The following is a 121896-nucleotide window of genomic DNA, read 5'->3' as shown; positions in this document are numbered from 1 at the left end:
ACCTATTTTGCCAGCCTCATTTATGTTGTTCTCAGAGCTTCATGTTTAATAGCAATTGTATTTAAACTTTTCAGACTCAGCAAATTGCCCCCAACAATTTGCTGGGGTCCTCATTTTACTGACCTCAGGGGCAAGGAAGGCTGAGTAAACCTTGAGCTGGTCAGACTTGAACTACCGGACTGCTGGAAACCAGCAGTCAGCAGAAGTATCCTGCAATATTAGATAAAGAGCTTTGTGATAAAATGGCATGTTTTTAAGAAAAAGAAAATTTAAAATAGATCCGCTTAGCCTCCCAGAGTGAAAGTATCCCCACAATAGTAATATACCTTTCTGGATACATTAGTGCACTACCTATAATTCTCCAAACCGCTCCACTAAAAAGAATTAAGAAAAAAACCCATGGTCACCAAATATGCTATTCTTTTAATCAGCTTTTTCTGATCTACAGAAAATATAATATTCAATTTCTATGTATTCCAAGGAAATAGTTTTTTGCACACAAACATAAGCACATATTGTGATCAACTGCTTGGAGTTCTTCATAATATAAACAATGAAAAGGGATGGGTAGCCAGGAGTAAGGAAGCTAAAAGCAGTTAATTAAAAACAAAATCTGAGATATGGATTAGATCTTATTAATGTCTATCTGCAATTAATTCCAAAATTTGTATTTGTATTTATTAGATTTGTATGCCGCCCCTGTCTGAAGACTCGGGGCGGCTAACAACAAATTATAAAGATTTTGAATTTTTTAAAAAATAGAATAAAACAGAAGCTAAAATATTGCAAGTGATGGAAAATAAAATTAGTTTAATTAATAGACAAAAAGTACAGATATTTTAAATAGAAATCTTGACATGTATTAAACATTTTTAAAATAAAAGATGAGACTGCAATCCTATATTTCATTATCTGAAAGTATATTCAGGTGGACTTAATAGTTGTCCATAAGACTACCTGAAACTGAAATAAGTCCACATATAGTAATTAGCTCCTGCCTTTATTTTATCAGAGGCGGCTTTGATTTAACAATCTGAAACAGCAACTGACAAAGTCAGGATGTGCTATCTAATAGTTTATTAACGAAATAGAATATGGTTCCTTAAAGGTTAATGCTTATTACAATAAATTACTATTCATAACCATATACCCTGGGTAATTGGGATTTTTTTGGGTCAAAATAGCATTGTAAATATGCAGTAAATTGATATATTATAATACATAATATTTCTGTATACAAAAATATCTAAAGATGCCAGCATTCTTCTTTTGAGATTACTAAAAGATAGTTAGAAATAAGTTCCAATGAGTGACATTTACTTTTGGATAATAAATGAAATATATCGCACTAAGAGTTATTACTTCATCAAAAATGACATCCTTACAATTAGATCAAGTTTAAATAAAGAATAATCTATATTGTTCTTTTTCATAAAAAAGCATGAGAATAGAAAATATATGGTACAAATCAGTATTTATAACAGTTTGTATCCTGAATAGACAAGCAACTATTTGAAATAATGCACATTTTCAGGGCCTGTATGGTGTGGGAGTTTAGAAAAGGTAATGTAACTTTTTGCTTCCAGGTAAGATTTGATTCTGTAAAAAAGGTAAGCTTAAGTGTTACACTCTCATACTGCACCAAGTAATACTTTATTTCATTCCCAAATGCTGGGAAATGTTTGGTTCAAATAAGCTTTGTCCCCATTCATCTTTTCATAGGCAGTGTTCTGACATGTCCTCAAAATCTGAGAGATCAACTGAAAATCTGAGTGTTTTTCCATGATTGCTTCATTGTTGTGTAGCTTTTATTTGTTTGAAAGGCAGAGACCATACATAGAGTATTCTTATAAAACCGTAAAGAAAGATTGCGCTGTCATGGAGCTACACGTATACTCTCATATATTCTCATGGAATACTAGCGCAGACTTTGGGCAATTAACTGTTGACACTAGTACTAGTTAAAGCAGTATTTTTTTTAAAGTAAAGGTAAATCTGCCTTGATTACGCCCCCACCCCCCCACATCAGAGTCACATATTCATCTGTTAGTTAACTTTAGTCGTGACTCCACATTTTTGTGCTCATGTAACACGGGTATTTATCAAAATGCACCAAAATGATCTTGTCAACACCAACTAGCACTAGTAGCACCAAAGTAGTATATTAATACAAATTGTTATGCGCAAAAATATTAGTTTTGCTCAGATCAGCCCATCTGAAGCTAGGTAAGAAATAATAATATTCTTGAGAACTGTAACAACTATGTTGAATATGTCAGCAAAATAAACTGAAAACATTGCAAAATGAAAGCATATATGCCTATCCCAAATCACCTTTAAAAGAAGGGGAATTCCCTTTAGGTCTAGCAGATTACAACAGTGTTTCCAGGTAAAAAAGAAAACTGTCTTAACATTTGCAGCAGAATCACAGTTAAAATGTATCATCACAAGTGCAAAAAAAAGCAACACGGCAAATGATAGAATTAAGCAGTGCAAATGGCATGATGACAAGGTCAGAAATTGCAGGCACATAACCACAAGATATTGCAACTAAATGTGAAACAGCTGCCAAGCACTTGAAGTGCAAAGATTTGACTGCAGGAAAGGTGCAACTGTGGTAACTGAGGATGAGTGTTAAGTCATAAACTACCTGTATATACAATGTTTCCACAAAAATAAGACCCTGTCTGATATTTTTTTGAAACCTAAAATAAGTACTTGGCCTTATTGACATGCACTCAAAAGCCTGATTGGGCTTCTTATCAGGGGATGTCTTATTTTGGGGGAAACAGGGTTATAAAATGGGTTTTTGTTATATAATACCTCACAATTTAGGCCTAATTTATTAGCTTATACAGTGAACCCTCGAGTTTCGCGTGTTCAAGTATCGCGAAAGGGCTATTTCGCGAGTTTTCAACCAGGAAGTAAACTCCACCATCTGCGCATGCGTGCCCTTCCACGCATGCATAGATGGTGGAGTTTCCCCGCCGGGCAGAGGCTTCCCTGGGTCTTCCCCCTCTTGCCCCCGTAAGACCCCAGCGGCGGCGCGAGCAACGGCGTGGGCGGATCCCAGCTCCGCTCCCCAGCTGGGGAAAGCGCGCGCGTTTGGGGACTCCCTAGATCCGCTCCCCAGCTGGGGAGCGGATCTAGGGAGTCCCCAAACGCGCGCGCTTTCCCCAGCAACGCGCGCGCTTTCCCCAGCAACGCGCGCGCGGTGGGGACTCCCTAGATCCGCTCCCCAGCTGGGGAGCGGATCTAGGGAGTCCCCAAACGCGCGCGCTTTCCCCAGCAACGCGCGCGCGGTGGGGACTCCCTAGATCCGCTCCCCAGCTGGGGAGCGGATCTAGGGAGTCCCCAAACGCGCGCGCTTTCCCCAGCAACGCGCGCGCTTTCCCCAGCAACGCGCGCGCGGTGGGGACTCCCTAGATCCGCTCCCCAGCTGGGGAGCGGATCTAGGGAGTCCCCAAACGGGCGCGCTTTCCCCAGCAACGCGCGCGCTTTCCCCAGCAACGCGCGCGCGGTGGGGACTCCCTAGATCCGCTCCCCAGCTGGGGAGCGGATCTAGGGAGTCCCCAAACGCGCGCGCTTTCCCCAGCAACGCGCGCGCGGTGGGGACTCCCTAGATCCGCTCCCCAGCTGGGGAGCGGATCTAGGGAGTCCCCAAACGCGCGCGCTTTCCCCAGCAACGCGCGCGCTTTCCCCAGCAACGCGCGCGCGGTGGGGACTCCCTAGATCCGCTCCCCAGCTGGGGAGCGGATCTAGGGAGTCCCCACCGCGCGCGCGTTGCTGGGGAAAGCGCGCGCGTTTGGGGACTCCCTAGATCCGCTCCCCAGCTGGGGAGCGGATCTAGGGAGTCCCCAAACGCGCGCGCACCCCAGGCGCGAGCAACGGGGTGGGCGGGCGAAGGGCGGGCGGCAGTGGAAGCAAAAACACCATCTGCGCACGCGCAGATGGTGTTTTTACTTCCGCACTGCTACTTCGCTAAAAATCGATCATCGCGTGGGGTCCTGGAACGGAACCCTCGCGATGATCGAGGGTTCACTGTATACTCAATTCATGAAAGCAAAGGAATCATTTGAATCCTCTGGAAAGGAGCATAGAGGCTTTATAATCCAAGTCTTCCCTCCCAGGGTAGGAATCCTCAAATAATCCAAGGCAAGTAGTTGTCCAACCTTTGCTTAAAAATCTCCACTGAAGGAGGACCAATGGTTTTGGTAAATACACCATTTGTTTCTGTCCTACATTTAGGCATCAGGCAGAACAAATTCACTGCTCACTGCAACAGCCCTTCAAGCACTGGAAGACTAGTATCATTGATATGATATCTCCTATTACCCTTCTCTTACTTTGGCTAAACAAGCCCAGTTTTTTAAACTGTTCTTCATAATAATCACCTTCCAAATCTTTTATCATTACTGTTCTCTTCTGCATTCTTCCCTGGCTCATGCTTAATCTGTGGTCTACTATCTTTTTCATGAGATCTTTTTCACTACTATGGCTAAGTCATGTACTGTCTATCCTCTACCTGTATATCTTATTTTTTTCCCACCTAGGTGCAGAACCTGACTTGTTTTTTTGCCACTGAATAGTATTTACTTGCATAAAGTCAAATTGTTCAAGCATAATGAAACATTTCAAACCTTGAGCATGTTTTCTGAGGTGTCTCCTCCTAGCTTTGTGCTATTTGCAAATTTGGTAAGTTCCCCTTCCATTCTTTTCTCCAAGTAATGTAATTTATAAAAAAAAACATTGAAGAATTCTGGGCCCAAGACAGAACCCTGAGGTATTCCGCTATCTATTTGTCTCTTATCTATACATATTTCACAATTTAACTTATGAGATACAAATACATTTATAGCTTAGCTGTCAAATAACAATAGAATCTGATCTACTTCTGACTGTACAGTAAGTGGCTCTGATTTAATTACAATTTTTAGCACATGTCAGCTACTAATAATAGTCAGTCAGTTGTCTAGCTTACCAAAAGGAACAACAGAGTGCACTAGATATTTATTTCATCTTATGATAGAAGAATTATTTCCCCTTTCCTAAAAAGCATACTATTTTTCCAGACTGGCAGGCTAACTTCTGCTTCAAAGATATGTCTGTGATTTTTATGAATCCTACCCTTCTTTTACAGTTCTGCAGACTCTTCACATAATAAGATAGAAAAGCAGCTGCTATAGGTGAAAGTTTTTCATGTAGCAAAAAAAGGCATAAAATGCATATTTATTTATATTGCTGCCTTTTGATTCCTAAGGAGGAAGAAGTAATACTACCAGAATTTTGCTACTCTGGATTAACATCATGACTTTTTTTTTCTTTTTGAAACAGGAGCTTCATTTGCTGTTTCCCCTTAGGAGCCAAATAATTTAAATAAACCTTAGTTTTCATAATCACATAACAATCAAGACTGAACAATAGGCTATGATGTTCCATCTGTACTACGAGGCTGAAAACCTTCTCTTCGGAGACTGGTTAAGTCCAAACGTGTTAGAACTTCGCAGCGTACCAAGAGAATATCATCTTTTATGTATGTTCTTTGTTTTAGGGCTTGCAACTGCATAAAAGTTACATATCCAAAGCCCTTTGGGTTGCGAGGGACCATAGGACGTTTGAAGGCTAGCAACTCAGGCTTGGTATCCATTACTTCTTCATGGTTGTGTCTTGGAGATCCTTCAGACTGATCCAAAATTGATAGACGTATGGTGCCTTGGAAAGGCCAAGGGAGATGACTGTCGTAGTCCCCTTGCATGGTGTGTACAAAAAGAGAAATGTAGTTAGCACAACGTTGAGCGCTTGGTAACTGGATATGAAGACGCAAGCAAAGTTTATATCCTGGTTTCCCTGTGTAGAAACCTGGACTATGGATCACAACGGGTCTTTCTTCTTCCTGAGCTTTCAAGAATGCACTGAAATTTTCAATTTTCCACAGGAAAATACCATTACATTGTTCGCCTCTAATCTCAGCAATTTTTTCCTCTAGAGTTCGGATGGTGCATTTGAGATCCCCTATGTGGGAGTGCTGTGTCTCCATTTTTGCAATGAGTTCTCTAATTTGGTGATCTTGTCTTACTAAGCGACCTTCCAGTTGCTGAATAGTTTCCTTGAAGTTCTGGACCTCTGGGGTACACTCACACGAAGGTGGCATGCCTTGAGAGAAGAGTGATGGGTCAAAGGGTAAAGTTCCAGGAAAATTAATGGAAGTTGGAGTAGTAACACTGACACTCCGAAGAGTCTGAGCCATCATTCTCATATGAACTTGAGTATATTCTTGCATGTGGCGTGCCAAGTCATTTCTCTGCATCTGCAATCAGACAAAAGTGAATACAACTCTATTTCTTTTGAGTAAAATGAAGGAAAAATGAAGAAGGGAAGATACTGAATTAAAAAAGAAGTAGCTTTACTGCTTTATTATTAGCTGAAACAAAGAAGGACACACAACATATAGAACTGAACTATTAACATTGTAGGAATTTCAAATGGTCAGAAGCAGATAAGGCCTATGAACATCCTAAAATGAAATATTTTCAGCTTGAGTAGTATTTACTATTTTAAGTAAGTAGCATTAGTATTACTGATAATTAATGTAATATTGGTACTATGTCATTTTGTATGTAAGCAGTATTTTTTAAACTTTGTTTTTAAAATTTATATTTGACAAGAATGTAATCCTTGACATACTAACAGTAACTTTTTAACATTAATAGTTGAGCAAATAGATTACAAAATATGAAGACTAAAATGAATATTTTTCTTAAGTACAGGAATAACATAATCAATGTATACTCTTTTCCTTGTAAATATTTATTTTTATAATAAACATTTGAATAAACATTCTTATATGAATATATAAAGGTTACAAAACAGCAGCTTAAGATGAGAAACCAAAAAACATTTATGTAATTTTATGTAATTTTTAAAAAGTCTGCAAAATTATAAAATTTTTGAAATTTTTTATTTTCATTTTTATATTGTTAAAACACTTTATTTTTCATATAATGAACTAAAACCAGAAATATTTTGCTTAATTGTGTAAAAACATTTCTGCTGCTATTCCCTTTTCTTTAAAAAGTCATAGTGATTACAGAATTGATTTACCAACATTTTCCAGAACTTATTAGTTAATCCCCATTTTAGAATAATTGCAAGTTTACATTCCAATAAATTAGTAAACTGAGATTACACACAAACACACATACACAATGATCAAATATATAGACATTATGATTATTTATATTATATTAGTTGGCTTTATTTTTGCATTAATATATACTTTAACCTTGGAATAGTTTAAACTTCAACCAGAAGTGCTCCAGAATGTGTTATGCTACAATTCCTAATCACCAGTGGCTAGTTAGAACCCTGGTTAGAATTTTGGACTTCATAGTCTAATATTATTTAAAAGACTCCCAGCTGTGGAAAGTCATATAAAGCCAGGATGACAAGCTTGTTCTTCTGAAATAAATATGAGATTTAAATTTAAACATGCTATCCAATATTCAGCAGCTAAATATATTTCAAAGCATGATTGGAAATCTCCTTTTCCTCCACTCCATCCTGCAAATTTTATCTACAATGAATTATTATAAAAGAAGAAATTAATAACTCAGAACAAAAAACTACCATGTTGACTGGAAAGAAACTCAAAAGCCTTAGCAGACAGTAAATGGAAATTCCACTAAATGAAAGCAAATTACTTTCACATTAGCAATTGCAAATGTAACTCTTTCCATGGAAGAATCAAAATGAATTCTGAACTGATTTTCTGGAAAGACAGACTTTTTCCAGCCTAGAGCCTAGATTGAAAAATAGGCTACATTTTGACAATCATATACAGTAATATCTCGTCTTACGAACCTAATTGGTTCCTGGGGGAGGTTCGTAAGGCGAAAAGTTCATAAGACGAAACATTGTTTCCCATAGGAAACAATGTAAAATGAATTAATGCATGAAAGAAAAAAAAATGCAAAAAAACGCCGTCGCCCGGCTGTCACCTTTTGAAACAGCCGGGCGCTTCTCAGCGTTTTCCCAATGCCGAACCCGGAAGTTCGGCAAAAGTTCGGGTTCGGGTGGCTGCTGAGAAGCCCTGCCGCCCGGCTGACACCTTTTGAAACAGCCGGGGGGCTTCTCGGCGTCCTCCCAAACCTGAACGCCAAACCCGAACTTTTCCTAACTTCCGGGTTCGGCATTCGGGAGGCCGTCGAGAAGCCCCACCGCCCGGCTGTCATCTTTTGAAAAAGTTCGGAAGAAGAGGCAAAAAATTTCCAAACCCCGGGTTCGTATCTCGGATTGTTCGTATGGCGTGGGGTTTGTATCACGAGGTACCACTGTATACCCGAATAAATATATTTTCCCCACCCAGGCCGTATTTCATCCCCAGCCCGTTTTCTTCCTTCTCTGTTGATGAGGTATGCCTAGTCCTATGCAAGGCAGCTGACTGTTGTGCCATGACTTCTTTCTAAGACTACTGTATGTGTTCTTCTCCAAATTGTGCAATGTTTCTCATGATCCTTCTGAAGCTGCCCAAAGGCTTGTAAGAAGCCCTTATGCAAGTCTTCAAATCACGCACTGCCTTATCACAATGCTTACGAGGCCTTCTAAAGCATTGCAAAAAGGCAGCCTGTGATTTGGGGGAACATGCATGTGGCCTGATGCGGCCTAAATTTTCTTTGTTTTAGGGCTAACCAAATAATCACAGTGGGATCAATCTTTATACATTTTAAATCAATTACAATATATTTAGGTAAGATCAACCATATGGATATATAAAACTAATTTAAATTACCTTTTCTAGACATCCAAACGCACTATAGGTACATGGTACTGGAGCAGTAGGGCAGTCATTATCATAATGATTAGGCAGCTATAAAAAGAAAAAAGAATGATTTGTAGTTTCCAAAAATCCTACACTGAAAAGTAAGTATGGATCATTTATATCAAAACAGAATTTATTATATTAACATTGCTTGCTAGTGAAAAAAGTTGGAAATTCATAGAAAATTTGACATATTTTGTTTAATTTTTTTATACTCAACTTCAGATCATTTTCCAGGGATCAAATAAAATAACAGATTAAAAACATTGTCATTGTTACTGTAAAGATAATTCATCAGTAGCATTATACGCCACTGAAATTACATATCAATTGTAATACTTTTAGATGGTATTAATTTTTTAAAAAATAATTATTTAAAATTTTAAATAAATAGTTATGTATTTTTCTTTTGGATAACAAGTTTCGATAAAACTGACAAGCTTTGTAAACATCATCATAAAATGAATCCTAGGATTAGATTTTTATCTATTCTATTTTATGTTGCCTACAATATGAGTGGTACAATAAAACCTGATTAAACTTCTATTTAGAAACATAGAAACATAGAAGTCTGACGGCAGAAAAAGACCTCATGGTCCATCTAGTCTGCCCTTATACTATTTTCTGTATTTTATCTTAGGATGGATATATGTTTATCCCAGGCATGTTTAAATTCAGTTACTGTGGATTTATCTACCACGTCTGCTGGAAGTTTGTTCCAAGGATCTACTACTCTTTCAGTAAAATAATATTTTCTCATGTTGCTTTTGGTCTTTCCCCCAACTAACTTCAGATTGTGTCCCCTTGTTCTTGTGTTCACTTTCCTATTAAAAACACTTCCCTCCTGGACCTTATTTAACCCTTTAATATATTTAAATGTTTCGATCATGTCCCCCCTTTTCCTTCTGTCCTCCAGACTATACAGATTGAGTTCATTAAGTCTTTCCTGATACATTTTATGCTTAAGACCTTCCACCATTCTTGTAGCCCGTCTTTGGACCCGTTCAATTTTGTCAATATCTTTTTGTAGGTGAGGTCTCCAGAACTGAACACAGTATTCCAAATGTGGTCTCACCAGCATTCTATATAGTGGGATCATAATCTCCCTCTTCCTGCTTGTTATACCTCTAGCTATGCAGCCAAGCATCCTACTTGCTTTCCCTACCGCCTGACTGCACTGTTCACCCATTTTGAGACTGTCAGAAATCACTACCCCTAAATCCTTTTCTTTTGAAGTATTTGCCAACACAGAACTGCCAATACAATACTCAGATTGAGGATTCCTTTTCCCCAAGTGCATTATTTTACATTTGGAAACATTAAACTGCAGTTTCCATTGCTTAGACCATTTATCTAGTAAAGCTAAATCATTTACCATATTACAGACGCCTCCAGGAATATCAACCCTATTGCACACTTTAGAGTCATCGGCAAATAGGCAAACCTTCCCTACCAAACCTTTCCCTATGTCACTCACAAATATATTAAAAAGAATGGGACCCAGAACAGACCCTTGTGGCACACCGCTTGTAACCTGTCTCTGCTCAGAATACTCGCCATTAACAATAACTCTCTGATGTCTATGCTTCAGCCAGCTTGAAATCCACTGAACTATCCAGGGATTAAGTCCAATCTTCACTAATTTATCTATCAGCTCTTTATGTGGAACCGTATCAAAGGCTTTGCTGAAGTCCAGGTAGGCAATATCCACGGCACCACCTTCATCCAACACCTTTGTGACATAGTCAAAGAAATCAATGAGATTAGTCTGACATGATTTGCCTTCAGTAAAGCCATGCTGATTTGGGTCCAATAAGTTATTGTTTTTTAGGTGCTGATTTATCCTCTTTTTGAGTAGAGTCTCCATCATTTTAACTACAACTGATGTCAAGCTAACTGGCCTGTAGTTACCAGCTTCTTCTCTACTGCCCTTCTTGTGAATAGGCACAACACTGGCCATTCTCCAATCCTCAGGAACTTCTCCTGTTAACAACAATTGGTTAAACAAATCAGTCAGGGGGGTAGTAATGACAGTTCTGAGTTCTTTAAGAACTCTGGGGTGGATGCCATCTGGACCCATTGCCTTATTTATCTTTAATCGTTCAAGTTCTTCTAAGACATCGGCTTCTAAGATCACTGGAGCTGAATCCGTACAGTTGGAAGCAATGCTATATCCCTCTATAGTATTATTTTGTAAGGTGTCTTTTGAGAAAACTGAACAGAAGTAGCTATTGAAATGGTCAGCGATCTCCTTATTCCCATTAATGCATGTATTATTCCCGGTACTAAGCTTCGTGATGCCGCAGCTTTTCTTCTTCTTATCATTAATATATCTGAAGAATGTTTTATCCCCCTTCTTTAATTTAGCTTCCAGATCTGTTATCGGAAAACAATGGAAAATAAAACTTTTGTTGGATCAATAATAGCCCATTGATAAAAAATTAATTCTCTAATTAAAAAAGTTTGAAAAAAATATTCATTTTTCATTATAGATTGTCTATTGCTGGCAGTTTAGACAAATATATTATAATACAAATGTTTTAAAATTTTGTACTGCCAAATTTAACCTTTGGGTTTTCATTTTCAGATGTATATAATTCTCCTGTTTTTTGCACTACAAGATACGCCTGACCATAAGACGCACCTAGGTTTAGAGGAGAAAAACAAGAAGAAGAAGAAAAAAAACCAGGAGGAGTCTGAGAGGACCACAGACAGCTATCCTCTCATGTGCTAGCTCTGCCTATTGACTCCTGCACTGTGGAAGAGACAGAAGAGGCGCCCCGGGTCTTCGGAGAGGGGCGGCATACAAATCTAATAAATACAAATACAAATACAATAACAAAGACAGAAGAGGTAGGGTTAAGCACCGTAAAAGGACCCCACCGCCACAGGCCGTCTGCTATTCATCAAAGGACTGGCACCGTCCATCATTGGGGATCCATGGGATAATACATTTCACAGTCTTGGATACAATATTCACTGCATAAGACACATAGACATTTCCACCCACTTTGTGTGTGTGTGTGTGCGTGTGTGTGCGTGCGTGCGTGTGTGTGTAAGTGTGTCTTATGGAGTGAAAAATATGGTATGTTTATAACAAGAAAATATGTGATCTATTTGTAACTGTCACAATATTATTTTTAAAATGTCACCATTTTAAAGTGCTCACTGCTTTCAAAATCTCTACTCCTAGTATAACTTACAAATGACAAAAACATTAAACTAAAAATCAAGGTAAAAGTACAAATAAAACATATTATAAACATAAAAAATAAAGCACTTATGAAAATAACTTTGCATCAAGGTTTTTTTTAGTAAAGTCATTATACATTTTAGCAATTTAACTTAGTTGATATTTTGAGGTAGAGTCAGATCCAGATAAGATTTAATATCTGAAAAGATTAACAATACAGTGATCCCCCGTTTATTGCGTCCCCAACCATTGCGAACAGGGTACTTCGCTATTTTTCAACCCGGAAGTCAAAAATACCATCTACGCATGCGTGCCGGGCACGCATGCGTAGATGGCAGCGGCTTCCCTGGGTCTTCCCCCTCTTGCTGGCGTCAGCGAGGAGTTTCCCCACCGCCCACGCAAACTCCTCGCTGCCGCCCGCCCTTCGCCCGCCCACGCCGTTCATTCTCGCCGCTTTTGAGCTAAATCCGGGAGCGAATTCGCTCCCGGATTTAGCTCAAAACCGCCGATAGCAAGCGGCAAGGAACAGCTTGTCTCGGCGCTTTCGAGCTGTCAGCTCGAAAGCGCCGAGACAAGCCGTTCCTTGCCGCTTGGTATCGGCGGTTTTGAGCTGAAAACCGGCGGTTTTCAGCTCAAAACCGCCGATAGCAAGCGGCAAGGAACGGCTTGTCTCGGCGCTTTCGAGCTGACAGCTCGAAAGCGCCGAGACAAGGCGTTCCTTGCCGCTTGCTATCGGCGGTTTTGAGCTGAGTCCGGAAGCGAATTCGCTTCCGGACTCAGCTCAAAACCGGCGATACCAAGCGCCCCCCGGACCCCCAACCCGGGTTTGGGGGGCTGCTAGGAAGCCCTCCATGCCGGCGGCAAACAGCCGCCCCGCCCCCAATCTTCGGCTCCTCGCTAGCGCTGTGGGAGTAAAAACACCGTCTGCACATGCGCAGACGGTGTTTTTACTTCCGCATCGCTACTTCGCGAAAACCCGCTCGTTGCGGGGGCTCCTGGAACGTAACCCTCGCAACGAGCGGGGGATCACTGTACTATGATGTTGGTGGTATAAAATAATTTGTTATAAAAATTTAAGAGCGGCTACAGTGACAGCTTTCCTGGGAAAAATATTCTGTGAAAGTCAGTCTAAACAAGGGCTGTCAAACTTGTGGCCCATGGGCTGGATGCATTACACACTGGCCATGTCCACACCCAGCTTAGAAAAGGAGGAAAAAGTCACAATACATCACATGATGCTGCCGTGACAATGCGGTTTTGACATCTCTGCTCTAAAGGATTCTTTCTATAGATATTAGTATAAAGTAAAGCTTTCAGATACTCATGTCCCAAGATATTTCTGCCTATACATACAACCACACACAACACAAAAAGTCTTTTGAAACTAATTTTAATATAGGTCTAAATTAAGTAGGACAAAACACAAGATAATATTCCTTCTTGATATTTAACTTAATGTAACAATTCACACTATCCTTTTATGCCTCATAATAATGATAGAATTCTTTATAGAATAGAATCTTTATTGGCCAAGTAGTATTGGATACACAAGAAATTTGTCTCCAGTGCATAAGCTCTCAGTGTACATATGAAAAACAAGTGATAAATCATGATGATACAATCATCATGAATCATAAGATACAAACCTCAGGAATAGTCATAGAAGCAATCAACATAAATTGTAAGATACAAACAACAATGTGAAAGTCGTAAGATGCTAAAGGAAAAGATGAGAAGGATAACAGTAATAATGATATTATTATTAATAGCAATAGTGATCATCAGAACTACAACTTAGCAATTTGTGCTATTAAGACTTAGAGTAATAAATAAAAAGCAAACAAAATATGTCCCTTACCTGTTCTCTGATTAGCATTGTATTACAATATTCACAGTAGACGTTTGCCAAAAGGCATATTTCATCATGAACCTTTATTTTAGTGAAAGCAAAAAAATAAAGGAAAATTAGTTGTCATGGAAAGGGAATGTTACATAATTAGGATTACTGAATGTTTTACAACTTAGGATACAGCTTCTCTCTTTTCCCATAATTGCAGAAGATTGTGAAATATGATCGTCTGCCAGAATAATAATTTTGAATTAATAGAGGGTGCCCACTCAGACCAAGTCAAAGGGATTGTGAGCATTTTATAAAGCCATGTTTCAAGGGAAGAACTGCATGTGGGCATGTACATTGAAATTTTGTTTTCCATGGGAGTTACATTCTTGAAAAATCCTACAGAAATAGAAACTGTGATTATTGAAGTACAGTGATACCTTGTCTTACAAACTTAATTGGTTCCGGGACGAGGTTCTTAAGGTGAAAGGTTTGTAAGACGAAACAATGTTTCACATAGGAATCAATGGAAAAGCTATTAATGCGTGCAAGCCCAAAATTCACCCTTTTTGCCAGCCGAAGCACCCGTTTTTGCGCTGCTGGGATTCCCTTGAGGCTCCCCTCCATGGGAAATCCCACCTCCGGACTTCTGTGTTTTTGCGATGCTGCAATTTCACTGAGGCTCCTCTTGCTGGGAAACCCCACCTCCGGACGTCCGTTGCCAGCGAAGCGCCCATTTTTGCACTACTGGGATTCCCCTGCAACATCACAAAAACATGGAAGTCCGGAGGTGGGGTTTCCCATGGAGTGGAGCCTCAGGGTAAACCCAGCAGCGCAAAAATGGGTGCTTCGCTGGCAACGGAAGTCCGGAGGCGGGGCATCCCAGCGGCGGCGGTGGGTTTGTAAGATGAAAATAGTTTGTAAGAAGAGGCAAAAAAATCTTAAACCCCGGGTTTGTATCTCTAAAAGTTTGTATGATGAGGCGTTTGTAAGATGAGGCATCACTGTACTGATATGAAAACAGGTGAACTAGGATTGAATGGTGTGGAGACTCATTAGCATAATATACACCGTGAGAATAAGAAGGTGGTTCTCTTGGTGTAACGCATGTCAATGCTGCTAGGCAAAGCTCTCAAACTTTTTTTCTCTACTGCCACAGTTGTGTATAGCTGTAATGAGACATTTGACAAAAAACTAACACTTCTATAGACCCTACAACAGAATACTCAGAGGAGGAATGAGTATAGGTTATATACAATTACAGTATGTATATAGGAAATCCTTGACTTATAACCATAATGAAGCCTGCCCACCACAATGGTAAGTTGTGATGATCATAAAAATGGCTCATCCACATGACATTTTTTGCCATTAAGCAAAGTTGGTGGTCGCCAAATGAGTACACCAGTTGTAAAGCAAACTCGGTATTCATGATGGTGGGCTGTTGTTGTTTGGCTGAGAACCAAAAATGCCAGTTTTCAGCAAAAATATCATAAAACATAGCAGACACATGACAAGATGTGGCAAACAGCCCTAAATGCAAGTCTGTTGTTGATGTCACTTGTGATTGTGGCAGGGCCATTTTGTCAGAACTTTAAAACCAGGTTGTAAGTAGCTCTAGGGAGGTCTGTTGTAACTTTGAATGGTCACTAAGCGACTGGTTATGAATTGAGGACTAGCTTTACAATTATTTTAAAAGTAAGTGTAACACAAACATTTTGTTCAAATAATTTAGGCCATGATTGCACAGAAGATTAAAAAAAGCTGTATATCACTTTCTGCTCTGACACCTATAAATACTAGTCTACATCCAATATTATCTGCCAAAGCCGAACTTCCGCGTTCGGCTTCAGGAGACAGATGGGAAGCGGCGCGGCTCTTTTAAAAGGTCGCAGCCGGCCTGGGGGGCTTCCCAGCACCTTCCCGAACCCCGAACCTGGGTTTGGGGGGGTGCTGGCAAGCCCCCCCAGGCCGTCTGTCACCTTTTAAAACAGCCACGCGGCTTCCCAGCAGTCGCCAAAAGCCGTTTTTTTGCGGGGGGTTTTTTGGTTGCACAGATTAATTGACTTTACATTGTTTCCTATGGGAAACAATGTTTCGTCTTACGAACCTTTGGTCTTACGAACCTCCTCCTTGCACCAATTAAGTTCGTATCATGAGGTATTACTGTATATCATTTTATATGAGACAACAGAAAGAAACTTTAGAAATAATTAATGTATTATTAAAGTAAGTTTATTAAATTAGTATAAATATGAAACAGTTCTATTTTGCATTATACCTTTTTCTCTTCATAAGGCATACACATGGCACAATTTGGACAAGCAATTTGCCGCCGTGGGCATTCTAGCTTAATATGTTCTTGCAACTGGTTCTTCTGGAAAATCCCTTGACATTGAGAACATCTTTCTGATGCGAAACCACAGTGTAGCTGATGGTCCTTGGGCAAAAACATTAGAAGAACAGTCACCAAAAGCCAAACCAAAATTCTATTAATTTTTTACATAATTCGTGAATATATAGTGTTTGACAGGGGTGGGTTCTAATGATCTTCGCTATCAGTTCAGGGCTACGACGGAAGTGCACATTTTGTGCACTTCCGTTGTTCCCGGGTTAAACTCATCTGTGTATGCGCAGACGGTTATTGTCTCATAAATTTGGCTCTGATGGACGGATTTCAAGGCGGAGAACCAGTTCGGGGGCGTGTCCAGCTGGCTATCACTGCCAGTTCGGCGAACAGGGGAAAAATTCCCGCTACCAGTTCTAGAAAAGTAGCTTGAATCAGCAGGAACCCACCTTTGGTGTTTGACCATAATTATAATATTAGCAGACAAAAACAACACTGGTAACTATGGCTTTAATAACTATAAAAGCAAAAGTAGAGAGATGGTTTCATATGGTTTTATTCTCAATGGTGTTATAGAAATATTGTCATACTTAATGACCCACAATATATATAGATATATTCATTTAAAATCAATCTATATTACAAAATAAATAGTAAGCTTAGAATGTAAGAAATATTATGACCCGCTGCAGCGGGACATAACATTGTGAGTGAGCTGCTGAAATCCACTTATGAAGTACACCTAAGGGCCATAGCCTTCAGAAGATTCTTAATGTTATTACAGGTGGTTCTTGGTTTCCAGCTTCTTTGCTGACTTGTCATTGGAGAAGCCAACAGGAATTTGCAAAGCATAAGGACCTTACCCACAGTGATTTGCTTAACAGCAACAACTGGGAGTGCCAGAATTGTTGTTGCTAAGCAATGCAATTTTGTGACATTGCACTTTTGGATTGTCGCTAAGCAATAGCAATTCCAGCCCAATTAACTGAGGACTATCTGCAAGGAATTCTAACATATTTAACCCCAGTTTCAAGGAAAGGGTCATGTTTAATTTACTTCCTTTTATCCATATCTTTGAAGAGTTGTTGCTTTGACATCCTAATTATCTCTTTGTATAAATCCTAATATAGAACTGAGACTTAATTTTTTAAAACAAAATACACATTAAAACTTACCTCTAAGTGCCTTAGTTCCATCTTTTGACTGCAGCCTTTGTTGGGACATTTCACTTTCAGTGAGAGGATTTCCCGTTTTGCAAAGTTATCAGGAAAGAGTTGATTTTCTAGTAAGATTTCATTGTCTATTGGACATTTATGACCAGCATCTCTGTCAAAAAGAAACAATATATACCGTATGTATGTATCTATGTGTGCATATGTGTGTGTGCATACACTGGTATATGTGTGTAGCTGTATACATACTAAATAGCATTTGGCTATAATATGGTGCTTTACATTTCTTTAAACAATCAGCTTTGGTTGAAAAGTGTCTTGCATGAACTGGAAATAATTTTTATTCCTGCTTGATTGCCCCTCCTCACAGCCAATGTCTGCAAATGTCTCCTTCTAACCAGAGCATCCTTTACATCTCATAGCAGATTAATTGAAATACCTTAGGAGTGGTGGGAGTAGGTATTGCAGCTGGGAAGGGAGTCAAAGAAAAGTAATACAGTGGTACCTCAAGATACGAACCCCTCGTCTTACGAACAACTCGAGATACGAACCCGGGGTTCAGAAAAAAATTGCCTCTTCTTACGAACTTTTTTCGAGTTACGAACGCCAAACCCGAACTTCCGGGTTCGGCGTTCCGGAGGCCCCCAGCTGTTTTAAAAGGTGACAGCCGGGCGGCGGGGCTTCCCAGCAGCCTCCCGAACCCCGAACCCGGAAGTTCGGCAAAAGTTCGGGGTTCGGGAGGCTGCTGGGAAGCCCCCCAGCCCGGCTGTCACCTTTTAAAACAGCCGGGCGGCTTCCCAGCAGCCTCCCGAAGCCGAACGCCAAACCCGAACTTCCGCGTTCGGCGTCTGCTGGGTCACCCGGCCGCCCGGCTGTCACCTTTTAAAACAGCCTGGGGGCTTCTCGGCGGCCTCCCGAACGGCGGCCTCCCGAACGCCGAACCCAGAAGTTTGGGTTTGGCGTTCGGGAGGTCGCTGAGAAGCCCCCAGGCTGTTTTAAAAGGTGACAGCCGGGCTGCAGTGTTTTTTTGCGGGGTTTTTTTTTTGGTTGCACGGATTAATTGACTTTACATTGTTTCCTATGGGAAACAATGTTTCGTCTTACGAACCTTTCGTCTTACGAACCTCTCCCTGGAACCTATTAGGTTCGTAAGACGAGGTATGACTGTATTTCAGATTTTTTTTTTCCTTTTTGCTTGCATTTATCCGGGTCCCCAAATATACAATTTCACTCTCTCTTTCTGTGTGTGTGTGTGTGTGTGTGTAACATGTTTTTGCTGATAATGAAAAGGAATATGTATGTACTGTATGTATGTATATGGCTAACACAAGATATAAAAATATTTATTTCACCTATTTACTATACGTAATGTGGTATATTTATTACTTAGACAATACATCTGTTTCATTCCCATTTTTAAAAATATTTGAAACAGAAGATACAAAAGAAGAGCAGAACTAGTGGAGAAATGGGAACTTGTGGTTTGATGCTGAAAGAGAGTTCCCGGATATGCCCATACATCTAAGGTCTGGACTATTTAACTCAGAATTTAACATACTGAGTTTCTAGTGCTAAATGGATGGATATATGTATATGTGGAATTCACGTTGCTATACTATTATTTTTAAATAGATTGTAAACAATTAAAATATAACAACAACATTTGTCTAATAAATTCAGACATGATGAAAATCAAAAATGTTTATTTGAGGAAGAGAAAAGGGAAGCTTATATTTAAAAGTCAGTCAACACTATAGGTGTTGAACTTCATGAGAAGGTTGTTAAAATGATTTTATTTTATTATTCCAGTGGAATAAAAGCTAAGGCCCATGATTCTAGTACAAAAATAATGGAAAAAAGTATTGATAATATATTCATAATAATGGAGAAAAAGCAGTGGAGTTGGAGGAATAAGATTCATAGATTATTAAAAAAATAATGATTTATTGAAATCAATACACTGCATTTTCTTATCCAAACCTGTTATCAAGTGCTATACTTCATTTTTATTTATAAGGCCAAGTGATAGTCATGCATCATGTGCAAATCATTTATTCAAAGAAATAAAATGCCATGCTATTTATTTAAGGTTTCAATGGCTCAGTTTTAGAACTTCTTCTCTTTGTGGGACAATCACCAACTGTCATAATTCAAAGACTACTATTAAGATCTGAATATAGGTACATATTTTGCACTTAAATCAGATTAACAGAGTCTGAGGAATTGGCCACTTATTTGACAATATACTGCAACGATGGTGAACCTTTTTCGCTCAGGTGCCAAAAGGTGCATGCACACACAATAGTGTGCAAATATGTGCCACACCCATAACGCAACGCCCTCCACACACATATGCACAACGCCTGCGCTCCCCCCACGCATGCTCACAGGCCTCATTGAAGCCTCTGGACTTCCAGTAGGCCCATTGGGCTGTTTTTCACCCTCCCAGGGTTCAGGAAAGCCTTTCCTGGCCTCTCTAGCCCAGTGTTTCCCAACCTTGGCAACTTGAAGATATCTGGACTTCAACTCCCAGAATTCCCCAGCCAGCATTTGCTGGCTGGGGAATTCTGGGAGTTGAAGTCCAGATATCTTCAAGTTGCCAATGTTGGGAAACACTGGTCTAGCCAATAATAGAGCTCCACATCAATCTGGAGCTCTGTTATTGGCTACAGAGACCTTCAGGAAAGCTTTGCCGGCTGCAGAAATAATGGGGCAAGGTATGTGAGGCCAGGTAGCAACTATCTAAAAGTAAGCAGTAGCGCAGCTCCACTTCCATTTCATTTCCGAATTTCTGGTTGGCCCGTTGGGCCATTTTTTGGCATCCCCAGACTTCAGGAGGCTTTCTTGAACCCTGGGGAGAGCGCAAATGGCCAAAAAGAAGACTGGAAATCAGCTGGCCAACGTGCACATGCATGCTGCAGCTGACATATGTCAACACCTCACGTGCCCTCAGATATGGCTCCAGGTGCCAGCTGCGGCACGTGTGCCATTGGTTTGCCATCACTGCTATATTGATTCTTACGGAGGGAAATGGCAAATGAAAGAATACAGTGCTCTGGGCCCCTGTTGTGATTCTGTTATTAAGACGATTGTTTTAATTTGAGCTGCTATGGTTTTGGTTTTTTTAAAAACTGTTTTATAAATTGTTTTTGGATTCTGTTGGACAGTCTACTAGGGCAGCAGCTATAACAAATTTAACTGAATCAATCCATAAGTAAATTATTCTGCAATACTGTATTTTAGTTATTGATATTTATCACAGCTCTCTAAAAGTAACAAAGGACTACTTTATGTCAGCATATCACAATTTAAAATCAATCGACCAACAAACCAATCATACACAGAGAATACAAACTATATATCATTAAAGTCCACAATTGAATGATTAATTCTATCCTTGCAATGATTTGTTGAATTATAATTAATTTTGGAAACAGGTAAAACAAAAAGTCCTTAAAAGCAGACTGTATGAATTTCTCTCAGGTGATTCACAGTAATCTTTCCCTTGATACAATTCATTTCACTCACAAGAAATTTTAGCTTTAATTTTTTTTGAAGATTACTATTGGATCTGTTGGAGCAATTAATGGAAAGGACACTGTTAGGAGACTGAACGTGAGGCATAACTTATTTCCTTTCAACAAGCTTAGTGTGTTACCTTATGGATTTGACAATGCAAGCTTTGCAAAAACGATGTCCACACGGCGTCTGTACTGCTTCCCGTAGAGCCATTAAACAGATAGGGCATTCATATTTACTTTCCAGTGGTGGGTCAAACTCCACATCATAGCCTTGGATTTCCTCCATGAAAGAGTTTGAAAGTGTCCCACCAGTACCATTGTTGATCGGGACTGTGAAGCTTTCCTCCTTGGTCCCAGCACTGCAAGCACTGGCCATGGCTGCACAGCAGTCACTCTCTTGATCATTGATTTCAAAACTTGTGTTACTATGTAGTAGACTCATAGTAATTTAAGAGATGGCAGGATACCTGCAGGTGTGAAAAAAAAATAACTTGTCATACATAATTAGATATTTATAACATTATTCCCTTTGGGAATATTAGGAAAGGGACGGTATACAAGTCTAATAAATAATAATAAATAATAAATTAATAATAATAAATTAATAATAATAATAATAATAATAATAATAATAATAATAATGTGTAATTTTACACAAAGTGCTACAAGAGTGAGAGATTATAGAAAAAAAAGAGAACGGAGGATGAAAACTAAAAACTGTTTATAGTGATAATGTTCTATACTTCTCCGTATCTTTCTATCTAATGCATCTAATGTATTTCAGTTTAAGTATCATTTTATATACTACCTTCATGCCTTTGTTTAATGACTTATTTTCTGTTTAATTTTGGGAAACCTTAAGAATTCTATCCAACCACAACTATATTTCTACTCAATCTATTCTTTCTTCCTTTCTTTTTATTCTAATTTTTTCTGATTCAATCATTATTTACCTCTATATGAGCAAACCTCTTCAACGTATTTAGTACCAGTCATTTATTTTGGGCAAAATGGCTACTGTAATGCTGAGGATAGAAAGTCCCAAATCTATCTACCACTCAAAAAATGTACATCCTAATAGTTCAATAGTATCCGTTCTCCCATTTGCTTTCACAATCACACACAGGCACCATGACTCAAGTTTAATTATATTTCTATATCTATCTATCTGTTGTGAGTGTGCCTCATCCATCTCTGGTAATGATAGATTCTGAGAAAGATGAGCTTAGCCAGTGACGGCGAAGCTATGGCACTGGTTCCACAGGTGGCACGCAGAGCCATATCTGCTGGCACACAAGTTGTTTCCATAGCTCAGTTCCAATGTGCATGTGTGTGCTAGCAAGGTGAGTTTTGGCTCACATGGGAGGGCATTTTTGGCTTCCAGAGAGCCTCTGGGGGGATGGGGGAGGATATTTTTACCCTCCCCCAGTCCAGGGAAGCCTTTGGAGCCTGGGGAGGGTGAAACACGAGCCTACTGGGACCACGTGAAATTGGGAAACAGTCTGTTTCCAGCCTCCAGAGAGCCTCTGGGGTGTGGGGGAAGCTGTTTTCGCCCTCCCCAGGCATTGAATTATGGGTGTGGGCACTCATACATGCGTGATAGTGTGTGCACATGCTCTCTTGGCACCCGAGGGAAAAAAGGTTCGCCATTACTGAGCTAGGCCCTTCTGGAAACCCTGGGCCAGTGAGGTTGCCAGCTGATGAAGAGATGAAAGTGATGGAGAAATAGACCTGGACGAACCCAAGGAACCACAGGAGGTGGCAGATATGTACATTAAAGTGGATAAGCCGCTCTTAGATGCTAGGTTCAGGAGATTACAAAGCAAACAACACTTGTATGGTAAAAGGAAATAATTTGTAGTTTTAACTCTAAGGGGTTGCACATATAAAAGGAAAGAATTACGGAAAATTCTGGGTGGAGTTTCAACTTTGATTCCACGGACACTGTGTAAGGTCTGGGGTTCTAGAAAATGCATCCCTGATTTCTGCTTTGCAAAAGTCTTCTGCTAGAAGCTGCCTGCCTGTCAGAATGTGGTGAGCTGAATGAGTTACCCTGTAACTCATTGCCTGTTTTATCTTGCTTGGAATGCCAATCAGCCCTGAAGGTGGTGCCTTTCCCGGAAGCTTATTCGATAACTTCAGCAGAGAACTCTATTCCATGAACTTTCAAAGACTGAATTCTGCTGTAAATGTTGCTTTTTCAAATAAATAGTGTAATTCAAAGCTTAAATTGTGGTTTTTAGCTGTTTGTTTCAATCTGAAAAGCCCAGGATAGAACACCATCCCTCCATCTAAATTGCTATTATCATGTTATCAAAAACAATAAAAGAAATCCCTTATATTTATGCAATTGGATTACGAGAGTAAGGATATATAATTCTACTATGATAGAATAAGTTAAAACAAACAAGCTAGATCCATAGCTATTCAAGAACTTAAGATAACTACAGTAGAAATAATTGCATGTTTGTTACAAGCAAACCACAGCTTGTGAGCCCCACGTGGCTCTTTGGCCCCTTGAGAGTGGCTCTTCCGCAGAAGCTGAGTTTCTGGAACTACCCACGTGTTGCCATTTAAGTTTGCCGACTCCTGCACTATCCATTGGAAGTGGAAGATTTGAGGAATTTTTACTCAGCTTTAATATGTTTGATTTGAAGTTTAAGAATGCAATTGTGCCCAATCTGAAGGAATGTTCAATTTGGCAGAATTCCCTTTTGTTCAGAATTTTTAATGAACAAAGTAACTACAACCTTCACAAAACTGTTTCCTAGACAGTGGGCATTTTGCCAGTTAAAAATTTGAAGCAGGATGTGGACAGCCCAGAGAAAGAACATGCTTAAGCTGTGCTTATATTGCCTTAATTCAAGAATGCCTGACTAAGTCTTGATAGAAAGGATTTACATCTTACAGAATTCAGGGCAACTTTTTAAAAGTCCACTGTACACCAATAATCTTTCCATTGATGCAATTACAGTGGAACCCCGACATACGAGCAGCTCTACTTACGAGCTACTCGAGATACGAGCTGGGAGAGTAGAGAAATTTTTGCTCGACTCACGAGCTTCCATTCGGGATACGAGCCGAGAAGAGCCGGCCTGGCTTGCTTTGCTTCCGAGCTGATGCAGAGCCGAATAAAGCGTCACGCCCCTCTGACGCTTTCGGCGGCTTCCGAAGCGATGCTGGGCTCTTTTGCCGCCAAAAGCGTCAGGGGGGCGTGACGCTTTATTCGGCTCTGCAAAGCAAACCAGCCTGGCTCTTCTCCGTTCGTATCCAGCGCTTGGTGAGTCCTTGGCTTCTGCTGGGGGTGGGGGGATCTGAACGCTTTCTGCTGGGGGTGGGGGGATCTGAAAGCTCTCCCTGGCTGGGAGCACTTTCGCTGCGAGAGAGGGCTTTCCCGAAAGGGACGGAGAAAGCCCTCTCTCGCAGCGAAAGTGCTCCCAGCCAGGAGGCTGCGAGAGAGGGTTTTCTCCGCCCTTTCGAGAAAGCGCGCCTCTCTGAAAAGCTCGTAGCCGGCATGGGGGGATGTTCCATGCCGGCTACGATCTTTTTAAACAGATGCGCCGATTCGCCGCTCACCCGGAGTGAGCGGAGAATCTGCACGCCTGTCTGAAAAGCTCGTAGCCAGCATGGGGGGATGTTCCATGCCGGCTACGATCTTTTTAAACAGATGCGCCGATTCGCCGCTCACCCGGAGTGAGCGGAGAATCTGCACGCCTGTCTGAAAAGCTCGTAGCTGGCATGGGGGCATGTTCCATGCCGGCTACGATCTTTTTAAACAGATGCGCCGATTCGCCGCTCACCCGGAGTGAGCGGAGAATCTGCACGCCTGTCTGAAAAGCTCGTAGCCAGCATGGGGGGATGTTCCATGCCGGCTACGATCTTTTTAAACAGATGCGCCGATTCGCCGCTCACCCGGAGTGAGCGGAGAATCGGCACGCCTGTCTGAAAAGCTCGTAGCTGGCATGGAGGGATGTTCCATGCCGGCTACGATCTTTTTAAACAGATGCGCCGATTCGCCGCTCACCCGGAGTGAGCGGAGAATCGGCACGCCTGTCTGAAAAGCTCGTAGCCAGCATGGGGGGATGTTCCATGCCGGCTACGATCTTTTTAAACAGATGCGCCGATTCGCCGCTCACCCGGAGTGAGCGGAGAATCGGCACGCCTGTCTGAAAAGCTCGTAGCCAGCATGGGGGGATGTTCCATGCCGGCTACGATCTTTTTAAACAGATGCGCCGATTCGCCGCTCACCCGGAGTGAGCGGAGAATCGGCACGCCTGTCTGAAAAGCTCGTAGCTGGCATGGGGGGATGTTCCATGCCGGCTACGATCTTTTTAAACAGATGCGCCGATTCGCCGCTCACCCGGAGTGAGCGGAGAATCGGCGCGCCTGTCTGAAAAGATCGGAGCCAGCATGGAAAGCCCCCCCATGCCGGCTCCGAAGCACCGGGCACCCCTCAGCCGACGTCTTTTCCCCTCAGCCCTCGGGCTTGCACGCATTAATCACTTTTCCATTGTTTCCTATGGGAAACAATGCTTCGACCTACGAGCTCTTCGACATACGAGGTTCCTTCCGGAACCAATTAATTTCGTATGTCGGGGTTCCACTGTATAGAATATAGGTAACCCTTGACTTGCAACCACAATTGAGCCCAAAAATTTCTGCTGTTGAGTTTTGCATCATTTTGCAACCTTTCTTGCTACAGTTATTAAATGCTGTTTAGTTAATAACACGGGTGTTGAATGAAACTAGCTTATTATTTATTTATTTATTCAATAAAATTTATTATTGCTCCAAATATTTCTTTACAGCCTTAACCAGGTGCTAACAATGTTTCCCACTCTTACCGGCTTGCAAGCTCTTTCATTGTTTCTCTCTGCAAAGAAGAATGTTTTCCAAGTCTTTGCAGGGTTTTTTCCATTGCTCTATTTACTCATACTATTTCTTTCCGGGTGCTAATGATGTTCCCAGCTCTTAATGGCTTGCAAGCTCTTTCATTGTTATTCTCTCAGACTAACCAGGGGATAAAATAATGTGCTCAAGCTGACCAGACTAAGAACGCTAGCCAGATGAATACCTGGTAAGCAGATTCATTTTCCTTCCCCAAAACTAAGGTGCGTCTTATATTACGGTGCATCTTATTCTCCAAAATATGGTATACTGTATTTTCCAAACAGTCTCTATATTTAAAGAATTCTTCATCACTTGTTTGAGATATGTTGCTTTTCTGGTTTGCTTCCTGTAGAATAGCTTCGCTACTTTGTAGCAAACTATACAAATAATTTCAAACATCCCAAATTTTTAAAAGAATTTTAAAACTGTTTTAATTCCATTGCCCAGCTTTGGATATACAGTAGTGTGCATTAATAACCCCTCAAATAGACATTATACTTTTATGGTGGGAAATTATTTTGTGGAGAGTAATTCAGGACAACTAAATACTTACTTACTGACTGACTGACTGACTGAATTTATATTGCTGCCTATTCACTCATGGCAACTTAAGGTGGCTTACAGACTATAAATCCACATTTAAAACAATAACAATTAACAGTAAGAATCAAATAAATTAACATAGTTTGCCCCCATCCCAGTGACAATAGATCACATGAGCTATTTAATGGGTTCTATCCCGCTCTAAGTTCCCCAGGCCCGCTGGCAGAACCAGGTCTTCAGTGCCTTCCGGAAGAGATTAGAGTATTCTAATCTCTCTCCCCCAGAGATTAGAATGGGGGAGTGGCCCCATGAATGGCCATGATGTTTCTGAGAGAAGGAGCCACTATGGAAAAGGCCCTTCTTCTGTGTCCCACCAGGTGTATCTCCCTCAGGGATGGGACCTGGAACATTTCCTTCCTTCCCGCTCAGATAGGTCAGGTAGATGTGACTGGCAAGAGACAATAGTAATGGGAAAATAGTTTTTTATAGTCTTTTTTCCATTAAGTAACCAGTTCAAACTTTGATGATTTTAAAGAGCATAAAACTATATATTTTTCAACATTTTGCATCACGAAGTAAAAGCATAGTTATTAAAAATAACTATTAAATCTTTCAAAAAGCAAATACAGTACAACTACTTTCTCTTAGCACCTTTGAAATAGACACTTTGATTCAATGAAAACACCTTTTAGGGTTTTCAAGAAGCATAAAATCATTGGCAAAATAAAATATGTAGCAAAGAAAGAAAGATAAAGTTATTTAAAGTCACTGATATGTTGTGAGCCGCCCCGAGTCTACGGAGAGGGGCGGCATACAAATTTAATAAATAAATCCATAAGTTATAAAAAGAAGATGCAATGTCCTATGTGCACTTTTGTAGAATGTGAATTTAAGTTTATGTATGATAAAATACAAAGGCATGCATGTTTTCTTCGCCACTGTGTCACAATATGTAAACTTCTTTTCATTATTGCCAATAACAGCAATATCAATAAGACTTATATACCACTTCAGAGTCATTTTACAGTCCTCTCTAAGTGGTTTACATGGTCAGCATATTGCTCAACAATCTGACCTCATTTTACTGACCTTGAAAGGATGGAAGACTGAATTAACCATGAGCTGGTCAGGATTAAACTGTGGGCAGTTGGCAGGATTGAACTGCAGGCTGTGGAGTTAGCCTGCAGTATTACGTTAAAACCACTGTGCCACCACTTATTGCCCAATAAGGGAGTAAATAAGTAAATCAAACACTCATGTAATTTATAAAATTATGTTTTGCATCATGAGAAATCTATGCGTGCGCCCGCACACGTATTTTTAAGATAAAAGTATTTGACACATGTATTTTTAAGATAAAAGTATTTGACTATATTTCACAAAAGTTCAGGTTTATTTGGAAGACAAGAAATTTCATAATGGATGCTCTTTGCTGGCCAAAAAACCCCCATTAATGACTTTATCATCTATATTATACTTGCTAATTTACTGATTGTTCTGATATCTTCTCTGAGTCTGCAGAGAGGGGTGGCATACAAATCTAATATATTATTATTATTATTATTATTATTATTATCTTCTGCTGCTCATACTGTTCAACAAATAGAGATTGTTTTTTTGGAGTTTGGTTGCTTTGTAAGAAAAGGATAGAATGAAAAAAGGGAAAGGAACACAGATCTCATTCCTGGAGGATGTAGTACTTTGACTATAACTGAGTATTGTGCATTATTTACACATAGGAGAATTTTTAAACCTTGTTTTTAAAAAATTAAGAGTTAAACAAAGCAAAGCTTTGATGATTGAATGTATTACAGCTTTACTGCAAGTTGTACTTTAAATATTCCATTATATTTCTTTTTTATACTTTCAATAAAGAAAGTTTTCTGAAATAAACAAAATGTCAGTTTATTTGACAGCTGTCTATTCAAGATTGATCCTGGTTTTGTTAACAGTAATTTTCTAGAAGAGAGATGGGAATTTTTCCAAATCGTGCCCGCACTCTTATTTTTGAGGTATCTTCTGTAGATTAAATGTCATTTCTTTAATATTAACTCTCTATTACATGGAACTGAGAATACTGACCATTTTGTACACTTACAAGCTTGGCAGCAATCCTACGGTCACGTGATCAAATTTCAGGTGCTTGGAAGCTGACTATATTTATGACAGTTGCTGTGTACCAGTGTAATTAGCTGCTGTCAATGGTGTTTAACATATACTGGTATACTAATTTGTGAGGGGAATACATATCTAAATTTCACCTTTGCTGTTTAACTTAACAGCATAGTTACACATGTTACTGGTGAGAATATATACTCACTTTATTTCTAATAATCTGTAATTAATGACTGATTTTGGGAAAACTTTAAAACCACATGGCAACCAGGATTTCAAGAGGAAAAACATACAAATCACATTTATCAGCAACTGTTTCAAAAAGCTTTATCTTTTCCTGACTGTTGTGCCATTCAAGAAAAAAAATCAAATTTACTTTAACAAGGCACCAACAATTACTATAACCTGTCTGAAAGTTCCATATTGGGTTTCCCCATTAAATTCAGATTTCTGCATAGCATTTTTCTCTGTTTTTGTATACCAGATCTAAAAACAGAATAGTTTAAATGTATTTTGAATGACATGAGTGAAATGTAATATCTTTCTCTTATCATGCACACCATTTTTGTCATCTCAGACATTCGCTTAAAAATGCTTACTATTTGTAGTTTATCTGAGACTGAATTTTGTTGGCTTCTACAGACATGGTAACAGATTCTCAAACTATTAAAAAGATATAATACTTCAACTCTTACTTTCAATTCAACAGTGAAAAAATAGGGTATAGAATTAGGTTAGATGATCCTCAGTGTACATAATACTGGAAAGTAATTTAATTCAGTTTCAGTTTCCATTTAGAATCATTGCCAATTAAGGAAAGCCCATTTGTGTTAAAAAAAGAAAACAAAACAGGCTGCATAAGTTCCAATTTCTATTTCTGATAACAAGCAGAGAGCAGTTTTAAGAATTCACATCTTGAGCCATTAGCTTTATATTAATATGATTATGATATCAATATGAGTTTGGCACATGCTTTGCTTTAATTTCAACAGTGAAAAAATTATACCAAGAAATTCCTCTGTTAATCCAAACTGTGGAAAAAGGAACTAAGTATGCTCATTGTCACATTTAAACATGAACAATGCATGGGAGATATCTGTCATCATTGCAGTATCTGATAGCAGAAGTTCAAAAAAGCTGCTTTTGCAAACTAGTTTAAGTACTTGAGGAATTATTCAAAAAGAGTATAAACATGTAAACAGAGTAAGGGGAAAAGACTTTTTAAGGGGAAAACACGTTTTCTTCCAATAAATAATAAGAGAATGTTCCGTTTTAAGGCCAACTCGGAAGCTAGGTTTCATTACGCTAAACAATGTAAGCTACATTAATCAATAAGTTTAAAATGCTAATCACAGTAGTGGGAAAGCCCCTGTTCAAATCTTATCTAAAGAGTAGGTAACCTCTGATAGTCATTCTTTATTTCAATATATTGATTAGAAAAAAACAAACAATAAACTTTTATCTTAATATGTGGTCTGTCAAATAGAACAAAATACTCTGCTTCATTCCATCCTATCTGAGGTCCAGACCATCTATTCATTTCATTGTAATCTATTGGATTGTTGTGAGCTATTAGAATTGGGAAACATAAAATTTAATACATTATCATTAAAACATGGGGCAGATACAGTAGGGTAATGTAGGATTACTTTAATGTAGCAGAGAGGTGCTATTTTTATGATACCTGAAATATTTCTTCCAAGTTCTATTCAAAACATGCAGGTTTCTACCATATATATTCTTTAGACTTTGCAAGGACAAAGCATACTTTGATTGCAATTATAAGACACTAAAGCCAGACTCCACTGTCTTAAAAATATATGCTGTTCAAAATTAAATTACATTTTATCAGCAACTCTTTCAAAAAGCTTTATCTTTTGCTTGATGGCAACACCCTTCTGACCTCAATTTCAAGGGGGATTTTACTGTGGGTTTTGACACAGTGTGCAGGACCTCATTTACAGGATGACTTCATTTTTGGGGTAAGACAATCTTGTGTTCTAATCAAGTAGTATCTTGTAAATTCATGTTAGCTTTTACATCACTGGCTTATAAAACATTCTTCTGATGAATTAACAGATAATTTCCTATTTAATTTGCTTTAATTATGACTGTTTTCTGTTGTATGATAATTTTATGAGACTTTAAATTACTAGGAACTATATATTTCACTATAATATACAATTATTATTGAGATATAAAATGGTAGTGCTAGGCTGGTTCCATCGTGCCTGAAACATCCAGCAAGGATATTCAATACATAGTGACTTTTTAAAATAATTTAATAAAATTTGTCCAGTAGCAAAATTACCACTTTGCCAGAACGTTAGATATTCCCACCTAACACATATTAAACCTAAGGAGGCTTTCTGAAGCAAAGTGAAAATTAGATGTGCTATTTTAGAATTAAAATGAATACTTAAGCAATTGTCATAATCAAAAGGGTCCACCCACAGCAGCACAGGAAACCTATTACTAAACATTAGTAATAAGGTGTTTAATAAACAACCATGTTAGGCTTATGTCCTGGCTTCCTTTATTTCAAACCAGATCTTGATTTAGACTACTTATTGCTACACAGTTAAATGGGGGTGGGGGAAGATGTAAGCAGATATGATATCAGAAAAGATCCCGGTTGACACATTCCTGCCTTCCTTTTGCTGCCAAGGTAAGTATTTTTGCTTTGATGACTAGCTTTTTTTGGTACAGCTCCAACCCCTAAATATACAGGAGACAAAGAGGGGGGAAAAATATAGACAGTTAAAGAAGGAGTGAGAAACAAATGAATAAACTGCCAAACAACAAGTGGGATATATGATCCCCAGAGGCCAGGACACGGGGAAGGAACAACAGGAAAGAAGTTTTATTTATTTTTTATTTGTTTGTTTTGTCAAGTACCTATTGGTGGTATACAACAGTGTTTTTCAACCAGTGTGACGTGGCACACTAGTGTGCCGCGAGACATGGTCAGGTGTGCCGCGAAGCTCAGAGAGAGAAAGAAAGAAAGAGAAAGAAAGAAAGAAAGAAAGAGAGAAAGCAAGAAAGCAAGAGAGAGAAAGAGTGAGCGAGCGAGAAAGAGAACAAGAGAGAGAGAAAGCAAGAGAGAAAGAGACCAAGAAAAAGAAAGCAAGAGAGAAAGAAAGAGAGAGAGAAAGAGAGGGAGGGAAGGAGAGAGAGAGAAAGACATAGAGGGAGGTAGGAAGGGAGAGAGAAAGAGCAAAAAAGAGAGGAAGGAAGAGAAAGAAAGAGGGATGGAGAGAGAAAGAAAGAGGGAGGGAGAGAGAAATAGAGCGAAAGGGAGGAAGAGAGAGAGAGATTTTTTTTGTCCAAACTTTTTTTAGCAGCCCCCCCCCCGCTCAATGCGCCCCAGGGTTTCATAAATGTAAAAAATGTGCCGCGGCTCAAGAAAGGTTGAAAATCACTGGTATACAAAGATAGATAATATTCATATACATGATACTAGTGAAAAAGAAACATTAGGACAGGGGACGGAAGGCACTCTGGTGCACTTATGTTGCAGCCTTCCTAGTTCTAACTCTTAACTCTTAAACTTTAGAAAGTGTTATATTTATTAAGAGACACAAAGCACACACGCCCTTTTTCTATTTAATGATAGAAAATAAAGCATTAGAATGGTAGAGTGTGCACTCTACCCACACTTGTCAAACCCTTCACAGTTTTATGTGGCTTGCGGAAAAATTGGGCTTTTCACCTCCCTTCTATATCGCAGAACATTCCATACGAAACTAATAATTCAAGTGCGCAAAGCACACACTGTTCAAAGTAGCCCCCCTCCCCCCCGTAGCAGATTCCAAACTGAGTTGGAGGGAATAAAAGCACCAACTTCCAACTCTCTCCATACCGTACAGGTAGTTCAAAAGTGATTTATGACCTCTCCCCCCTCTTACACTTGATTGTCTCTGCTGCTGCCCATCCATTGCCGCATCCCCATAGTCACACAATCAAAATTTAGACGCCTGGCAACTGGTTCATATTTATGACAGCTGCAATGTCCCAAGGTCATGTGCATAAATCAGACTTGGCAACCTTCTGACCAGCAAAAGTAAACTAATTTAACAACTTTGCAGTGATTCACTGTGGCCAAGAAAGTTTGTGGCCTTTAAAGCCCTGCATGGCTTAGGACCAGATTATATACGGGACCGCATTTTGCCACATACCTCCCAGCGTCAAGTTAGGGCGCACAGAATTGGTCTTCTCAAGATTCCTTCGGCCAGAAAATGTCAGCTGGCAGAATCACGTGGAAGGGATTTCTCTGTGGTGGCTCCAGCTCTATGGAATCAACTTCCCCCTGAGATCCGCACAATCCCCACCCTCCTGGCCTTCCAAACGGCCGTGATAACATGGCTTTACCTGCAGGCCTGGAGCCGGTGAACGGTTCCATCTTGTCCCGGCTGAATGGATATGAATGTTTTAATATTAAGGGTTCCTTAGAATTGTTTTACTGTTTTTATATAGCTGTTCGCCACCCAGAGTCTGTAAGGAGCTATATTTATTATTGGCCCATAAATCCCAATAATTAATTAATTAATATTTATTTATTTAATCAATCAATCAATCAGACTGATACGCTGTCCCTCTCCGAGGACTTGGGGTTTACAACATATAAAGATACAAAGTATAAAAACAAATACAAATACCAAGTCCAATATTAAATAATTTTAAAACCCAACTAACCTAAAAGCCATTTTAAACCCTACATACACTCTCACACTCATTCATGCCCCAATCAACTTCAAAATTAACAGCTGGAGCAAATGTTAAAACTCAAATGAGTTTTTAAAGCCTTCCAGGCGGCCAGGAGAGTGGGCGCAGTGTGAATCTTGGGGGGGGGGGGGGAAGTGGGTTCCAGAGGGTCGGAGCCACCACAGAGAAGACCTCTGGAAATAATAAATTATTTATTATAAGTAATATATATTATTATTTATAATAAACTAATCAATAAGGTGGTAAAATGGGGCAACGTTCACTTAACTGTGTCACTTAACGACAGAAACCTTGGGCTCAGTTGTGGCCCTTAAGTCCATCACTACCTTTTTAATTCCCCAACACAGAAGCAAGCGAAGAAAGCTCTTCTTATAAGGTGGAGTCAGCTTGGCAGAAGGCTGTTACGGGCGGACATTCAGCACACGGCCCGGGTGTAAGGCCGGACGCAAGAGCCTGGACGGGCAGCGGCAGGGACGGCCAAGCTCCCCCGCTGAATCCACTCGGGGGTCATTCCGGACAGTCCTGGAGCCAGAGGCGCGGGCTAAGGAAAAGGAGGCCAACCAACGAGACCGGGCGCCAGAAGAGAGGAAGGACGTCGGCGGAGGAGAAACAAGCAGCCTCCACGAGGTTTGCACTTTTTACGAGGGGATTTTTTTTGTAGTTATTTTTTTTTACACGCGCACCAAAGTGGCGAGTCTCCCACCCACGTCAGGGTCCCCCCACCATCACGAACGAAAGGAGCGAGCGAGGGGGGGAAAACCAAGGAGCCACGCTTACCACTCCGGCTACGGGCTCTCGCCTCTCCGAGACTTCTTCCCCGGCAGCTCCGCGAAGGCCGCAACCGAAGAGGCCTGACGACGGGAAATGGAGAGGCGGCGAAGGAAGCAGCGCGAACGGAAAGACGCTTCCGCCTCCGTCGGGCTACTGAGAGGGCCGAGCTGCGAGAGTATGAAACCCGTGCTACAGCGCCCCTCGGCAGGCAGCCAAGGCAGTCTTCCCACGCCCGGCCCGGCGAGTCCTTTTGCAAAGCGTTGGGCGGTGGGAGGAAAAAACAAACACCCGCCTCCTTTGCTGAGCTTGCCCACACGGGCGGGGAAACTTTTTGGCTTGCTCGGTTGTGCTCTACCGAGGAAGCCTTGCCCGGCCCTCTCCTCCTTGGCCGAGCCGCCTCCGCTTTCCCTTGGCGCTCTTTGCTGTAAAGTGGGTCCACCCACACGAACCGCGTCCTGGGCTCCTTGGGTGGATGACGGGATCGGGGTGTCCCGTTTCTAGAGGCGTAGCTCGATATGTTTAAAAATCCGAAAATGCAAACCTGGGTTTAAATAGCCTTCCGTGGAAGAAAGGGGTGGTGGAGGGTGGGGTGCCGTCCACCCCACAGTTGCGAGTGCCCTCCCATTCTTGCACATTGCCTCCGAATTGACTTAACTGTTGTTCATAAAATCATACAACAACAACAACAACAACAACAACAACAACAATAATAATAATAATATAAAGTTAGATTTGTATGCGGCCCCTCTCCGCACAATAATGTACTCCCTGATACTGACTATTTCACCTTCAACAATAACAACACAAGAGCATGTAATAGATACAAACTTTCTATTTATTTATTTGTTTGTTTGTTTATTTGTTTGTTTATTTATTTATTTTGTCCTATACACAATGAAGGTTTTAGTGGGTATAGGTAGGTAGGTAGGTAGGTAGGTAGGTAGGTAGGTAGGTAGGTAGATAGATAGATAGATAGATAGATAGATAGATAGATAGATAGATAGATAGATACACACACACACATAGTAAAATACATGATGAAGGTTATAGAGGAGATACTCATAGTAAAATATATCTAAGAAAGAATAGAAAAGAAGATATAGTAATAGAACATATCAATGAAAGAATAGAAGAAGAGATATAGGAATAGAAGAAAGGTATAGGAGATATAGGAGAGCAATAGGACAGGGGACGTAAGGCACTCTAGTGCGCTTGTACTCGCCCCTTACTGACCTCTTAGGAATCTGAATAGGTCAACCATAGATAATCTAAGGGTAAATTGTTGGGGGTTTGGGGATGACACTATGGAGTCCGGTAATGAGTTCCACGCTTCGACAAGTCGGTTACTGAAGTCATATTTTTTACAGTAAAGTTTGGAGCGGTTAATATTAAGTTTAAATCTGTTGTGTGCTCTTGTGTTGTTGTGATTGAAGCTGAAGTAGTCGCCGACAGGCAGGATGTTGCAGCATATGATCTTGTGGGCAATACTTAGATCTTGTTTAAGGAGTGTTAGTTCTAGGCTTTCTAGGCCCAGGATTGAAACTCTAGTCTCGTAGGGTATTCTGTTTCGAGTGGAGGAGTGAAGGGCTCTTCTGGTGAAGTATCTTTGGATATTTTCAAGGGTGTTGATGTCTGAGATGCGATATGGGTTCCAAACGGATGAGCTGTATTTGAGGATGAGTCTGGCAAAAGTTTTGCAAGCTCTGGTAAGTAGTGTGAGATTGCCAGAGCAGAAGCTACGTAGGATTAGGTTTACAACTCTTGAAGCCTTCTTGGCTATGTTCTTGCAGTGGGCTTTGCCACTTAAATCTTTTGTTGTTAGTATACCCAGGTCTTTAACCGAGTGGGGATTATCTGTGATAATTTGATTATTCAGTTCGTATTTGGAGTTCAGATTCTTTTTCCCAATGTGTAGGACAGAGCATTTGCTAGTTGAGATTTGGAGTTGCCATGTGTTGGACCACTCAGAAACAGAGTTCAGGTCTTTTTGGAGAGTAGTTGTGTTATCGGTGGTGTTGAAGAGTTTTACATCCTCGGCGAAGAGGACACAGTTGCTTGTGATGTAATCGCAAAGGTAATTGATGTAGAGAATGAAGAGTGTTGGTCCCAGAACACTACCTTGGGGAACACCGCTTTTAACTGGGATGGGGGTGGATATGGTACTAAATGTAAATAGCTCCAAACTGGACGGCAGAAAATACGATTTCAGCAATAGAGTAGTCATTGCCTGAAATTCATTATCTGACTGTTGTTTCTTCCCCTAACCCCAAAATCTTCAACCTTACATTATCTACACTCAACCTCTCCCCTTTTCTAAGAGGTCTGTAAGGGGCGTGCATAAGCGCACCTTTATGCCTACGGTCCCTGTCCTGTCTTTTTATCCTTTCTATCACTACTTTATACCTATGTTATGTTAATACATACTGTAATACTATAATTGTTTGACAAATAAATAAATAAAGTCATGGATTGCCATCTATTTTAGGGACTCCTGCTTGGACGGGGTTTGGACTAGATGACTTATAACAGGGGACCCTAACCTTTAGGACCAAGGTCATTATTTCAAATCCCAGAGACTACCACATTTATAATTTTAAATCCCATGGACCCTAATAGGCAGACTACTAATAGCCATTAAAACCTGGTTTTTCCGGCAGGCCTGGGGCAATGAATGATTGAGAGTATATATGTTTTTTAAAAGTGTTATTAATATATTTTTGTATTATCTTTTAACTGTTGTCATTACTGTAACCCTTGTTTTTTATATTGCCTTTTAACTATTGTTACTATTATAAGATACCCAGAGTCTAATTGGAGTTGCGTGGCATATAAATTTCACAAATAAAATAAATAATATGAATTACATTTGTAAAATAATGATCAGAGAACTTCCATTTCATTAATATGAAATGCACCTATTTAACAAAACAAAATGATAAATAACAAAATTGTAAATGCTTATTTAATCATAACAAAATCTTTAAAGGGGATTTAATTGTTAAAAAATTATTAAAAGTAGTGTACTTATTACAAAATAATTGAAGCTTGTTTGATGGTGGCTTGCTGATGTTGTTTGGAAAGTGACTCTGATATTGCAAAGCTGCAGCTGTAGACCCTTCCCTCTCCTCTCCTTTCCTTTCCTTCCTTTCTTTTCTTTCTTTCCTTTCGTTCTTTTTCCTTCTTTCCTTCCCTCTTCTTTGCTCTCCTATCCTCTCTTTTCCTTTCCTCTTTCTTCCTTTCCTTTCTTCTTCATGGACTGGAATAATTGTTCTCAGCCATTTCTGGCCCAGGGGCCAAGTTCACGGACGACCAAAATTTTCTCACTGATTACAGGCTGGTGGTCCTATAAGGTCCCTTCTAACTCTGTTATTCTGTTGGAGGTCCCAATGCTATTATTAGGGTTGTTGCCTCCCGTTTTTATACTCAGGGATTTGATTTCACTTTGCCTTAATTTTGTTTTGTTATTCTACTGGTTTCAGCCCTTTTCAATAGTATAAGGATAATTTGGCAATTTTTTATTTTTTTAATCAAAGTCACGTGGCTTTCCAGTGAGTACTGCATTATTTTCAAGACTAGATTAATTTCTTTATGATCTGCTCTGGAATCCTCCTTGTTAGATTGGTTGGATGGAGTTTTCTGGATCTTCCTTCCCCCTACTTTTTTTGAAAATAAGGATACAGTATTTGCTCTCCTTCAGTCTGTTTTACACTTCACCAGTTCAGTATAATTTCTGTATAGTACAAAAGGTAGAAGTATCTTTCTTCATCAGCTGTATCCACAAATATTGACCTCTGCCCGAAATCAAAGTTTGAGACCCTGTAAAAATTTTTCCCTGCATATCTGAAACTTGAAATTTCATGACTTTGCATCATTTCAGGGGTTCTCTCTATGATAATTTTTTTTGGGGGGGGGGGGGCTTCTTTCTTGCTGGAAAAAAAATAGGCCTAAAGTTCTGTTCCCGGGTCACCCTGACCCGGCTCGAAAATTCTTCATTTGAGGTGCTTATGTTTGGTCAATTTGAAAACTTTTTTCAGCTGGAAAGTAGTCTGAACATTTCTGCACACCATGATATGAAAATTGAACTGAAAAAATAATGCTTATTGGTTTATTTTGATCATAAAAGGCAGCCCCCCTTTTTTGTGAACTTTTTTCAATTTATAGATAGTTTACCCTGCAAAATGCGTTCAATTTTAGTAAAATAGAATGCATTTTGCAGGCAAAACTATAAATTGAAAATAATTTCACAAAAGTGGGGGGGCGTGCATTTTATCAGCAAAATAAACCAATAAGCATTAATTATTTCATTTCAATTTTCATTTCATTGTGTGCAGAAATGTTCAAACTTGTTTCCAAGTGAAAAAAGCTTTCAAAAAGAACAAATATAAGTACCTAAAATGAACAATTTGCGGTCCGGGTCAAATAGACCCGGGAACAGAACTTTAGGATGTGTTTTTGAGTAGAACACAAAGGTTAAAATGATATGCATGGTATGTCTGTGTGTGTGACTGTTAGCATATGGGTTTTTTTAAATATTTAAATATTTTAAATTTGTCTGATTGCTTATGATTTGTTTTTACATGTTGTGAGCCGCCCCGAGTCTTCGGAGAGGGGCGGCATACAAATCTAAGTAATAAATAAATAAAATAAATAATCTGGACACATACACACCCTGCAGAAAGCAACAGCCAATACTAATTTCTGAATACCATCCTTTTTCAATATATAGCAGTAATCATTTTAAAAATACACTGCACAATCTAGGCCTGTTGCATCATCACTTCAGAGATATTTCCTGACCTAAACAGAAAAGGAGTGACCACGAGTGGGCCAAAAATCAGTGGGAGAGCCACAGATTTCCAACTGGGCTAAATTGTCTAATTTCAGTATTTCAGGTCTGGTGGAGTAGGGTATTTTGTTGTGAGTAGAGGAGTGAAGGACTCTTCTTGTGAAATATTTCTGTACTCTCTTGATTGTATTAATGTCATATATATAATGCGGGTTCCAGACCAGTGAGCTGTATTCTAGAATTGGTCTAAGAAATGTTTTGTATGCTCTGGTTAACAGTTCAATGTTGCCAGAGAAGAAGCTAGGTAAGATTAACAATTCTTAGTGCTGTTTTGGCAATGTTGTTACAGTGGGCTCTGGAATTTAGCTCACTGGATGTGAGTACTTCAAGGTCTTTGACAGAGTGAGGGTCATCTACAAATTCGTTTCCTCTAAGTTTGCATTTTATATTCTGATTCTTTTTACCAATGTGTAAGACAGAGCATTTGTTGGTGAGATTTGTGGTTGCCAGGTGTTTGACCATTCTGCTACATGATCAAGGTCCTTTTGAAGGGTAGCAGCCTTGTCGGTGGTATTAAATATTTTTTTTATTAAATAGATACATTGCAGGCATCTATTTCCTGATTTGGATTGAAGAGCTGATGTACATAAGTAACGGGTTGGGTTGGGTAGGTTAGGGTGGCGCAGTAAAGAAGAAACTAAGTGATAGACCTTTTGTTGTAATGCCAAGATATAAACCACGTGACATAGACTTTTATTCATTGTTGCCACATGCACCTGAAAGTCTGGCATTTGCATGATGCCATCATAATACACATTTGATTTTTTTGGGTCTTGTCTTTGCCCCTAGATGTTGTAATAAACTAATAAGCACTTTGAACATTCATAAGAGAGAAAGAAATGAGTAATAAACATTCCTCTTCTGTCATCTATTTTCCATCTCTAACTCCCACTTCACAAATCAGTTTCTATCCCATTACCTTTTAACTTCCTATTTTTATAGATATGGAATGATACAGACAACTCCTGCTAAGCAGGGTTTACTCCAGTTCTTGGATAGATGACTGCAGGGAGATTCCTGTATTGTTAGAATGGAAAATAAAAGAAAAATTCCAAAGAAAGCAAAGAAATATTATTTCCCCAACGCTGCAAGAAAACTACATGGATATTGGATAGACAACTTTGAATCTAGGTTCTTTACTTTTTCATTATTAAGATTGGTGGTAACACCTAGCTTATCTAAGATACTATCAAACAACTAAGAAATTTGCATCTGATTCATACTTGGATGTATCAGCAATCAGATCACCAGGAAATACCAGATCAGTAAGCTAGACTTGGAAGTTGAAACATATTCTGGAAGGAGCCAATGGAAAATTACCATACTCCTAGATTTTTACCAAAAAAACGTAGGCAGGCATCATGTCACCCATTAAATTGAGATTGCTTTCATATTTAATTCCACTGATCCTATATAAAATTTTATAAGGAAAAATATTTCAGAGATTTTATAGGTAAACAATAGTTCAGAGACCTCTGCATTTTAGGATCAGTAGAATTAAATATGAAAGCTATCTCAATTTAATGGGTGACATGATACCCGCCTAAATTTTTTTGGTAAATATATAGGAGTAATTTTCCATTGACTCCTTCCAGAATATGTTTCAACTTCCAAGGACAGCTTATTGGTCTGGTATTTCCTGGTGATCTGACATCCAAGTATGAATCAGATGCAAAATTTTAGTTGCTTGATGCTATTTTAGATAAGCTAGGTGTTACCACCAATCTTGATAAGGAAAAAGTAAAGAACCTAGATTATTCATTATTACAGTGAATTGCAAATTTCCTACAGAAAAATATATTCATTTTCAACATATTTGTTTCAATCACTTCACTCAGGCTTGCAATCCCTTGATCTCTCTCTAGATCCCTCCAGTAGCAGTCAATTTCTTGGCTAATGGAAAGGGGGGAAAACAAAGGGAACGGAACCCCCCCCCCCATGAATCCTTTCCTGCCCATACAAGCCCCCATGCACTCCCACAATCTGTGTTGCCCTCCCTCATGTGCTTTCCCAGATTCATGCTGGCCCTCTCATATGCCTTCCCTGACCCACATGCACATGTACATTCCCATGTTTCTGAATTCCACCAACCTCCTGGGTGCCTTCTCTGACTTGTACAGCAACTCTTCCGTGCCCCCATGCAGTGTTCCCTCTAATTTTTGGGGGGAGTGGGCGGAAAAGTATAGTGTCTGAGCGGCAGTCCCTTCGGGACTGGGCAGCACAGAATTAATAAATAAATAAATAAATAAATAAACAAACAAACAAACAAAAAACCCACCCTGTTTTGCCTGAGAGAATTTCAAAATACTGTACCGTGTGTCTATAACAGTGAACTCATAATAGGGCAACTCTATCAATATCAAAATGCCACTTAATCCCGCACGAATCCCAGCGACCGGTTAGGTCCCACAGAGTTGGCCTTCTCCGGGTCCCGTCGACTAAACAATGTCATTTGGCGGGACCCAGGAGAAGAGCCTTCTCTGTGGCGGCCCCGACCCTCTGGAATCAGCTCCCCCCAGATATCAGAGTTGCCCCCACCCTCCTTGCCTTTCGCAAGCTCCTTAAAACCCACTTCTGTTGTCAGGCATGGGGGAATTGAATTTTTTTTCTCCCTTCCCCCTAGGCTTATATAATTTATACATGGTATGTTTGTTGGTATGATTGGTTTCTTAAATTGGGGTTTTTTAGATTACTTTTTAATATTAGATTTGTTACATTGTTTTTTATTGTTGTTAGCCGCCCCGAGTCTTCGGAGAGGGGCGGCATACAAATCTAAATAAACTAAACTAAACTAAACTAAATAGTTGAGCTAGTTTCAAACTAGATTTTGATTTTCTTTCTCTCTTCCTTACTCCCATTCTTTTTCTTTCCCTTTTCCTTCCTCTCTTTTTTCTATCTGTTTCTCTCTCTTCCTCTCTTCCTCTCTCTCTCCTTCCCTCTCATTCTTTCCCTCTCGGCTTCTGGGCAGGTTTGGAAAACTCTGAGTTGATGATGATTTTTAAGTGAGCGATTGCTCACTGCTCAGCTTAGAGGGAACTATGCCCCCATGTGCCTTCCCTGACCCATGCAACACTTCTTGTGCACTCTCTCCAACCTGCACATCTTTCCCAATTGATGTGGCTTTTTTGGACATTTCCACACACCCTTCCTGATCTGTGTGACCACTGTGTGCTGTCCTTGACCTGCAAAGTATCTGTTGCACACGTCCGAGCACACCCAGGCAAACTGCTCAACCCAAGTCACCCCTTACATTCCCTGCACAGCACCTGTTACACATGCCCAGCATTCTTCCTGATCAATGCCGAACACCTGCATGCTTTCCCCAACCCATGCAACATCCCTGGCACATAACTGCACACCCTTTCCAACATATGTGACATGCATTTCATGCATTCCCATGTACCATTTCTGACCTACATCCAGTGATGGGCTCCTACAGGTAGGGTCAGGTACGCAGAACTGGTAGAAAAGTTTTGGTCAGGTACGCAAAACCGGTAGAAAAAAATTTGCATTTTTTTTCTTTTTTTCCCTTCTGGGTTCTGGGTATGTTTTTCCTATCGCAGTAAATGAGGTTGAATGTGTACAATTTTAGAAGAGCTGTGTGTGCGTGGGTGTGTGTACATACACATACAGTTTATATAGTAAATAATGTATATTTTTGTGTGCCGGTGTGTAATATGCAGTGTTCCCTCTAATTCTTTTTTGGGGTGGACGGAAAAGTATAGTGTCTAAGCGGCAGTCCCTTCGGGATTGGGCAGCACAGAAATAATAAATAAATAAATAAATAAACAAAAAAACAAACAAACAAAAAACCCACCCTGTTTTGCCTCAGAGAATTTCAAAATAAAATACTGTACTGTGTGTCTATAACAGTGAGCTCATAATAGGGCAACTCTATCAATATCAAAATGCCACTTAAATAGTTGAGCTAGTTTCTAACTAGATTTTGATTTTCTTTCTCTCTTCCTTACTCCCATTCTTTTTCTTTCTCTTTTCCTTCCTCTCTTTTTTCTATCTGTTTCTCTCTCTTCCTCTCTTCCTCTCTCTCTCATTCCCTCTCACTCTTTCCCTCTCGGCTTCTGGGCAGGTTTGGAAAACTGAGTTGATGATGATTTTTAAGTGAGCGATTGCTCACTGCTCAGCTTAGAGGGAACTATGTTAATATGTATGTACATATATGGCATATATACATAGAATTAAATAGTATATTTGGCAAAGAATTTTTTTTATTTTTTCCTCTCCAATCACAGTACAATAAAAATTATAACAACAACTTCAAATCGTTTTACAATAAATCAATTTCAGGAAGTTATAGAATACAATGCTACCACCTTCACTTTTGACATCTGAATAAAAATAGCTGCCCAATTTTTAATGCTATAAAAGTATACTATTAGCTAAGACCCCATTATAAACTGTTGCAAATTCTAGTATCTCACATTGAATAGGCTGAAATGTTTCAAATCTCTCCTAATCGCTTCCATATCAATTTTCATATATAATCAATACCCTTTACAAATAGTTAACACCTATTAATAAAATATCCTTAAAAAAAAACATTTGAAAAATTCTTACAGTAGCGTCATCAAAGGGGAAAAAATAAACCCAATAATATCACCAAATATTGCCTAATTAATCCAATTACCAACCTAATTACTAATTGCTTTATATAAAAAATTAAAAATGAAAAGGATAGAATCAAAATAAAATTAAATCTATAAAAATAAAATAAAATTAAGTCTCTAAAGAAATTTAGAAATAAAATAACGTAAGACAGAAAATAGAAAATTACACCAAATAGATAAGATAAATATAGGTGTAAAGACGCAGCAGAATAAAAAAAGAAAGCTAGGGAAAAAAAAGAGAAAGAAAAACGTAAAACAAAAAAATAGTATATTTTGGATGTTCAGTAATAGTAAATAGTTAGGGAAATTGTATCTCTCCTTGAGGCGAGGAAAGGTCAGGAACCCTAACCCGAACCCAAACCCTTGACATGAATGACATCAAGTTGACCACCTTTAAGCCAGTCACATGACGTTTAAGCCACCCCCCCATTACATGATAGTCAAGCCACTCCTATCTGGTCACATGGTTGGCAAGCCACGCCCACAGTATGGTAATAAATTTTTTTGCAGCCCTTCACTGCCCACATCCATGCACTCTGCTTCTTCCACCTGGCAGCAAGCATTTATCATCCTGTTTGCCTTGTGCTTATAACTGCCTGCTGGCTTTCCCACTGACATTCTCCATGCAAACGTCCCAGAAGCAAAATAAATGGGGAAGTCAGCAGAATTAAAAGGGGGGAGGAGAGGAGGAGGAAGAGGATGAGAAGAGGAGTAGGAGTAGGAAGGGAAAGGAAGATAATGAGAATGACATGGAGTTAGAGAGAAAGGGAGGGAAGAAAAGAAGAAGGAGGAAAGAAGGAGGAAGGGAGGGAGGGTTTCCAGTAATTAAAAATCGTTTGGAACATATAGTTGAAAAAGTAGTTGAAAATGAGCAAGTTAAAATAACATGGGGTTTCCAATATAGACTCTTGACTTATAATAAAACAAATAACTATGGTTGAAAAGAAGGAAGTGCGGTTAATTGATGTGACAATACCAGAAGATATTAGAATAAAAGATAAAGAATTGGAGAAAATCACAAAATAGCAAGATCTGAAAATGTCAGCTACAAAAGGCAACATTGTTTGGTTCCCCACATATACTCTACTGATACATTACAGCATCATATGTTCTCATTGTATATAATAGTAATAAGTTACGGAATTTGGCCATAAGATTGAAACAGTGGTTTGGGTTTAGTTTTACATTTGGTTCAGGCTTAGGATAGTATCGTAATCCCTCCCCCCCCCCAAATCATGTTTGGCCTGCAGCCAGGACAATCAACAAATTCACTCTTCCACTCTGTCTTTCCAGTGAAAATCAGTCCGTTTTCAGTCCACAGCGCTGGCTACAAGCCATCTGGAAAGGGCTCAGAAAAATCCAACTGTTAAAGATAAAGACATTTTCCATCATCCTTTCATATGATCCTCTGTTGCCAAGAAAGCCATATGCTTCTATCCATGCTATCGAGATCTAGCCAGTGGGTCAGCTATGCCCATTTTCTTGCTGAAAGGTTGGTTTGATGTCTTTTCAATTTGGCAGCTGTTTTTCTAGAATCATAGCAATTCAAGGATATTTAAAGAGTGAACCTGGTGATTTACAATGCTTAGTTCCAACTGGCCTTTTATTTCCCAACACAGGCAGAACTATGCTATAAATTGTGTGGACTTAGGGGAATTGTTTCCCAAATTATTTCTTTCAACAGCAGCTCTAAAGTGTGTAAATGAAGCAACTTTTCTAGTAAACACACACCAATCACATACAAAAAAATTCCTTTTATTGATAAAGAAAACAAACAAGGACTCAGATGTGGGGGTTATGGGTTGCATCACTTTATGAAAAGAGGCAAATAGCCTTCTACATTGGCTACCTGAAGCTTCAGACCTGTTCAGCACCAGAACTTCTTGGCTTTACATGTTGAACATAGAAAGAAGGTTACTGCTGATAGAAGAGCTAAGTGAAAAAATAATTAAAAATCATTTTTGTTTTACAGTAAGAAAAATGACCTTGATGGAAATATGTAAATATCATTATCTAGGCAAAAGGGTCTGCTGCACTTTTCCTGTTGAATCTTTTAATTGATGTATTGTTCTGTAACCTTTTTCCTTTTTCATTTTGTAGGCCAGCCACCTATTAGGCTTATTTGCTGTTTCAAAAAATGTTTGTTTAACAAATCTAATATCTTTTGCATATTCCTGTTGTTCTATTAAGTTTAGATTATGTCTGGCTTCCATTAATTATTTATATATATTGTCAGAGGCAGGCTGCTGCTGGAATGCCTATTTGCGCGCAGCTCTGCAGCTCTGGAACACGAGTGCAGGATCGATTGCAACTATGCTTCCTGCATCTGTGCAGGTAGCAAAATCGTGCACAGGGATGTCCATGCAGAGGTGTTTCGGTGAGATTTTTTGCTTCCCCGCATGCTACCTACAAAATCCCCGATTTTACTACTGCACAGGTGCAGGAAGCATAATTGCACTCAATCCCACACTCGCGTTCGAGAGCCACGGGGCTGCGTGCAATAGGGTGTTCCGGCAGCCGCCCACCTCTGTATATTGTCATCTTTTGATTCATTTTAGAGCTTATATTCCAACTGCTTAATATCATTTAGCTTTTTATTGTAATATATTATTGGAATATGCATTAGAAAGTAAGTATTATTATGATAGAAAGTTTACATTCTATGGTAGAATATGATGATCAAAAGTAATTGTATCACATTAGCATTGTTTAAATAGTTTTGTGGTCACCTTTGTTTCATGGCATGTGGAACATCAAGACAATTACACTGTATTCAATAAATTTATATGCAAACTATATATATATATATATATATATATATGCACACACACTTATTTGTTTTCGTAGATTTTCACGGGTACAGGTATGATGGTATTGGTATATTCGGGTTTCTTACCGTGTAGGATTTGGAAATTTCTGGCGACGTTTCGACGAGGTCCCACTCGTCATCTTCAGGCTGGTGTTTCTGTCCTTGTTCTAAGGTGAACACTGCGAGACCTGAGCTGCCTTCCTTCTATAAATACTGGTGGCTGGGTGTGATTTGATGGCTCAGCAATTGCCTGCTGTGTAGAAACTTCCTGGTGAGTCAGTGGGGTAACATCTGGGGTCGTTGATGTAGCTGAGGTATGCTGATTAGTTAATGGTTGTAGATTAGGCGTGATATCCTGAGTAGTTGGAACTTGCAGGCTACTTGATTGTTTTGCAATGTGTGTTCTGAGTCTGGTTTCTATGGCTGGGATATGTTTGAGGGCTGGTTTCCAGATGTCTGGTAAGCGGGACGTATCATCCCGCTTGTTCATATTTTGGGGATGTTTTTTCTATCTCGATGGCTTCCATGATTATTCTTTTGCTGTAGTGTTCTGTTTTGGAAATTAATTTGGTACTGTCAAAATCAATTTCATGTCCTGTAGTTTTGAAGTGTTGGAAAAGGGAGGAGGTTTTTTCTTTTTTCTTTAATGCATTCTTATGTTCTGCAACACGTGCATTTACTCTCCTGTTAGTTTGTCCAATATATGTGGCTGGGCAGATTTTACACGGTATTTGATAAACTCCCTGGTTTTCTAGTTGGATATTGTCTTTCGGGTTTCTTAGGATGTTGGCTATTTTTTTATCTGTACCAAAGGCTGTCTTGATGTTGTGTTTGCATATATGGTTTGCATATAAATTTATTGAATACAATGTAATTGTCTTGATATATTAAAAAGTAGTTATTGAAAATACTATTTACTTATTTTGGAGTTAATTTTCTCGTCTGTTTACCTAGTGGGCTGACACTTTGTTTGTGGGAAGATTATTACATTTATTGGGGACAAACCTGCTTATTATCATAATCACTATTACCATTGTAATAATAATCAACATCTGTACACTGACTCACTTCTCTTTACTCTTTTCTTTAGGCTGCTGCACATCATCAGCATCAACATCAACAGCATCAACATCAGCAACAATATTATCAAGTGGCATGCATAAGTATCTATCATGCTATTTGCTTTTGAAACATATAAAAGGGTCAAAATGAGAAAGCCAAATAAATAAAGACATTCCCTATATCTAGTGTGCACTCAGGGAAGGGCTACCCAAATTTTTACTACCACACTGTGGGCATGGCTTATGCAGGATGCCCTGCATTTTCTTTCAACATCTTTCAGTGCAAGTTGGGTGCTCTGGGGTGGAGCTCCATTTTTGCTACCCCACTGCGTCCCCCCCACCATCCGGGTAGTAGCCCACCCCTATGTGCACTCCATGTTCACTATGCCATATCTTTCTACCCTTGGAATGTCTATCATGTTTGTACAAAGATTCTTACCTTGCCTTTTGTTCTTAAAACCTATCAGCTCTCTCTTCCTTGGGATAAGCTGAAGCAGCTAGCAGTACAGTGGAACCCCGACATAAGAGCTGCTCTACTTAAGAGCAACTCGAGATAAGAGCTGGGAGGGGAGAGATATTTTTGTTCTACTTACAAGCCCAAATTCGAGATACAAGCGCCAAGGAGCTGTCTCCTGAAGCCAAACGCTAACTTCCGCGTTCGGCTTCAGGAGACAGCTGCGAAGCGGCGCGCGTGTTTTAAAAGGTTGCAGCCGGCCTGGGGGGCTCGGGGGGGTGCTTGCAGCTTTCTTTCTTGCTCTTTTTCTTTCTCTCTTTTACCTTCCCTTCCTCTATTTCTTCTTTTCTTTCTCCTTCCCACCTTCTTCCCTCCCTCCCTCCCTTCACTCATTCCTCTCTTACTCTCCCCTTTCATAAGTTTCCTTGCTTCCTTCCTCTGTTCCTGTCCCTTCCCCCTTTCTTTCTTTCTTTCTTTCTTTCTTTCTTTCTTTCTTTCTTTCTTTCTTTCTTTCTTTCTTTCTTGCTCTTTTTCTTTCTTGCTCTTTTTCTTTCTCTCTTTTACCTTCCCTTCCTCTATTTCTTCTTTTCTTTCTCCTTCCCACCTTCTTCCCTCCCTCCCTCCCTTCACTCATTCCTCTCTTACTCTCCCCTTTCATAAGTTTCCTTGCTTCCTTCCTCTGTTCCTGTCCCTTCCCTCTTTCCTTCCTTCCTTCCCACCCTCCGTCCATTCATTCACCCATTCCTCTCTTGATCGCTTAAAGCCGGTCCCTGGTGCAAAAAGGGTTGGGGACCTTTGTCCTACAGGATTGGGTGGCAGAGAAGTTGAACATATGTAAATTTAAAAGTTTAAGAAAGTTTACAAGTTAAGTGAAAGAAACTTCATTATTCATTTATATGTACATGTACATTTCTTCATTAAAAACATGTCTTTCTGCATAATTTAGACTAACTTTGTGAGTTTTTTGAGGGCTGGAACCAATTAAAATTATTTACATTAATTCCTATGGGGAAAAGTCGTTCGAGATAAGAGCTGCTCGACTTAAGAGCCCAGGTCCGGAATGAATTAAACTCGTATCTCGAGGTACCACTGTACTTGAACACACTTGTAAGTGGATCATAAGCTTCCCAACAAACAGGAAGCAGCAGGTGAAGCTAAGCAGAATCACATCAGATATCTGTACAATTAGCACAAGCATCTGATGTGATTAGCTCCCCCAAGGCTGTGTGCTCTCTCCACTTCTCTCTTTATACCAATGACTGCATCTCTAATGATCCTTCTGTTAAACTACTGAAGTTCACAGATGACACAACACTGATGACCTCATTCAAAACAATGATGAATCTGCATACAGTCAGGAGATTGAACAATTAACTTTGTGGTGTGACCAGAACAATCGGGAAGTGAACACACTCAAAAACGTAGAAATGGTGGTAGACTTTAGGAGAAACCCATCCATATTTCCACCTCTTACAATACTAGACAACACAGTATCAACAGTAGAGACCTTCACATTTTTAGGTTCTACCATATTGCAAGATCTGAAATGGACACCTAGCATCAAAAATGTCATTAAAAAAACACAACAAAGAATGTTCTTTCTGTGCCAATTCAGAAAGCTGAAACTGCCCAAGGAGCTCTGATACAGTTCTACAGAGAAATTATTGAGTCTGTCATCTGCACATCTATAACTGTCTAGTTTGGTTCTGCAACCCAACAAGACAGACACAGACTTCAGAGGATAATTAGAACATCAGAAAAAACAATTGCTACCAACCTGCCTTCTATTGAGGACCTGAATACTACATGAGTCAAAAAGAGGGCTGTGAAAGTATTTACAGACTCCTCGCATCCTGTTTTTTTTAAAATAAGAATTTTTAAAAAAAGACTCCTCACATCCTGGACACAAACTGTTTTAACTCCTACCCTCAAAACAATGCTATAGAGCACTGCACACTAGAACAACTGGCACAAAAACAGTTTTTTCCTGAATGCCATCAGTCTGCTAAAAAAATAATTCCCTCACCACTGCCAAACTATTTACTAAGTCTGCTCTACTATTAATCTTCTCATTGTTCCCATCACCCATCTCCTCCCACAAATGACTGTGTGACTAAGTTGCTTGTATCCTTACAATTTATATTGACCAATTACTTATATGGTTTGATTATTTGTTTGTACCTGGACTATCATTAAGCGTTGTACCTTATGATTCTTGATGAATGTATCTTTTTTAATGTACATTGAGAGCTTATACACCAAGACAAATTCCTTATGTGTCCAATCACATGTGACCAATAAAAAAATTGTGCTCTTTCACAATTTTCTTGGCCTTCATCTTCTTGACCCATTCAATTTTCTCTCTTAATTTTTTACCCTTCATTCATATATTAACTTTGAAATTTAATTATCATTTATACTTTCCACATGACTAAATCGCCTAAATCTACTTCTATTCTACTGGTTATTTATTTTTCTATTCAATCCACATTAATTTAATGTCCAATTGTTCCTAATCACCTTTTTTGGTTTTACCATACTAACTTCTTAAGTAATCATTCCTATTACATTCAACTTATATTTATGTTTTGACTAACTTCCATGCCAATGTTGATATCTATATAATAAAGACAGAAGAACCAAGCTTTTATAGGTATCTCAAACCACATCACTTCATTTTTGTCAGCATTTGCATTTATTACATTTTTCCCATTCATTTTCTCATCTTCTATCAAATAAAATCTACATACTTAATATGATTTTTTAAATCATTTATGTCAAATCCAAGTTGCAACTTTGTAAAATATACTTTGAATTTCGTTATACATTTGCTTCATTTGTTTGTTTGTTTGTTTTCTTACTTATATCCCACCTTTATTATTTTTATAAATAACTCAAATCGGAGAAACTATCCAGCATACCTTCCTCCTATTTTTCCTGAAACAACAATAATCCTGTGAGATGAGTTGGACTGCGAGAGAGATAATGGTCCAAGGTCACCCAACTGGTTTTGATTTCATGTTGTGTCATATAAGCTAGATAGTCATGCAGGTTCTGTATCAACAACATGACATCTTCTGCATGCAAAAATGTAATATCTCTTTCCTTATCTTTTATTCATAAGTACATTAAACAAACGTGGGCACAATGTATCTGTATCTAGTTATAGCTCAATGATTCTGCTGTGCACATGATTCTGCTGTGCATCATTAATTCATAAAACAGCTCCTTATGGTTCTGCTCTTCAAAACCATGGAGCAGCTAAGGCTGGCCAAAGCTCAGTGTGAGATTGTAACACTCACCCAACCCTGCATGCCTTCTATGCACACACATTAGATACAAGAAAGAACTCATGTGGATTGTGCAGCAACTTCCCAAATGAGTATGATTGTTTCATGGATGTGGGGAATACAATTAGTCATTGCTGCACAACCATTTATTCAGCAACTGTTTGAACTTACAACTGTATTGAATGAGAGGTACTCATGGCAGGTTCTCATAGTTGTGGCTATTGAAGCATCCATGACTGTGTTTCGGATATTTAGCAATAAGTTTGTAATTGCAACATTCTGTGGTCACGTGATCACAATCTGCACAGCTAGTTTCTGAAAGTCAATAGTCAATAGTGAAGCCTGCATGAGGTTACAAAAAGCAATCATCTGATCCAGAACACTGTGATTGTGCAGGATTTGCCTAATGGTGGCAATCGGGACTGCTGTTGTAAGTCAACCTGGTCACATAGTATTACATCTTATGACTGTGTCACTTAGTGATGGGCTTTCTTGTCCCAATTACTGCCAATAAGCAAGAACTACCTGTAGATCTAGAAGGGGTGGATGGTATGCATATAAAAGACTGCATGTGGTTAAAATTCTTCAATTTAAGCTCAGCTCCTGGTGAGATGTTCACAGCTCATAATAACAATAGCAATTGCATTTAGACTTATATACCACTTCACTGTGCTTTACAATGCTCTCTAAGCAGTTTACAGAGCCAGCCTCTTATCCTCAACAACCTTGAGTCAACCTTGAGCTGAGTCAACCTTTGAGTCAGGACCAAATTTCGGACAGTGAGCAGTGAGTTAGTGCTGCATCGCCATAGCTGTTTTATAAGCAGTTTTCTATTACCTTTTTCTGGGATACTTTTTGACTTCCCAGTCTAGAGTGGTATTCCATAGAGAAATCCTGTTTAAGAATTAATCATTCTTATTTGATGCTTATTTTTGAATGATGATCAGGGTGGGTTCCACTTTCTTTCACCACCAGTTCGCATTGCTGGTTCAGTTGTGCATGTGTATCCCCTCGTGCATGTGTATTCCCTTGTGCAATTCTGCTTCTGCACATGTTCAGTAGCGGTTAAGTCCAAAACACAGATGACGATCTGATCAGCTATGCTTCGGGCAATAAGGGTAAGTATAAACCCGGAAGTGGAAGGGCTCTTTATCAAGCAACAGCAGAGGAAAAAAATTCAGAAAAAAATCTCCCCCAGAAGAGATGGCGGTGCTCACAGACTGGCATCTACCAAATTGGATCCGTGTTGCGATCATGACATCACCAGCAGGTTGCTAAATGTTTGGGAGATCCGATCCGAACTGGGAGGAACCCGCCCCTGATGGTGATGCTTATTTTCTGAACCTAGTCAGAAAATCTAGTCAGAAAGTCATCTATGCACTGTTCCTGCTAAGGTAAACTATTCTATTCCAGGGAGTCAGTTGCCCTGCATCTCAGGAGAAGGGCAGCATAGAAATTGAAATAATAAAATAAATAATGAAATAATAAAAATAAAATAATAATAAAGTAATAAAGTAATAAAATAATAAAATACATAATAAAATAATAAAATAAATAATAAAATAATAAAATTAATAATGAAATAATAAAATAATAATAAATAATAATAAAATAATTAAATAATAAATCTGTATTTATAAAATGTTATTACAAATTTGCTTGCTATTTGCTTGCAGATAACAAAACAATTGAAAAGGAAAGGACATCTATTCAAAATCAACTTTTGTATAATGTAACATGAAACTATGAAGAAAGATTTCAAACTTTAATTTAAAATTCAGTGACATATTACAATGCAGAAATAATTTCCACCACATGATGGTGCTGACTGAGCACAAAATGAAACTTTTTTTCATTGACTCATGGCTGTGGTTTATCCCAATCAGATGGCTGAGACATAACATACTAAATAATGTAAATGACACACCCAAACTGGCATCAAGTGTACGACAATCTTTTTTCTGCAGGATGATATTTTTAAGGGGGAAATAATTTATATCTGTGGAAATATTTGGCAGACATAATTTGTCTGGAACAGCGATGTAATTATGCAATGATAATGATTTTTTTCTTTCTATAGATAGAATAGATAGCACGATCTATTAGTGCTAGCCAAAACATTCAAAAACCTTTTCAGAGGGTGGGGGGAGGTGAAGTGAACTAGTTATTTTATTAGACAACTGAAGCAGTTTTGAAGTTATGTGGTTGTGTTGTTGTTGTTGTTTTAACAGAGAAAAGGTTTACACAATAGTACTATTATCAAAGGTGTAAGAATTCTGGATAATAACCAGAAGGAATCCTGGCTGAATTTTGTTCCAAGTCCCAAGATGTAATAAAATTGATATTGTATGGCTATGGTTTAAAGTGCATTCAGTTTGATTTATTTATTCCTTTTTATTTCTTTAAGGTTCCTTTTAATTTATTAATGCTGTTGCTGTTTATTTATCTATGCTGCTGATGCATGGAACTCACTACCAGACTCTATAGTATCATCACCTAACCCCCAAAACTTTATCCTTAGATTATCCACTGTTGACCTCTCCCAATTCCTAAGAGGTCAATAATGGCACCAGAGTGCCTTCCGTCCCCTGTCCTAATGTTTCTATTTTACTAGTATCGTGTATATCAGCAGTTTTCTTAGCAAGGTGTAGAATATTTTGTCATTGCCTCATTCCTAGGGCTAAGAAAGTGTGACTGGCTCAACTCACTTATGTAGTTTTGTGACTCAGGAGGAACTAGAACTCATGATGTTCTACCTGATATCTGAATCACTACACCAAAGTGGTTCTTTTTATCTGTCTAGAATCTTTCTTCAAAATGGAGAGTAAAGGAAAGGTTTGAGGGTAACAAGAGAAAGTCCAAATAATCATTCTGCAAACTATCATTTCTGTAGTTAATTTGTGCTGAAACCCAACAGTTTATTCAAAAACGTATTATGTAACTAGTTTAGTTATATTGTCAGAATTGATTTTTTAAAGAATTCTCTTTGTGTTTTTTATCTTTCTTTCTTTCTTTCTTTCTTTCTTTCTTTCTTTCTTTAAAAAAAGCTCTTTGTCTATGTAAAGGATTTCAAATCAAGCCCTTTATCTATGTGTAAAACTGCATGGTAATTTCTGTTGTTAATTCCTCTACATCTGGGTAAGAAGTTGCAAAACATTTCCTTCTTCCTTTTTAAAAAAATTCTGGGCTGAAAAGCAAATTTCTTATAGAAACATCAACTTAAGTTTCTTGATCCTAAGGTGAGTCAAAATGATGCAAACTTTCCCTTTTTGTAACTGTGATCTGATGTTGTATAATATTGCATCAGGTGCTGGTAAGCATCACAGTATTAGGCTTCATTATTGCATCCAGTGGATGACTGAGGGTAGAAGGGCTAAGAACTGCCCAAATTTTCAGGCTAGAACATATCAGGATTGCATGCCACAAAGTTCAGCCTTAATGGTGATACATTATAATTATTATTTTATTTTTAAAAATCCAGTACATGATCTTAATTACTAACCAAAGTTTGACTTAAAAACATCAAATGATTCAAAGTGTAGATTGTTCAAAGAAGCATAAGAAACAATAGATTGCAAGAAAATTGCACAAACCTATCAGAAACAATGTCATTACACATTTGCAAAAACAATTGTCACATTAATGAAAAATTGGTGAAACATACAGTTGAAAAGTTCAAGTTAAAATGTTGTAGGGTTTCTGAATACAGACTGATAAAATCTTGGCTTATAACACACCAGATATGGTTGAAAAGAAGAAAGTGTGGATAATTGATGTGGCAATACTTGAAGATAGTAGAATTGAGCATAAAGAATGGGAAAAGAAAGTGTCAAGATCTAAAAATTGAAATTTCTTAGGAAGAACTTGATAGGTGGATAAAAAAGGCCAAATCCAGTGTCAATATCTGGCTAACTGTGAAAGCAAATATAACAATTACATAGTCTGAGGTGGGTGAGAGCTATGCCAGAGGTTCAACCATACTGGACAGATCTCTTCAGAAGATCCAGAGTAAGAATGCATCTCCCATAAGTAACACAATGAGATGTAATTTACAGAAATCCATCCTGCATTGGTCATTGCAAAATCAACAAGGACCACGTTAAATGTTGGAAGTCTTGCACATCTGGTGAGAAATGGGGCTATAGGAGACAGTGAGCAATCAGGACCTGCAGTTGCAGGGCTACTGGAAAAAAAGTTGCCTTGGACGGGAAATGAACACTCGGACACCAAGCTGGGTAAAATGGGTCACTTTATTAAATATTAACAGAAAGACCTGCAGGGGTCGCTAAATGGGGTGGAGTTTCCTGAACACAACATACTTGGGCAACTCAAATGGGCGTTACTCCATGCCTGGTCAGGGTGAGGCGTGCCCCGCATACACCCAGCCTGAAAGCCACGCCCAGCATGTGGGAGGGCTCGTCCTGCATGACCCAGACCGGAAATGATGTAGGTGAGCCCCAAGGGCACCCCCTTCACACCTCTCTGTCCAGGGAGGAAGCTTGAGTTGTGCAATGGGGGTGCCAATCATCTTGCAAAAGATGCCCAAAGGAGAACACACAGTTGCTACTGATGCCCTTTCCGCTCCGTTTCTGCCATATAGTGACCAACAATATAAACATCCAATTGTTGAATCAAAACCTATTTACATACAGATGCACCCCGTAACCACAAATCCTTTCCCTCGTCCAGGATGGAGTAGGCGAAAAACAATCCGTAGCAAATGCCATAAGACTGAAAAAATTCCTTCTCGGCCCCAAACCAGGCGACCTATAAAAACATCCTGGACTGAGTGGAGGGTGGGTGGGTGTCCGTTTTGTGGCGAGCTCAGGGGGGGGGGGGCAAGCAATATCCTCCTAACTCAGGTCTTTGGGAAGGATTCAATAGGTGGACAAAAACGCCAAGTCCAGTCTAAACATTTGGCTGATTGTGTGGCCAACCATAATAATAGGAATCCAAGTTCCTGAAACATGCAAAAGTTCAAATAATTGGTTATAAAATCTATAGCAAGAAGAGCAAGCATGTCCATAATTAACATTGTTTTGATGAGCAGTATGACATGTTAAAAAAACAAAACAGGTGTCAGCTGGAGCTGAGACTCCTCAACTGTGGATGATAGTAAGCAAGTTGTGGTTAGTAACCAAAATGTTCAGGGAGTTGGGAGGGAGAAGGTTAGAGTGATATAAACAGCAGCCCAAGGAACTTATAAAGCACAGGAAAAAGGAGAAACTTGATCTAGATGCCAACTAAGCAGCTGTACAGACTTGGGAGTGGAAGAAGGTAGGTGGATCATATTTATAATATTTTTCCAGTTTATTATGTGATTTGTAAGACTGAAGTAAACAAATGTTTCTTTTGCCAATTATTTTTGTACACATATAATCAGATCTACCCAGCAGACCTTGAATCCATTTCAAGGAGAATACAGACATAAATTAATTGAATATTCATCTGAGAATCTGGGTCTAAAGAAGAAGGCGATCACAAAAATAAGAAAAGGAAAACAATGGATATACAAACCAGTTAATCCTATGTTTTTTAATGAGATCTATTTGCCTATAAAGTGCAAATTTGTTTGTACTTTTAGATCCAAATTTCATTCAGTCAAAAAAAGAGATCCTGGAAGCTTTGGTAGAAAATATTTAGAATTATTATTATTATTTGTTTTAATTTTAATTTTAAAAAATGAAGGTAGTCATGAAAGTAATTGAAACAATCTGCGGCTTCTTATCAAAGCAAACACTAGGGCTACTGTTGAGGTTCTGTTCCTTTGTAGTTGAGTTTACAGGTGAGATGTTTCAATTGTACAGACTAACTTACATAGTCTTATTAGAGTTAAATGTGCAGAGAAATATAGGAGTAATGTATGAGGGGAAAAAATCCAAATGAGACCTTTTAAATAATCTCCTGAGTAAGTATACATGAATTATTATTCAACAGAAGACAAAATATTTGATTGGAGAAGCATTAAATATGAGAGAATCTTCTCCTGACATTTTAGATCTGAACATTTCTTAGCCAGAAGATGAAATTAATCTCATGCAACCTCTTAGCAACATAACCACAGCAAGCATTAAGTCAAGGTGTGCTGGTTGGCTCAATGGAAGACAGTTATGACTAACTTTGATTTAATCATATCCATTGCAGTGTGCTTCACTGCAAATAATTAAAGCAACTTTGTCTATTCCTGAGGTATGTTAGATCACAACTCTAATAAGTCTCAGCCAACACTGATTATACAAGTTGAAAATCACAAGACCAGTCTATTATATATGCAGGGAACCAGGAAAAAACCTGACCTTGAATAAGTTGCTTTCTTTAAAACATCTAAGAAATATCTTAATATTCCATCAGCAGTTCAATCTTATCCACATTTGTTAATGCATTTAAAATGATAAGCTTATTTTTAAGGTAAAGATAATCAGAATTGTTTTGTTAAACATCTGAGCCTTTATTTTAAACAAATATATCCAATACATGTTTGCAGCCCTTTTTTATCAGAAAATAATCCTAATGCTGTGTAAGCTGATAGACATTTCAAGGTATGATATGCTGTAGGAACTACAGAGTACTTCAACTTGTAGTATATATTATATTTGTCCATATAGACTTAGAAAGCAAATGATATATGGTAAATGATGAATCTCACAGTGAAACCAGCATATATTTTTAAAAGTAATGTTTTCATATTGGTCCTTTGGAAAACAATGGAATAAAATGGCTAAATGCAAAATACATGAAAGGAGCTATTTAGGGAAAAAAGTCCCAAAGTTTAGAGTTTTATTGTGACTCAATGGTCCAGACAATTTAAAGGCTTATTCTAGACAAGCTAAATTGAAATTTAAAGTAGACAACACTGATAGCTAGGAAATAAGCCTCATTGAAGTTAATGGGATTTGCTTCATAGTACCTTATGAGGATTGTGTTTAATTTTCAGGGTGAGACTTTTCAAAGAACATTTATAAATGTCTATTGTGACCTACATATTACTTATATTTAAGAAAAAACATTTAAAACATTTTCAGGTGAAAGAGTCAAATAGTTACTCTAATGTACTTTAAATACTCTCTGTCTCCTATAATAAGATTTTTAGCTCTTGTGGGATTATATCCCTTGTCTTTTGCATATGCTGGCAAGCTAATGCATAATAGCATTTCTATAGTGTTTTCAACCATTTTAATACATAGAAAGAGCTGGTGAATATTTTCCCCAAATCTGACAATAAAACATTGGGATGGCAAAACACTAAAACTAAGTAAAGCATATAAAGAAAAGTTTGGAACGTGAATTTATGGTCATTGGATGCTGTTGGGTTTGTATTGTTAGCCAACATAGCCAAGAAATCTGAATATTGTTGGCAAATAGCACTGGGAAGATTAGATTAGAACATTGCTTATTGGTTCAGTTACTACATGAAGCCGATGAATTGGAAGCTATAATGCAAGGGAAGGAATCAGACCTTCACTCAGCGGTTTGTTTGGCAATCAGAGTAAACATCTTTCTTATCTGCAGCCAATATCATAAAATGTACAGGACGGTAATGGCAATTACGGGAAGGCAAATTTTCCAGCCTTTGCATGGTCTACGAACAGCTGAGAAATCCCTTCTGCCTGGTTATCATCCCCTTGAATGGGAGCCTCCGTTGAAAAATGTGTCTAGAATATGGGCTCTTCTCCACTTATACCTAACTATGATTCAAACATGTCTTGGCAACATATTTTTTTCTACTGTGTCCCTATGGCATTGTCTTCATCTGTCCAGCTTATGAATGCTTTAAAAGGTATCAAAGAAGTGTGTTTTCTCTTCAAATAGAAACTTGCAGAAACTGCAAGCTGTGTAAAATTTGCTCTGTTTTGTCACTAGTTTACCTCAGAGACAAAAACACATGGTTAGTGATGCATGGGAATGAAATCAGAGCAACTTTTTTGAACAGATGAGCCCCGAGTTTTCGGAGAGGGGCGGCATACAAATCCAATAAATTGAATTGAATTGAATTGAATTGAATCTCCCCTCAGTCCCTGGTTTGGATTGTCTGCTTCCATTCTGCTGCTGATTCTCTAAAAAAAGAGCATTAATTGAATAATAGCACTACAGGGGTCAGTCAGAAAGGCTGCAAATACAGTATTTTAACTTTGTGACCCTTATCACAAAACTGAAACATATAGTTAGGTCCTGAGTAGAATTCACTGGCATCTGGAACTCAGCATTTCTTATCTATAGGGGGTGTGGGGGTCTGGAACTCAGCATTTCTTATCTATAGGGGGTGTGTGATTCAGATGCCTTTATATCTCTGCCCGTTCCTAAACATTATTTAATTATATTCAATTTGGGTTACAGCCTCATGGGATATAGAAGTAAGGACACAGAAGAGCTTAGAGTTTATCTATAGAATCCTACAGTCAAATCTGTCCATTCCTTTTGCATTGCCAAGACTGGCAGATATTTGTCCCAAAGGCTAGTGCTGTGCAGAAAGAGAAGATAGTAAATTTGGACGAATCAACCAATTAATTTGTTTATCAGCTACTACACTTGCAAAAGCAAGAGTACCCTTCAGTAACAAGTTGGAAGAACCTCAATCAAAGCATGACAGAATCAGCCGTGGGGACTGCAAATTTGATGCCAGTAGCATTTTCTGCTGATTCAAGTTTGGATGGATAGTACTTTCAGGCTGCAAAGAAAAAAAGTACTGTGTAGGGTTCCATGTCCTTGAGTCAAACAGAGATTTGGGATATAAACATAAAGTTGGATGCAAATGTAATTCTATCATTACCAAATATAACCATTTTTTCCCCATACGGTTGTAAAATGAATTTTATCTCATTCATGTGATCATTAGACATCAATGGGTATTTAAGTCACTTTTCAGAACTCATTTTTCTCTCTGTTTCTTTTTTCTCTCTGTTTCCCTTCCATGTTTTCTTTTTTCCCCCCTCTTTTTTTTAAAAAAACTTCTAAAAAAAAAAGAAAAGAAGAAAATTCCTTCTCCTTAGCCAAGCTGCCTTCAGTCTCCCAAGAGACAAAATAAGATTGGAAGTTAAGGACATGCACACAAGACATATAAAATTCTCTGAATGTGCAATAAAAGAAATATTTTGTAAAAAGTTATGGGCAAAATGTACAAGGGCCTAAATCTGGACTAATTGAAATAGCACCATAACAAATGACTTCAAATACTGTCAAGTGCACCTACTTAAAGTTTAGTACAAGGCACAATACACTTGAAAATATCTATTGCACTTTAGGAGATTTTGCTGTTGTCCTATGCCAAAGAGTTGGTAATAGCTCTGGCAACAGACGTTATCTCAGAGACACTAAGTGACAGAGGCCTTTTACTGTTGGAAATACTCATCTTTGGCCAGATCAGCATTAACAAGACTAAATACAATGGAAACCTATGCAACTAAAACTGACTAAAACTGCACTTGATAGCAGAATTGAACCTTGTGCAGTTATGTACATTCCAACCTTTGTGAGCTCAGAATTTGTTACTCTTTTGGAGCCATTTTACAAGTCTACAGTAAGCCAGTTAATACTTCAACGCAGCTTGAACAGAGTAATGTGAATCTGCATTAAAATAAAGTCTGCTGCATAATTCTTCCTGTACATTCCCCCTTGACCAAAAAACATCAACACTAGCATGCGTTAAGACCCAAAAAATCAGTCAGGCCCTTTTAAAAAATGGACCTTCACTGTTATGGTCAACCATTCTACCATTTCAACTTAATATGGCAGGCAATTTTGAAACATCTAAGTAGATGAATTCTCCTAAAAACTATTTCAAGTTCAGACCCTAAACATTCCCTGTAATGTTCCGCCTTCTAATGGCTAGCTCACATTAATAATCTGCCTAAACACTGGAATTGCTGTGTTTACTTCCATGTTTTCACTACTGATTTTTTGATGTTTAAAAAGGTTGTATATATATATATATTTAAATGCTTTATTCAATGTTTATTTAAGAAGACAAAATTTAATTGCTGTATTATTAATAAAAGTAGGATTTTTTTTTAAATGGCAAGCTTGCTCCCAGGGAGAAGAATGTATGACATCACTCGGGGTAACCAATTAGCACTCTGCAGAGCTGTAGACCACCAAAACTGGAATCTTTATATTCTACTTTGCAAAGATGGGATAAAGATATCAACCATAAGAGAACTGCTTCTAAAGAAAATGAAGTAGTTCATTCAGATTTGTTCTTAGGTTTAAATAGGAACACATGTTATTATGTGTTTAGAGATGCTTTATCAAGATAGCATCTGTGGTTAAAGACTGGTAATATTCATCTTTCTTCTCATTATGCAAGAATGTATTCATCCCTCTTCTAACCAACATATTTTTACACACTGTCAGTGCTTGATAAGCATTTTGGTAGAGATGAAGTAAAATATTGTGGACTATTTATTAACGAAGCATTCTTAATATTTAGCATTGGTTTTAAACCCATTTTCTATCTGGTTTTATTCATTTTCGTCAGGTTGTTAATCATGGAATCTTACCAGTTTCTTTTCTCTCTTTCTTTCAATAGGTAATTCAACATCTGCAGGATGGAGAAGCTACCCCCACCAAGCATAAACTTGTGTTTTGGACCAGAACATGTCCAACAGCCATATATGAAGTTTTCTGAATGGAAATTCAAGCTGTTTAAGGTGAGATCACTTGAAAAGCCTCTTCCTGAAGACAGCCACCAGGCTAACTCTGCTAAAGAAAATGTGGGCATCACTGATGAACAACCTAAGGCAGCAGCTATAATGTCTCAAGTGCCCTTTGAAACAGATACCGAGTTGAATAAGAATAGCTTGGCAAGAGAGAAAGATATCTTTCATATGAGCCAAAGGGAGATGGAAGCTCATCAAGCAAAACTACAGAATCTCTGTCGCATCTGTGGAGGCTCACTGAAAATTGACCCTTACAAAAAGTGTCATCCAGTCCATGGGCCAGTGGATGAGGAGACCCAGGCTCTATTGAGGAAGAAAGAGAAAAGAGCTATTTCCTGGCCAGATCTTCTTGTGAAAGTTTTTAAGATCGATGTAAGGGGAGATATTGAAACAATCCATCCTACTCATTTTTGTCACAATTGTTGGAAAGTCATTCAAAGAAAAGTCAGCAATGCCCCCCACGAAGCACATCTTTTAGAGAAAGACCCAGTGGAATGGCATCCCCATTCAACAAGCTGTGACGTTTGTGTCACTTCCTTTCGTGGAGTCAAGAGGAAAAAACCAATTCTGAATTCCCAGCTGAGCAAAAAACTCAGGATTATTGCCGGGCATACGAGAAAAATAAGATGCTTAAGAACAGTAAAGCAACCGAATAACAAAAGTTTGATGAAAAAGATTTCAAACTGTAAGCAAATCCATCTCAGTACAAAAATCCTTGCAATAGACTACCCTGTGGACTTTGTAAAGTCAATATCTTGTCAGATCTGTGAACACATCCTGGCTGATCCAGTAGAAACAACATGTAAACACTTATTCTGTAGAGTCTGCATTCTTAAATGTCTTAAAGTAATGGGAAGCTATTGCCCATCCTGCAGATATCCTTGTTTTCCTACTGATCTAGTGAGCCCTGTAAAATCCTTCCTAAGCATCCTCAACAATTTGGTTTTGAGATGCCCAGTAAAAGGCTGTCACGAGGAGGTCTTTTTGGAAAAGTACTGCCAACATCGTTCTAATCATAAAGGGGCAGAAACTACAGACAGCTACGTCTATATCAACAAAGGTGGGCGACCGAGACAACATTTGCTCTCACTGACCCGGAGAGCTCAAAAGCACCGCTTGAGAGAACTCAAGCTTCAAGTGAAAGATTTTGCAGAAAAAGAAGAAGGAGGAGACATGAAGTCTGTGTGCTTAACTTTGTTCCTGCTGGCTTTGAGATCTAGAAATGAGCACAGACAAGCCGATGAATTGGAAGCTATAATGCAAGGGAAGGGATCGGACCTTCACCCAGCGGTTTGTTTGGCAATCCGAGTCAACACCTTTCTTAGCTGCAGCCAATATCACAAAATGTATAGGACAGTAAAGGCAATTACAGGAAGGCAAATTTTCCAGCCTTTGCATGCTTTACGAACAGCTGAGAAGTCCCTCCTGCCTGGTTATCACCCCTTTGAATGGGAGCCTCCTTTGAAAAATGTGTCTAGTACCACAGATATAGGCATTATTGATGGCCTGTCAGGAATACAACAATCTGTGGATGACTATCCAGTGGATACAATTGCAAAGCGATTTCGATATGATGTAGCTTTGGTGTCTGCCCTTATGGATCTGGAAGAAGAAATTTTAGAAGGACTGAAAACTCATGACTTGGATGACTATTTGAAAGGACCTTTCACTGTAGTGATTAAAGAATCCTGCGACGGAATGGGAGATGTCAGTGAAAAGCATGGTTGTGGCCCAGCGGTTCCTGAAAAGGCAGTTCGATTCTCCTTCACCCTCATGAGCGTGACTGTAACTCATGACCATGGCAGTACAAGGATTTTTGAAGAAAGCAAACCCAATTCAGAGTTATGTTGTAAGCCTTTGTGCCTTATGCTGGCTGATGAGTCAGATCATGAGACACTCACTGCCATCTTGAGTCCTCTTGTAACAGAAAGGGAAGCCATGAAAGATAGTGCAGTGATACTTTATATGGCTGGCATTCCTAGAATGTTCAAATTCGTATTTAGGGGCACTGGATATGATGAAAAACTTGTCCGTGACGTTGAGGGACTTGAAGCATCAGGCTCTACTTACATTTGTACACTTTGTGATGCCACCCGCCTAGAAGCCTCTCAGAACCTAATCCTGCATTCTGTCACCAGGAGCCATGCTGAAAACCTAGAACGATACGAAGTGTGGAGGTCCAATCCTTACCATGAAGCCGTTGATGAACTGCGTCACAGAGTGAAAGGTGTTTCTGCCAAACCTTTTATTGAGACTGTGCCTTCAATAGACGCACTTCACTGTGATATTGGCAATGCAGCTGAATTTTACAAAATATTCCAGTTCGAGATTGGTGAGGTGTACAAAAATACCAGTGCGACCAAAGAAGAGAGAAAGAGGTGGCAGTCAACTCTTGACAAACACCTTAGAAAAAAGATGAATTTGAAACCTGTAACAAGGATGAATGGAAATTTTGCAAGAAAACTCATGAGTAGAGAGACTGTGGATGCAGTCTGTGAATTAATAAAATGTGAGGAGAGACATGAAGCCCTCAGAGAATTAATGGACCTTTATCTTAAGATGAAACCAGTATGGAGGTCTTCATGTCCAACCAAAGAATGCCCAGAACTTGTATGTCAATACAGTTTCAACTCTCAGAGATTTGCTGAGTTGCTGTCGACTAAATTCAGTTACAGATATGATGGGAAGATTACTAATTATTTTCATAAAACACTTGCTCATGTTCCAGAAATTATAGAACGAGATGGTTCCATTGGTGCCTGGGCAAGTGAGGGAAATGAGTCAGGCAATAAACTGTTCAGACGCTTTCGGAAGATGAATGCCAGGCAGTCAAAATGTTATGAGATGGAAGATGTTTTGAAGCATCACTGGTTATATACTTCAAAGTATTTGCAAAAATTCATGAATGCTCATAATACATTGAAAAGCCAGATGGTCCAAATTAGGCCAGAACAGACTGAGAGCAATGTCATGATGATGGAGGATTCTTTGGAGATTCCTGATTTCATGGACTTCTAAGTGGAATTAAATTTTGCATTGGTCTTGCAGCTGAAAAGTCAATATTCATTTGCATCCAGAAATAGTGGAGAGGTTTTTTTTTTTACACTGAGTTGTAAAAACCTTGAGGAAAGCTGTTTGATGGTGGGCTGTGCTGTTCTGACAAGAGGTCCATAACACAAAAATGTGTGTGTGTGCAGATGTGGTCTGGCTTAACAACCAATTTTAAAGAGGAAAACAGAACCAAAACCAGTAATTATTTTTCTGTGACCACATTTAAGTACTAGGTAGAAGACAAAATGGAACGATACCAGTAAAATGTGTAAAATGTTGATGATAACATATTGCTTTTATAAATATTTATTAGCCTTTTATTAGCCAAGAGCAAACATTGTCCCCATATTTTAAAAAGGAAAGACAGAAAACCTGGGAAAATAAAACCACTTACTTTGAAATCTATTACTGGTCAAAATACTAATACAAATAGTGAAGTAGCAAGTTTATGATCATTTAGAAAATAATTTAATTAGCTAGCTAATTAAACATTTTCTTTTTACTGGCTTCTAGCATCCAATTCCTGATCAATCAATCTGCAATATGGAGGCATTTATATACAGGCCTATTATAGCATGCAGTTATAACTCTAGAGAGTAATTCAATATTTTAAAAAGTAATTTCTATTAATTTCATTATCATAAAGGAGAGAAGGATCCAGACACTGTTCACAAATAACAGGTATTCTTGAAAATAGATCTGAGAAATATTTTTATAGGAAATACTTCTCTGTTCAGAAGCTTCTGATGTCTGATTGCTTTGACTGTTGTGTTTCTCAACCTTAGCAACTTTAAGACACATGGACTTCATCTCCAGAACTGGAAGTTGAAATCCATGCATCTTAAAATTTGCCAAGTTCGAGGAACATAGCTCTACAATCAGAAACCAATGAATTGGAGACAGTGATGGGATAACTGAAACATGGTTTCACTGATCATATAAGTTTCGATGCTTATAGCTCTTTATTGTCATAAGAGGTGGTAGGGGGTTGTGATGGAATGTGAAACCACATTATTTCATTTATGGTAGATGTCGGTCACAATTCTATCAATGATTTCTTAGAGCTTAAAATTATTCTCCACGAGTGTATTTTACCTAACTTTGCTTTGCTTTTAACTGCCTAGTAGGATTGCAATTCATATAGAATTAGCAATTTTCTTGCTGTTGCCTACCTGTTAATATTTACCTATAGACTAGCCTATATTTATAAAAGCATTTGTGCATTACAATGGCACCAAGTACAGGATGTTTTGTATTTAGTTGGCAAAGTTGAGCAAATCTTTCTATTGATGTGATATCAGATGGTTTTTCTTTAAATAAACATTTTATTTTAAAACAAATGCTTGCATTTTCTTTTTAAATAAAGTGATTTAGTTTGGCAGAAGACTTTGCAAATGGACACAGACACAAATACACATACACAACACTTAGGATAAACTAATTCATATTCTTTACTTTTAAACAGATAGTTTTTCATATTTTGAATATTTTCATTTTGTCCTATGGTAGATACCAAAGGTAGATTACAATTGCTGGGGTGGGAGGAGGTTTCTCTAGCAGGTAGTGTTTTCTTCTCTTATTCTCAAGGAGCCAGAAAGTTTATTTAAAGAGCCAGTGGAAAAATATTACATCTGAATGATGCTTTTTCTTCAGAAGAAAGTCAGGATACTATGTGTACTCTATATAAATATAAGCATTCTGAACCACATTTCTTTGTTAGTAGAGGCTTATGAGTACAAGTAGTGTCAATTATTCTCACTTGAGACATTAGTTTGGAAATTACACTTCAACTTACACAAGACTCTTGGTGGGTTTACTTGGCCTGTGCTGGTACCAAGCAAAGGGAAGACTTTTACAAACAATGTAATTATTGTATATAAACTTAAATCCTCATTGGTATTTTCTTTTTCTTTGTCCCTGTGTTTAAATAAAGGGGTCCCTTTAGCTAGAGATTGGGAACTTATTTTATTTATTTATTTATTTATTTATTTATTTGTTTGTTTGTTTGTTTGTTTATTTATTTATTTATTTATTTAATTTATTAGATTTGTATGCCACCCCTCTCCGTAGACTCGGGGCGGCTAACAATAATAATAAAACAACATATAACAAATCTAATATTTAAAATAACTAAAAACCCTTATTAAAAACCAAACATGCACACAAATATACCATACATAAATTTTATAGTTCTGGGGGAAAGAAATATCTCAATTCCCCCATGCCTGATGACAGAGGTGGGTTTTAAGGAGCTTACGAAAGACAAGGAGGGTGGGGGCAATTCTGATCTCTGGAGGGAGCTGGTTCCAGAGGGTCGGGGCTGCCACAGAGAAGGCTCTTCCCCTGGGTCCCGCCAAACGACAATGTTTGGTCGACGGGACCCAGAGAAGGCCGACTCTGTGGGATCTATTAATACTCTTCCAAAAGATTATTTCTGTGTGGAAGAGAAAAATAATAGGATAAAAGCACAGACAAGCATCTGAATGAGGAATTTTTTTTGTTTTAGTGCCAGGAGATGCTCAATGTATTGACTCAGGGCTAAGCAAAATGGTTTATTGTGAAGCTTGGGGAGTTCTGAAGAGGCTATAAATAAGTGAAAGCAGTTAACACTTTTTCTTCTCTTCAAAATTACATTTCCTTTCTCCACTAAATGGGTATAAATAAATTTGCCTCACATGCACACATCTTTAGTTGTGGGTTTCTTTTTGCTTTTCTTATTAAATTGCTCAAACTGGGATTTCAGAGCAATCATTTTCAGTAGTTTTTCTATTTAAAGATTTATGTGTCTTTGTAGCAGGATCCACAGCCAGGAAATCTTGACTGAAGCTAATTGAATTAATTCACTGCATCAATTTAACTATTGATAGAATTTCAGTTTCACTTTGATTTATCTACTTTGAGGATCAAGAATCACTATAGTCTGGAACAATATGTATACCTTTATCCACACAAACTACTTTCTATTGACTCCCCATATTCTTTATAGCAATGTTTCTCAACTTCCACAATTTTAACATAGGTGGATTACAAGTTCATGCATGTTGGCTGGGAATTCTGGGAAGTTGAGGTCTTGTATTGTTATTTCCTGTAACATAGTTGAACACATCATATGGGCAAAGCTATGCATTCAGAACATCCATGGTTCTTCTCATTTCATTGGTGGGGAACATGTGGTCTTCCAAATGTCAATGACCCCTAATCCAAATTCTCATCTAATTTTTCATCCTACTCTAATCCAGCCCCTTCCCATAATCTTTTATTTTAGCCTTACTTTATTTTACTGATGCTAGAGTAAATGAGTTGGATCAACATCAGTCTGTCCAGAAGGACTATGCAATGCTTTAGTTTTTGAGACAAAAATATATTTTGGAGCTATTTGTCTGAAGTGGTGTAAGGACCATTGAAATGGTGTAAGGCTTGAGCAGGGCATTGGACTAGATGAATTACAAGGTACCTTCTGTTCCGTCTAAGCAAGGAGCCCTTCAAAAAATAGATCCATACACCTTCAAAGAATACAAATTGTAAGCATATATTGTTCTAATAATTAATAGCAGAAAGAATAACTGTAAAAATATATCAGCAAAAATCAGAAACCAGTCCATGACAATTATCTGCTGTTAATCACAATCTCAGGCTGGGAGCCAAAACTCCCAAATACTTTTTCTTTGATCCAGTCTCTAATTAGTATGACTCATGATAACTTGGCAGGAAACCCAGAGATATAAATTCCAGCTTCTTTCTTTGTAATTTCACTATCGGTTCAGCCATGTCCCATTGTTGAGCGTTGAGGTCCAAAATAGCCCATCATAAGACACATCCTTATATAGCTAAAGGCATGGCCAAGTATTCTATAGAGCTATTCACACACAGATCTCTTCCTCCTCAGCCATTCCTGCCTGCTTATACTCCTGCACACCCTTGTATCAAGAAGCAGCTCTTCCTCTTCTCCTGAGTCACTCTGGTCACCTCTGGAGGTGCAACAGGTCATGGTTTGACTTTCATCCTCTGACTCCACATCTTCTCTGACCTCCTCACTATCAGACTCAGGTGCCAAGGACACTGGCCTAGGATACCAAAACATACATCCTAGTCCAGTAACATCTTCCAACTCTAGTAATCTAAAGCCTGTTGGGGCATTTATACCACAGTAGTTAAAAGCTACATAAACAACCTACATCTGTTTTTCAGGCTCACACAGCTGCCTTCTGCCACAATGGCAGTATGATCTAAGAAAAAAAAAATTTAAGGAGTTTCAGATTGGTGCTACGTGCATCCCTAGTGTGCTCTGAACTACCTTTCTAGTTTCAAATAAAATAAACCATAATTATCAGCAAGAGAGGAGGACATTGGAGAGGTTGGGAAGATTTTTAACAAGTTTTGTGGTTTTATTACTTGTGTTTTATCTAAGTATGTGTATTGCCTACTCTCTGTCTTTGTTAGCTGTATATGGCTTGCTGTTATGCCCCTTGTTAACAGGCCATTATAAATAAACAATTATTATTATTATTATTATTATTATTATTATTATTATTATTATTATTATTATTATTATTATTATTATGTCAATACAACACAGCAAACGAGATCACTATGCTGGATTTCATATTTTATCACCAGTCGGGCACTTTCCAAGCACCTAGGACTGCGTGATGTAGTGGCGAATTATGTTTGCTGATCCCAGGAAAAAAGAAGCCTTTTGCCATTGACAGATGGAGATTTTGTCAATTCCGATGGTTTTCAAATGTCCACTGAGATCCTTTGGCACTGCGCCCAGCGTGCCAAGTACCACTGGGACCATTTTCACGGGCTTATGCCACAGTCGTTGCAGCTCGATTTTTAGATCTTCGTATTTCACTAATTTCTCTAGCTGCTTCTGCTCAATTCTGCTGTCCCCTGGGATTGCGATGTCGATGATCCATACTTTCTTTTTCTCCATACATCATCATCATCATCATCATCATCATTATTATTAAATAGTGACAATTCATGCAGACATATCTTTGGAAGACTAATATCAGATTTTCCTAGGAATAATGACATAAGTAGTGAAGGCATTAATAGCAAAATAAGGTTTGTTAAGTTTTCTCATTTTTCTCTCCCTTTTTAAAAAACTTCGGTCTTAAATCTTTCCTATAGAATTCAGATTAACCGGGTTGGAAGGGAACCTGGAGGTCTTCTAGTCCAAACCTCTGCTCAAGCAGGAAATCCAATACCATTCTGGACAAATAGCTGTTCAATCTTTTCTTAAACACTTCAGGTGACGGAGCACCTACAAATTCTGGAGACAAGTCATTCCACTTATTAAGAATTTTTTTCCTTAATTCTAGGTTGGATCTCTCTTTATTTAACTTTTTGTCTTGTACTCAGGTGCTTAGGTTTACCTCTCCTCTCTGTTTTAGCCTCTCAAATATTGGAAGAGTGCTATCAAAGCATCACCAATTTTATTTTCTCTTTATTAAACTAATCTTTCCTAGTTCCCACAACTATTCATTGTATGGTTTAGCCATACAATGCTGCTCTTTTCTACACTCTTTGTAGAATCTTAACATCTTTTTTATATCATAGTGATAAAATTGGATGCAATTTCAAATTCCTATGTAAATAGAATAAGGTGGCATTCCAAATTCTATACAATATTAGCTTATTTATTCTCTAAGCAGGGAAGAGTCTAAACAGAAAGTTGCCTCAAAGTGGAGGAAAGAACTTTAATTTTTCAGGAACTAAATAAAACTTTAAGTATAATTCTGCACAATGGAGTCTAGATATGATTATTTATTAAGAATGAAGCCCTGATTACAAGTACAGCCTGGTCTGATTATCATCATTGCATAAAGATTGAGACAGGAAAGTGTGGCTATTGTAGAGCCATTTGAATTAGAAGGTTATAGATGAGGAGTCTAACTTCAGGAGAATAGCGCCGGCGGACTTACCCACTGGCAGCGTTTGCGGGAGGGCCAGGAAGACACCGGACCCCTGGTGGCTGCCATCTTGGTGCTCGGGCCAACAAGGCCTGACTGTTGATAGGTCCGGGCGGGGCTTGCTGGCCCTATTTAAGGGCGTGTAGGCCCGGGCTCAGCCTTTTTCGCCCGTACCATTGCCCTGAGCAGACACTCGGCTGAGTTCTGCTCGCGTCGGCCATTTTGGAGGCGGCCTCGTGCAGCGGCTGCCATTTTGTGGCTTGGTTTTGTCCGGCGAAGAAGGCCTCATCGTTCCCGGTGGAGCTTTCGGGAGCGTTGGAGCGCGGCGGCGCTGGTGGTCGCTTGGTCCCCCTCGGGCTCGAGGGGGAGTGGTGAACTATGGCCTTTCCTGCTGGGTTGGGGGGGGGCTTTGTAGGCCTCTGCCCACGGGGGGAGGGCGTCCGGCCTCTGGTGCCAGCTGCAGCTGTTGTCCGTATTAGGGGGTTCTTCTGCCTCTGGGGGGGGCGTTGCTCGCCAAGTTTAGCGCTTGGGCCTCTCCCTGGTAGGGCCTGTGGCCTTAGCGCTGGGGATTGGGGTTGGGTGCGTAGCTTAACATCTCTGAATTTAGTAGTTGGTGAGGATGGCCCCAAAGAAGAGGCAAGCCAGGGCCCCTCCGGCCCAACCAGCAGTGTGGCCTAGGAGGGCTCTAAGGCCTTCAGCCCGGGCTCGGGCCAGCATGGAAGGGCCCCCTGGGGCGGTCCCACCAGAAGGGGTGGTGGGGTTTCTGCCCACAGCCCCTCAACCTGATGTTTCTCCCTCTCTTTCTTGGGCCAGGGTCCTAGAGAGGTTGGACGAATTGGAGCGTTGGCAGTCCAGATCGGGCCCGGGCGGGCTCCCCCTGGCTGCATCGGCGGCCTGGGGAAGGGATCTGGATGAGGAGGTGGCCCAGGCCGGGCAGATGGCCCAGACCGGGCAGATGGCCCAAACCGGGCAGATGGCCCAAACCGGGCAGATGGCCCAAACCTCTGACCTCTGTGTGTGGCGGGAGTTTTTAGACCACTTTAATGGGCTGTCTTTTTGGAGGCACGAGCTTCTTTTGGAAGCTGAGTTGCAGCTTTGCTCCGATGCTGCGGGGACTTGTGGTTTTGGGGTAGTGTTAGGTGACCAGTGGTGCTTTTCGGTTTGGCCTCCGGAATGGAGTGCCTCTTCACTGGTTAAGGATTTGACTTTTTTGGAGCTCTTCCCCTTGATAGTGGCCCTAGAGCTTTGGGGGGAGCAGTTTAGGGACAAGACTGTGCATTTTTGGTGTGACAACTTAGCGGTTGTCCATGTTGTGAATGCCCTGTCCTCTAAGAGTGACAGGGTCATGCGGCTTGTCCGCCATTTTGTGCACAGGTCCTTGTCCCTAAACACTTTGTTTTTGGCTAGGCATGTACCCGGGTTGGATAACGGGGTTGCTGACGCCTTGTCCCGTGGTCAGTTGTCCAGGTTTCGGACCCTGGCCCTGTGGGCCCGAGAGTCACCAGAGGCATTCCCAGACCACCTTTGGAGCCTGGGCGGGCTCCCGAGCGGTGGAGAGACGAGGCCTCCAGGGCTATCGCCCTCTCGGTAGCCCCGGGCACCCTATGGGCTTATCAGCGTGCAGGTAAGGAGTTTGGGGATTTCAGGCAGGATAGGGGTTACCCCCATAGTTGGCCTGCCCCAGTTGAGCACCTGGCCGAATTTTGTGTCCAGCTTAGGCAGCGTGGCCTTTCAGTTAGGACTATTAGGTCCAGGTTAGCCGGCCTCGCCTTTCTGTCCAAGGCGGGGGGGTTTAGAGATTTTTCTGGTGACTTCCGCATTCGGAAGATGCTGGAAGGCTGGGTGAGGGAGCGACTGGGAGCCCCTTGTGACACTCGTCGGGCCCTGACGGTTCAGCAGCTGTCCCTGATAAATCAGGCCTTAGACAGTCTGTGTGCCTCCTTGTACGAGGCCCGTCTTTTTAGGGCAGCGACTTGTGTCATGTTTTTTGGGGCCCTCAGGGTCAGTGAGGCCATGGCCTCCTCTCAAGCTGACACGTCGCTCCGTGCCTTCCAGTATGCTGATCTAGCCTTCAGGCAGGGGGGGGGTATCCCTTGTAGTAAGGCATTCTAAGACAGATCAGCTGCACAGAGGGATTTGTATTGAGCTCAGTGCGGCCGCCGACCAGTCTGTGTGTCCGGTGGCCGCCCTACAGCATTATTGTAGTTTACGTGGGTCAGGGCAAGGGTACCTTTTTAAGCATCTGGACGGTACCCCTCTGACCCGTTATCAATTCTGGGTGTTAGTTTCCAGGGCAATGGCTCAGGTTGGCATGGATCCCGCCGGCTATGGAACACATTCGTTCCGTATCGGCGCCGCCACTAGCGCGGCACTTTCTGGTTTCCCGGCCCAGCAGATTCGGGAGATCGGCCGCTGGCGGTCAGCGGCATATTTGGGTTATGTTAGGCCCGCTGAGGATTCCAGGTAGGGCTTAGGCTAGATAACCTCTCTGTGTGTCCTCTTCCAGGTCCCCATGCCAATACGAAACCGACGGCGCTGCTGTGCGGCCACAGCATGATATTTTGGGCCGGCCGCTCAGCAGCCAGAAGCGCCTTAGGGACCCAGTTGTCATTGGGACGGTGGGTCAAGGTTGTTTGGATGGGCCGAAGAGGTATGCGGTGGGAGGGGCTCCTGCCGGCGTTGCTGGGGCGGCAGCATCCCACGGCTGCACCCAGCGGTACTGGGTGGGTGGCTTCCCAGGGTCGCGCTCAGGTTGGACTGGGTGGGCAGCATCCCATTGCTGCGCCCAGATGGCTGGTCTTGCACCTCGGTGGCAATGACCTGTGCCTGCTTGGGGGTCTACCATTGATCATCCAGGCGAGCGAAGACCTACGGCGGCTTCGCTCTGTGTGGCCCAACACGTAAGTGGTGTGGTCAGAGATCCTCCCAAGGATCGTGTGGAGGGACACCATTTCCCTTAGGGCCATTCGCCAGGTCAGGCGTAGAGTAAATAAGGCCCTGGGCAGAATAGTCAGGGAATTAGGTGGGGTTGTAGTGGCCCACCCCCTCATCACTGTAGATCGGCCGTGGCTTTACCAGGCCGACGGTGTTCACCTGTCAGAACAGGGGAACGCCATTTTCTTACAGGACCTGCAGCGGTCTCTGCGTGAGCTGGCGCAGCTAGAGGGGGGAGTCGGGGGGCCAAGATAGAGATCTGACCCCCGCTCCGTGGCAGGTTAGGGGCGGAAAACTGGGTGGTGGTTTAGCAACTGCGCGTTCTCCCTTGGGCATCTTTGGGGATGATTGACAGGTTCTCTCCAAGCTTGTGGTGGAAGCGACCTGAGCAGTTGGGGGGAACCTGTCTTTGGGTCCAGCACCTTTAAGTCCCCTGTTAGGGGTTAGCCGGCTGGACCCCCCTCATGCAAGAGCATGGCATGGTCTCAGGTGAGGGAGGGGTCCCTCACCTGGACTAGCATCGAGCTACGCCCATAAGTTGCCCAGGAAGTTTATCTGATGTCATTTTCCGCCCCGGAAGTATTTGTTTGACCCTGCAGGTCCATTGTTGGGTCATAGTTAAGCATGTTAATTTATGCTAATTTATGCTAATTTAATTAAATAAATTATGCTAATTTATTATTAATAAAAATGACCCAGTTTAAATCCAGCTCTTGTGTCCGTGTCGTTACTCCGTCTCTCCTGCAAAATGAATTTAGTGTTTCCTTCTCAGAGAAGTGATGCTTCTTGGAGATAGAATGACTCTGAGTAAACTAATAAAGGGAAAAAGCAAAGAGCCTGATAGAATTTTAAATAACTGTTATTGTAGCTGTTTGAAACCAGTGCCTGTGAGCTACAAGATGGAGTTGATTCAAAATGGCAGCTGAAAACTAGAACTGATGTGGCTATAAATGAACTAATCTGTACAAGCCAATAAGAAAGAGACAGGTAATTCCATCTTCCCTCCAGTATGAAGCAATTTTCTCTAAAACTCTTTGTGTTAGGGTAACTCAACCATTCATTCCTCCCCTCTTTATGTTGACAAAATGAGTGCTTTAAGCATTCTCTAGTGCAGGGGTGTCAAACTGGCAGCCTGGGGGACGGATGCACCACATGTAGGCCATGCCCACTCCAGCTCTGCAAAGGGAAAAATATATTGTGATATGTGACAACAACATGACTCTGTGAGTTTGACACCCATGTTTGGAAACATTTTAATGATATTAGCCCCACCTCTTACAAAAAAATCAACAGAGAGCATTGATTTGGACCTGTGCAACTGTGCAACTCATGAAATCACATTAAATTTAAGGATGGTCTGAAATTGTTATCGCAAAAAAGGAAGAAGAAATAAGACTTCCTTCCTTCCTTCCTTCCTTCCTTCCTTCCTTCCTTCCTTCCATTCTTTCTATGAAGTATCCTAATAAGTATACAGTACAATTCAACAGCTAAAAGTCTGTATTTATAATGAAATGAATATTGTATTAATTTGTGGGATCCTTAGTGCTTTCTGAGCTTGGTTGCTTTCTTGCAATCATTTCATTATCCAACTACAGTAGATAACATCTTCAGTGCTAGAAAAGAGTAGAGATTGTTCTATTTATATATGGTGGCTTGCCCTGTCAGTGTTGGTAGGAGTGTTGTTTTCTTCTTGATAGCTTCTTGATTAGAATGGAATTCTTTATTGTATGCATATGCTGTCAGTGTATATAAAAATACATTTGTCAAGAATCATGAGGTAGAACATTTAATGATTGTCATAGGGGTCAAATAAGCAATGAGAAAACAAACAATCAACAATTAATATTAATAAAAATCTTAAGAATACAAGCAACAAGTTACAGTCATACACTCATAAGTGGAAGGAAATGGTGATAGGAATGATGAGAAAAAAGTAGTAGTAATAGTAATGCAGACTTAGTAAATAGTTTGATAGTGTTGAAGGAATTATTTATTTAGCAGAGTGATGGCGTTCGGGAAAAAACTGTTGCTGGAGAGACGGAGTAACGACACGGACACAAGAGCTGGATTTAAACTGGGTCATTTTTATTAACATAAATTTGCATAATTTATTCATTAAATTTGCATAAATTAGCATAATCAACTATGACCCGGAAATGGACCTGCAGGGTCAAACAAATACTTCCGGGGCGGAAATGACGTTATGACAAAAAACTTCCTGGGCAACTCATGGGCGTATCTCGATGCAAGTCCAGGTGAGGGACCAGTCCATCACCTGCGACCCTGCCATGCTTTGCATGAGGGGGGTCCCACCGGCTACCCCGAATCCGGGAATTAAAGGTGCAGGACCCAAAGACAGGTTCCCCCCAGCTGCTCAGGCAGGCACTCCCTCCATGAGCTTGCGGAGAACCTGTCAATCATCCCCAAAGATGCCCAAGGGAGAACGCGCGGTTGCTAAACCACCCCAGTTTTCCGCCCCTAACCTGCCATGGAGCGGGGGTCAGATCTCTATCTTGGCCCCCCGACTCCCCCCTCTAGCTGCGCCAGCTCACGCAGAGACCGCTGCAGGTCCTGTAAGAAAATGGCGTTCCCCTGTTCTGACAGGTGAACGCCGTCGGCCCGGTAAAGCCATGGCCGGTCTATTGTGATAAGGGGATGGGCCACTACAACCCCACCTAGTTCCCTAACTGTTTTACCCAGAGCCCTATTCACCCTACGTCTCGCCCGGTGAATGGCCCTAAGGGAAGAGGCGTCCCTCCACACGATCCTAGGTAGGATCTCTGACCACACCACTTGCGTGGTGGGCCACACCTCACGAAGCCTTTGCAGGTCTTCGCGTGCCTGGATGATCAGCGCCAGGCCTCCCAGCATGCACAGGTCATTGCCTCCTAAGTGCAATACCAGCCACCTGGGTGCGGCCACAGGACGCTGCCCACCCAAACCCACCTGGGCACGACCCCGAGGAGCCGCCCCAGCCATACTGCCGGGCGCAGCCACAGAATGCTGACCGCCCAGCAACGCCGGTAGGAGACCCTCCCACCGCATACCTCTCTGGCCCATCCAGGCAACCTTGACCCACTGCCCCAGGGACAGCTGGGTCCCGATGGTGCTCCTGGCTGCTGAGCGGCCGGCCCAAAATATAATGCTGTGGCCACACAGCAGCGCCGTCGGTTCCATGTTAGCCTGGGGACCTGCAAGAGGACACACACAGAGAGGTTACCCAGCCTAAGCCCTGCCTAGGATCCTCAGTGGGCCTAACATAACCCAAATATGCCGCTGACCGCCAGCGGCCGATCTCCCGAATCCGATGGGCTGGGAAACCAGAAAGTGCCACGCTAGTGGCGGCGCCGATGCGGAACGAATGCGTTCCATAACCGGCGGGATCCATGCCTACCCGGGCCATTGCCCTGGACACTAGCACCCAAAATTGGTAACGGGTCAGAGGGGTACCGTCCCAATGCCTAAACAGGTACCCTTGCCCTGACCCCCGCAGACCACAATAAAGCTGCAGGGCGGCCACCGGACACACCAACTGGTCGGCGGCCGCACTAAGCGGGATAACCCCTCTGTGTAGCTGATCCGTCTTAGACTGCCTTACTACAAGGGATACCCCCCCTTGTCTAAAGGCCAGATCAGCGTACTGGAAGGCCCGGAGCAGAATGTCAGCCTGAGACGACGCATGGCCTCGCTGACCCTGAGGGCCCCAAAAAACATGACACAAGTCGCTGCCCTAAAAAGACGGGCCTCGTACAATGAGGCACACAGACTGTCAAAAACCCCGTTAATTAAAGACAGCTGCTCCACCGTCAGAGCCTGACGAGTGTCACCAGGGGCCCCCGCTTGCTCCCTCAGCCAGCCTTCCAGCATCTTCCGGATGCGAAAGTCACCCGAAAAATCTGCAAACCCCCCGCCTTGGACAGAAAGGCGAGGCCGGCTAACCCGGACCGGATCGTCCTAACTGACAGGCCACGCTGCCTAAGCTGGACGCAAAATTCGGCCAGGTGCTCTACAGGGACAGGCCAACTAAGTTGGTAACCCCTGCCCTGCCTGAAATCCCCAAACTCCTACCTGCACGCTGGTATGCCCAGAGGGTGCCGGGCGCTACAGACAAGGAGATTGCCCTGGATGCCTCGTCTCTCCACCACTCTGGATCCCCCCCAGACTCCAGAGGTGGCCGGGGAACGCTTCTGGCAACTCTCGGGCCCACGGGGCCAGGGTCCAAAACCTGGACAACTGACCACGGGACAAGGCATCAGCGACCCCGTTATCCAACCCGGGGACATGCCTAGCCAAAAACAATGCGTTTAGGGACAAGGACCTGTGCACAAAATGGCGGACAAGCCGCATGACCCTGTCGCTCTTAGAGGACAGGGCATTCACCACATGGACAACCGCTAGGTTGTCACACCAAAAGTGCACGGTCTTGTCCCTAAACTGCTCCCCCCAAAGCTCTAAGGCCACTATTAAGGGGAAGAGCTCCAAGAACGTCAGGTCCTTAACCAATGAAGAGGCACTCCATTCCGGAGGCCATGCCGACCAGCACCACTGGTCACCTAACACTACCCCGAAACCACAAGTCCCCGCGGCATCAGAGCAGAGCTGCAACTCAGCTTCCAAAAGAAGCTCGTGCCTCCAGAAAGACAAACCATTAAACCTGACCAAGAAATCCCGCCACACGCCGAGGTCAGCCCTGACCCCAGCGCAGAGGCGGGTACGATGATGGGGCAAACGGAGCCCCTTCATCGCGTCGTATAACCTCCTGGAAAAAGCCCTACCAGGAACAACTACCCGACAGGCAAAATTAAGAATGCCCGCCAATTCCTGAAGCTGCCGTAGGGTAACCTTCCGGCAGTCCAGCACCTCATCAAGCTTCCTTCGGATTTTGAGCAACTTCTCCAGGGGCAATCTGGAAGATTGCTCCTCTGAGTCCAATTCAATACCCAGAAAAGTAATCCTGGTGGCGGGGCCTTCGGTCTTCTCAGAGGCTAAAGGCACCCCTAAGTGAGCACAAAGGGCTTCGAAGTCCCGCATTAGAGCAAAGCATTGCTCCGAATGCGCAGGCCCCGCCAACAAGAAATCATCAAGGTAGTGAACGACAGTACCCAGACCACTTTGCCTCCTGAGCGCCCATTCCAAAAAGGTGCTAAAACTCTCGAACAGAGAGCACGAGACAGAGCAACCCATAGGTAAAGCCCTGTCCACGTAATAACCACCCTCGAAATGGAAGCCCAACAGCTCAAAGTCGTCGGGGTGTATGGGGAGGAGCCGAAATGCCGACTTAATGTCGCATTTACCCATAAGGGCTCCTGTCCCACACTTCCTAACCATAGTCACGGCCGCATCAAAGGATGCATACCGGACCGAACAAAGCTCGTCAGGAATGAAGTCATTCACTGACTCCCCTTTTGGAAAAGACAAATGGTGAATCAACCTAAATTCACCACTCGCCTTTTTGGGGACCACACCTAAGGGAGACACACGAAGATTCGGGAAGGGCGGTTCCGGGAAGGGCCCGAGGACCCTGCCCTCGGCCACCTCCTTCCGAATCTTCTCCCTAACAATGTCTTCATGACCAACAACCGACCTAAGGTTGTCAGACATGAAGGCCCTCCTAACACCCATGTAAGGGATCCTAAATCCCTCCGAAAATTCTAGCAAGAGAGCGGCCGCTCTCGAGCGAGGGTGGTAGTCGCCCAACCAACCCTCAAGCACTTGCAAATTGATTGGACTGGGCCCCTTTACCCCCAACAGGTGGGGGAGGCTTTGGGGGACCCCCGCCCTTCTTTTCCGCCCCCTTCTTGGGGCGGGGACACACAGCTGCGGAATGGTTCCCCCCACAAGTCCCGCATGCGTGACGAAACCTGCAAAAGGGACGAAAACACGCCCCTTTTGCGGCGAACTCGTGGCACACCAGAGAGGCCCCTTTTCCCACTCCACCCGCCGCGGCCTTGGCCGGCGCGGGCGTCACGGGCTCCTCTTCCACAAAGTGACCGCTGTCGGTCCTATCACATCCTTCCTTCCCGGACATATGCGTGGCCTGGAACCAAAGGTCCGGGACCACCATATCCCAGGGCAAGTAGGGGTCATGGGCGATACGCATCCTAAACCCCTTATCATAGTGCCTCCAGATCGTACCTGCGTACTCAAAGTGGGCTCTCGCTATTAGGTCTATGTATTTCAGCAGTGCAGCGGCCCTACCCGGCTGCCTCTGAATTACTACCGAAGCGAAGGTCAAAAAAGCGTACAGCCAAGAGCTGAAACACTTTGTGACCTTCGTTTTTTTTTTAACCTTCTCCCCAGGCACCACCTCCTTGTCCTGCTTGGGGACCTCCCTATTTAAAATGGAGAAAATGTCGACATGTTCCCCCCGCCAGATTGCTTCCTTCACAGACGGGTGGAGATGATAGCCCAATGGTGTCGCGGGCAACCCACAAGGGATGGCCCCAGGCTTGATGCTGGCGAACGGGTCCCACACCGTGGTGGCCCCCATCCCCAGCACACCAAGCCCCGGTGGATACACCAAAGGGGGCGGTGGCATAATGGCCGACGGAGGAGGGATCCAACCCCCCACCCCTGCCCCAGGTGGGAAAGATACCCCTGGCGCCCATACCGGCGGAGCCGGCGGGGACCAAACCTGCCCACATGTGCCTGCAGTGGCCCCCAGGAAGCTATTGCCACTCCCCAATGCAGGCGGGATAAACCCGGGACCCTGCACGGGAAGGAGCGGTGTAGTGCCTGCGTGTGGTGCAACCTCACCTGCCCCGTAAGGGGTGGAAGCCATCCACGGGGGGCCCATCCTCGCCGGGCCCTGGAACGATGACCACTGCCCCGACTGGGCCATCTGCCCGGTCTGGGCCGTCTGCTCGGTCTGGGCCGTCTGCCCAGTATGGGCCAGCTGCGCGGTGTGGGCCATCTGTCCCTCCTGGGCTGGTACCTCTTCGGGGTCGTTACCCCATGCTGCGGAGGCAGTCATGGGAAGCCCCTCCGGGCCTGCCCCATACCGCCACCGCTCCAGCTCATCGAGCCTCTCCAGGACCCTGAAGGCAAAAGGAGGCCTTCTTGCCCACCACAGGCTGCACAAAATGGCGGCCGCCGCACGAGGCTCCTCCAAAATGGCTGCCCCGAGCAGAACTGACAAGTGTCTGCTCGTGGCTTGCTGTCCGGGCGAAAAGGAAGAGCCCCGGGCCTGCTCTCCCTTATATAGGGCAAGCAGGCCCCACCCAATCAGCAGCCGGGCCAGACAGGCCCGAACTCCCGAGCGAAGTCTCATCTCACGAGACTTCGCTCGGGATTCAAGATGGCGGCCACCATGAGGGTCCGGTGTCTCCCGGTCCCTCCAGCAAAGCCTGCTGCCGGGTAAGTCCGGTGCTGCAATTCTTGTATCTACTTGTTTTGGTGCACAGTGCCATGTAGTGACATTTTGAGGGTAGGGTTTGAAACGGTTTATGTCCGGGATGCGAAGGGTCAGTGAATATTTTCACAGCCTTCTTTTTGACTTGGTTAATTAGTATATTATTTACAATACATTTGCTTATGTGAGTTGGTAGTTCCTTGGTTTGGGTATTGTAATATAGTGATACCTCTACTTACAAACTTAATTTGTTCCGTGACCAGGTTCTTAACTAAAAAAGTTTGTAAGAAGAAACAATTTTTCCCATAGGAATCAATGTAAAAGCAAATAATACATGCGATTGGGGAAACCACAGGGAGTGTGGAGGCCCTGTTTCCTCCCAGGAGATTCCTAGACAGGCCCCACAGAGGCTTCTCCCTGCCTTTTCCAGTTACAGTTTCGGAGGCTCGGGTCTGTAAGTGGAAAATGATTCTTGAGAAGAGGCAAAAAAATCTTGAATACCCGGTTCTTATCTAGAAAAGTTCGTAAATAGAGGCATTCTTAGGTAGAGGTACCACTGTATATTGCCCAATATTTTATTTTTATATATTGTGATTTATACTGCCTTTTATATATTTTTTTCTTATTTGAGACTCTTTTATTTTTGGATTGCTGCATCAGAAAAACAGCAATAGCAACAGGACTCAGACTTTTATACTGCTTCATAATGTTTTATAGCATTCTGTAAGCAGTTAACAGTATCAGCATATTACCCTCAACAATCTGACTTCTCATTTTACCGACTTCGGAAGGATGGAAGTCAACCTTAAAACAGACTGAACTCCTGGTTGTGGATAGAGTTAGTGTGCAATGCTGCATTCAAACTACTGTGCCAAGAATAAAAAGGAAGTGAGGATTACTAAAGCAACTTGCACAGAGAGGAATGACATGAGATTTGCTTCAGAAAATGTTTGAACAACTGGGTAGTAAGTTACCTGAATCACTTGATTATAAATTGAAAACTTTTGTTAAAAGTATGTCTGAAAGAGGAGATGAAAGAAGAAGAAAATTGTGAAGAGGAAAGAGGTGATGAAAGAAGAAAATGCAAAGCTATGTAAAAATAATATGGCTACTAAATTTTCAAAAGCAGATATTAACAAAGTTTCTTTTTAACATAACACTGTGAGTTTTGTTTCTTTAGTTCTTTTAGATGGAGATTAAATAAAATGTTGTTACAGAAGGAAGCAATAGTGAAGGTTTGTAAAAAGAAATTAAAATAATTTTTGAAAATAATTCAAACTATTATTAATAATTCCAATTATTAGATGTCATTTTATATGATATAACTGTGAACTTGAAAAGATGGGTCAAGAGAATACACAAGTTAACACAGATAAAGAGCCAAGAGAAATTAAATAATTCCAGATGAGATCAATATTAACAAATTAAGCCTTTACAACCACATAAGAAATATTTTATAGACAATAAATAATAGGCTAGTGATGGTTAACCTTTTTGGCACTGAATGCCAAAACTGGAGTATGCCAGTGGCACTTCCAGGTCTGTCATGCGCATGCAGGCCGGACATCTGGTTCGGTGCGCATGAATACTAGCCAGCTGCTCTCTTCTGGGTTCCATCGCATACATACGTGCACATGTGCGCAACAGAAACTGGAAGAGAGCAGTTGGCCAGTGTGCAGGTATGCACACAAATTGTATACAACTGGTGGGGTGGAAGTACAATGGTACATTGTCTCTGGCTTAGTTAATTCAAGGTTGTTCCTCCCCCCCTTTACCTCCTTGATGTTGCATTCCAGGTGTGTAGAAAATTCCAAGCCCTTCTGCCTCCAGATTCTTGGATACTCCCCGTGCTGCATTCTTCAGAAGGGAAAGTTGGAATTGATTGTCAGAGAACCAAAAATAGCATCTGAGAGAATAAATCAACTTCTACATCTTATTTTCTTTTAGCGTAGGGTCCGATTTATTAACAAAGCCAATTTGGATTCTGCATGCTTCATTCCAACTTAAGGTCCCTTAAGATGCACATGTGCGCAACAGAAACTGGAAGAAAGCAGTTGGCCAGTGTGCATGTATGTTGGATCAGCTGTCTGGCACACATGGCATGACAGAACCTGGAAGAGAGCAACTGGCCTTGTGCACATGCGTGCAATGGAATCTGGAAGAGCAGCTGGTGATAGCAGGCACGCCCACAGAGATGGTTCTGCATGCCACCTCTGGCACACATGTCATAGGTTTGCTGTCATGGAAATAGGCTAACAAATAATTAAATATTAGAACAGTGATGGTGAACCTATGGCACACATGCCACAGATGCCACGCAGAGCCATATATGCCAGCACATGAGCTGTTGCCCTAGCTCAGCTTCAACATGCATGTGCATGCTAGACAGCTGGTTTTTAGTTTGCACGGAGGCTCTGGGAGGGAGTTTTCAGTTTCTGGAGGGCCTTCAGAGGGATGATAGAAGCCTCTGGAGTTTGGGGAGGGTGAAAAATGGGCCTACTGAGCCCACCAAAAGTTGGGAAATAGGCTTTTTCTGGCCTCCAGAGGGCCTTTGGGTTGTGTGGTGGGGTAGACCATTTTTGCCCTCCACGGGCATTGAATTATGGATGCGCACATGCACAATAGTGTGCACGCACATGCTTTCAGCAACTGAGAGGGAAACGTTTCACCATCACTGTATTAGAATTTTGTAAAAGTACATAAAATAAAAAACAAAAGAAGAATTGATGGCAAAGTGATATAGATGTTAATGGTGATCATTTTACAACTATTAGAAAGATTTAAAATAGGCAAAAAAATCTACAGTTTTGAAAATTATGAGACTAGGTTTTAAATCAAATTGTATACAAATTATGAATGTAGAATTCCTAAATTGTAAAATGTTATTGAGACTTGAAAGAGAAAAACAAGTGAAAGAATGTATGATAAAATGAGCTAAAACTTTGGTTATACTATACAGCTAGAGCAATGGGAAAACATGTGGCGGAAAAGAAATTGACACTATGTGATAATTTTAGAAACAAAGTTTGTATAACTGTTGCATACAACATAATATCGGAGAAATTGTCTGCAATGCATAAAGACATTTACAATTGGTTAGTTTCCTTGAAAATAACAAGGAAGGACATTTGATCATGTTTGGTGAATGAATGTAAAACATTCTGAATTCTGGATTGGATTCTTCTGTTTTCAAGTCATTATTAAAAAAAGAGACAGAGATTAGTTTTTTTAAAAAAATCCTTTAATGTTGTCTTTGCATCTTCTACTTTATCTCTCACTCTCTGCAGCCTTCAATTAAATGTAAACTATCACTGAATTAAATTCCAGAAAAGAAGATTTTTCTCTTTTTGGCATATTCTTCAGAAAAGAAGAATATTCAGTCGTCTTGGCATAGACAAGAAGACAGGGATGGGTTGTGCCGCTAATTAATTTCTCAGACGTGTAGTCCTATTCAAGCATTTAAGTTCTCAATATTCACTTTCCCTAACACCGGCAATCTCTAGCTACAAGACAGCATAATAGAGTAGTCTACACATTTAGGAAGATCTATCAGCTTGAAAAATTTCTGCCCCCAGAATCATGAAGGAAGAGGGGTGGGCTACTGTCCGGACCGGGGGGACGACAAAGTGGGGTAGCGAAAATGAAGCTCCACCCCAGAGTACCCAATTTGCACTAAAATATATTGAAATAAAATGCAGGGCGTCTTGCATAAGCCATGCCCACAGTGTGGTATTTTGGTAGCCCTTTACTGGCTAGGATCTACTGCTGGCTTCATCTTTTCAGACCCTATCCAAAAATCTATCCAAAAATCAGCTGGGCAGTAAAGCGGGGGGGGGGGGGGGAGATGCTGTATTTCTTTGTACTTTCCTTTTTTTTTGAGAACCCAGTACATGCAGAATTCTCAACAACCTTGGAAATCTATATGCAGCTATGTACATAAAGGAACTCCCTGCTTCAGGCTGTACTTAAACTATGCAGAGATGGGATATAAACCAGAAAACACGATCCTGTTCTCTCTTCACTTGATTCGAATACTGTGGGGAAGCTAGTGTCTAAGCAAAAATAATAGCAGATTATCTTTTTATTTTTTTTAATGCTTTCTCCGCACAGTTGTTCTGGGAGTGTTGTGTGAATTATGTGATATAAGATAAATATCATTATCTGTGTCCCTGTAGGCAGCATTACTTGTGGAGTGTTTCATTACTGATTTGGTACAGACTCAAGTCTCTTGCTTAGGTCGGCAGGAACACTGTGCTAGGCTTCACAGAGCAAGCAAAGTAATCTGTTTAGCAGGCAACTCAATATAAAACACCAACAAATTTAGCTTGGGTCTTTGGAAATTCCTTTACCACATTTTGCAGGTAATCACATGCTTTGAAGCCATAACCTTCTACAACCAATTTTCCTCCATTTACTTTGGATGAGAACTTCCAGTGCCATCAGGCAATGTGGCCAGATAATTTCCATTGGCTTTAGGCGACATGAGGATAGTAGGCATTCAAAATATTGAGAGCCACCACCTATGGCACCGCAAGGCACTAGCTAGCTGATTTTTGGGCTTGGGAAGACCATTTTGCCCTCTGGAGGTTTCAGGGACGCTTTCCTGAAGCCCCAAAGTGCAAAAAACAGCCCAATGGACAAAGAGAAGCCTGTTTTTCTGAACTTTCAGTTTGCCCGTTTGGCTGTTTTTTCACCATCCCAGGCTTCAATGAAGCCTGTGCACGTGCATGCGGATGGGAGGGATTGCGCACTTGTACAGGGGCAGTGGGGCTGTGCATGGGTGTGGGAGGATGGGATGATTGGGGGCACATGCGCACATGCTAGCACACACACAAACACACTTTTGGCACATGAACCAAAAAAGATTTGCCATCACTGGTCTAGAGCAGTGTTTCCCAACCTTGGCAATTTGAAGTCCAAATATCTTCAAGTTGCCAAGGTTGGGAAACACTGGTCTAGACGGAAGCATGTTCAAGAAGCTGTGATAGGTCAAAGAAAACTTTTTACATTATATTTTAACCTTCAGTTAGAAAAAAATATTATCCTGATGAAGTTTCTTTTCTTTCTTTCTTTCTTTCTTTCTTTCTTTCTTTCTTTCTTTCTTTCTTTCTTTCTTTCTTTCTTTCTTTCTCTTCCCTCCCTCCCTCCTCCTCCTCCTCCTCCTCTTTCTCCTTTCTTTCTTTCTTTCTTTCTTTCTTTCTCTCTCTCTCTCTCTCTCCTTCTCTCTTTTTCCCTTCCTTCTTCTCTGATTGGTTTATTTCCCGAGTTAGGAGAGGCACATTCTTAATCTCCAGCTCTAGTATCCAAGAATTAGAGCACAATGCCTCTTTGCCCATTCATTTAAGTGGATTCATTCTTTGCCCATTCAATTAAGTGGATATAAAGTGAGCACTGTTGCCAGGCAGTGAGTTATTTGTAATAGCATTGTAAGGCAAATGTGAGTAATCAACATTCAGTTTTGCAACACCATCAGTCAAAGCATTCCTAAACATTTTTCTTACAAAATAGGTTTAATTAGCCAAATTGAGGCTTCTTGTTTTTAACACAGAGGTGTGTCACCTTTTCTAGTAAAGAAGTATTCTTGACTTGTGAGTGGCATGAAAGCAGACATACTTTCAGAGCCAAGGAGCACCAGGAGAAGAAGTCAGCAGGGTCAGGTCAAAAGGTGAAATGGATTTAATTCAAATTTTATTACAATGAATTCAATAATGCTCAAAGTATTTAGCTATTTTTGAGACATTACAACTTCAGCTCAACAGTAAACATTGGAGGGGATCTATGAATTTGTGCATTCATATTTTCAAGCTTCAGTTTTGATACTGGTCCTCAGTTTTGATACTGGCTTATTGTTCCTTAGGGTTACAATAAAGGAATTTCTAAGCAATTTGTTATATATATAATGCCATACAAATGCAAGGTAGACTGAGTAACGTTTTCTGACTATACACAGAAGCTGAATGGATAACATTTTAAATAGTTCAGCTTTAAACTCTTTCACATATTGACAGAAACTCACTTCAGGTGCTTCTCCATGGAACATCCCTAAAGTACTCTATAGATCATTGATGGTGAACCTTTTTCCCCTTCAGGTGTCAAAATAGGGTGTGCATGTGCTATCGCACACATGTGCGTCCCTGTACCCATAATTCAAAGCCCCCCACTCACCCCACCACCCTGTGCATGCATGCACAACCCCATCCCACTCCTACATTCCCAACTTCCAGTGAGCCTCAGAGGCCTGTTTTTTGCCCTACCCATAGACTTTCTTGGAACTTGGGGAGGGCAAAAACACTACCCCCGAGGTCCTCTGGAGGCTGAAATCGCCCTCCCAGAGCCTCCACAGGTGGTGCAATGTCCTGCCTGTCAACGACTACTTCATCTTCAACCACAACAACACAAGAGCGCATAACAGATTCAAGCTCAATATTAACTGCTCCAAACTTGACTGTAAAAAATATGACTTTAGTAATAGAGTTGTTGAAGCGTGGAACTAATACCCTATATTTTACCCTTAGACTGTCCATGGTTTAACCTCTCCAGATTCCTAAGAGGTCAGTAAGGGGCGTGCATAAGTGCACTAGAGTGCCTTCTGACCCCTGTCCTATTGTCTATCCTATATCCCATATATCTTCTCTTCTATCCCTATATCTTTATTTTTTCGCTAATTCTATTTCCTCGAAAGTGTCCTCTATTACCTTCATTGTGTATTGGACAAAATAAATAAATAAATAAAAATAAATAAATAAATAGATGTTAAGGATGTGCAAAGTGATGAGGCTTCATATGGACAAAGAGTTTTACACTGCAAAGGTGGATGATGCAGTTCTCTTTTCAAGGCAAATGAATTGCCTATAGCAAATTCACACACATTTCCTCAAAAGCACATCCACCAAAGCCTCATACAGCTCTTCAGACTGTTAGAAGAAGTCTTAGAAGAGTCAATGTGTTTTGGAGGGAAAAAAAAATCGGCGTATGTGAAAACAAATCACCACAGCTCCCAAGTTATCACTTTTATCACCCACTCCTTGCACTACTTCATACAAACAAGTTGGTTTCTTTGTAGAGGACATCACAAAGCCATTTCTTTTACAAAGAGTGTTTATTTTCTGCATTTCCACTCTAAAATAATTTGCCCTAGGAGGGCTCATATAACAACCAAAGCAAGAAAATTGAACAGATATACCCAGAATAAAAGTGAGAGCAGATCTAAACTACTTTGAAACAAAGGATTAATTCAGAGGAATACATCAACTAGAAAAGTCAGCCACTTGCTGACAATAAAATATCTTTGGAAAAAGAAAAAGTGAGGCTTTAGTAGAGTACATGCCTTGGAGGATGGCAACCCCAAGTTTTGATTTCTAACAACTCCAATGTTAAAGACCCTATTGATTTATGTGGAACAATTAACTGTCTTAGGAGGAATGATATTTTTATTTGGTAGGCATATATAATATTCTACACAGTCTGTTGTGGTTAGCTCTGGCCCAGTTCCTGCTCCAAGGACTGTGGATGTGGGGGAGACATCCACATGCCGCAGGCCTGTTTTGTTCCCGGTGTAATCTGCTGATGAAGGCTCCTCTGACCAAGAAGACATGAGTGACAGGGAGGAGGAGAGTGTGGCAGACAGGACAGAAGGAGATCAATTATCTAGCTCCTCCTTGGATTCGGAACAAGAGTTAATGATACAGCCACGTATGCAGAGAGCGATGCATAGGCAGCAACAACTGAGAGATTATTATCAAAGAAAATGAGGCCATCTGTGGTTGGGTGGGGCTGTGGTAATTAGTGAGGCTGCTATAAATAGCAGCCTGTGGGTTTGGCCATTGTGGACGATTATCTGATCGTTGTGTTTCGTGCCTGCTTTGCTGACTTTGACCTTTGTGTGCTGATTTTTCCCCGCTTTGAAACTAAACCAGAGCAAAGTGGGTTTCACTTTGTGAAAGAAGAAGGACTGTGAATTGCCTCACAGCTGCATGCTAAGTATCACAGAACTGATGAGGGACTTGTACAAATTACCAGTTTGTTTGGAGACAAGTGCTCTTTGCTATACAAAAAGAGTGCTTAGTTTATTTGAATTTTCGGTATAAAGAACATTGTTTTGAATTTTCAAACGTGTGTGTGTCTGAAATTGTATCTGTGCATTTTCGGGAGGATTCTACCAGAGAGCTCGACAGAACAGAGTCCAGGGTTTATTTTTTCCCATCACAATAATCCTGTGTGGTGTAATGGTCTCAGAGTTACTAGCCAAAGGTGAGTTTCTGTTTGTTTTGTTGTTGCAGAGGCAAACATGGCTTCTTTCTTTTACAATCTGGTTTCATTTTGGTCTAACTTGATTGGGAGAAAAATGATAGCCATGGTAAAAAATGCCTCCCCCCAAATGTTTTACATAATGGCCATTTTGTATATGGCCAGTATATATATGAGTGAGAAAGAGATTTGAAATGAAAATTCTTTAATTGTTTTACATCTTCAAAGAATGTATGCCTCAAAACTAAACATATGAAACAGACTTATATGAATTAGATCACTGATCTTCTACACCATATCTCTTTTGAAAAAAATATTTCTATTTATTATGGTAAAAAAAATATAGTAAGTTTGATTGACATGGACTTTGGATTAATTACTTGTGCTATGTAGGCAATCAAGATACTCAAAAGAGGTGGCATTATTTAATTTATTTACCCCTCCCCACCTTATAATAACATTGCCAAATGCTAAATTTAAACAAATCTGTAATGATCTAGTTATTATGAAGGTCTGATAATGCCTATAATGTTTTTGCAGTGATTATTCTGTGTTGCTAATTCTATATATATAAAACTTAATGTGAAACAAAAATATCTTTTAAAAATGGTTTAAAATGCTTTAGAAGGTCTATTACTATTTGAAAGTTTAAGATCTGCTGAAGTTAGCAGTGGTTTTTGATTTGGTACCTAAGATTTGCACGCTAAAATATTATTCATGACTGTAATTCTATTCAAACAGTTTACGAATAAAGGACTTTTTTGCAGGACTCAGCATTTTCATAGGATTTTTTCTCCGTAATGCTTTCATGGGTTTCTTTTGTATAGGAGGAATTTCTTTAGGAGTTTTCAGTCCTCTTGCCAAACTGATGTGTTCACTGCAGAAATACTTGGTATCTACTTGTGACAAATAAATAAGCATATTTTCAGACAAGTCCATACATTGAGCATGGACCCAGTGGCCCTCACCATTTGAACAAAATATCATGGCTGGTTTGTTGAGTTCTGTGGAATACAAGGGCACCCAGGTATTGATGTCAACATCACAATCTGCGCAGCAGGTGACCCAGTAGCCTGATTCAGACTCATTTTCATTATCATCTTCATTACAGGTGTCCGTATCTATGTCAAAGCTGAAAGTGAACTCTTCTGAATCTTCAAAAGGGGTAGACTCTCCAGCATCTTCTGTAGAGCTCTGACTACATACTTGTGCCATCTGTTCTAAGCTCTGATCATTTTCTACTTGACATTTTAATATGTAGAAATAATTTGCATCAGAAGTCAGTTGCCTATTGTCTCCTGGTATACCAAATAAAATGGATCCATTTCCCATATCACTCCCAAACCATATCTTGCAGTGCTTGATATCTGGGGTCCATTCTGGGGCCTCTGTTTCAACTATCTCTATTTTGTTATCATCTAGATTGATGGTATTACAGACCATCCTTTTCTGGTTGTCAGAATGGTAGCCTCCAACAACAATAAATTCCTTTTCTCTGGTCTGTGTCATGATAGCACTGGAGACTGAGATTCCTCCAGGCAAAATTACACAGCTCACTGCTGGACTGCCTAAGGGAAGATCAATTTTTATTTTATAGAAATTGGGAGGTCTGATATTATTTTCCAGGGAATGTCCTCCTATGATATAAATGATATCATTTTGGACAAGAGAGAGATGAAAAGAAAAGCCATTCTGAAATTCTGGGAGAGCATATGAAGTACAGCATCCGAATTCAGGGTCAACCAGAAATATATGTGGCATACAATCAACCACACTATTCCACTTTTCAGATGTCCTCTGTCCAAGAGCCATATAAGATCTTCCCCCAATTATAACTATCATACTTTTGCCTAGACTATGAACCACATCAATACTATGGCCGTATCTGCTTTCAGGGACCTCTCCGACTAATTCTTTTTCAGTACATGTAAATGTGACTTTTTTGTTATTCTTGCTAGCTAAACATATAACATACAATTTATCAGAAAGTTCATTGTTTGGTGTTTTCCCTCCATGGATGAGATATTGGCATTTCTCTGGCTCTTTGACAATGCAGATAGCAGGATATCGTAGGGGAGGAAGGTAGCAGGAATCCTTGGAAAAGTATGCTGGCTTCAGTTTAAGTTCATCCTTTTTGAAATCAAGAAGGAAAATTCCAGTAGGACAGGACCTCTTTGGCCAGCCCTTCTGCCCAAATAGGAAAACTTGTCCATCAAAGTTCATCAAAGAAAATCCTGGTTGAATCAGAGAAGAATTGTTAATGGTTGATATCATCTGAAGAGACGTCTTGTCTGCCAAAGAAGTCATGCTGTTGTCTATTTCTGAGAAACAGAGAACAAGAACACAAACCATAGGATTATTGCCTGAACAAATGCAATACATTCTACATGGAGTTGCCCTTGAAAACTTTCTAGAAATAGCAACTATTACAAAATGTGGCAGATAAGCTGCTGACTGATCTAAGGCACAAGAATAATATGAAGCCTACATTTAAATATCTGAACTTAATATCTACTTGGCACAATTTAAAATAAACTTCAAAGTCCTGAATGGCTTAAGCTTAACTTTCTGAGGGTGTCTTTCTCCTCCGCTGATAATTTGCCTCTTTACTTTTATGACTGTGAAAGACCCTTTGGCAGATCTCAGAAATGTGGTATGTGTATCTCAGTAGTGGGTTCCAAAATCCTTTGCTACCTGTTTGTGCACACAAGAGTGCAACTCTTCTGCATAAACACAGAAGTGTCCTAGGTGGGTGGGTGGGTGGAGCCTCCCACTGCTGCCGCTACTAGTTCACAGAACCAGGCCAAACTGGGAGCAACCTACCGCTAGTGTGTCTTGAATTCAGGGGTGGGCTACTGCCCGGATAGGGGGTGGGGACGCAGTGGGTAGCAAAAATGGAGCTCCACCCCAGAGCACCCAATTTGCACTGAAAGATGTTGAAAGAAAATGCAGGGCATGCTGCATAAGCCACACCCACAGGGTGGTAGTAAAAATTTTGGTAGCCCTTCACTGTTTGTGTGGTTCCAAAAGGTGTTTTGCTTCAATTCTGTCCATATTTGGGGCAATGGCAAAAATGCATCTCTTTCATCAAGTTTTATAATTAAACAGGAATGTGGGGTTCACATTTAATAATGATAATAATAGCAGCAGCAGCAGCAACAGCAACAATCTTTGACCCCAACATCATTGCCTTCAACTGAAGTGATACCCTATGCTTTTTTTTTTTAACTCAAGAAAAATGTTAAGAACCTAGCAGGAAAAAGACTGGTAAAATGAATAACCAAAATAAAATGCAATAGAGATTGGGCTTGCTCTCTTGTTGCACAAGAATAAATGTTTAGTGAGGTTTTAGAGAAGCAGAACAATAATCAAACTGTGCATACCACTTTTTGCTCAACTGCATAAAAAGATAGAGAAGATTGGAAACAATAAATGAACAGCAGTACAGATCCTTCAAATTGGATCAGTTCTGCAGCCAGATGTTGAGGAAAGAGGAACTTGGACTACATAAATTCTCCTCAAGCTAAAGGCTACATAAGCCTTGGCTTATGTAGCTCTCATCCTCCTGGTACTTTCCATGTATAATTTATACTGAAACCAAAAGGAAATGGGTTGAGAGAACTGCCATAATCTTCCACAACTCCCTTTCATTTCAAAGATAAGGCCAATCTACTGAGTCCAATCTAATGCTCACTAAATAGTAGTGTGCATGCATAGACTAAGCTATAAAGTTCATGTTTCCCTTTCCCCACAACCAGAACAATTTTTTTTGTTCATGAGGATTACATTAAGAAAATGAACTTTGTTTTCATACTGGTTATGTTATATGTTATATATTACATATATGTATGTATGTAACATATTTTTGATGATAATGAAAAGGAAGGGAGACTAGTATAGATCTATTTCAAGCTATTTTGTTTTCATCAGCTCGCCATACCCTTACTGGGATTTATTTATTTATTTATTTATTTATTATTTGGATTTGTATGCCGCCCCTCTCCGAAGAGGGGTAGTCTGCCTGTAAGGCAGTAGCTTTAACCTGTTGTCCACAGATTCTTCTCCTGTCTCAGTTTGTGCCAGGGAACTATAATTTACATGGTTACATATTTTTGTTGATAAGTGAAAAGGAAGGGAGCCTAGTATAGATCTATTTCCTGCTGGTTATGGTCTTGTCAGCTAGACATACCTTTACTACGATTTGAACCTGTAGCTTTCTGTGTGCAAGGTAGGATATTAACCTCCGAGCTTCAGGCTCGCCTCTGCATCAACTTTTACCAGAGAAGAGGCATATGATTGTTTTCTGTCGAAAGGCAAAAATACTGTTTAAAGAACATGACCATACATGAATAGGCTAAATAATCTAGCACCCTACTTTTACTATTCCATTATTAATTGTGTGGGATGAATTTAACAGAATCATTTCTTCATGAAACAATGGCAGCTCACCCTACAGGAAAGCCAATGGGATAGTTAATGAATATTGAATTCAAATGAGGTAATGCTGGCAACCTCTTTCATTGGAAGATAACTGACCATAACCCTAGATTTCGGATAACAAATATTTTTTATTCCATGGGGAAGGAATTATTGTGAGACCTGGCATAGAAAATGAGCAAGGAGCCTCAATTAAGATATTTTCACATGGATACTGCTCTCATTTTAGAAGAGTGGGTTTGAGACCTCATCCTGTACCTTTCTCCTTCAAATTTCCTTTCATTAGTTATTCTATTAATTTTTAATGCTTTTATATAAAGACAGATTACCTAACACTATATGACACTAGCCTTCTTCAATTCCCAGATAAATTGGGTGGCAGGTTTGCAAAGACTGATATGCACAGTGCAAACAATGCACTACTTAAACTTTCTTTGAGAATGTTTAATTACTTTGCCAGAATTTGTTTAATGGGCTTTAATTGATCAATCTATATGGGTTTATGGGTGTACCCATCCACCCACCTATCATCAGTTATGCTTTATAGCAGTGATGGTGAATGAGAGAAATGAAAACTTCTGTAACAACAGATACTTTATGCCCAGACCAGGTGAGAGAGAGAGAGAGAGAGAGAGAGAGAGAGAGAGTGAGAGAGAGAGAGAGAGAGAGAGAGAGAGAGAGAGAGAGAGAGAGAGAAAGAGAAATAGAGAAAGAAAGAAAGAAAGAAAAAGAAAGAAAGAAAGAAATAGAAAAAGAGAGAAAGAGTAAGGAAGGGAGGGAGGGAAGAAGGTAAAAAAGGGAAGGATTAAGGAAGGAGGAGGAAGGAGAGGGAAGGAAGGTAAAACCAGGAGGGAAGGAAGGAAATTGAAAAGAGGGTGGAAAGAAGGAAGGTGAAATCAGAGGAACGGGAAGAAAGGAAGGAAGATAAAATAAGGAGGGAGGATGGAAGGAAGGAAGGAATAAGGATGTGCAGGGGGTTTGTGTGACTGGGTGGGAGTGCATTATGTTGGGTTGGCCATACCCACCCAGATTATAGACAGTCATACATTTATTTTTTAACAACAACTGTTCTATACAGGTAATCGATACAACCAAGTGTTTAGTGACTGTTCAATGTTATAATGGCACTGAAAAAAGTGATTTATGATTGTTTTTCAGACACATGACTCTTGCTGCATCCCCATGGTCGTGTGATCAAAATTAGTATGCTTAACAACTGGCTCATATTTATGATGGTTGCAGTAATTCTGGATCATGTGATCACACCTTGTTATCTTTTGACAAGTAAAGTGAATGGGAAAGCCAGATTCACTTAACAACCATGTTACTAAATTGACAACTGGAGCAATTCACTTAATGATTATGGCAAGGAAGATCATAAAACAGGGAAAAACTCACTTAACAACAATATCACTTAGCAATAGAAATTTTGGGCTCCATTGTGCTTGTAAATTGAGGTCTACTAGTATTCAGCAAAACAAACCCTTGTGAATTTTGTATGCATCAGCCTATGTTTGTATGTGTGCATATGTGAAATATTTTCAGAAACAGTCAGTGGAGAAAAATACTCACAGAATTGCTTTTTTCTTTAACCATGGAGGAACATAAAAACATAAGAGGAGCCATGCTGAATCAGGCCAAAGCCCATCGAGTCCAGCATTCTGTGTCACACAGTGGCCCACCAATTTTACATGGGGATCTTGAGCAGAAACAGAAGGCAAAACCCTCACTTCCCCTTGTTCCCCAACAAATGGCCAAGGGAATCCTGCCTGTCTCAACCAACATAGAGGTGGCACTTGGACATCCAATTCAATAACCAATGATGATTATCTTTGTCTTTAACATTTTTAAATCTCCATTCCCAAAGTTAGTTCTCATTATATCACTAGTCTAATGCACAACTATATTAAATTTGCATAGGTGCCATACATTCCAGGTGTACAAAACATGATGTTAGTGCTTTTATTTGAAATTCAAGATAGTGTAAGAGCTTTTGCTGGTTTTAGCAAATAGGATTAACTGATTAATTGCAAGGTCTACTACACTGAAAAAAATGCAGAAATGTGCACATGAAAAATATACAGCAGCATGAATAATGAAGGAAAGATGATACCTTAAAATTGTGATCCAGGTACTGTAGTGATTTCCTTCTTGCTCTAAAGCCTAGTGGATGGATAGAGAGGAAGGGCAGGTTAATGCTTTAGAGTAAGTATGAACTCTCCTGCTATACTACAGATGACCATTGAAAATACTGAATTCCAAATGAATTTAAATTTACTTTCTTAAAATTTCTTAAAAGCATTTGATGTTTTTAATCACAAAAACATCAATGCAATATTAAAATGGAAAATATACGTTGAGTATACTTGACAATAGCAATAGCTTTACAGCCCGCTCTAAGTGGTTTACAGAGTCAGCATATTGCCCACAACAATCTGGGTCCTCATTTTACTGATCCTGGAAAGATGGAAGGCTGAGTCAACCTTGAGCTTGGTGAGACCTGAACTGATGATCAGCAGAAGTAGCCTGAAGTACTGCATTCTAACCACTGTACCACCACGTCTCTGCACCACAATGTGAAGTTCAGTTTTAAAACTGCACCCAAGTTCTTTTATAGATTTTGTCTACCCTGAGTTTCCTGACTTTTTAATGAAACATGCATACATCATTTATCAAAATAACTTTTTCCCCCTACAGAAAGTGCATATATGTTAGTTTTGGGACCTACCTGGGCAATGGAGAATTTTGCTTCGTATGGTTATATTTGCATCAAAAACAGAGAATCAAATGTCAATACTTGTGGGTCTTTCTTTAACTGCTTTGAGGCACAGAAATGAGGCAGGCAGGAAAAGTGTTTGTTTAGTCTGCAGATGTGCTCTTGAGAGCTCCTTGATTGATGTGACTAACTGACTGTGACCATTTCCCCCACTTCAGATGGTGTAGAAGGAAACTAACCACTCGTTTACAGCTTTAACCCTTAGAAGTCCTAGCAGTCCTGAAGACTGAAAAGAAAGTAGTCTTAGGGTATTTTTTCTATCTAGAAAAAAACATTAATTTACAGCATCCTGGATGATTTGAAACATTGCAGATGTTTTAGAAATTTATGAGCTATAACTCTAGCAATTTAAATTATTTCTTTTAGCATCTAGCATCACAAAGAGCTAAAAAAGTGAGTCCCATTTATACCTTGAACAGCAACTATATTTATACAAAATAAACTGTATAACTGAACATCAGTCAAAGGCATATTTCCATAATATTCTTAAAAGTAATGACACAACAACAACAACAATTATTATTATTATTATTATTATTATTATTATTATTATTATTATTTATTAGATTTGTATGCCGCCCCTCTCTGTAGACATCTTTTTAGATGCCCTAAAGATGAAATAATGGAGCATGGTTAATACAGATTGCTTACAGTCTACACTAACACAACTTACACTCTATACTAAGACAACTTCAAATAGATTGGTTTGAATGAAAATGATTTGCTCAAAGACAATGTGACTGGGGACAGACTTGAATCTGTTGCTAACAATATCGTGTTGGCTTGCTTAATAATAGGGGTGGGACAGGGTGATAGGTATACCTATAAAGTAAATTATTCTCATACATCTGCTATCTGCTGTTCATATTTATTCATCTTAAGAATTCATGCAAATATTTTAGGTTTTATTCCTTGAAAATGAAGCCAGTGACTAGCCATTATTTGGGTTGTTTCTAATTATTCAAGTGAAATTATTTGTACTCTCTTGTGAATTTAATAAACATTATAGGCATCTTCAAGATACATCGGTTTCATCAAAATGATAAAAGCAACATTGACAATTCACAATGAAAGCCTCACCCTTTTCATGATGTCCTGGCATATACAAAGGGAGGAACTTATACCAGGTTAATGTGGTACTGCTTTCATCATTTGCCCATCCTCCCTGCATTCCCATCTAGAAACCTGATGTCAGGAATTGGCACCATTTGTCTCTCCATAGCCTCAGATTGCTTGCAGTTGGGACTGCCAATCTGTTGCAGCATTTAAAGTTGAAAATGAAGCTTCCTTATTATTGATAGCTTCCGCTCACTTCCTTCTACTGCCATCTTTCATGCCTGCTAGCTTCATGGGGAATCACATATTTGAGGGATGGCAGCTTGTGAACTTGGAGCAAACTTTAACATTTCCCAATGGGTGATATATCTCTGTGTATAAAGAGCCTGCTTAAGATCTGACAAGTGCTTTGAACAGAATTAGCTAGACATTAAATAGACTGCTGATTTTCAGTGCCAGATGTCTCTCTCTCTCACACACACAATCCAAGCCAGGCAGAATAATGTTCAATCACTAAGAAGGAGAGAGTGGATCCACAGCAGCCTATTTGATCAACAGGGTCAGCTTTTGGCTAACTAGGGGTGCCAACTTTTAAATTGCACCAACATTGAAAAAGCACAATTTTTTAAAAAGCAAAATGCAGTAATTATACACACTGCGAGTCAGCATGTTTGTTCAAGGGTTAAATATAATTTTGCAAAAATTGTTGCCATATGACATCAATGGGTGCTGTTGTAATCAAAATTAAAGTTTTGTTCTGAAAATTGGATGAACAAGTCTGAGTAAAAAAGAATTGTCTGGAGTTCAAAATCATAAGTGAAATCAAGAAATCTAAGGGGAAAAAATAAAATAAAACGACACCTTTTTGATATTCCTAGCAAAATCAGAAAATAAGCTAAATCTTAAGAGGCAACAGACTATGACTTTGCCTAGATTGCCATTATATCTAGAGTTGACCTTGAAGACCAATAGGAACTAGGAGCATCCTCTCTCTGCCTACTTCATCACCATGTAGCCAGAAAAGGATTAAAGATCATCTCCCTTACAAGAGAGGTGTCAAGAATATGACACTACTGGAAACTGGGGATGAAACAAAGCAGTGTTATAAGAACATCCCATCATTATGTGAATTAATGAAAGGATGAGTCTTTAGTTCAAAATATGTTTTCCCATAACTGTTATTTTAACTTGGATATCCAAGTACTGTATTTATTCTGCTTATTTTCTTTTTGCTGCCAGCTAAATTGTGTTGCCTAAAGAACCATGACATAATGTTACAGTACACCACATATAAATGGGTAATGTGTTGCCAGGGCTGAGCTACATTTTTCAGTGTTTAATGGAATTAATAACTGTGTAATTGAAGGCATGCTAATCCTCAACTGACCTCAGATGTAGCATTCCTTATTTCACTTAAACAATGGGGAGGAGGATTCTCATTTGGAGACACATAAATTGATTCTGCACAATCTGCTGATGATCAGCAAAGCTTAATGAATGATAGCCTCAAGTAACCTCATTACAAAGAACATGGATGGATGAGCAGTGAAATGCATATTTTTCAAAGGAAAGAAAGTGGCTTCTGCTTCAGTGAGTCATTTTCAGTTTCTCCTCAGAGCTTCCAGTATGCTATTTTCCATGCTTAAGAGAACTTTAGCATAAGATCTGTTATTATTATTAACAATTCTTGGGGAAAAATGTGCACATTTGATTAATGAAATTTCATGCAGAAGAGACCAGTCATGCCATTTACAAGATCAGGGACAGCTGAGACTTGCTAGAATAAATGAGGTAATTCCTATGTCCTCTTATATAAGATGTAGGTAAATTCAATGGGATTTATTATAGGCAAATGAAGGATTGCGTTGTTGAGTTTCCAAAATATACCATGATCCCTATAAGACTCAACTTACTCTGCACACTGCTGCCTTCACTTATGATCTTCTTACTTGCCCAGAAAATACATTTGGGCAAAGAATTCTAACAGATATACAGAGAGATATCATTCTTCTAATACCCTGATATATGGAGTACTTGAGAATGGTTAATTAAACAAACAAACAAAATTTGTGCACATTTTAATTCTGCCTCCACTTGATATAAAAACAAGAATTTAGGGCTATTCTTTTCCCACCCATTCTATTTTTAAAAAACAATACTTCTTAATTCAATAAATATTATCTTCATTTTCATAAGTGAAATCTGCCTCTGATTTCCTAACTTTATTGCAGAAGTGGGTTCCTACGTTTTCGGATCAGTTCCATAGAACTGTTAGTAACTTGGTTGCCTGGGTCACTGGAACTGGCAGTGACCCAGGCCTGCCCCGTCCCTGACCCAGTTCTCTAGGTGGTGCCATCAGCGCCGCCATCTTGGTTTTTACTTCTCCAAACGCACAGCTTATTTTTAGTACTGTGCATGCGTGTGTGCCTGTGCAAAGCATGTGGGCCCATGCAGTGTGTCTCTGAGCGAACCAGCAGTAGCAGAATACGGGACCCATCCTGCTTTGATGGCACAAGTAGGCACTATCTCCTCAGCAAGTTTCTTTCATATTATCCCCAAAGATAATACTTTAGCTGTATAGGTTAACAGCACTTATACTGACACCATCAAAAGTGATCATATGAAAAAGCTTATCATGCATTATCTTGGATGGAAGTTAAGAGGCATGGGAACAAAGGTAGTAAAGGCAGAATAGTGATAAACAATAGGGATAGCAACTTTCATGGCAATGTGGTCTTCAGACCAGAATACCTCCGGAATACCTCCAGAACTGTCTTCTGTCGCACGAATCCCAGCAGCTGGTGAGGTCCCACAGAGTTGGCTTTCTCTGGGTCCCGTCGACTAAACAATGTCATCTGGCGGGGAAGAGCCTTTTCTGTGGTAGTCCCGGCCCCCTGGAATCAACTCCCCCCAGAGATCAGAACTGCCTCCACCCTCCTTGTCTTTCGCAAACTACTTAAGTCCCACCTACATTGCCAGACATGGGGGAATTGACACATCTCCCCCAGGCTTTTATAGTTTTATGTATGGCATGCATGTGTTGCATGGTTTTTAAATTATGGAGTTTTAGATACTTTTTTAATATTAGATTTGTTTACATTGTCACACTGTTTTATTATTGTTGTGAGCTGCCCCGAGTCTTCAGAGAGGGGCAGCATACAAATATAAATTATTATTATTATTATTATTATTATTATTATTATTATTATTATTATTATTATTTCGACTCCAGGTTGGATGGAAAGCAATCCAGTGGTTAAAAAAAAGTGTCTTAGATATTAATTATTTTTAATTTTAAAATTGGTAACTGCCAAGGCTAAATGCACCTGATACTTTTAGAGTGGCTACTAAGATGATTTAAATGACCACTACTTCTGGGTAAACTGTTTAAATGTTCTGCTTGACCCAAAATGAGAATTTCTACAATTTCTGAAGGTTATGATTATATAACATTGCTTTCAGCATGCCCTGACCTTGGTGGAAAGGCAACCTCTAATTGCTTTCTCTTGCTCTTCCTAAATAAATTGTTTTGTGATCTCAGCTGATTATCATTAATTAGATCCTGCACTGGGCAAGAGTTAGATTGGAGAACTTCTAGGTGCATTCAAACATCTTTTTGTGAAGCCATACTTTACAATATGCCTGTTGTATTTCATTTCCCCCCCACTTTTCTCTCTTTGGTCACCATCTTCCACAGCCATTTGGTCCTAGGTTGTTGGGCTGACCAACAACTTGTCAAGAATACTTCCATTTAAAGCCATGGCTTGGGCAAGAGAAGATTGGTTAATGGTTGGATTTCCCCACCACCTACCCAGTGGAACAGTGAAATAACGAGCCTTTCTATACCAAAGAACAATTCAGTCCACCAATGAGTTTGTGATATGATTGGACAGTAAAACTGCTTTTGGTTTTGCTTCGTTTTAGTAGTTCATTGGTAGTTTAGTGAAAGGGTTGAATGTTGAAACCAGTAGAACAGACTTGACCAGTTTCTTCTTATATCTCTACAAACAGCAAGAATGGTAACATTGTATAGTCTTGTCTTGTGTAAGACTGCTAAACAGCTGTCTAGAAGAGCACCCATTTCAAAGAAAATTGCAAACCACATATCTTCAAAGACACACTGGCTGAAAGGATCACAATTCATGGGTTGGACAAAATACCAAGGGAGAAGCTTCTGCATAAGATGCAAGTGGTTTATGACTGTTATGTGGATGATATCTGACTGTCTGTTTCTCAATGGTAGCACTTCCATTTGGGTGCACAGCTGTCACTGAATCTATCATCTGTGTGTAGAACATGAGATTGAGTGCTATTGGAATAGTCTCAAACCTTCAGTGTAATTTATCTCAAAGTGAAACAAATTTTAGCACCCAAATTTCTACTACATTCTTCTGCATTTATCTCTTTTTATAAGCACACACAACGTGCTGAAGCACAAAAATACAATATTTATATGGGATATCTCCCCCTGCCTACGTAGTTTTTGTGCATGATATGACTGAATGTATGTTTTTATATTGGGGCTCCTTGCTTTTTAGACTTTTAAAATGTACTATTGTTATTTTAGATTCTAATTATTAGATTTGTCATTATGTATTGTTTTTATCACTGTTGTGAGCCACCCCGAGTCTATGGAGAGGGGCGGCATACAAATCTAATAAATAATAATAATAATAATAATAATAATAATAATAATAATAATAATTATTATTATTATTATAATTATAATTATAATGGAAGAGTTGCTTTCCTTGTTTACTAATTGAAACATATCTTTGGGCACATCAGAATTTTATATTGACAGGTTAGATATAGATATAGATATAGATATTTATTTTCAGTAACAATTAAAATATTGTATTGCAATTACTTGTAATTGTCAAGAGCCAGGAAAATCAAAAGATGCAAGCAGTTCAAATAGGTACAAAGATTTATTGTAAGCTTAAGCTGTCTACAAGAATCCAAATAACTAATGGTCCAAACAAATTGGCAGGAGATAAGAGTCAGTGGAATTCAAGACGGATTGGATTTAGATTTCTTATGGGCATGAAGGGGCTCTTGACCAATTACACATTTGATTCCTTCCTTGGGCTTTGCCTGGTAATCTCCCACAGTGTTGTAATCTTTTATTGATTCACTATACCCTTTAATATCAGTCATAAAGCAATATTTAATTGTTATCCACCAGTCATGTACGAGACAGGTGGTCTTATAAATTAAATAAAAATAAATAATAATTAAACCATAAACATCTTGCAATAATTGTTTATTTAGGTAATATATTATTTTCTTAAAACCATTTACTTAAATGTAAGTCCCAGGGAATTGAACAGAAAAACAGACAAATGACTAGGAACATAGTCTAAATTTCCAACATTGTACTGTATTCTTTTTTCATTCTCTCTCTTTGACAAAAGAACTTACTATTTCAAAGGAAGAATAAAAATTAAGGTACAAAAGGTTATTACTTAATTATATACATGTGCTACACCATTATAAATAGTGTACCATATCATTCAGACACCAATCAGCATTCACATCTATTATTTGCATATAACACTATGTATTTGCTCATGAACCAGAAACAAAAGAAGTCACGAATGGAATTGGTTATGGGCAGATTTGTGTCACCGGTTTAATTCTGGTACAGGCAGCAGTATAATATGGGATTGGCTGCTGACATCCAGTAAACAGTAGTATAATAGTCCTGCAAAAGAATGTACTCTTTTGCAAGTTATTTATTTTTATTTATTTATTTATTCATTTGTCCAATACACAAATACATAGGAAGAAAAATAGACATGTGGTAATATAAATGAGGATGAAAGTGAACTTAGAGGAGAGGATATATGAAAGGAAGAGAATATATAAGATAGGTGAAAGAAAGGGAAGACAATTGGACAGGGGACGAAAGGCACACCAGTGCACTTATGTACACCCCTTTCTGGCCTCTTAGGAACCTGGAGAAGTTGCACATAAACAGTGTAGGTAATGTTTAAAAGGAGTTTACAATGGTAGGAATGGCTTTATTAAGAAACTACTATGTAAATTAGAGGAAATTTCACCTGGAGGCCAACTATTTAAAAGCAATTGGCAACAGCTGAGTCATGTATATGCTTAACAGTTTTCTGTTTTGTTTAAATTATAAACAATTAATTCAGTGTTAAACTAATATGAATTATATTCTACTAATTCATAAAATATTTGTCTGAATTTTCTTTTTTTTGAGGTTTAAGATCTTCTTTTTTTTCATCATGAACCCAAAAGTCTACTGGTAAGTTTTAAGACAGCATCTAAGAGGCATACGATCACCTCTAATGGTCCCTCTCTCCACATCTACTGTATGTGTAGGTTCACTTCTAATTATATAAACACTTACTTCACATTTTGCTATTTTTCCAGAAAATCAGGACAAAACAGGGAAGATAAGTCTGAGAAAAGTTGGGTTGGCATTAGTACGCTCCTCCTGAGTAAACTATTTTTTTTCACACAAACTTAATTGTAACCATCTTGTAACAGAAGAAAGCTTGCAATCAAGATTTCTTTAATTCACTAGTGTAATTTTGTTCTCTGAATACAATGAATAAGGGGGAATTAGATATTCTTACTCCTCAGCAAATCTTTTAAGAATGACTAGTAGAGCTGAAAATTATCTTTACATGCCTCAATTGGAGATCACGAAATAAACTGTGGATGGGCACAGTGGGTTAAACAAGTTGATGTCTCAGTTGCTAGGGATAAGGAGTTGTGGTCAAATAAATTCTAAGGGATATCCACTAGTGTATCCTAACTATTTTTTAAAATTTCCCTTTGTATAAAGAAATGTTATTCACCATATTGAAAAAATGGGAATGTTATATCTGTGGACTATGTTGAGCTAAGAACAAATTTACCTTCCATCCAAGAAAATTAATTGCTTGGTACATTATTACTGGGCCCATGCAATGATAATAACCTACATTTTACATGCTATGTAGAAGTTCTACCTTTAAATACAGCCTTTAAGGGATTGTCAGAAAGAGAGGGTCAACACACTTGAAGGCAGAACAAGAAGCAATGAACGGAAACTAATAAAAGAGAAGCAATCTAGAACAAAGGAGAAATTTCCTGATAGAACAATCAACCAGTGGAATAAGTTGCCTCCAGAAGTTTTGAGTGCTACAATACTCAAGGTTTTAAAGAGGAGATTGGACAACCATTTTTTGAGCCAGGGGTCAGACTGGAAGACTTCCAAGGTCTCTTCTAACTCTGTTATTCTGTATTCATCCTTTATAACAATGATCACCAGGAAGCATAACAATGATTAGGATCCATGAAAAAAACCCCACACCACAAAATGTAAATTTTTAGGACTACATGTGGTCTTTCACATTTTTCTCGTGGGAGGTACTGTATGAGGGAAACCATTCACGATTCTTTATTATTTCTTGGATACTCATATGTTAAAACAATTTCTCTTAGGAAAGTCTGTAAGCAAATAGCACACGTCGAATGAAGTAATGACTATACTAACGGAACAGTAATGAAAAATATAACAACATTTCTTCCTCTTGCAAAGCCACTAGTATTTGCATAAACCACACTAATGGTCTGGTAAATGATTATCTGCACAGTCAGTCCCTAGAGAGATTAACATTATTTTTGTTTTTGTGAAACTTTTTAAAAAAGCTTTTTTTAAAAAAATCATTGAAAACAATGTTTATTTTGTTCCTGTCAACGTCATCTTTCAGTTGGTACTGTTGTCAGAAGTCCTGCTATATCCTATTTTGAGAACATAATATTTACAACTATAAACTTGAACTTGGGCACCTGCATTCAAACTCCGACTCAGCCTTAATGAATGATTGTGTGCTGAGATCATACAGTATATCCATTAAGGTGTTAAAGTTTGATTTGGATAGTCTTAGCTTGAAATTCCTACTGGATTGTGGATCTCCCTAGGTTGTAAAATACAAGTAGTCCTCGACTTAGGGCCATCACTGAGATCAACATTTTTGTTGTTAAACAAGATAATTGTTAAGTATGTTTTGCCCCATTTTATGACTTTTCTTGCCACAGCTGTTAAGTGAATCACTGCAGTGGTTAGGTTAGTAGGATGGTTGTTAAATGAATCTGCCTTCATTGACTTTCCTTGTCAGAAGGTTGCAAAAAGGTGATCACATAACCTAAGGACACAACTGCCAAAAATTTGTATCCATTGCTAAGGGTCTAAATTTAGATCACATAACCATGGGGGATGCTGCTACGTAGATGTAAAAAATGTCACTTTTTTCAGTGCGTGGTAACTTCAAATGGTCACTAAACGAACAGTTGTAAATCTTCTTTCCTTGGAAGAAAGGAAGGATAAGACATCTGTTAAACATATCCAAACATTTCAAGAATGTGTGAGCTTCCATTGTTTATTATTGAAAGATGGAGTGCTTTTAGCACTCTAGCCTAGACTCCTTCTTGCAAATTGGCTGAATTTTAGTTCTAATATTTTCTAATGATAAAGTTGAGGTTCTTGAAAGGACACTGTATTATGAAAGTCAACTTACTTTGAGGGATCAGACAAGAGAAATGATAGTTGGATTTTAATTTCAATCTTAATGAATAAAAATGATCTGTAGTTAGCCATATAATTTTAAAATGGGTTAGAATTTCAGTTTACCTGGATCGTTGGACAGCGGACTTCTTCATTAGGTCAGGTTCATTGTCTCTCTGTATTATATTTTTAATATGTCATTTTTAAATAGTAATATAGTGTTACCTCTACTTATAAACTTAATTTGTTCTGTGACCAGGTTGTTAAGTAGAAAAGTTTGTAAGAAGAAGCAATTTTTCCCATAGGAATCAATGTAAAAGCAAATAATGTGTGTGATTGGGGAAACCACAGGGATGCCCTGTTTCCTCCCAGGAGATTCCTAGAGAGGCCCCACAGAGACATCTCCCCACCTTTTCCAGCCCTGTTTTCTCCCAGGAGATTCCCAGAGAGGTTCCGTGGAGGCTTTTTACTGCCTTTTCTGGTTACAGTTTTGGAGACTCGGGTTTGTAAGTGGAAAATGGTTCTTGAGAAGAGGCAAAAAAATCTTGAACAGCCGGTTCTTATCTAGAAAAGTTTGTAAGTAGAGGTGTTCTTAGGTAGAGGTACCACTGTATTATGTAAGAATATTAATAACATTGCATTTTGTGATATGTTCCAATACATAAAAGAGCTCCAATATATTGTATCTGATAAGTAAGATTTGATTCTATAAATGGATTGTGTTTGATAGTTATAGGCAGTGTTGGGTTGCTTCCGGTACGGATGTGGACGATGCACGGCTAGTGAAAGTTGCGTTGCATGCACTGCTTCTGTTCTCTTGTATGCACATGTGCGTGTCCCGATGTGTTTTTGCTTCTGCGCATGCACAGGAAGCAAAATCTTGCGAAGGGACACACACGCATCAGAGATTTTGGCAATTTTTTTGCCTCTGCAAAAAGGAGAACAGACACACAGCGCACCCGTAGCAGCGGGAATGGGAATCCGCCCCTGGTTATAGCTATGGATGATGCTTAAAAGATCATTATTAAATTATGGGATCTGGGCTCTATATGACACAGAGGAAGTAAGTAACAATAATAATAATAATAATAATAATAATAATAATAATAATAATAATAATAATAATGTCTATGCTTGTAGTCAGAAAATCGCACAGACTGACTACAAGCATAGACATGATGCTGTGGCACAGATGATCCACTGGAACTTGTGCCGGAACTACCATTTACCAGTGGCAAAGCAAAACTACTGTGGGACTTCTGACTTCAGACTGACCAAATTCTGAAGCATAACACACCAGACATCCTGATTGTGGAGAAAAAGAAAGTATGGATCATCGACATCATAATCCCAGGGGACAGCAGAATTGAGGAGAAGCAGCTAGATAAATTAGTGAAATACGAAGATCTAAAAATCGAGCTGCAACGACTCTGGCATAAGCCATTGAAAGTGATCCCAGTGGTACTTGGCACGCTGGGCGCAGTGCCAAAGGATCTCAGCGGACATTTGAAAACCACCGGAATTGACAAAATCTCCATCTGTCAATTGCAAAAGGCCGCTTTACTGGGATCGGCTAACATAATTCGTCGCTACATCACGCAGTCCTAGGTGCTTGGGAAGTGCCCGACTGGTGATGAAATACAAAATCCAGCATAGTGATCTCGTTTGCTGTGTTGTATTGACATAATAATAATAATAATAATAATAATAATAATAATAATAATAATAATTTATTAGATTTGTATGCCGCCCCTCTCCACAGTAAACACCACTTGCATAGGAAGCTAAGGGAAAATCTTGGCTACACTTAACTAAGATTTCAGCTACAGTGGTACCTCTACCTACAAACGCCTCTACTTACAAACTTTTCTAGATAAGAACCCGGTGTTCAAGATTTTTTGAAACCTCTGTGGAGCCTCTCTAGGAATCTCCTATGAGGAAACAGGGCCCCCACCCTCCCTGTGGTTTCAATCGCACACATTATTTGCTTTTACATTGATTCCTATGGGAAAAATTGCTTCTTCTTACAAACTTTTCTACTTAAGAACCTGGTCACGGAACAAATTAAGTTTATAAGTAGAGGTACCACTATATTATGTTCCTTGTGATGAAGGGAAAACAACAACAACAATACATGAAGCTATAGAATATTATAACTGGGGACATTCATGAAACCCATTACATCACAAAAATCAACGTCTTACCACAGTTGTAGTCAGCTGGATCAATATGTGGGTTTGCAAAACAGGAAGCTGTTGGTGATTGTTTTTATAACTGCTTGAAAGATTGTCCTGTTACTTTACAAACTGATTTCTGAGACAATGAACTTACAGTTTAAATTACTTCAATGGGAGATGGGTTGAAATACAGGGAATTAGGATTAAAAAAACGATGGACCGTGTGCTTGGGAAAGAATGGATTTGTAACCCAGAATAGTAAAAAGGGCTTTTATTGGGTTTGTTTTCCAGGGTATCTCTCTGGCAAGTTGCTCTGTAGGAAATAATTTTTAAAAATGCTGATGATACCCAGCTTTACATCTCCAACCCATGTCCAGTCAACGAGGCAGTTGAAGTGATGTGCCGGTGTCTGGAGGCTGTTGGGGCCTGAATGGGTGTCAACAGACTCAAACTCAACCCTGATAAGACGGAGTGGCTGTGGGTTTTGCCTCCCAAGGACAATTCCATCTGTCCATCCATCACCTTGGGGGGGGGAATTATTGACCCCCTCGGAGAGGGTCCGCAACTTGGGCATCTTCCTCGATCCACAGCTCACATTAGAGAAACATCTTTCAGCTGTGGTGAGGGGGGCATTTGCCCAGGTTCGCCTGGTGCACCAGTTGCGGCCCTATTTGGACCGGGAGTCACTGCTCACAGTCACTCATGCCCTCATCACCTCGAAGCTCGACTACTGTAATGTTCTCTACATGGGGCTACCTTTGAAAAGTGTTCGGAAACTTCAGATCGTGCAGAATGCAGCTGCGAGAGCAATCATGGGCTTTCCCAAAAATGCTCCACAGTCTGCATTGGTTTCCGATCAATTTCCGGTCACAATTCAAAGTGTTGGTCATCACCTATAAAGCCCTTCATGGCACCGGACCAGGGTATCTATGAGACCGCCTTCTGCCACACGAATCCCAGCGACTGGTTAAGTCCCACAGAGTGGGCCTTGTCCGGGTCCCGTCAACAAAACAATGTCATTTGGCGGGGCCCAGGGGAAGAGCCTTCTCTGTGGCGGCCCTGACCCTCTGGAACCAACTCCCCCCGAAGATTAGAACTGCCCCCACCCTCCTCGCCTTTCGTAAGCTCCTAAAAACACACCTCTGCCATCAGGCATGGGGGAACTGAGATATTCTTTCCCCCTAGGCCCTTACAATTTATGCATGGTATGTTTGTTTGGTTTTAGAAATAAGGTTTTTTTTAGCTGTTTTAGTATTGGATTTACATGCTGTTTTTATTATTGTTGTTAGCCGCCCCCGAGTCTGCGAAGAGGGGCGGCATACAAATCCAATAAATAAATAAAATAAATAAATAAATAAATAAAACAAAATCAGAATATCTTTTTTAAAAAGCAATTAGAGATCCATTTCCAAAAGTTCAGCATGCACCTGAACTTTTCCACTCTTAAATGCAGCTTGCTGAATTTTAGCTAACTTGCTGCCTTTGTTCCAAGCAGCCTCCAAATACCGCACCCATGAATTTTCACAGGAAAGTTCTGTTTGAATCAAAGCCTTGTATCTAAAGCATATCAGAGGGAAAAGTCTTGAGCAGATGAACCCTTTTAATCAGCCTTTGGAAATGACCATGTCAGGTGCATCTTAGCCAATCATCTTCTATGAAGAGTAATATCTTCACTTTATTCCAGAAGCTATTTGTTTTCCAGTAACAGCAAATGGCATGCTCTACTGATTGGCGCTTTAGCTCGTTGCTTGTCCTTGTCCTTCAGGCAAGATTCAGCCCTCAGTCACTCATGTCAAGCACTGAAGCAGAAAGAAAACATGGGGAGGCCATCAAGAGGAGGAGACAATGTGACAAGAGAATAAACAATGTTTGTTCCTAAAATGATATATGCTTTGGCAGCAAAATGGAACACTTTAGAGGAATGAAGAGAAGATAACTGAAGGCTATGGACTGGCTATCACTCCAAACCCCAAAAAATGTAACCTTAGATTGTCTACAGTTGACCTCTCCCCATTTTAAGGGGTCTGTAAGGGGCGTGCATAAGTGCATCAATGTATCCCTATCCTGCTGTTTTATTGTCCTTTTTTATCATTACTTTTTACTTAGGTTATGTTTATGCAAACTACTATCCTATACATGTCTGACAAATAAATAAAATAAAATAAAATACATAAAATCACATTTGGCCAATAAATAATTTATTCCATTCCATTCCATTTGCTGTATTGACTATATAGTATAAGAGATGACAATTGAAGTGATGGAGCTGGGTATAACTTCTTTATATGTTTATGCACTAGTCCTTTGTTTCTGTATGGTTGCTGTCCTGATATACTAGCAGTGCTCATTTGAGCCCGCTCTGTTCATAAGAAATAGAGAATCTCTTACCTTCCTCTAGTGTTCAAATATATTTTAAAAGCTTTCATCATCCATAATAAGGAAATGTTTCTCTGCTTACCTTTCTTTCTACTCAAATTTTAATCTTTCTATTCCCAGATTTTGGTAGAACTTTCCCTCAAAGTTGTCCAACTTATTTTTGATTTGTTTCTACTATGGCTACACAAGTAAGCAAGTCCACAGGCTCATTATTTAGTGTTCCAGTTTTATAATAACATATTTCCTTTCCAAATTCTATGGATATGTAATGACAGGTGGCTTGTAAACCAACAGTGCAATGCATGCTGAGATGAACTTTGAATCAGGGATTCCTTAATACTTTATATATTATATAAATTATATATTATATTATATAAGCTCAATATTAACCGCTCCAAACTTGACTGTAAAACATACGACTTTAGTAATAGAGTTGTTGAAGTGTGGAACTCATTACCGGACTCCATAGTATCATCCCCTAACCTCCAACATTTTACCCATTTTACCCTAGACTGTCCACGGTTGACCTCTCCAGATTCCTAAGAGGTCAGTAAGGGGCATGCATAAGTGCATTAGAGTGTCTTCCGACCCCTGTCCTATTGTCTCTCCTATATCCCATATATCTTATATTCCTTCCCTTTATCTTTCTTCTATTCTCTCTTTGATTTATCTTATCCTATACTCTGTCTTCTATTCCTTCTCTAATTTCTAATTTCTTTTTTCCCTTGAAGATGTCCTCTACTACCTTCATTGTGTAATATTGTGTATTGGACAAAATTAAATAAATAAAAATAAATATATGTAGATACTCATTTTACCATTAAGCTTTGGCTGGGATCATGACAATTTGGGGGGCTGTAATGGAGAAAACCTCTGCCCAAAGTATCTGAGGATGCAACAACCTTTTCTATGGGAAGCAATTTTCATGTTGGAAACACAATCAATCCTAGTCCCAATTGGATTAGCAATATTGCCAATGATAATCCAAAATTTAGCTACGTCTCTCTAGTTTAGCAGTAATTTGCCTGTAGTTTTAGTGGGAAATCCTATATTCTTTGATCTGAAATGTTACAACTAGATGTCTGTGCTATTGCATGGGAGGCCTTTCTCCTCTAATTACTGTATTTATAACATCCTGTAGAGCAACTTTAAGATATGTGGAGTTCAGCTCCTAAAATTCTTCTATCACGTGGCCACTACTAAGAATCCTAAGAGTTGACTCTACACATCCCCTTGTTGCTGAGATTGGAAATGGTGCTTTAGAGCCAGGTATCATTGAAGTGATATAATGACAGTACTTATCATTGGCACAAAGATGCTCTGATGGCTATTGAAGTGGCACTTGTATGCCAAATAGGCCTTTCAAAAACTGTGTTATTTTGCACTATCTGCTTAGCAAAACAAAACAGGAAGCTGGAAACTTAGTGACTAGTCTACTGTTTCCAGGTGGCATTCAATTGGCATCTGCTGAGTTGTTTTGGTCAGCATCATTTAGTTCCCTAGTGAATTCTGAGCAGTGTTTTTAATTCACAGTCCATTTGGCAATATCTATTTGTTTCTTATTATCTGTTAACCATGCTGGGGATAGGGAAGGGGGTGTTGACAGAAAACAGTGAATCAAACTTTAAACTTCTCATCTAAGTGGCCATGAAGGCACTGTACAAATGTAACTTTAATGGCAGAGACTTCGGCTAAAAATAACACCAGGCATGGCAATAAATTTACTTTAATTTAAAAAATGGGCCAATAGGATGGCGTTATTCTCCTGAGAAATTTGTAAGAGGCCTCGTATGAGTGGATTTGCCAATAAAAGCAACTAGGCACTTCAATAAAACTAATTAAATTAATCTGTCATCCCCAGGGAACTTAAGCAGGGCATGAAATAAAGAAACAGCTCCAGTTCTAAAGCTGATATTTTTTTTTAAAAAAAATGAGGTTTTTTAAAATAACTTTGGAAGGACTACATCAGGAGAAAAAGTTTACATTTTCTATTGATCAGAGATTTAGGAATCATTTTCATATAATTGCTTTTCCTGATCTTAAAAAAACCCCAGCTTTCATTTAAAAGCCACATAAAAAGCTGGTTCTATATCAATCCACACCAGATTTTTTGTAGTCAACCTGAGAGGTGATATTCATGATACCCTTAACTAATAAATTTGGTTTGGCACAGCAACTAAACAGACTTCATTGGATATTTAGGGCTGCAGGAAAAATAACTGCAACCAGTTTGCCCTCCATTGAGGACCTTTATATTGCATGAATCAGAAAGATAGCTGAGAAAATATCTACTGATCCTTCACATCCTGGACACAAACATTTTCAACTTCTTCCCTCAAGACAACGCTATTGCACGCCAAAACAACCTTAAATATAGCCCGACCAATGCTATCATTCTGTTAAACAACTAATTCCCATAACATTTTCTAATGCACTAGGACAGTAATGGCGAACCTATGGCACATGTGCCACAGGTGGCACATGGATCCATATCTGCCAGCATATGATCCTTTGCCCTAGTTCAGTTCTAGTGTGCATGTGCATGCCAGCCAGATGATTGTTAGCTCAGATGGAGGCTCTGGGAGGATGTTTTTGGCCTCCAGAGGATTTCTGGGGAGTGTGAGAAGCCTCTGGAGCCTGGGGAGGGTGAAAAACGGGCCTGTGAGGCCCACCAGAAGTCAAGAAATGGGCCATTTCCGGCCTTCAGAGAGCTTCTAATGGGGCCGGGGCAGGCCATTTTCATCCTCCCCAGGCATTAAATTATTGGTGTGGACACTCACACATGCTTGACAGTGCACACACACACTATTTTGGCACCCAAAGGATCCAGGGGAAGAGCCTTCTCTGTGGCGGCCCCGACCCTTTAGAATCAACTCCCCCTGGAGATTAGGACTGCCCCCACCATTCTTGCCTTTCACAAACTCCTAAAAACCCACCTTTGTTGCCAGGCATGGGGAAATTGATTTCCCTTGGCCGCTCCATTTTATATATGGTTTGTTTGGGTTGTATGAGTGTTTTTAATTAAACTTTTTTGCTTGGATTTGTATTTTGTATTCCTGCTGTGAGCCACTCCGAGTCTTCGGAGAGGGGTGGCATACAAATCAAATGAATGAATGAATGAATGAATGAATGAATGAATGAACGAACGAATGAATGAATGTTTGCCATCACTGCTCTAGGACCATAATGGCGAACTTATGGCATGCAACACCCTCTCTATGGACATACGATCTGTCACCCTGGTTCAGTTCTACTGTGCATGCTTGCACACTTCCCACCAGCCAGTTGGTCATCGTATCTCTGTCACACATCCGCACAGGGCACATGCCAGGGGAGGGCACATGCAAGGGGGTATGCTTTGGACACTTGGTCCGGAAAAATTTAGTCATCTAGTAGGGCTGTATTATCTATTATCCTTCTCATCTTTTCATCCTTCCTATTACTTATTTCTTTAGTTTCTTATTAGTGTAATGTATACCAGCAGCCGGTTAGATCCTACAGAGTCGGTCTTCTCCAGGCCTCGTCAGCCAAGCAATGTTGCCTGGTGGAGCCTAGTGGAAGGGCCTTCTCTGTGGTGGCTTCAGTCCTAGGGAAACCCCCCCCGAGATTCGAGCTGCCCCCACTCTACTGACTTTTCAAAAGGTCTTAAAATGCACCTTTGCCTGCAAGCATGGGGCCATTGAGCGTTCATATTCTGCTCCAGCTGATGACATGATTGTGTTTAAATAATCAGGTTGAATGGCTTTTAAATTGTTCGGGTTTTAGTCTTGATTACTTGGATTTTTTAAATTTTGTACTTTGTATTGTTCTTACTATGTAAGCCACCCTGAGTCCCTTTGGAGAAGGGCGGCCTAGAATACAAACAAACAAACAAACAAACAAACAAACAAACAAACAAACAAACAACACTCTTTTTATATTATGATTTAAATTGATTGCCTTTATTTAGTATCTTATTATGATTTATGTTGATTGATTGTTTAATATCCTATGATTATCGCTGAGTTATGATGCTTGTATTTTATAGCAATAGCATTTAGACTTATATACCACTTCATAATGCTTTTACAGCCCTCTCTAAGTGGTTTACAGAATCAGCATATTGTCCCCAACAATCTGGATCCTCATTTTACTCACCTTGGAAGGATGGAAGGCTGAGTTAACCCAGAACCTGGTGAGATTTGAACTGGTGAATTACAGCTAGCAGTTAGCTGAAGTAGCCTGCATTGCTGCACTCTAACCACTGTACCACCCTGGCTCTTATGATTATGGTCATGATTTATCACTTGTTGTGTGTATGTACACTGAGAGTTTATGCACCAGAGACAATTTTCTTTTCTGTCCAATCTCGCTTTAGTCAATAAAGAATTCTATTCTATAAAGATACAAAACAGAAGAGCACAAGGCTGATCCAAGACATTTTCTTTAAAAAGGAATGTTGACTTCTTTACTTCTTGCTTAAGGGAACATATAATTTTTCATTGCATTAAAATATATTGATGTGAATGATAGGTAAAACATACTTTGGTGTTGACAGTAAAATATTATTCTCCACTATGCTGGGGTGGTTGAGGGAGGGAGAACTGATTGTCTGGCACACACAACTATTTTTTACCACTTTGCTATTTATTGTCTTTTCCTCCTCCAACATCTGCTCCCTTTTGGCTTCTTCAGTCATGCCTAATGGTAAATCAATGAATGAAAGAAGGAACAAGACAGTGACAGAATCAACATTGAAATCCCTGGGGGTATGTATTTGCTTTCTCATTAAATTAGAAGGAAGTTAGGCTCAATTCATGACTGAATAAAATGTGGTGACTGCAATTCATTCATTCATAATTTATTGTGAAATGTTCAGTGAAATCTTGCAAGGTTTATAAGAGAAAATGTATCCCACTGAATTAAATGGCTCTTGTTCCAAACTGGTGAACTGAATTCAGAATTGAATGTGTATCAAATTGCAAATTCCTATATTGCAGGATATATCATAGAAACATAGAAGACTGACGGCAGAAAAAGACCTCATGATCCATCTAGTCTGCCCTTATACTATTTTCTGTATTTTATCTTAGGATGGATATATGTTTATCTCAGGCATGTTTAAATTCAGTTACTGTGGATTTATCAACCACGTCTGCTGGAAGTTTGTTCCAAGGATCTACTACTCTTTCAGTAAAATAATATTTTTTCATGTTGCTTTTGATCTTTCCCCCAACTAACTTCAGATTGTGTCCCCTTGTTCTTGTGTTCACTTTCCTATTAAAAACACTTCCCTCCTGGACCTTAATTAACCCTTTAACATATTTAAATCTATATTTAAAAACATAAGTGTTTCCAGTTTGACTTCCAAATATTAGGTCACAAACACAGAGAAGATATATATTAATATCACCATATAGATAGGAATGGTTAGAAAGAAGCAACAGATTTAGAAAATAAAACACTGAACATTGCAAACTTGAGAACTATAGCCATGTTGCTCAGAATAGCGGTTTAAAAATTCTAAGTGAGATGGGTAGCATATAATTTAAGAGACATTTGTTAAGTGAGTTTTGCCCCATTTTACAACTTTTCTTGCTGCAGTTGTTAAATGACCCACTGCATTATTAAATTAGTAACATGGTTGTTAAGTGAATCTGGATTCTTCATTGACTTTGCTTGTCAGAAGGCTGCAAATGTGATCACATGACGCCCTATTGTCATAAGTATGAGTCAGTTGCCAAGTGTCCAAATTTTGATTGTGTGACCACAGAGATGCTGCACCAGTCATAAGCAGTGGTGGGCTACGAGCCGGACCGCTAAATTGGGCTCGCCGCTGCGGCTCGTAAGTTCTTGTAGGGCCAGCGCGATTTTGCTGCTGCACTTGTGGAGATAGCAAAATCACACATTGAGCTCCATGTTTAGGCAAGGTTTTTTTGCTTCTGCGCATGCCAAAACACGGGTGCATCTGCGGCTCCATGCGTGATTTTGCTACCTCCACAGGTGCAGCAGCAAAATCGTGCTGGCCCTGCAAGAACTTATGGGCCGCGGCAGCGAGCGCAATTTTGCGTTCTGGCTTGTAGCCCACCGCTGGTCATAAGCCACTTTTTTCAGTAATGTTGTAACCTCAGACACCATTAAATGAATTACGGTAAGTCAAAGACTATCTGTATCCAATGTAGAGTCAATTTGCTATTTCATAATACTCAAAAAAATAAAGCTTGGAACTCAAACAAAATAAGTTAGAATTAGAACAACAGAGTTGGAAGGGACCTTGGAGGTCTTCTAGTCCAACTTCCTGCTGGAAATCCTGTACTACTTCACCTCTGAAGCATTGTAATGGTGTGCTGGAAATGGCTTAAGATATTCACGAGAGGATTGACAGCTGGATATTTCTTCAATAGTCCTCCTGGGATGGTCTTGCCCACTGCACCTTAAAGAACAGCCTAATTTAGGTTTATGTATCATAACTCCTCTGTCCTCCAAACCTGACTGTAGGCTCTTGGACTCCTTGAAATGGTCAAAGCAGCTGCCACATCCTGCCCATGATTGAACTGGCCCTTTGTTGGTCACCTGAGTCACTTCAGTAGGTGTCAGCTACTTAGATGAAAAAAACCAGTAATAAAATTCCTCCTACTATATTAGATGGAGTTGAGCAATTTCAGTGGCAATTTTTCATGTTTCATGCCTAGAAGGAACAAATATTTTAAAATGAGAGATATTTTATCACCTTCTTTATATCCAGTATCTCTGAAATGTTTAAAGCTAAGTTATAAGTTAAGGTAAATTCTTTTGATATTTATTTGGGCTGAATTATTGCCGAGTGTCTCCTATTCTCTTTGAAAATCAATAGAAAACTGGTATTTTGGGGGATATGCCAATTCCCCTATTTTGGAGGAAGACCACATAATTTCACCAACTATGATGGACAAGTAAAGGATCAGAATGGGCAGGGCAAATTGGACAATTTCTTAAAGCAAAGTATTTTGCAGACTGAAACATTGTACTAAGTGACATTGGATTATTCACTCATTCCTTAGAGATATAAATCTATTCTGTGAATTCCCTTCCCTAATGTTATTCCTCCGGTAGCTACTCTGAGATATTAGCAAAAGAAATTTGTTGCTGTAAAATTAAATTAGTTAAATGATTTATTATCACTGCAACCTTCATGTCCTCTCATCTGTGCCCCTCCTTGCCCCACCTTTCCCCAATCTTCAGTCCCATGTCTTCTGTATGAACCTGGCTTTGTCCCATGGTCTACCGATTGGTCTCAGAATGCAATTTAAGGCATTGTTATCATCTATAAAGCCCTACATGGCTTAGGATCAGATTATTTATGGGAGCATCTTTTGCCTCATATGTCCCAGCAACCAATTAGACTGCACAGAGTTGGCCTCCTCTGGGTCCCATCAGCTAGGCAATGCCAGCTGGCGGTCTGTGGGGAAGGGCCTTCTCTGTTGTAGCTCTGGTCCTTTGGAACCAACTCCACTCAGAGATTTGCACCACCCCCACCCCCTGGCCTTCTGAAAAGCTTTGAAAACATGCTTGTGCCGCCAGGCCTGGGGCCATTGACGGGTAGCTGCTCCGGCCAGTAGTATGAATGAGTGATGACTGTATACAGTGGTACCTCGAGATACGAGTTTAATTCGTTCCGGACCTGGGCTCTTAAGTCGAGCAGCTCTTATCTCGAATGACTTTTCGCCATAGGAATTAATGTAAATAATTTTAATTGGTTCCAGCCCTCAAAAAACTCACAAAGTTAGTCTAAATTATGCAGAAAGACAAGTTTTTAATGAAGAAATGTACATGTACATATAAATGAATAATGAAGTTTCTTTCACTTAACTTGTAAACTTTCTTAAACTTTTAAATTTACATATGTTCAACTTCTCTGCCACCCAATCCTGTAGGACAGAGGTCTCCAACCCTTTTTGCACCAGGGACCGGCTTTAAGCGATCAAGAGAGGAATGGGTGAATGAATGAATGGACGGAGGGTGGGAAGGAAGGAAGGAAAGAGGGAAGGGACAGGAACAGAGGAAGGAAGCAAGGAAACTTATGAAAGGGGAGAGTAAGAGAGGAATGAGTGAAGGGAGGGAGGGAGGGAAGAAGGTGGGAAGGAGAAAGAAAAGAAGAAATAGAGGAAGGGAAGGTAAAAGAGAGAAAGAAAAAGAGCTAACTTCCGCGTTCAGCTTCAGGAGACAGCTGCGAAGCCGCGCGCATGTTTTAAAAGGTTGCAGCTGGCCTGGGGGGCTCGGGGGTGTGTGCTGGCAAGCCCCCCAGGCTGGCTGCAAGCACCCCCCGAGCCCCCCAGGCCGGCTGCAACCTTTTAAAACACGCGCGCCGCTTCGCAGCTGTCTCCTGAAGCCGAACGTGGAAGTTAGCGTTCGGCTTCAGGAGACAGCTCCTTGGCGCTCGTATCTCGAATTTGGGCTTGTAAGTAGAACAAAAATATCTCTCCCCTCCCAGCTCTTATCTCGAGTTGCTCGTAAGTAGAGCAGCTCTTATGTCGGGGTTCTACTGTACTTGTTTTTTATTGGGTTTTAAATTTTGTATTCTCTTTTTATTGTCTGTACTTTTGGGGTATTTTTAATTTTTATAGTTATTCTACTATTGTACGCCGCCCTGAGTCCATCAGGAGAAGAGCAACCTATAAATTTGAAAAATAAATAAATAAATAAATAAATAAATAAAGAATAATATTTATTACTTGGTTCTTGACAAATTGAAAGTTATATTTCCAAATAATGAGTCAATTATCCTCTAGCCAGGGAGAACATAGAACATTTCCTTTGCTCAATACACTAAGACTATTTTTCCTCTTTGCCAACTCCTTCTAAAGGAAAGACAAAATATACAACTTGGCAGCCTTCAAAATACTGATGCAATATTTTAAAAGGTGTACCTAAATTGTTTTTTTAAAGACTCAATCCATATGGTACCACCATTTTACATAAACAAATTAAAGCCCTCCAAAACATTTTAAATTAATCAGTAGCCCCAGATGAAAAAAAAACCCAGGAGTCATCTATAACATACAGCATAGAGTACATCCTTGAATATCAACCAGCAGTCGGAAGACATGATGAAAATTCCTTAATTGTACAGCATATGGACAGACTTCACTAAAGTTTCAACTGGGAAACTACAAGCAGTCTAAAAACTCTAGCAGTCTGACAAATCAGCCATCAACAGGTACTTAGAAATAAACAACATCTTTCCGGAGTGGCTCAGCAGGTAGAGTGCTGTACTGCAGGCCGCTGAAGCTGACTGTAGATCTGTAGGTCAGCAGTTCAAATCTCATCTCTGGCTAAAGGTTGACTCAGCCTTCCATCCTTCCAAGGTAGGTAAAATGAGGACCCGGATTGTGGGGGCAATATGCTGGCTCTGTTAAAAAGTGCTATTGCTAACATGTTGTAAGCCGTCCTGAGTCTACGGAGAAGGGGGGCATAAAAATCAAACAAACAAATAAACAAATGAACAAACAAACAAACAAATAAATAAATAAATAAAATCTACAGATCATTAAAAAAAAAAAATCAAAAAGACCACAATATCTCCTTGCCAGCAATAAACACCCAGATGAGTAGCCATTAAAACCAAGATTAATACTTGATCAACAATCAAGCAAAAAACAATACCCTGATCAACAAATAGCCTATTCAAGGAACCACCAAGAACATCCCCACCAACACTATTAGAGAAACTATATGTACATAAACAGAGAGCAAATCCCATTCCCTTCTAGCAGTGATGCTGTTACCTAGTTGTGTTCTAAAAAGTTGACAAACAACGAAGCTCAGTGAACACCGGGGACCCATCGTTCACCTCTGAGCTGCAAATATAAGTCAAGGATTACCTATAAATTGAATGTCCTTAAAAAATCTATAGCTGCTGAATGAATATTATGAGAGACTTGGAAAATCAACTAACAATGGATAGTAAACACCCCCATCCTGCCCATGAAATGACTGAAGTTTAGGCATTCGGCAACAAGCTTGCATTTATAATTGGTTGCAAATTTCCGTGATAGCAATTCACAAAATGCTCATTAGAGAGAATAAATAAAATAGAATAGAATTCTTTATTGGCCAAATGTGATTGGACACCAAGGAATTTGACATTGGTGCATTTGGTCTCATTGCACATAAAAGAAAAGATACATTTGTCAAGAATCATAAGGTACAACACTTAATGATTGTCATAGAATCCGGATGGAATAAGGCGGCCTATAAATCACAATATTAAACAAACAAACAAACAAATAAATGTACAAATAAAGAATCAGGAAACAGTCAATATTAATATAAATCATAAGGATACAAGCAACAAGTTATAGTCATACAGTCATAAGTGGGAAGAGATGGGTGATAGGAATGATGAGAAGATCAACAGTAGTGCAGACGTAGTAAATAGTTTGACAGTGATGAGGGAATTATTTATTTAGCAGATTGATGGCATTCGAGAAAACCTGTTCTTATGTCTAGTTGTCTTGCTATGCAGTGCTCTATAACATCGTTTTGAGGGTAGGAGTTGAAATAATTGATGTCAATGATGCGAGGGGTCAGTATGTAATTTGCTGTATGACCTCATGATTTGCTTAATGAGAACTGCAATACAGTAAAAGAATTGGATAGACGCACATAGGTGCCTCAGTTTATGATTACACTGACTTTCAATCAAAATTCCAGTTCCTATTGTAGTTATAAGTAATAGATTACCTGTACTTATATGCTTCTTTAGATACACCAACTCTCACTTCTGTGAAACAAAAAGAAGCATACTCTTATAGAGAATCATTTGTGACAACATTTATTTCTATGCAACAGATCCTTTGCTACCTGCTATCTTTGAATCAGCATGTATCAGCCTTAATATTTTTATATCTATTTGTCTAACTTAATAAACATTTATCATAGGACAGAGATCAGCTGGATTTTTTCTTTTGTTTATTTTTTTTTACCATTCATGTATAATTGATTGATTCACTTAAACACATTTTCTTATGAAATACAATTAATTTTGGTTTTGATATATACTGTTCAACCCCACCCCCTCAAATAACATATCCTAGATCTGAATGAATGAAATATTCTCATTTAATACAGTGATACCTCTTGATACGAACCCGGGGTTCAAATTTTTTTTGCCTCTTCTTACAAACTTTTTTTGGCTTACAAACCCACTGCAGATCGCAAAATGGTGCTCTGCTGGGCACCGCCACCTGGCTGTCACCCTTTAAAACAGTCGGGGGGCAGAACCCGAACTTCCGGGTTCGGCATTCGGGAGAACGCCGAGAAGCCCCCCGGCTGTTTCAGAAGGTGACAGCCGGGCGGCGGTGCTTCTCGGCGGCCTCCCAAACCCAAAAAGTTTGGGTTTGGGTTCGGGTTCGGGAGAATG

General features: G+C 40.0%; 3 protein-coding genes across 4 annotated transcripts; 1 reads left to right on the top strand and 2 right to left on the bottom strand.

Moving 5' to 3' along the window:
- Positions 1-4995: 4995 nt before the first annotated feature.
- Positions 4996-34374, bottom strand: TRAF6 (TNF receptor associated factor 6). Of its 2 annotated transcripts, none has more exons than XM_070760758.1 (7): positions 33939-34374; positions 21026-21355; positions 17371-17521; positions 16130-16288; positions 13870-13941; positions 8789-8866; positions 4996-6307 (listed from the first exon to the last, which is right to left on the bottom strand). In XM_070760758.1, the coding sequence occupies exons 2-7, from the start codon at positions 21328-21330 to the stop codon at positions 5426-5428; spliced, it is 1647 nt and encodes a 548-aa protein (XP_070616859.1). In that variant the 5' UTR covers positions 21331-21355; positions 33939-34374; the 3' UTR covers positions 4996-5425. The 2 variants fall into 2 exon arrangements, with proteins under 2 accessions (XP_070616859.1, XP_070616869.1); XM_070760768.1 differs by lacking the exon at positions 33939-34374 and adding an exon at positions 33488-33670.
- A 27184-nt stretch (positions 34375-61558) lies between these two features.
- On the top strand, positions 61559-64687 carry RAG1 (recombination activating 1). Its single transcript, XM_070734970.1, has one exon. The coding sequence runs from the start codon at positions 61559-61561 to the stop codon at positions 64685-64687; it is 3129 nt and encodes a 1042-aa protein (XP_070591071.1).
- A 25212-nt stretch (positions 64688-89899) lies between these two features.
- On the bottom strand, positions 89900-91477 carry RAG2 (recombination activating 2). Its single transcript, XM_070734959.1, has one exon. It carries the CDS (start codon positions 91475-91477, stop codon positions 89900-89902), a length of 1578 nt encoding a protein of 525 aa, XP_070591060.1.
- Positions 91478-121896: the final 30419 nt, after the last annotated feature.

Source organism: Erythrolamprus reginae, chromosome 1, assembly GCF_031021105.1.
Source record: "Erythrolamprus reginae isolate rEryReg1 chromosome 1, rEryReg1.hap1, whole genome shotgun sequence".
NCBI lineage: Eukaryota > Metazoa > Chordata > Lepidosauria > Squamata > Dipsadidae > Erythrolamprus > Erythrolamprus reginae.
This window is presented reverse-complemented; position numbering and strand designations above follow the sequence as displayed.

Coding starts and splice junctions, on each gene's coding strand:
- TRAF6 (XM_070760758.1), bottom strand. CDS start 21,330: ATGAGTCTACTACATAGTAACACAAGTTTTGAAATCAATGATCAAGAG. Junction 17,522..21,025: donor TGCATTGTCAAATCCATAAG/GTAACACACTAA, acceptor TCTTTTTGACAG/AGATGCTGGTCATAAATGTC. Junction 16,289..17,370: donor TGGAACTAAGGCACTTAGAG/GTAAGTTTTAAT, acceptor TTTTTGCCCAAG/GACCATCAGCTACACTGTGG.
- RAG1 (XM_070734970.1), top strand. CDS start 61,559: ATGGAGAAGCTACCCCCACCAAGCATAAACTTGTGTTTTGGACCAGAA.
- RAG2 (XM_070734959.1), bottom strand. CDS start 91,477: ATGACTTCTTTGGCAGACAAGACGTCTCTTCAGATGATATCAACCATT.